General features: G+C 46.1%; 4 protein-coding genes across 8 annotated transcripts; 3 read left to right on the top strand and 1 right to left on the bottom strand.

The window, feature by feature from the left end:
- The first annotated feature begins 17,422 nt into the window (after positions 1 to 17,422).
- Positions 17,423 to 22,461, top strand: LOC119661625 (SWI/SNF chromatin-remodeling complex subunit SNF5-like). The gene is made up of 2 exons (XM_038071045.1): positions 17,423 to 17,896; positions 22,339 to 22,461. Exons 1-2 carry the CDS (start codon positions 17,423 to 17,425, stop codon positions 22,459 to 22,461), a joined length of 597 nt encoding a protein of 198 aa, XP_037926973.1.
- Positions 22,462 to 41,331: 18,870 nt separating this feature from the next.
- On the bottom strand, positions 41,332 to 41,936 carry LOC119646898. The gene is made up of 3 exons (XM_038047556.1): positions 41,738 to 41,936; positions 41,520 to 41,678; positions 41,332 to 41,461 (listed from the first exon to the last, which is right to left on the bottom strand). The coding sequence occupies exons 1-3, from the start codon at positions 41,876 to 41,878 to the stop codon at positions 41,372 to 41,374; spliced, it is 390 nt and encodes a 129-aa protein (XP_037903484.1). The 5' UTR covers positions 41,879 to 41,936; the 3' UTR covers positions 41,332 to 41,371.
- Positions 41,937 to 66,150: 24,214 nt separating this feature from the next.
- LOC119646996 lies at positions 66,151 to 81,849 on the top strand. Its single transcript, XM_038047718.1, has 5 exons — positions 66,151 to 66,953; positions 67,077 to 67,363; positions 67,450 to 67,855; positions 67,917 to 68,144; positions 81,681 to 81,849. The coding sequence occupies exons 1-5, from the start codon at positions 66,169 to 66,171 to the stop codon at positions 81,820 to 81,822; spliced, it is 1,848 nt and encodes a 615-aa protein (XP_037903646.1). The 5' UTR covers positions 66,151 to 66,168; the 3' UTR covers positions 81,823 to 81,849.
- A 5-nt stretch (positions 81,850 to 81,854) lies between these two features.
- Positions 81,855 to 131,889, top strand: LOC119646995 (dynein intermediate chain 2, ciliary). Of its 5 annotated transcripts, XM_038047714.1 has the most exons (13): positions 81,855 to 82,509; positions 93,063 to 93,134; positions 107,959 to 108,183; positions 108,246 to 108,351; positions 108,417 to 108,644; positions 119,046 to 119,158; positions 119,216 to 119,648; positions 119,710 to 119,787; positions 119,855 to 119,920; positions 119,984 to 120,090; positions 130,918 to 131,424; positions 131,476 to 131,558; positions 131,619 to 131,889. In XM_038047714.1, exons 1-13 carry the CDS (start codon positions 82,462 to 82,464, stop codon positions 131,800 to 131,802), a joined length of 2,250 nt encoding a protein of 749 aa, XP_037903642.1. In that variant the 5' UTR covers positions 81,855 to 82,461; the 3' UTR covers positions 131,803 to 131,889. The 5 variants fall into 5 exon arrangements, with proteins under 5 accessions (XP_037903642.1, XP_037903640.1, XP_037903645.1 ...); XM_038047712.1 differs by having other exon boundaries at positions 130,918 to 131,558; XM_038047713.1 differs by lacking the exons at positions 81,855 to 82,509; positions 93,063 to 93,134 and adding exons at positions 93,240 to 93,377; positions 93,576 to 93,728 and having other exon boundaries at positions 130,918 to 131,558.
- The last annotated feature ends 11,869 nt before the right edge of the window (positions 131,890 to 143,758 follow it).

The raw sequence follows: 143,758 nt of genomic DNA, 5'->3' as shown, positions 1-143,758 counted from the left end.
GCACTTCTTCATTTGGGTCTCTTAATCGTTTGTTCCGAATTTCCGAGATATCCTTTTCACTTTGGAAGAATTCTTGGCCAAAGAGCTTTTTGGGAAGAGATGTCTTCTGCGTGGTTTGGGTTGCTACGGCAACCATCGGTTTTTGTTGGCTTATCGGCACTGTTCCTTCTGCCCGTTCTTTCACGTCCTCTTTGGCCTTGAAGTACGTTGCCCTGATAGAACGCATCTGATCTTTAATCGCGTGGTGTACATTATTGCGTTAACGTACTCCATTAGATTATTGATCATCGATCCCATCGTCACCCTCGGCTTCAGCAGTAACCACACTGCTGCTACTCTTATGGCCCAACATGCGTTTCTCCGTCGAATTCGCTGCCGGTGATCGCACTAATTTTGCGCTCCGCTCTTTGAGCCGCTCTTCTAGCTTGGTGACAGGCTGATCGAAGACTGGCCAGTTCAGCATTCCACCAGTAGTTTGGTCTTCTACTGGGGAATGTGCACCTCCTCGGCATGGACGCGTCACACGCTTCGGCGATGCATTGAACCACATGGGCAGCTCTTTCCGTAGAGGCGCCTGCTTTATTAGGTTGGTCTAACCACACCTCCATGAAGGTCTGCTCATTCAGAGCTTTAGCGGACCAGCCTGACATCTTTCTCGGTTTCGGGCATGATGATCTTATGCCCGGTGACTCCACCCATAGCCCAAAGAAGATTGCCTGGTGATCGCTGTGGGTGTATGCCAGTGAAGGGCTGACAAAAGTTAGGTCTACGATTGAGGTAGACCCCCCTTTCTGAAAGGTGTTTACACATCCTTCGTTGGCCAGAACGACATCCAACTGTGCGAAAGTGTCTAATAAACTGCGGCCCCTTTTATTTGTCTCTCTGCTACCCCACTCACGGGCCCAAGCATTGAAGTCACCAGCTATCAGCCTTGGACTACGACCCCTTGCGTCGAGAACAAGGCTGTCAAGCATTTCCTCGAATTCGGGCAGTGTCAGGCTTGGTGGGGCGTAACAGCTGTACACATATACCCCGTTTATTTTCGCCCACACAAAGCCGCTGTATGTCTGATGCCCAGTACATTGTATGGCCTGTCCACCGCATGCCCATATCGCCGCTCCACCAAACGAATCTATAACCCACACGCCACCGTGACGGTTTCTATAGGGTTCGCTAATGATGGCAATTTCCACCTCGGATTCGTAGATGGTCTGCTCGAGTAAATCTTGAACGATTGAGGTTTATTTGAATAAACCTCATTTTTTCATTGAAGTCAGCGCCTTCCTAAATTCCGGGCATTTAGCACTTCCGGCAATATGCCGGTAATCCCGTCCCTCACTTCCTTCGCATAATAAGCATTTGGGGTCCCTATTGCACGCTTTGGCAATATGGCCTTTCTCCCCACACCTTCTGCATCGATCGGACCGATCAATGCCGCTGGTGCATGCCTTCGCGAAATGACCAAACGCGAGGCACTTGAAGCACCTCTTTAGAGAAATCTGCTCTCTCAGACGGCAAACAACCCATCCGATTCGAACCTTCCCGGCCGCCAATAACTTCTGCGCGGCGTCCACTGGCAATCGCAATGTGGCCGTCTGAGTATTGCCATAGGCTTTCCGCAAACTCACAATGGACTCTTCGGCAAGTTCCTCCAACTTGAACTGTTCCACCAAGGCAGTGCAAATTTCTCCTTTGGATGTCACTTCATCGAGATCCTTGCACTGTATATAGACCTCATGTTTTTGGGTCCGTACTGTGACATTCTCTCCAAGTGAGCTCTTAACCTGAGCTCGGAAGCCATCAGTTTTACCCAAGCTGGTTTTTTTCAGTTCAAACATGAGGTCACCCTTTTGGGTCCTTCGAATCTTGCTGACATTTCCGCCTAGATCTTTTAGGTCGGGGTCAGCTTTGACCTTTTTCAGTATCTCAGCGTAAGACAAACTTCCATTGCTGGAGATTACAATCGCTTCTGGGCGAATCCGCACTTTTGCCTTTTTCTTCGCCTTTTTCCTAACTACTTTGGTCCAACCACCTTTTTCATTCCCCTTGGATTTCGTCGAGTCGATTGCCGGAGCTCGCACTTGGGGGACCTGCTTTCTCTCTTCGGTGCCTTTAGTTCCGTTTTTCGGAACTATTTGTATGGCTTTTTTCCTCTTAGGCGCCTGTTGACTTCACAGAGGATCCACATCTCCTTCCCGCACTCTCTTGTTTGGTGGCAGGCCGATTGCAACACGATTAGGTGTCACTTGGGTCGCTTGTGACACCGTTGGGGCAACAGATTTCGACTTGCCCTTGGAATTTTGTTCCTACTGCTGCGATTTGTTGTAGAGCACTCTAATTGCTCGCACCATTTTTTTTATGGCTTGGTGGATGTTGTGCTTGTCCTTGATGAACTCAGACAGCTCCACTATTTTTGCACCAAGCTGTATGAAGGGTAATTCCTCTGCTTCAGGGCTCTGCTCTCCATGATGATTCCTAACCAGATTACTACTTTTAAATACTCCTTCACATTTGGCATTCATTGACCTTCCCTCCGTTTTATCTTTTTTGCTGTTTGGCATTGGCGGAGATCTCAAAGTTGACGAACTTCTTCTGAATGGGTCCTTTTCTTGGTCCTGGAGTACCTCCTGTTGCTGCTCCTCTTGAATATGTGCGGTCCATGTTGTTGCTGTTTTTGTTGTCCAACGATCTGCTTTCAATTCACCCTTCTTCGGTTTTGTTACTGGTGTCCTTGGCAGAGTGGTACTTTGCTTGAACACTTCCTTTTCCAAATCTAAAACACTTGTGGCATTAGATGCCACGGTGGCCAAGTTGTCCACCACCGAGGCGGTCATCTGTCTGTCTGTCCGTCTGTCACAGGCACTTTTCTCAGAAACGGCTATACCGATTGACACGAAATTTGGTGAGAAGATGGGAATTGTGGACCCCGAGACATGCAGTGAGTAATATCCTCTTACGATGAGATTTAGGGGGGGGGGGGGTCCTCATACATGTAAAAGAGGGGTGTACAAATTTTTTTCACCAAATATGGTCATGTGGGATATCAAATGAAAGGTCCCAATTAATACTTTTCGAAGTCGATCTTAGTTTTGAGATTTGTAAAAAAAGCGAGGAGTGGGCGGGGTGCAAAGTGATGTTTTTTTTTAACGGAGCCACTCTCAGAAACTACCCAATCGAAAAATTGGAAAAAAATCATGAAGCTGCCTCTATACGGTGCCCAGGCCTCAAAATACTCTCCATATCGATATCTGTTCAAATTAAGTTAATAATAGTATATTACCGTATTTTTGGGAAAATTGAGTAAAACCCCCCTCAAGTTTATGTCAGAGTTATAAAAGTTGGTAGTAGTATAAAATATAATATGAAGCATATTATCTCCAAGTTTGATCAAAATTATACTATTAGTAACAAAGTTACAGTAGCTCAAAGTTGCCTTACCGTGTAAATTTACAACCCGTAGTACTAAATCTGATATGCTAAATGCATATTCTTAACGGGCTACGTACAAATGGGATAGTTCTACACTCAAATATTCTCACACAAGAAACAAACAAAACCTTTCATACCTGAAGCGCCCAGCTTCCGGTTTCCCGACTTGTTTTTTTACTAGTAGACAGCAATACACACTTGACGCGACGCGACCGAATCGCCTGGCAGAGAATATTTTGCAGTGTCGGATGTCATTTCCATATAATGGACTCAGGCGACTGTTACGATTTTTCAGTTTTGGTTTGTATCCACTTATTAAAATGTCAAAATATGTAGTTGCTTGTAATTGGCTGCCGCGCTAGTGAAACATGGGTATGTTGTGTCGCGGCAGTTGTGCTGAATGTAGTGTTGCGTAGATAGGGTCGTACCTTAAATTATTGTGAAGGTATGCCACAAGCAAACAGATTCGTTACTAACTAACGAAGAGGGAAGCGTAAATAAAAAAACACAGGTTAATGTACATAAGGTATTTTATTTCCTTATTTATTATTTCACGTACAAAAGTATTATCCTAAGTTCATTTATAAATTAGACCCATATTAAGATAGTGCTGATAAATAAAGTTTAATGCGAAGGCTTCAAGCTATCTTCTTTGATTTGCATTTTTTTTCATTTATACAAAAGATTAAATTCACCAACGTTTGAAGCGCTAACACTTAAGCCATTTGGGTTGCATAGAATCTTTTAACTAAACGCACGGGCACCTGAGGTACACAGACGGCAACTAAGAATAACACCGGCCCGAACACTATCACCAATCCCAGCCAGCGCGCGATGAAAATCAACACTGAAACTTCGCCAACCAGAACCATTTTGCTTCTTCCCTAGACATCTATTAGAAAACAATGAAATGGTGCAGAATCGTGTGATGAAGGTTAAGTCTCCAACTTCCTGGTCACATGCTATGTCGGGTGCCTATGATCCAGTGGACTAGGTCCTTTCCGAGCTATGATCGCCACCTGTAATTAAGAAGGGAGAAGGATATTAAACCTGTAAAAATGGTGGGTGGAGGAATATGTGGACGGACTTTTGGTTATAATGGGGAACAAAAACAATCAACAGTCTGCATACTATCGCTTCCGATGTTGTACACTCACTACAGCTGGCAACGAATGAACTTTTACTTGATCAACATTCTGAACGCTCTGCTTCCTGGAGCATCACAGAAATACGCGGAAGATACTCTCGTGGGACACCTTTGAAAATGCTAACTATCATCTAGAATGCAGACTAACTATGAAGATCGTCAACTAACTAACGAGATGCAATTCTTTCCGCGAATCTAGTCAGACATGGTATGCAGACCGCGTCAGAGTAGTTGGAGTGCGGCAGCTTGAACCATGGCGAAGGTCAACATGTTCGATTATTTCATGTATCGGAAAAAAAGCATAAAGCTCAACCGCTCCAATCTTTTACATTGCTAATTAGGCACTGTAATGGGCGTAAGACTATGGATTCTAGCCAGACATCTGGAAATCTACATAACGGAGTTTCTGGTCAAGTTTAAATAGATATCGTAATTAAATCATTATCTAATTTGAATAAAAATCAAGGTTGGCAGATAAAAGAGTTACTCAACTCACTTTCTGTTGGCCGAAAATCTCGCTTTCCGTGGGCAATTAGTGATTCATTAATCGCCATTTTATGGAAATCAGAAGCTAAGTGTAATTGCTACACGGAAGCGGCAAAAAAATAGAGAAGGTATCAACGCCGTAGAGTTATCGCGGCGCCAATTCTGCATGGTGTTGACTAGAAGATAGTAGCACAATTGAACAGGATATAGTAGTCATTAAGTGAGTTGCTTGCAGATAGATGGCTGCAGAATCGCCCCAAAGAAAAATCTCACTGTTGACAGAGGGATTTGTTGTCGTGACTGGAAGTCAGATACCAGTCGAGTCAGCTGTGAATGAGTACCTGATTTAAATCAGGCTAATAATCTCAGGTGAACGCAATGCTGACCGTTATTCTAACACATTTCAAGGTAATGATCCAATTGGATTGTTGCGCTAACGATTATTATTATTATTATAAAGTAACATGGTACTCGCAAGGATTCAATAAATACTGGGGCCCAGTTTAAGGTACGCTTCTAATGATCGGTAATCTGGAAGTCCTGGGAATGGATAAAACATGTGCACTGCGAACGTTACGAGGTTTCCAGTAATTTCCGAACCAAGTGCACTTTATCTACTACTTTTCCGGAACCGACTACTCAACATCCGATTAAAACATTAACAAATAAAGTCACTTACATCAAATAAAAGTACGCATCACTATCTACCCGTTGTCGTTTATTGTCACTGGTATTCGACGGCCGGCCTGCAGCATCACACTCATTTTGCGTATTACGAGGTTGGAGCAGTCCAAATGTGGTCGTCCGGTGGTCTTGTCCAAGTTTCTCCACATTGACTTGCTGATGATGATGACTTCCAAGGCTGGCTTTTCTCAACGGTCCCAAAAGCGCTTTCAAATTATCCATTGCTCTGCAAAACTCTATATGAGGGTCGCCCGAAATTTCGACCGGCTTTTATAGACCTGCGAAAATACAGAAATTTAAAAATAAACGCAAAGCATGAAGAATTTATCTTATCAGAAATTGACGACAGAAATGATTGAGCGAAAAAAAAAATAACAAAATCTTGTTTATTATAGCTTTTGAACTTGTCTAACAGCGATCAAGATGGATCCAAGTGTGTCTGAGTATTTTATTTTTAATAAGATATAGGGGCGGGTGGCGTGTTGAAGACGTGGGGGGTCGCAGCTGAAGCAGTTGGCCATGACTGAATTTATATAAAAATAATGGGCTTTTCTTTCGATAATCCGCTTATCATTCAGAAATTCAATTAGAAATGACTCAGTTTCTTCTCAAGTGAAATCTCTTTTTTTTGCGGATGGTAACAAACTTGAATGGAGTCTTATCATGTTCTGAAAAAAAAAAACAATTTTTTCTATCGCAAATAAAATATGACCCCCATAGAAGAGACGTTGATAAATAAATACAACGTAAATAAAACGAGAACTTTCGCTGAGCGAATTCGAAATTGCGTTTTAATGTTCACGGAGAAAGTATGCAGGCGTTAGCTTATTACAAGTGCTTGTCCACTCGTTTCCTGACTGCTAGATTTTGGAGCAGATGAAGGTTGAAAGTATTCTAAGATTGCCATGAAGATCATCCCATCTCATGGCTCCACATTTCTAATCTTTTAACTTCAATAATTTCACTCCGAACGCGGTGGTTGAAATCATCATGCATTTCATTTACAGTGGAGTTTTGTTTTGAAAAAAAAAAATAGGCAAGGACGACAACCACACCATCGCTACCAGTTTGTGGCAATAGCGTCCCCATGACTTTCCGATAAGCTTCCATCCTTCCTCCATTGTTCTGCATTAAGTGGCTCTAGAGCGACCTGTTCGTCGGCCACCTTGTGATAGTGGGTCCCATTGCATGGCATAGTCAGTAATTTAGAAGCAGGAAAACTAGAAAGGTTGCCTCGCATTCAATCGTGCGGGGTCGACCTTTCCAAAAAATTCGTCTGATAGTAGTCGACAAAAACACGGGGTTCTCTGGCTAGTCTGTTCCACCTTATGCCCAAGAAAAATGGTACTTTGCGCCCGTGTGACGACTACCGTCGCCTGATTAATGTCATCTTACCCCATGTATCCGATCACCTACCTCCAGGACTTTTAAATAAATAGTAACGTTAGATCTCATCAGAGCGTATCACCAAATACGGGTAGCACCAGAGGTCATTTTTTTTTTTTTGGGGTAGGGTAGGTGAATGCATTTACGCACACAATGTTGGACTCCCGATTCGGTACGTCGTCGGACTACCAACTAAACACCTCCCCATCGTCAGAGAGCTAGCCTGGAACCGTTTGTCACATTACTTCGGGCCAGCCCCCGAACTCTCCCGCCTTGTGGAGCCTTCAAATCAGGGAATTCCTTTCACCAACGGGAGGGGAGAGGAGGAAGGGAACTGTCAGTTCAAAGAACCCCCTGCCATCCGGCTCCTCCACCGGTCGAGTTCTATCTTCTTAGCAACGAGAAGGGCCCGAACGTAATGGGCAACACGGCTCCAGCTATCAGCAGTCTTCAGCATCTCTTCCACAATGTTGTCTGGAGAGAGATCCCCTGTGTTTAAATAGAGCTGCTGACGAATCCCATCCCACCTTCCACAAGAAAAAAAAGTGTGGTGGGCATCGTCCACAACTCCATTGCAAAACACACAATCCGGAGAACGCGCCTTTCCAATCTTGTGCAGGTAAGACTGAAAACCTCCATGCCCACTTAAAAATTGGGTAAGGAAATAGTCAGTCTCACCATGCTTTCGATTCAGCCACGCACCTAAGTTGCCGATGAGCCGCGCAGTCCATCTGCCTCTAGTTTCATTTTGCCAAGAGAGCTGCCACTCGTCTAGAGTGTGTTGCCGTTCTTCGCGAGCAACCACCTCCCTTGGCTCATCTCCCTTGCGCTTGTATATGGCCTGACGCTCCCTAGCAAGAAGGGCAACGGGGATAACTCCCGCGATCACCATCACGGCCGGTTCAGAGACTGTGCGGTACGCAGACGCCAACCGTAAAGCTCCAAGCTCATCTTTGAGTCAAGAGTCAACCCGAGGTACTTTATCGCCGATTTTGACTCGATTATCGACTCGCCGAACCATATGGGACGCAGGGTCGGAATTCTCTTTTTAGTCAGGATAACTACTTCGGTTTTTTCCAGTGCAAGGTTGAAACCATGAGTAGTCATCCATCCGCTTACCCGTCGCATCAATATGCCGAGTCTGCTTTGCGCCTGTTCGACAGTGCGTCCAGCAACAAGCGCTGCGACATCATCTGCGTAGCCGACCAGGCACGACTCTTCTGGCATGTCGAGTTTAAGCAGACTGTCATAGGTAGCGTTCCAGATGTCCGGCCCTAGGATGGATCCCTGTGCTACCCCCGATGTGACCTCCATCCATCTTTGACCCTCTAGTGTTTCATAGAGCAGGGAGCGGTTCCTCAGATAGTCCCTCAAAATCCGTAAGAGATAGTTCGGCACGTTGAAGGTATTGCCTAGTGTGCCTAGAATGTCTTTCCATCTTACGGAATTGAAGGCGTTTCTGACGTCAAACGTTACGAGGAGCACCACCCGTCGAGTTCGGCGGCCATGTGCCTCTGCTCGTCGAACGGCGTCCACGACTTGCATGACAGCATCAATTGTCGATCTCCCTGCCCTAAAACCAAACAGCCGGGGAAATAAATCTCCGGCAGCGCGTATCGCTTCAGCGAGTCTACTTCTGATGAGCTTTTCGAGCACTTTCCCAGCAGTATCAAGCATACATAGTGGGCGGTATGAAGACGGCAGTTCGGGATCGCCTTTCCCTTTAGGGATCAGCAGTAGTCTCGCAACTTTCCAACGAGCAGGGAAAATGCCCCCTTTCAGGCAAGCGTTGAATGCGTCGAGCAGTAGGTCTGGCCGGTGTTGGAATACCAGTTTGTACACCTCTGCTGGAATACCATCGGGTCCTGGCGCCTTCTTGTTTTTCATCGAGAGGACTGCCTGTTCCAACTCTTTTACAGAGAAAAGTGGACAGTCCTCTGCGCTCTCCGCGCCGACGTCACCATCCCATACGAGGTGTGCAAGGAAGAGTACCCTCACAATGCGGTCCATCTGTTCGGCCTTAAGTGAACAGGGTTTCCGCAGAGCCCCGATTTTTCGGGTTACAAGTTTGTAACCGAGTCCCCACGGATCCCCATTCACCTCGTCGATAAGATCTTGCCAGCAACGAGCTTTGCTCTTGTTTATTGCGCTGCGGAGTCTCCTTTTGGCTGATTTGTACTCCATCATTATGGTACATGCCTCCTCCCGGCCGCCTAGACGTTGTGTTAAGCGGCGGAGCCTGTGACATTCCTTCCGGAGCTCTGCGATTTCCACTGTCCACCAATACATGGAAGGTTTGCCGCGCCTCGATGTCTTCCTGGGCATGGAGGCTCCGCAGACCGTCGTTATCAGATTCATAACTGAATTTACGACAGTGTCAGCAGCGGCGCCACCGCCCCCAGGAGTACCCTTCAGCGTGGCCCCACCTGTTCCCAGAGTTTCGACAAACTTCACGGTGTTCACTTTCGCGACGTTCCATACACAGAAAGATCGCCAGGGTGGCGCACACCGAGAGTTTGTGTCCACCACTTCGAAAGTAATGTATTGGTGGTCACTTGCCGAAAAGTCTTCCAGAACTCGCCACCCGTCCACCAGCGACACCAGTGATTCCGATGCGAAGGTTACGCCCATCCGTGCTTAAGATAGCGTCCTCCAAAGCCTCAAGCCTCCGACGAAAGTCCGGCATCGTCTCATTCGGCGTAAGATAGACACTAAAAAACGTTATCCCTGGACACCGAATCCAGACAAAGCCGTCCCCTCGGCCTTGGGCAAGAACCCCCAGGAGGGTGCCGTCCCGAACCCAGATGGCAGCGGTACTTGATATGTCTGGGTGCCATGAAACTGGGCCCTTGTTTCGGTACTGCTCACTGATGAGTACTAAATCAGCTTTGGTCTCCGCAGCCAACTGCGCTAGCAACTCGTGAGCGGTTGCACTCCGGTGCATATTGATTTGTAGGATGCGAATCATGTTGACCGTATCCTAGCTCTTTCCAGTTCTGCTCTGAAAACTGGACACCGCCCCGATCCCGCAGTGTGCGCAATGCTCTCATCAGTCGCGCCACGGTCCCTGAATAGGACGCAGCTTTCCTTTTCATTGCAGCTGTTCGCTTTATGGCCAGCCTGACCGCATTTACGGCATGTTGCCCTTCTGTCAGGTCCCCGACAGTTTGCAGATGTGTGCCCATAGTCCAAACATCTGTAACATTTGGTTGGGGCGGCCCGAATTCGTATCCTACACACTACCCAACCAATTCTTATTTTCCCGCTGTTTAGAAGCTTCCTCGCGTATTGCTCGGCAACTTCCACCACAGCGAGTTTTTGGCCTCGGGAGTTTGCGGAGGTGCTACCAATCCGGACATTGGTTACCTCCGGGCATTCACGTTTGATGGCCTCTTCTACCTCGTTCTTTTCCGTGAGACAGTCAAGGTCTCGGATTTCTAAAGCACACATGGGTTCCAGGCTAGAAACCAAAGCTTTTTCTCCCAGAAGCCCCTTGACTGCTTCACAGAACGTGACTTTATTTATAGTCTTCGGGCCTAGTTCGACTAAGACTCCACCACCCTTCGTTTTACGTATGGAAGAAACCTCCGCTCCGTTGTCTTCGGGTTTGATTTTGTAACGGATTTCGCTGAGGACTTCCGCAAAAGTCTTGCCTTCCGTCGGCTTAATAAGCAAAGCTGGCGGTCTAGTCCTCCTTCGTCTCCCCACCTTTTCTTTTGGCACTCCGTCCTTCGTGTCCGCCTTAGTTTTTGGCAGAGGTTTTTCTGATGGCGCGACGTGTTGTTGTCTTTTGATCCTCTTCGCCTTCTTCTTTTCAGCCCTGGAGAGTACCTGAGTGAAGTCTCCTTCAGATGTCCCTTCCTCCTTTCGTTTTTAACCAAGTTCGCTCTGCAATGGGCTGTCAGCGATCCTTTTGGTACTCGTGGTGTTCTCCTCGGGAAGCGCGGTTGTATCTGCCTCCTGCGGATTTTGTCTTACTTTCCATGATCGCCTATAGTATGAAATCCTGTCCAGGAGCTCTTCCAGTCCCATTAGCCCATTTTTCATCCCCTTACCGACGTTTTTCTGAAGGAACGTCGAAGATCGCATGTGCTTCACAACTGCCGTGCATTTTTTAATAAGTCTTTCCTCTTCTGCTTGCGCCAGAGTAATCGACAGTCCTCCCACTCGGCTTATATTCGAAACCATTTTATTAGTTTCGGCAGTTTCCACTGTGCCTCTTTCCCCAATTACAGCACTGTGCTGTATGGTCTGGGTTCCTATCTGTGTTGCAGGTGCTGCATCACTTTCCGAGTCTTTCTCTCCGTCTGCGCGTCCCGAAGTCTCGTCGGGTATTTCAGCCCTTGTTGCGTCCTTCGCTGGGCGCTGGGGCGAACGGCGCATTTTCGTGCTGCGAATAAACGCAGCCAGCTCACTCTCCATTTCCACTATCTCCTCGTTTCGTTCGTTTTTTTCTCCATTTGAGTTGTTTACCAGCGCATCGTGTGCAAGGGAGCGGGCCGCAATAGTCAGGAACGGGTATACCCTCGGGGACACAGCCCCTACCGCAGTTCCCTGAGGCCTGACCTACGCTTAGCTGATCCCGGAATTCACGGACGGATCAGCGCTCGCTCGGGGCAACGCGGTCTACTAACACCGGTTCAATGCACACTACCCGACCAGGGTCCCGAAGGGGCTGGCTCCTGATACACGCCACAACTACCACCTTGGCAGAGCTAGGCTCACATCACCCCATCGACGTCGACAGGGAGTTGTCGACGGCTCCGGGGACTCCCAGTGTATCCCGGCGTGTATCGGTCATTAGCAGTTCGCTCTTCACCGAGAAACTTTCTCGAGGCTACTACCTAGGACGCAAGTATGATGCCAGCTAGGGGGTCAGAACTACTTGCTCGGGCACCTCGGGGACGCCATTCCCCGTATCGTAAACGACCCATGAAGGATCGTTGACGATCCCTGAGGGATACAGAGGTCATACCCAAGTCAGTTGTTACCGCCCCTTTCGGGTTATTTGAATTTCGAGTAATGACATTTGACCTAAAAAAAGCAGAACAGACTTTTCAAGGCTACATAGGCACTGCGCTCAGAGGACTCAAATTCTGCTTCGCTGGGAATGGTAAATTTCTATAGGCGCCACTTGCCCAGAGTACCCAAAGGTGCCTCTATATCGTCTATCCGGAGCCAAAAAGAGGGACAAAACCGAAATTTCACGCAGTCCAGAATTGGATGTTACATAGTGACGTTTCAGATACGGCTACACTATGACAATGCGTGGGAACCACTAGGATTTTTCTCGAGGAAATTTAGTGAAATGCAGACCCGGGGCAGTACTTATTGTGTGGAGATAGTTCACACAACGCCAGAGATAGACGATGCCCTAAGTGAGTAGAATATATCAGGAATGTAGGAATTGCTTCAATCAGGAACATTACTGTTACACAAGCTCCTTGTAGGTTTGAACATCTATGATAGTTTTTTCCTTCCCTACCCAAGCTCAAGTATCAAAAGTACTATTCAGAACTCAAATACTGTTGCTATAGGCCGAATATAGTAAAGTTGTGAAGAAGAGAAGTCCTGGCACTACCAAACATACTGACCTCAGAACCACCCTTTCAAATGCTTTCAAACCACCCACCCCCGTTTATGAGAACCTTTTGTATGTTATTGTAATGAAATACCAGACAGAAATTAGTAAAATATTGCTTATGCTCAATGAAATAGGAGCTTCAGAGCAAGAGCATCACGAACACGAAGAAAGTGACAGCCTAATCTTTCATTCATTTCATTCATTTTGGTGTTCCGCAAGTCCATTCTTTTCCTTCAAATTAACTATGTTTCAAAACATGGTATTGTCATAGCTGAAACACTCAACCTCACTTCTAATTTCGTGATTGTGTTAGTCTATTCCCCTCCCAGTATCTTTGACAGGGAGTTGAACATGGCCCTTGGAAGGCTTCTCTCTTTCTGTGAGAGATATAACAATGTCCTCATCACTGTGGATCTAAATGCCAGATACAAAAATCTTGGAGACTACCTCAGGTTGGAGGCTGCTGTTCTCAACTCTTCGTTTAATTTTCTTAACAATGGGCTTCTCACGCTTTTCAGCCTACCGTCTATGTTTAATCGATTGGATTCGGTTCTAGACATCACCCTCGCTAATTCCGATAGTAAATGCTGGCAGTGGTATATGATTTTGCTGATTCAACCAGGCCTATCCTGAATAAAAAAGGCTAACCCAAGATTTCGTGGGCCCCGGAGCTCATGATTTTCATGATTCATGGCTAGATCAAACACCACAAATTTTGTTCGGCTTAAGGAGGCCAAATGCTTGTGGAAAATGGTCGTCCTGGATGGGATCGCAAATCTCTATAGATCTTTGGTAAGACCCATCATAGAATATACCACCGCTTCCACTATGAACCCTCCAAAGTACTTTGAAAACAAACTCAACTCAATATCTAGTTCTATGTTGACAAGATGCTTGGGGCTGACTAGAACTACCCCCTTACAGCAGGTCTTCGCTTTGGCCAAAGAGCCACCACTCCGTTTCAGAAGGCATCTTTGGCTCGAATCTTTTTAAATTAAAAGAAAGGAATCCTAAAACCTATCAATTATAGATATCGTTGGCGCAACAATCCATATTGGATCAGGGCCTTGAAGTGTATTAGAGCACTTCATTCAAGACCGTAACGGTACACTACAGTACACTGTAGGAGGCAATGTGGTCAGCATTGCGCTCGCCTGAGATTATTACCCTGATTTGACTCAGGTACTCATTCACAGCTGAGTCGAGCTTCCTTATAGGCGCGCTCTTTTTGCCCTTGGTCGATTCTGCCTACCGCTCTTTGAGTCGATCGAAGGCTGGCCAGTTCAGCATTCCACCAGTAGTTTGGTCTTCTACTGGGGAATTCCGTATGACAACCCAGTGCTCTAACCACTGAGCTATTCGAACTACCTATCAATTGGTGGTGCAAAATCCAGATACTGACAATGGTCTGTCCTCAATCCATAAGTCTTTTTGAAGATTGTGCGATACTGTAATTCAAAACGTTATTCCCACAACCTTTAATAAGCTCAAGTTGTCGTATGACTTGGGTGGCATCATACATACCATGCGATTCGTAAGGCTTTGGAATCTGGTCCCACCAGATTTGTAGAAATATCCTTTGACATTTGCGAATGAAGTTTCACACGTTCGTGCTCGCAAGAGAAAAAGAAAAAGCAAACATTTTCTAGAAAGTACAATTTATTGTATATATCTGAGTTTGTGATTTTGGACATTGCCCAGCTCGGGCTACAAGAATGTAAGCGGGACGCCCGCTCAGAACGATTGATGAAACGAGAATAAAAAATGCTCGAGCTAGAAGACGGCACGCGGCAACAACATATGCTCGCGCCCACGTCGTGCAGTTCGCTGCATGTCTGTTGACGAGTGCGTGCCACAGATTGGCCGAACCCTACCCTGGTGATGTTTTTAAAGCAATTCAGAAACACAGCTATAGAGAATGGGAGGATGATTTTCTGGCAAAATTACAATTTTTCTCTAACATTGGTGCAACTCTACCTATAATTAAACCGGAAGCCACTTACATCTTCTGAAGAAAAATTACTGAATCGTCTTCAAACCAATCACGCTGATAATAAAGTTTTTAATTCAATGTGTGGGACATATTCCGGGGATAGCCGTCAGAATAGTGCTTCAATCACAAAGATATATAAGGAAGAAGTCGACAGCCATGACAGTTTGTATGATGGAAATTAAAAAAATTCCAGAGTGATTTTGGAGCTTTTCAAGGGTGGAGTTGTTTCACGATAAGTTAATTTATGTTCCAGAGTAAAAACTCAACTTTATTTATCATATTCCAATTTATGTACATGTACATATAATTTACTCAATAATTTTCTAATTTTTCTAAGAAAGGGTGGTTTTTGCTGCGCATATTGAGCATATATAACTTTTAAAATTCAGGGTAAGCGAATTTGACCCCAAATTTTCACGTAAATCCATATTGATCCGGGGTTCCCCCAATTCTTAAACAAAAATTATGTTTGACATTTCGGGAAGAAAGTTAGTTTCCTTGGAAAAACATGTTTGAATGATTCTAGACATTTTTATCAAGCTTTATTCATCGCACTAGCAAAATATGTTTCGGTTCGTTTTATGTAGAACGCGAACAATGACCAACACAATTTCCAGAATTTCCTATTTATCAGTGTGTTTACGTGAAATGCTATTCGAGCAGGTTTAAAAATAGTCATGCAAGATAAATTATCTTTTTGGCACCGTTGCCAAAGCACTCATCGAACTCTTTATTTCAATCACATATATGTTTACGCATCAGACAACATATGTACATACATACACTTAGCAGAAAAAGTCTGCGTACACCCGCTTCCAATAAAATCGTACTACATATTAAAAAACTAACATGAAATAAAGTATTTCCAGATTACTTTGAATACATTTATTACTTACTTAAAGTATTATATCAACGAACGTCTCAAATCTAAAATTTACAGCAATGTCGTCCGTCCAGTCGCTCTCTATGGTTCTGAGTGTCGGCCGACCATAAAAGACAATGAACGGCGTCTTGCGGTAATGGAGACGAAGATGCTACGTTGGACTAGTGGCGTCACACGTTTAGATCACATCCGAAATGAGGATATCCGCGATCGTTATGGGGTTGCACCGTTCGTGGAAAAGTTGCGAGAGAGGCGTCTTCGATGGTATGGTCACACAATTCGTGCAAACGAGAATTCACTTGCCAAGATTGGTCTGAACATCGAAGTCGATGGTAAACGACCAAAAGGCAGACCTAAACAACGATGGCTTGATACGCTGAATGGGGATTTGAAAGCCTCGAGATTGCACCTAGATCAGGCATTCGATAGAGCCAAATGGCGAAACCGATCACGACGAGCCGACCCCGCTTGTGAACGGGACAAAGGCTGAAGAAAAAGAAGAAGACTTACTTAAAGTACTATCCGCAGACAGAATTTTATTAATTTAACTTTAATAGTTTTTGAGAAATCGTTACATTTTACAACAAACATAAAAAAATTAGGGCGGAAGAAGTTTGCGTACACATATTTAATAGTAGTTTTGAAGTTACTGATAATTAGAAATATACTGTCAATAATTGGCAGGGTATCCTTGGTTCTTAATAACTCGTTATAGATGGTTAGGCATTGAATTGATAAGCCTTGCTGTTTCCTCGGATGAAGTTCTCTCCCACCCTTCTCTGAGAATATTTCCCAAAATTTCCTTGCTGGTCATATTGTGTTGATGAATCCTTCTCCCGAGTGAGTACCATAAATGTACAACGGGATTAAGGGCTGGAGGTTGCGGAGGTGTATGAAGCTGTTTTGGGGTATTATACAGTAACTAGAGCCTCAGAACTTGGGCTGTATTTTGGGATCATTATCATGTTGAAAATATGATAATAATCCTTATCCAAGCCGAGATTTCGCGCACTTTGTTCCAAATTATTCCTTAAAGTATTAAGGTAAGCTAGTTCATCCAATGTTGACTCAATAAACTCAAGGTTACGTACGTCCTTAGCCGACGTACACATCCAAACCATTATCTCACCACCACCACTATGGGAAGTAAATTTTCTTTTTGGAGTGCTGTCCCTGATTTCCTCTATACTATTTTTCGTCCTATTATTCCGAAAGGAGTTCGCTTCGAATCTTCGTAGCGAGCAGACCTGTGCTAGAGCGTTCGCTAATTTATAGTGAAGGTGAAGTAAAAAAGTAAAAGTGGAAAGTAAAGTGAATTCGAGTGTGGAGAAAACATCCAAGGAAGTATCGTTCCGTTGCCATACAGTGCATCTCAAATTATTGAGACACTGTATACTATAGTGCTAGTAAATATAACATATTTTTCAATTTCAATTTCAGTGAATTCGGCACCAACCGAGGACGGGCTTGGGGACGATAATGTCCGCCAAGAGGACCAAGCTAGTGCTACCGGACGAAATTTCGTCCGAAGAGGAGGGAGCCACGGGCCCTACAACGATGATGGAGGGGAACTCGAGCCTCCTCATGCGAATTGCGGAGCTGGAACAAGAAAAGGCCGACATGGCGCAGCAGTTGGAGTGCCAAATGGCATTCATCAAGGAGCTGCAGCAGCAGATGATAGAATTAAAAGCAGCTAACATGGTCGTTTCCTGGAAAAGTTATCTCAAATTATTGAGACACTGTATACTATAGTGCTAGTAAATATAACATATTTTTCAATTTCAATTTCAGTGAATTCGGCACCAACCGAGGACGGGCTTGGGGACGATAATGTCCGCCAAGAGGACCAAGCTAGTGCTACCGGACGAAATTTCGTCCGAAGAGGAGGGAGCCACGGGCCCTACAACGATGATGGAGGGGAACTCGAGCCTCCTCATGCGAATTGCGGAGCTGGAACAAGAAAAGGCCGACATGGCGCAGCAGTTGGAGTGCCAAATGGCATTCATCAAGGAGCTGCAGCAGCAGATGATAGAATTAAAAGCAGCTAACATGGTCGCGAAGCAGCCGGTCCAACAGCAAGAAGAGCAACAGCAGCAGCTAATTAAGCAACAGCGACAACAACAGCAGGAGCAGAGGAAGCAGCAGCGACAACAGCAGCAGCAGCAGCAACGACAGGAGCAGCAAAGCGAAGAAGATGACGGCATGTGCCCGGGGGTCATCATCGAGGAGGAGGAAGGAGACCCCTTCAACTTCGTCGTCCGAAAAAAGAAGGCATCAAATAAGACCAAGGTTAGTGCTATCACTGTAAGTGCCCCACCAATCACCCCAAAATCCTCTCCCCAAGCAGCCACCCCTAAGAAACCCAAAATTCCCCCGATAACTGGGTACAGACTAAATGTACCGCAGTTCCTGAAACTTCTGAAGGAAAAAGGGTTGAAAGCAACCCTGAAGAGCACGAGGGCTGACAAGACCCTCATCTTCGCCGAGACGGTTGAAGACCATGCTGCAATTTTCGCTCTCATAAGAGAGAAAGGGCTTCACGCCACCACCAGCACCCCACCGACCCTAAGAACCAAGTCGCTGGTTATTCGCGGTCTCCACAGGGAGACAGATCCAGCAGACATATTGCGGGAACTCAATGAAGATTACCCGCAATTAAAATTGAAAACTGTGGCCAACTTAATTACGCGTGCAGATAAGCTTCTGCACAGCCAAAACCCGGCACTCCCGGGACCCGGAGGTCTCAATCGGGGCTTTTCATAGCCACCTTCGAGCCCTCCCAAGAGCTCAGTGAAGTACTAAAAATTAAGTATATACTTCACCAGAAGATTTCGCTTGAGAAAGTCAAGCCAATTGAAGAAGTGCAGTGCTACAACTGCCAGAACTTCGGCCACATTGCCCCTAATTGTTCCATTGTGCACAGATGCGTGAAGTGCGCAACAAAACACGTCCGCGGGCAATGCCCCACACCATCGGCGGAGGCGCCGCACTGCTGCAATTGCGGCCAGACCGGACATCCTGCCAACTACCGCGGATGCCCGGCATACAAAGATATGGTTGCCAGAAGGGAAGCTGGCAGGGCGCGAAAAAATGCAGAAACGGCGAGGACCAAGCAAACGGTGACACAGATGTCACAAAGCTTGTCCCGGTTAGGTGTATCATACGCCCAAGCAGCTAGGAACACTCTTCCTAGAGCTGCACCTCAAGCTCCACAAGGCAACAAACTAGCCTTCAAGAACTTGGTCGATAGCCTCGCTTCCGCCCAAACGAATGAGCAGCGGCAGATTGCCGCAATCCAACTACTGATGAACTTATGGAGTTAAATATAGTTACATTTAACTCCGCGTCCCTGGTCTCACACGCCCAACGTGCCACTGCCCAAGCGTTGGTTGATACTCTGAAAGCAGACATATTTTGCGTTTCGGAGACCCACCTAAACCACAGACATAATGTCAATTTCACCGGATATACCACTATTCGGCATAACAGCAACACGGGCGTTGCCCTTCTAGTCAAAAAAGACTACCATTTTGAAGAGGTCGTCATCGAGGGGTTACTAGTCTGTTCCGCTCCAGCGGCAATAGTTAAAACTATCGATAATAAACGGATTTTGGTAGTTTCCGTTTATTTGAAATACAATTTCCCAAGTGAGAAACTGGGCCATGACTTAAAAGTCTTGGGCGATCTCCAGTTAAAATCAAAATATCTTATCTTCGGTGGCGACTTTAACTCACGGCACAAATCCTGGGGCGATAAGGCAGAAAATTTAAATGGGAAAACCCTGTATAACTGGATCCACGACCCTTTCACGCTAGCCAACCTTGAGGTGGTCTCGCCGGATTCGCCGACAAGACCCGCTAGTCAATCCATCATTGACTTTTTCCTGCTGTCTGATGAAACCAAGCAAAGTTTTCAGGTAACTTCCTGCAAAACCTTGCCAGGCATGTCCGACCATTTTGCAGTTGAACTCAAAATGGCCTCAACTTCCCAACTGCAGAAGCGAGTTAAGATAACCATCAGGTCATTCGCCCACACTGATTGGGACAAATTCAAGTCAGATTTAGCACCAAGGCTAAACTTGAAGAAACTCGCTACAGATCGCAATCTGTCGGACAAAGAAATCGACGAAGCAATCATTTTGGCCACGGACGCCATCAATACTGCTACACGCAGAAATACCAGGCTTATCAAAGTCGATGAGTTTGTATACAACAAACTCCCGCATGATATCATGCTACATATGAAGGTCAGACAGATTTGGCGCAGGAACCTCAAGCGCAACTTCCATAAAAATGGAAATAAAGTTAATGCTAAATACAAGGCATTGCTCTCCCGGATTAATTGCCTGAGTACAATTATCCGGGAAATGGTGGCGCAATTCCGCAATAAAGAATTAACCCGTAATCTCGCAGATATTAAACCCGGGCCAGATATGTTTCAACATATAAATAGGCTAGCGGGGAAAAATAGGTCCCGTAATTTCGTTCTTACCAGGAACAAGGAACCAATCTGCGGAGACGCCAGAAAGGCACAAGTCCTTGCGGAATCATTTGAGTCTCAGCTCAATACCCCTCCGCCTCAAAGTAACCCGGCAATAGTGTCGATGGTTGAAACAACTATCGCCGACTTTGTCTCTAGACATTCAAATAAATTAGCCACATTCTCCCAAACGAACTCCTCGGTAAAACCAACGGATTCGCAACAATTCCTGAGTTTATCACAACTCACCGCCTTGACCTCAAACCTAAACGGTAAAAAATCAGCCGGACCTGACGAAATTCCTAATTACGTAATTAGGCAACTTCCCCGAGTCTCCATCAAATTTTTGCTGGCAGTATTTAATAACTATACAAATAATGGCTATTTTCCCACCACCTGGAAAGTAGCTAAAATAATTGCGATCCGGAAAAAAGGCTTCTCTACTGAGCCTAACAACTTTAGACCCGTTTCATTATTATCCAATTTAGGCAAACTCTTTGAGAGAGCATGGACAATCGGACTAGTCCAATATTGCAACCTCAAAGAGATTATACAGGAACCATCAGTTCGGGTTCCGCAGCAAGCACGGAACTCAACATGCACTTAGCTACCTTCACGACACCGTCGTAGCAAGACTTAACGTCAATAATAAACCGACCGTAGCATGTGCATTAGACTTAGAAAAGGCCTTTGACTCCGTATGGGTAAACGGACTAATCTACAAACTGATAGATCTTGAGTTCCCAATTCCGATCATTAGAATTGCACTAAGCTTCTTCGAAGATAGGTATTTTTACGTCAGTGAGGGGAATGAATTCTCCGATCTCTTGTCGGTAACATCGGGAGTACCGCAAGAATCCATTTCTGGACCCACCTTTTATAATATCTTCACGGCTGACGTCCCAACTCCTGAGACCGGCACCGAACTCATTCAATATGCCGATGATACACTCATCTTCGCTTCAAGCCTCCACCCCAACAGGGCAGCCAAAGCGGTCGAGAGATATTTGAAAGACCTTGGCAAATATTACCTGGCATGGGGCATTAAGATTAATGAGGCCAAAACGCAATTATACCTAGGTTCTAGAGGAATCCATAGAAAAGCTAAACGCTTGAAAATGAAGATCGGAAACACTATAGTGAGCAATTCCCAGACCATCAAGTACTTAAGAGTTAAACTTCACGAACTCCTTAAGTTCAAGCCACATCTTGAGCTCGCGATCGGTAAGGCACGCGGTGCATTCAGTAGGATCTACTTTCTTCTTCGAAAGAAGGTAGGACTCAGCACCAAGGCCAAACTGACTCTCTACAAGACCCTGATCAGACCCATTATCTGCTATGGAGCGCCCACGTGGATCACTTGCTCCACACGAACCATGTCCAAATGTGAGGCATTCGAACGCCGGATATTAAGGTACTGCACTGGTCTTTCCTATAATTGGAAAACCAAGAAGGTTGGAAAAAACGCCGAGGTATATCGGCGCGCCAAGGTACAACCTCTTCGAGAATTCGTTCTCAACTTGGTGGAACGGTTCTTCGAAAGAACGGAGAACCATCCAAATCCACTAATCCGGCAACTCTACCAACAGGGTAGCACCTTCCCATTGGCCAACTTCCTAAGGCCCTGCCAAATAGTGAGCGAAGCTCTTAAACCCGCTATCCTTTCCCTATATGATTCTCCCTGCCTGGTAGGGGTACATCGAGGCTAAGCACAAGACATGTAATGTGCTATTGTAAATAGTAGGTTTAAGTATTTATTGTTAGAGTAAGTTAGATTAAGTTAGATTAAGTTTAGGCTTAGTTAATTTAAGTAAGTAAGTAATGCCTTCTGGCGCTTTTAGTGCAAGCGCAGTCTTGAAATAATTCAGATCAGTTGAAAACAAATGTGAAGATCCATGTATTAAATCAATACAATTAACGTAAGAATTACACAGAAGGTCGGGTAGGCCAAACAATTGTAATAGCCACCCATTGAAATAAAGTTAAGTTAGTTAAGCTTAATAGTAAGCTAGAATTAATCCATCATGTATTAGCGTAAGACACTATGATCAATAAAAAACTAAAACTAAAAACTATTATTCCGAAAATGCAAAATTTACTTTCTTCTGAAAACAAAAAATTCTTTTCAGAACTATTTGGGCTCATTTACATACGTTACGGCGTTTTTTTCGATTAATCGGCGAAACGAAAACTTTTCGCCACGCTAGTGCACGATATCCAGCCTTTTTAAGTATGATATTGTTAGAATACTGCGCGTTTCTCTGCAGGACAACATTGATGGACCACCAGAACGACTTTTCGAACAGAACTCACCTGTTGATTTGAAGTTGTCAACAACCTCCTGGAAGGATGAATGTTGTCTTCCGATGACTCCCGCAATTTCCATGTAACTTGTTCCCTCGGTTCATAATTTAATAATGATTTTTCTCTCGCTACCGGAAATTTCTTTTCCCTTACTTGCCATTGGAATAAAAACACTTATTCTGCAATATAAACTTTACTTTCCCAATTAATAAAAGATGCAGCACAATTTCAGAAAAGTGCATTTGAAATGTCATATTTCGGGGAATCCCCTAATTTGATGAGTGTACTCAGACTTTTTCCGCTTTGGTTTTGTATATTTCCTGGAAAAGTTACAGTTATCTCAGAAAATGCTGGTACGAAATTAATGAAAATCAGTTTTCCAGGTGATTATCAAATATTTAATCGATAGTCAAAGCAAAATCTGAAAAATATTTGATTCGTTTTGAATTTTTAATATTAAAAGCTAAACGACATGAGGTGTACGCAAAAGTTTTCTGCTAAGTGTATATGTTTACGCATCAGACAACATATGTACATAGATATATCAATTGTGGAGTGCTCGTATGAATGTTTGAAGGTGAATAGTCAGGTAAACATAGTTGCGGTTTACCTTGGGAATAAACAAAAAGTAACTAATGCCAGTATGTCTAGAATAGGCCAAACGTGAGTTTATAGCTACAAATTAACTATTTTCAAGCCATTGTTATTTATTTTCCCAACCTGTGTACAAGCTCATGGAATAAATGGCATAGAAAACTTTCAATTGAACACACTTTATTGAATGAGTTCAGGAAAAAGTCGCGATTACTGCGCTACAACTTAGATGTTGGTAGTAAACATGGAGGTGATGAACTGTAACGATCTAGAAATCGGATGAGATACTTCAATGTGCTAACAAGTTTGTAACATTGTATATAAACATGGCTGGGTACATATATTTACGAAGTGAACTTTTAGTGCTTTCTGATTATTATCAACCGATAATAATGCCAATCGCGACGAATTAATGAATGAGCTATACACACGATAATAAAGTGTTGAAGGTTCTGCATATTCCACAATTTTTATGATTTGAATTCATTATTTTGATAATTGAATATTTACTATCTACGTTATAAGAAACTTATTTTATTCCAGCCATAGCAACTTCATATAATATTTAAACCAATAGAAAGTAATTCCAGTAGGTATTAACATTTCCGTAGAACTCCGCCATGCTATTAACATAGTATGCTGGTCCCAAGCCCAGGTAAAGGAGGAGGGTTTGAGGCAACGTACTCTGTACTATCCTCAGTAAAACAAAAATAAAATGCTGAGATCAGGGAAAGAGATAAATAGAGTATAGTTGGAGTTATTCTACTATGCTAAATCCTATCTGATCTCTCTTGGTGACAGGCCCCACGACAGGTCGACCAAGAAAATGCATACAATGTCGTTACAAACATGATGATCGGATTAAGTCACAAGCCTCGGAGAAATGCTAGGGCGTCCACTTTAGTCGACGCGGCAGGATGGGCCCCGGTCCTGTCGAGAAATGGACAAGGGTTCTTGACACATGGACGGCGTCAGGACGTAAGCAAGTTAGTCCGCACACAACGAACAAAACAAATACGTGTCTGCACGCTAAATGTTGGTACCCTAACTGGAAAGACGGAGGAACTCGCAAGAGCCCTTCGGAAAAGTTGCATTGACATCTGCGCTCTGCAAGAAACCCGATGGTCTGGTGCCAAAAGCTGCGACATTGAACGCGAACGCGGTAAAAATAGCTACAAACTTTTCTATTTTGGTAACCCACACACTCAATATGGTGTTGGCATTGCCATCTCAGAGGGTTTCCGTGATGCCATTAAAGAAGTCGAACGATTTGATGATCAGCTGATGAAGCTCACCATTATATCAACTGATCCTACTATTCACTTCTTCACCGCGTATGCACCACAGACAGGTCGACCTGATGCCGAGAAAGATGCCTTCTGGCAACTTCTCGATGAAAAGACTTGTCACGTGCCTGCTGACGATTACATAATCATTGCCGGCGACCTTGATGGTCATGTGGGTGAAAAGGCAGACGGTAACAGGTGCCATGGCGGAAAGGGGTTCGGAGCGCGCAATGAAGGTGGCGAGCGTATAATCGATTTTGCGGACACCCATGACCTTGTACTTATGAATACATGGTTCATCAAACGATTGTCTCATCTGCCCACATTTTATAGTGGGAACAATAAAACGCAAATCGACTACATTCTATAAAGACGCCAACACTTTACCATTGTCACTGATTGCAAAGTCTGTCACTGATTGCAAAGTCATTCCCTATGAGACCATCGCACCTCAACATCGGCCGTTGATTGCCGTCCTGCGAATTAAGCCACCGATAAAACAGCGTGAGGAACGCACTGGCCCGCCGCGCATTAAATGGTGGCGATTTGATGAGAAGAAAGAAGAAACGGTCTCACTCATACGATTGCCAACCATTACGAATGTGGAAGAATCATGGAACCAAATGAAAGACACGATCCACAAAGCGGCCTCTGCAACCCTCGGGGTCACGAAGCCGGGTAAGCGGTACATCAACCGAGATACTTGGCTTTGGAGTGATGATGTTGAAATGAAGGTCCGTGAAAAGAAACGCCTCTACCACAAATATCTCGACGATAAAACGCCTGCTAATTGGCAAATTTATAAGAATGCCAACCGGGAACCAAAGAAAGCGGTCGCTGCCACCCGAGGGAACCATTTCAAAAATCTTTACGATAAACTGGACACTCGGGATGGCGAGAGAGATCTGTATCGACTCGCTAAAAGCCGTGATGAACGCACACAGGATATCGAACACTTCTGTTGCGTTAATGACAAGAACGGTACTTTGCTTACCAACTGTCGAGCCGCAACGGATAGATGGCGAGAATACTTCGAGCGGATTTCAACTGAAGAATTTGCTCATCCTCCACTTCCACAATCATTGCCGACATTTGGAGCAGTTCCACCAGTCAGCGCAACTGAAGTCGAGGAGGCAATAAAACAAATGGAATCGGGGAAAGCAACAGGACCTGACGACATCGCATCTGAGCTCTGGAAAGCGAAGAGCTGGGACCCAACACTGTGGCTCAGTGAATTCTTTAACTGGATTATTCAGGAAGGAAGAACACCATCTGACTGGCAAGAAAGTACCACTGTTCCAATATGGAAAAAGAAAGGTAGTCCAGCAGAATGTTCAAATTACCGTCCGATCCGGTTACTTTCCCATACCATGAAGATTTTTGAACGCATTCTTGACAACCGTATTCGCGAAATCGTTGAAATAACCGTGAATCAAGCCGGATTTGTCAAGAACTGCGGAACTACTGACGCAATACACGCTGCGCGGTTACTCATGGAGAAACACCGTGAGAAGCATCGCCCTCTTTACATTGCCTTTTTGGATTTAGAGAAAGCGTTTGACCGTGTACCACACGAACTCATCTATTATGCTTTACGACAACACTTCGTGCCAGAAGAACTCGTGCGCTGGGTTCAAAAAAATTCGACCGATCCCCATGAAACAGGCACAATCACTGTCAGCGGCAGTGATCTGCTCAGAACTGAGCGATTTAAATACCTCGGGTCAACGCTATCAGCCAATGGAGAGCTGCGTTATGAAATTGCTTCATGCATTAACGCAACCTGGATGAAGTGGCGTTCCACAACTGGTGTTCTCTGTGATCGACGTATTAACGAACGTCTCAAATCTAAAATTTACCGCAATGTCGTCCGTCCTGTCGCTCTCTATGGTTCTGAGTGTTGGCCGACCATAAAAGACAATGAACGGCGTCTTGCGGTAATGGAGACGAAGATGCTACGTTGGACTAGTGGCGTGACACGTTTAGATCACATCCGAAATGAGGATATCCGCGATCGTTATGGGGTTGCACCGATCGTGGAAAAGTTGCGAGAGAGGCAAGAGAGGCAGAGTCTTCGATGGTATGGTCACGCAATTCGTGCAAACGAGAATTCACTTGGCAAGATTGGTCTGAACATCGAAGTCGATGGTAAACGACCAAAAGGCAGACCTAAGCAACGGTGGCTTGATACGCTGGATGGGGATTTGAAAGCCTCGAGATTGCACCCAGATCAGGCATTCGATAGCGCCAAATGGCGAAGCCGATCACGACGAGCCGACCCCGCTTGTGAACGGGACAAAGGCTGAAGAAAAAGAAGATTAACATTTCCGTAGAAAAATAAGCAACTTTAACCATCGTACGGTGAAAAAATGACAGTCAAGAGGGGGTCATCCCGTGTAAAGGCCGTTTTTTCACTTTTTTAAGAATTTTTTCTTGGAGAGCTGACATAGATACAAATGCAAATTTTTGACCACATATTCATCAATTTCTTGAGCAGACGTAACCCATCCATTTTCAGACCGATGTTATCGCTCGTTATTGAAGTACGCCGCAACTTATCCACCCATCTCAAAAGAAGAGTGTTTTTCGGGTGTCACGCCAGTGCCCTCTGCTCATCGTAAAGAAAAAAAAAACGACATTTTACCTGCGGAGTATATGACGGTTTACAAACTAGGATGATCAACAAATATTAAAAGGTAAAGGTATACATGCAGCGAACGATATTAGATAATTCGAATCACTTCCATTCAGAAGGGACTATTTTAAGCCCCTTTTATGCCATGATCCACCGATTTTTCACCGTGCCCTTCAGTGCTAAAAGATTTAGGAAGGAAAAGGAATATATAATCGACACCGGAGTGACGAACTCATATGGAAAATGGCGAAATGGCAAGAAATAAGGACAATGACATCCCCCGCTAATAACATGCAAGGGAAAAGAAGAATAGGTGTCACACACTCTACTGCTTCGTTGAAACCTACATGGTGCTATCGAGATCCCCCAAGGACCGCAAATTAAAACATAAATCCAGTGGCATATATGCATATATGCATAACATGTCCAGATTGTGAGAAGTGCTACATAGGACAAACTAAAAGACTGATTTCGGTACGTAATTCTGGTAATTGCATTGTTTTGATCATAGCTCCGTTGTTGTTCATCCCAATGACTACTATCATACCTCATTTTTAAGGGTTTTTTCAAGAACTTGAAAAAAGCTTTAATCAATTTCCACCAAAATCTACTGATTTTGAGTAATTTGACTTAGAAAGTATTAATTTTTTTTAGAAACTATGAATTTACGTTTGACGAGCCATAAATCTGTCCATATTGTACCTTCCAAAAAGTAAAACCATCAATTCTTCTTTTTATTTAATATGCATTGTTTCTGCTTAATATCATTTCTACATGAAATGCATGGTTTCCGAGTTATTTGCGAAAACCCTTGAAAATCATGCATTTTTTCGATGAAGAAAACGACATGTTTGGACACAAATAACTCGATAACTACTACTAAATTTTTACTAAATACTTTTCGGTTAGAATCGACAATTTAATCGATTTCTGCAGTTGTTTGAAAAAACAAAATTTACACCCCGGAAGAGGGATGCCACACCCCTCCGTAGGGAGGCGCACATCGGCGCTATATAACTTTTGTTCCTTATGTCATGTCACTCGGTCTTGACTGAAAGGACTCGGAGGTCGCACCCGATTTTCAGCTTTAATAACTAGACTAAGACGAATAGACGGATAGACAGATATTGACTCGATTTTAATAAGATTTTGTTTCACACAAAACCTTAAAAAGGGCTGGGGAGAAGTAAATTCTTCAAGAATGGAAGATTAATAGTATTATGCGCGAAATTGGTATTCTTGGGATGAACTTACGGGGGTTTTCCAGGTAACTTTAAAAAGTTGGTATTATACTATTAGTAAGTTTATTTGAGCAGATATCGGAAGGAGACATATTTTGAGGCCTAAATTTCGTATAAGCACACCATCCTGATTTTTTTTCAGATGAGTTCTGTCTCACTTTAAGTGTGCACATTTTGGTTCCTTACACGCGCATTTTCCAATCTATCATCATCAACGGCGCAACAACCGGCATCCGGTCTAGGCCTGCCTTAATAAGGAACTCCAGACATCCCGGTTTTGCGCCGAAGTCCACCAATTCGATATCCCTAAAAGCCGTCTGGCGTCCTGGCCCACGCCATCGCTCCATCTTAGGCAGGGTCTGCCTCGTCTTCTTTTCCTACCATAGATATTGCCCTTATAGACTTTCCGGGTGGGATCATCTTCATCCATACGGATTAAGTGACCCGCCCACCGTAACCTATTGAGCCGGATTTTATCCACAACCGGACGGTCATGGTATCGCTCATAGATTTCGTCATTGTGTAGGCTACGGAATCGTCCATCCTCATGTAGGGGGCCAAAAATTCTTCGGAGGATTCTTCTCTCGAACGCCACCAAGAGTTCGCAATTCTTCTTGCTAAGAACCCAAGTCTCCGAGGAATACATGAGGACTGGCAAGATCATAGTCTTGTACAGTAAGAGCTTTGACCCTATGGTGAGACGTTTCGAGCGGAACAGTTTTTGTAAGCTGAAATAGGCTCTGTTGGCTGACAACAACCGTGCGCGGATTTCATCATCGTAGTTGTTATCGGTTGTGATTTTCGACCCTAGATAGGAGAAATTGTCAACGGTCTCAAAGTTGTATTCTCCTATCTTTATTCTTGTTCGTGCTTGTGTTTGACCAGTGCGGTTTGATGTTGTTGGTTGATTCGTCTTCGGTGCTGACGTTGCCACCATGTATTTTGTCTTGCCTTCATTGATGTGCAGCCCAAGATCTCGCGCCGCCTGCTCGATCTGGATGAAGGCAGTTTGAACGTCTCGGGTGGTTCTTCCCATGATGTCGATATCGTCAGCATAGGCCAGTAGTTGGGTGGACTTGAAGAGGATCGTACCTCTTGCATTCACCTCAGCATCACGGATCACCTTCTCGAGGGCCAGGTTAAAGAGGACGCATGATAGCGCATCCCCTTGTCATAGACCGTTGTTGATGTCGAATGGTCTTGAGAGTGATCCTGCTGCTTTTATCTGGCCTCGCACATTGGTCAGGGTCAGCCTAGTCAGTCTTATTAATTTCGTCGGGATACCGAATTCTCTCATGGCCGTGTACAGTTTTACCCTGGCTATGCTATCATAGGCGGCTTTAAAGTCGATGAATAGATGGTGCAACTGTTGTCCATATTCCAACAGTTTTTCCATCGCTTGCCGCAGAGAGAAAATCTGATCTGTTGCTGATTTGCCTGGAGTGAAGCCTCTTTGGTATGGGCCAATGATGTTCTGGGCGTATGGGGCTATCCGGCCTAGCAAGATAGTGGAGAATATCTTATAGATGGTACTCAGCAACGTGATACCTCTATAATTGCTGCACTGTGTGATATCTCCCTTTTTATGTATGAGACAGATTATGCCTCGCTGCCAATCGTCAGGCATTGATTCGCTGTCCCATGCCTTGAGCACAAGTTGATGAACCACTTGGTGTAACTGGTCGCCTCCATATTTAACCAATTCGGCTGTAATTCCATCGGCTCCTGGCGACTTATGATTTTTTAGCCGATGAATTGTACGGACTGTTTCTCCTAAACTTGGTGGTGGCAGTATTTGTCCGTCGTCTTCAGTTGGCGGGACCTCCAACTCGCCGATGTTCTGGTTGTTCAGTAGCTCATCAAAGTACTCAACCCATCGCTCTAATATGCCCATTCTGTCGGAAATCAGATTTCCCTCTTTGTCTCGGCAGGATGAGCATCGAGGTGTATAAGGCTTCATCCTGCTGACTTGTTGGTAAAACTTCCGCGCCTGGTGCGGTTGCTCCCTGTACTTTTCTAGTTCACAGACTTGTTGGTTCTCCCAGGCTTCCTTTTTCCGTCTGTGAAGTCGCTTCTCCGCTCGACGGAGTTCGTGATAAGTCTCTGCGCGTGCCCGCGTTCTTTGAGAATGCAACATTACTCGGTATGCGGCATTCTTCCGTTCCGTTGCTAGCTTACATTCATCGTCAAACCAGCCGTTCCGACTCCTTTTGCGGCTGGGGCCAAGTATATTTGTGGCCGTATCCATGATAACGTTCTTCAGGTGGTTGTGAAGATCATTAGTTGATGCTTCATCTCCAGGTCCTCTATTGACTGCGGTTATTGCGGCATCCATTTCCCTCTTATAGGTGTCGCGGAGGGTTGTGTTGTGGATGGCTTCAGTGTTCACTCTCACCTGATTGTCAGAGGGGATTCTAGGTGGTATTGTTATTCGAGCTCGGAGCACCATGCCAACGAGATAGTGATCCGAGTCTATATTGGCCCCCCTATATGTTCTGACATTCATCAAGGCTGAGAGGTGGCGGCGTTCGATCAACACGTGGTCAATTTGGTTGAAAGTGGTCCCGTCTGGAGAGGCCCACGTATGTTTGTGGACCGCTTTCCGCGCAAACCAGGTACTTCCAACAACCATTTCGTGTGACCCTGCTAATTGAATAGTCCGCAGTCCGTTATCATTTGTTTTTTCGTGTAAGCTATGGGAGCCAACGTATCGCCTGAATACGGGCTCCTTCCCTACTTGGCTGTTAAAATCCCCAAGTATGATTTTGATATCATATCTGGGACAGGCTTCGAGGGCTCTTTCTACTGCCTCGTAGAAGGTATCCTTCTCCGACTCTGCAGTCTCCTCTGTAGGGGCGTGAACGTTTATGAGGCTTATATTTCTAAACTTGCCTCGCAAGCGCAGAGTGCATAGCCGTTCGCTTATACTTTCAAAGCCGATAACAGCAGGTTTCATTTTTTGGCTGACTAAGAAACCTACTCCGAGCACATGGTTTACTGGATGGCCGCTATAATATATGGTGTAGTGGCTCTTCTCCAGGAAACCGGTCCCTGTCCATCGCATCTCTTGCAACGCTGTTACATCAGCCCTATATTGGGACAGGGTATCGGCTAGCTGCTTATCAGCTTCATCTCTGTACAGGGAGCGCACGTTCCATGAGAAAATGCGCAAATCGTTGTTCCTTTGTCGTTGCCGGGTCCGTCGTTTTAACATCCGTCCTATCCGAGGCTCCTGTTGTGGCTTCGTAACAGGTTGTTTTCCGTGTAGGGTTGTCAGCCCTACCCAACCCCCAACCTGGAGGACCAGTTGGTACAATTTGTCCCGTTTTTAGGCGCGGGAGACTCGCCTTCATCCTTCTCCGTCTGCAGCTTTTCGTCAAGAAAGAGCTCCCAGTGGTCACCACGTGGAGGTGGAGATAGGGTTTGGTAGTAGAGCTGTTGGTGTTGGTTCAGCAGGCATTTCCCAGGTTTCCAATCTATGCCAAAACTAATATCAGTTTCGGAAAGTACTCATCGGGGCCTTCCATTTGATACCCCGCATTTTTACATCTCCCCTTTACATGTATGGGGAGCCCCCTTTAAACTCCACGTAAATTGGGATTTGATAGTTCCCATATATTCACCAAATTTCGTTTGAATCGGTTTAGTCGTCTTGGAGAAAAGTGCGACAGACAGACAGACAGATAGTGAATCGATTTTAATAAGGTTTTACATAAAACCTCCAAAAAACGGCCAGATCAATTGCAATTATCCTAGTTAGCGAACCGTAGAATGTTCTTAATAAGTCGTGAAAATTTCAAAGAATTTTGTTGGATACATTTTGAGCTATGATGGGGCCGAATTTCAACATGCAGTTTCCAGAAAAACGCATTTAAAAATTAAAATGTTATTGTTTAATATCATATCATATCTGGTCCATAAAAATTCGGTTTCTTTAAAAAGATAGATAGATAGATTTTTTATATCATCATGGCAAACTTTGAATTTTTAACCCTACCCCTGGAAGATGGGGGGCGATTATGAGAATATGTACAAGGAGGAAGGTCCTCCCTCTTTAACCTCGGTAAAGAATTTCAGAGTTCGCCTCTCCAACCTCCCGACTTAAAAATTTCTGACGCCTCCAAGTAAGACACAACCTCATTTCCACAAAGGGAAAGTATGGTATGAAGGCAAAAGTGGGATGCCTTTTTTTCTTTTTCTATCCCCGCTAGAAACACATGGCCGAAAAGGGGCTACTTTCGTATCATCAATGTAATCATTGTTAGAAGGGCAATCACAATTCCCATGTGAACCGAGAGTTAGAGAGGGAATTGCTCCTCTCCGCTGCACCCACCTGAATTTAGAAGAAGTGGATAGAGCGAGTATTATTGGGCCCAAGATAAGCACGAACAAGAGCAAGCTCACGTTGCGAAAATTGCAAATTTTAAGTGACCAACTATTATATATAGACGGCATAATCGTTGAGATGCTTGCGGCGTCAGTTTCACGATCTCGCCCAGGGTTCGATTCCCGGCTATGGTCATGGATGTTTATGATTGTTTAAAGGGATATATACTACAATAGGTTTACTAAAGGCCTGAGCGTTGGAAATACAGTGAAAAAAACCAACTATTGTTAAAAAAAATTATTTTGAGCAAATTTCCATAGAAGAATTTTCTCATCCACCAATTCCGCAAGCATGTGAAGCAATTCCAATCGGCAATACCTCAGAAGTTAAAGAGGCAATTAAACAAATGAAATCAGTCAAATCAGCAGGATTTGATGACATTACAGCCGGAAAATTCAGAGCTGAAGCCCAACACTCTGTCTCATTTTTTGCTGGGGAAGTGAGGCAGAGTCTGACGGGTTGCCTCTGCCCTGGACGAAATCGTGAGTCAAACCCTGTCTCAGTGCCTGCCAAAACACAACCCTTATAATCTGGAAACGAGGCAGTCCAGCAGACTCTTCAATTATCTCCCGATTCGCTTGTTATTGTATACGGTGCAAATTTTTGTAATTTCATGAAGCAATACCGTGAGAAGCATCACACTCTCTATATTGCATACCGTGATCTAGACAAGGCGTGGTATACGACTCATCTGGTAAGTATTGGAAAAATTCCTGGCACCAGAGATACTTGTGAGCCGCGTTAAATTTGCAGGGATCCACTACCAACTGCATGGCATTATAGAGATCCGTGGCCAACTTCCCGCCATTGATGCGTCAAACCACTCACTTGATCATCAACGCTTGGTGCGAGTGGACGTATTGTACAATGAATACTTCAGTTTAATTTCCTTGTTGTCCTTTAAAACGAATAATATATGATAGCGAGACGATGAGGACTGAACGATTAAAGTATCTAGGATCAATGTTATCAGCTAACGGTGAACTTCAGTAGCGAATTCCTCCATACATCAATTGAACCTGGATGGAATGGCACTGCACAACAGGCATTCTTTGTGATCGACGCATTAACGAACGTTTTAAATTCAATATCTACCTCAGTATCGTTTACACGGTTGTATTCTATAGTTCCGTGCTGACTGGCTATCAAAGATAACGAACGCCGCCCCATCTTGATGGAGACAAATATATTGGATCAGTGGCATAATACGCTATGATCACATCCGCGATGCATATGGGGTTGCAAGAGGGGCGACTTCGCTGGTATGGTCATATAACTTGCGCGACCGGTTAGAACTCATTAGCTAAGAATGGCTTGAGCATCGAAGTAGATGCAAAAGGACCAAAAAGTCGACCGAAACAACGATGAGATCCTTTCAACTCTACCCGGGCCGAGTTTAAAACCAAGTAAAGTGGTCGATCAGTTCTAGCCCGTTCCCAAATGGTGCAAATACTATAGAAGGAAAAGAGGGTGCATTTGAAAAGATATGATATTTTGTGAACTAGAAATTCTGTAGAGATATTGCAAGTGAAGATGGGTTCAGCTATTTTCGAGTAAATTGGGAATATTTTTGTTGAATTCCTGGACCGCAGGTTTCGAACTTATTTCCTATTCAAGTGGAATACCCAGTTGGGCTACCTTCCAGGAAATCAAGGCACCTTCAACAGCGAACAGGATCAAATGGGCAAAGAAGCTAGGAAGTCTTGCATTCCAGCATTATTTTGAGGGTCTACACAACTGACTCCACTGGTTTGTTCTTTAACTGTATACAAATGTGCTCATTAGAGAATGTTAATGATAAAAGTTGAATTTCCGCTTTGTTGTGTCAAGTGAATGTTTTCTTTTATTTGTTGGATTTCGAGCAATGTGTAAACATATATACACATATTGTCTCAAAGCTCCATCTGACTCATTTGCATATGTTTCTTTCGACCCAGATGAATCTCTACTCATAATTTTAGTTAATAATAGATAACCGGTTCAAAATTTCAAGATTTCAAGTAAAATGTTAATTAAAACTGGATCTGCAGGTTACAAAAGGGCAACAGGTACTAAATCTTAAACTCGAGACACACCTGTTCTAGTCTGGCTTTCACTTTCCTCCCATAAACACTCAACTACGCAAGAATCTTAAGAACACACCTCCAAAGCTCGATATAAAAAACCACCGAGAAAAGATTTTTTATGCGTAGACACACTAGATGCCGTTGGTTCTTTAAATCTTTATTCACATCAAATCCAGTTTGCGAAACAATACTAACTCGCGATAGATACTTTGACGCGATTCTCGTGCTGTTTGGAGCCGGACTGTTTTAGACGCTTGGCCCCGGGAAAACTTTTATAAGATTTTCCAAAGCTTGAAAGTTGCTTGATTGCTCGATGTCGACCGCAAGATTGTTTTGCAACAAGACGAGACGAACCCACAATGTGCGTTCACGTTTATTAGCGGTCGGGCGCCTACAATTGGAGAACCTGATATGGAGGGTGTGTGTTATCAAAATGAACTTCGGTCACGGGGCCTCAGCGCACATATGTGTCTGCGTACTTGCACTTATCAAGATTGAATTGCTAACAACAGATTTTGCATAATCAATCTAGAAATTACATAGATTTTGAGACTTTTGCCCCATTGCACAGGTTCACCGGAAGGGCAAGCACGGAGATAATAGACTTTGAAATGAAAGTGCATTCAATAGTAGAGGGAGGGGTCAAATTCTAAATCATACTTGTATATATGTAAACGCATTTCCAAAGTCGAAAGTAATTTTGAACATTTACCATCTAACCAGCTCTCATCCCAACATCAACGTGTCACACTTCAGCCCTGCCCTTCTCCCCTTCAATAAAGGATATTACCATATCTTGCTTGACCACTTGCTAATCAGCAGTAATTTAACCCTCAAACCCAATCCCAATGCCTATCCCATCCTAGAAGCAGTCCCCGGTATCGGCGACCACATTGCGGTGGTCTTAGGTATCACACTCCCCGGCAGAACCATCCGTCTTTCTCTAACTTTAGTCCTCGACTTCCAGAGACCGAACTGGAAACTCATCCACAGAATCCTCAAATGCAAACTTGAACTCCTCCTCCTCCCTTCCAACGTGACAGTTGCGAAAGATACCATAGATGGAACAGTTCGTCAATACACTGAAACAATTTAGCAAGTATGTGACGAACTGATACCATCTTGTTCCATTAACTATCACAACCTAATTTCTCTCCCTAACGATCTCCTTTAGGATATCGACTACAAACGTACCCTAGGGTTGGGACTGTTTAGAAATATATACTCTCTGTAATCCTCTCCCTTCCGTGACGAAATCCATTCCCTTGACAGGTCAACCAGCGGAAGAGTCTGAACTATTTACACCAATCACCTCCACAAACGTCTCTCCAACATAGAACTGAATCCTGACAATTTTAGGGAACTCAGGAAAACTTGCCCTCGTCTGGGCAAAACCACCCAACAGAACGCTATCCTTCCGCAAAATCCTTCCACTCTTGAAAAGATGAACATTCTCGCAAACCATTTTCTTCAAGCACATCTCTGCACTCTTCATATTCGCGACCAACGTTTTGAAAACCTTGTGAGCGAATCCATAGGCTAACTACAATCCACACCAACTGTCTACTATCTTCAGCCTAGCCAAAACCTTTTTCTCAACCTCTTATCCATGCTGACAAACATGAAGATCTACAATGGAGGCTGTGATTGCAGTCTTCAAAAATAGAAAATCATTGGGTCTTGACAAAATCCCATCTATAGTTTTGAAAAAACGCGCTCCCAACATTTCCACCACTTTTCCTCAATCCATTAGTCACTGCCTTGTCAACGTCCACTTCCTCACCGATTATTACTTCTATCCTCAAAAAGAACCTTACCCTTGTGGCGGTACCTCGGTGGGGCGAACCTAGGTATCATTATGAATTCGTTTCCGCCATTGCATTCAATGGCCGCAGAAACAGCTGACGGACTGACATGAAACTGGGATGGCAAATGTCAAAAACAAACATTTGTCAACACTCTCATTAAAACACTCGAGTCCTGTCCGCCGACCAGTTAAAGACATAAAAAGAGTAAAATAAAATAAAGTGAAAATCAACAACCCCAACCCTGCTTAATGCGGATAGCTACAGGCCTATCTCAATTCCGTCTTCTTCTGCCAAAATTTTCGAACGAACCATTAAATCTCTCATTGACGAGCACTGCAATTTTAAAAACACTCTTCCAGAGTTCCAATTCCAACCGAACTAAATACTCAGTTGAATATGTACTTCTTGTCCGCAAGACTGATATCCTTCTCGGCATCAATTGGACACCCATCATATGTACCCTGTTTCCTAGACCTAAAGAACACTTTCGACTTCGTATAGCAATACGAAGTCGCTTTTAAGCTTTCCGCGATCCTCAATTTCTTCTAAGTGAGCGGAAATCCCTAGTCAATATCCAATAACAATTTTCTTAAACACGTCTCGCCGGCATCCCCAAACCACCCCCACACCCGTGTCCTATCTGAATCCTTCAATAAGCGGAGGACCTCATCCTATATACTTCCACCACATCATCATTTTTTTGGAGATCTGCGAAATTCAATAGCGGTGAGTCATCAATCCGAATCAAGAAAACTATTAGTAGGAGATTCAACTCCCGACGCACTCTTTGAAATTTTATGAAAACGGAAAATTCTTGCTCATTTTCGACCGCGATGGGAGTTGCGCGACCAAAATTCCGTGTATACAAGCTGGTGTTGGTGCCGTGTGTGTGATGCAGTGTATTAGTGTGCACCCATGCGGTTGCGAGTTGCTGCGAGCATCTGCCATAACAATTGACATTGCACAGCTGTTTATGGCTTCTCACATCTCAGCGGATACCAAAGGCTGAGCTTCCTTAAAGATAAAGGGGAATTTTGTACTGGCCGTCCTCCACCCGCTCTTTCATTTTGAGCTTTTTACAAGCTCAGATGGCGACATAAATCCTTCCGTCTCAGCAAAGAGCTAACCAGCACACAGCCATCTGTACGACGAATGGCTGTCAAAGATAATTCATCAATTTACGTGTTTATGTCCAATTGCCTCCGACTTCACCCCACTCAGAGGATTAAAAGATCAAACCTTCAAATTAAGGAACCTCAGAGTCCGCGCGTTAGAAAACATTTGAGGCCGGGGAAATGTCGGACGATGATATAATCCGTCGGGCATTCTCTTTTTCAATCGTGGCACTCGGCTCCACGTGCGCAGTCAAGCCATTTTTAAGGTTTTGTGTAAAACAAAACCTTACTAAAATCGATTCACTGTCTGTCTGTCTATCTGTCACACGCACTTTTCTCCAAAACGGCTAAACTGATCCGAATGAAATTTGGTGAACATATCGGAGCAGGGGGTCAGGACTTTTTTCTACCGAGACCAATAGCGCACCTAATATACAAGTTGACTCTACAATTAACAAAACGTTAAGGATCTGCTTTTTTTTTTGGGGTAGGGTAGGTGAATGCATTTACGCACACAGTGTTCGACTCCCGATTCGGTGCGTCGTCGGACTACCAAATAAACACCTCCCCATCGTCAGAGATCTAGCCTGGAACCGTTTGTCACATTACTTCGGGCTAGTCCCCGAACTCTCCCGCCTTGCGGAGCCTTCAAATCAGGGAATTCCTTTCACCAACGGGAGGGGAGAGGAGGAAGGGAACTGTCAGTTCAAGGAGCTCCCTGCCATCCGGCTCCTCCACCGGTCAGTTCTATCTTCTTAGCAACGAGAAGGGCCCGAACGTAATGGGCAACACGGTTCCACCTGTCAGCAGTCCTCAGCATCTCTTCCACAATGTTGTCTGGAGAGAGATCCCCTGTGTTTAAATAGAGCTGCTGACGAACCCCATCCCACCTTCCACAAGAAAAAAAGTGTGGTGGGCATCGTCCACAACTCCATTGCAAAACACACAATCCGGAGAGCGCGCCTTTCCAATCTTGTGCAGGTAAGACTGAAAACTTCCATGCCCACTTAAAAATTGGGTAAGGAAATAGTCAGTCTCACCATGCTTCCGATTCAGCCACGCACCTAGGTTGCCGATGAGCCGCGCAGTCCATCTGCCTCTAGTTTCATTTTGCCAAGAGAGCTGCCACTCGTCTAGAGTGTGTTGCCGTTCTTCGCGAGCAACCACCTCCCTTCGCTCATATCCCTTGCGATTGTATATGGCCTGACGCTCCCTAGCAAGAAGGGCAACGGGGATAACTCCCGCGATCACCATCACGGCCGGTTCAGAGACAGTGCGGTACGCAGACGCCACCCGTAAAACTCCCCGTCTCTGTACTTGCGCGAGGCGTTTACGATATACCTCCTTGTTAAGAGCGCCAGCCCATACCTCTGCGCCGTAGAGCAGGGCAGACTGCGTTGAGCTCATCAGGAGACGTCGCCTACTAGACATAGGACCCCCAATGTTTGCCATTAGCCTACTTAACGCCGAAACTCCAGTCGCAGCCTTGTTCGCTGCTGCTTGGATTTGCTCAGAAAAGCTCATCTTTGAGTCAAGAGTCAACCCGAGGTACTTTACCGCTGATTTTGACTCGATTATCGACTCGCCGAACGATATGGGACGCAGGGTCGGAATTCTCTTTTTAGTCAGGATGATTACTTCGGTTTTTTCCAGTGCAAGGTTGAAACCATGAGTGGTCATCCATCCGATTACCCGTCGCATCAACATGCCGAGTCTGCTTTGCGCCTGTTCGACAGTGCGTCCAGCAACAAGCACTGCGACATCATCTGCGTAGCCGACCAGGCGCGACTTTTCTGGCATGTCGAGTTTAAGCAGACTGTCATAGGTAGCGTTCCAGAGGTCCGGCCCTAGGATGGATCCCTGTGCTACCCCCGACGTGACCTCCATCCACATTTGACCCTCTAGTGTTTCATAGAGCAGGGAGCGGTTCCTTAGATAGTCCCTCAAAATCCGTAAGAGATAGTTCGGCACGTTGAAGGTATTGTCTAGTGTGCCTAGAATGTCTTTCCATCTTACGGAATTGAAGGCGTTTCTGACGTCAACCGTTACGAGGAGCACCACCCGTCGAGTTCGGCGGCTATGTGCCTCTGCTCGTCGAACGGCGTCCACGACCTGCATGACAGCATCAATTGTCGATCTCCCTGCCCTAAAACCAAACTGCCGGGGAGATAAATCTCCGGCAGCGCGTATCGCTTCAGCGAGTCTACTTCTGATGAGCTTTTCGAGCACTTTCCCAGCAGTATCAAGCATACATAGTGGGCGGTATGAAGACGGCAATTCGGGATCGCTTTCCCTTTAGGGATCAGCGTAAGCCCCGCAACTTTCCATCGAGCAGGAAAATGCCCTCTTTCAGGCAAGCGTTGAATGCGCCGAGCACTAGGTCTGGCCGGTGTTGGAATACCAGTTTGTATACCTCTGCTGGAATATCATCGGGTCCTGGCGCCTTCTTGTTTTTCATAGAGAGTACTGCCTGTTCCAACTCTTTTATTGAGAAAAGTGGACAGTCCTCTGCGCTCTCCGCGCCGACGTCACCATCGCATACGGGGTGTGCAGGGAAGAGTGCCCTCACAATGCGGTCCATCTGCTCGGCCTTAAGTGAACAGGGTTTCCGCAGAGCCCCGATTTTTCGGGTTACAAGTTTGTAACCGAGTCCCCACGGATCCCCATTCACCTCGTCGATCAGATCTTGCCAGCAGCGAGCTTTGCTCTTGTTTATTGCGCTGCGGAGTCTCCTTTTGGCTGATTTGTACTCCATCATTATGGTACATGACTCTCCCCGGTCGCCTAGACGTTGTGTTAAGCGGCGGAGCCTGTGACACTCCTTCCGGAGCTCTGCGATTTCCACTGTCCACCAATACATGGAAGGTTTGCCGCGCATCGATGTCTTCCTGGGCATGGAGGCTCCGCAGACCGTCGTTATCAGATTCATAACTGAATTTACAACAGTGTCAGCCACGGCGCCCCCGCCCCCAGGAGTACCCTTCAGCGTAACCCCACCTGTTCCCAGAGTTTCGACAAACTTCCCGGTGTTCACTTTCGCGACGTTCCATGTACATGTAGATCGCTGGGGTGGCGCACACCGAGAGTTTGTGTCCACCACTTCGAAAGCAATGTATTGGTGGTCACTTGCCGAAAAGTCTTCCAGAACTCGCCACCCGTCCATCAGCGACAGCAGTGATTCCGACGCGAAGGTTACGTCTGGAATGCTTCCTTCGCAGCCCGGGCGCCGGAACGTTGGGGTGAATTCGGTGTTTTGAACTACCAGTCCTGTTCTCGCCGCCATTTCCAGAATTCGTTTCCCTCTGGAATCTGTGTGAGGCATGCCCCGTTCAAGTGCCCTAGCATTGAAGTCACCCCCGACCAGGATCCGCCCATCCGTGCTTAAGATAGCGTCCTCCAAAGCATCAAGCGCCTCCGACGAAAGTCCGGCATCGTCTCATTCGGCGTAAGATAGACACTAAAAAACGTTATCCCTGAACGCCGAATCCAGACAAAGCCGTCCTCTCGGCCTTGGGCAAGAACCCCCAGGAGGGTGCCGTCCCGAACCCAGATGGCAGCGGTACCTGATATGTCTGGGTGCCATGAAACTGGGCCCTTGTTTCGGTACTGCTCACTGATGAGTACTAAATCAGAAGGATCTGCTTTGGCCTGGCAAATGGTGCCCATTGAACAGTTTGCAATTGAGAGTAACAAACTATATTAGAACCATCCTTGGGCCTCCTAGTGGGTCAGCCAAAATCTCCTTGCTATTGGTAGTTTTGGCTATTGAAGAAATCGAGCTTTTCATAAGAATAAGTTGCTTTCTTCTGCTGACTCTATTACGTATACATACATGCATATATTGTCTAACATACTATACTAGGTTTAGGCTTCGAATTTCGCAATCTTGAACTTTTGGTTGATATACTGGTAAATCACAACGAAGCCAATTGTCATCAAAAATTCAGCACCACCCTAAAAGAGGCAAGGAGAGACGTTATTGGGGTTTTTCTATATCCAAAGTAATGCGTACCAAAAGAAACGTGGCCCAATCTATATCCAGAACGAAGAATATCTTGAATTTAGGCGTTTTCTTCAAAGTTGTTTTGATTTCTTTAATCAAACGCAAGACACCGTGATTCCATTCAGAGCTTTGTAGTTGATCGTCGAGGTAGTCCATGAACTTCTGCTTCTGCAAAACAACAATCAATGATAAAACGCTTATTTCGTGAGTTCAATTATGTAGACTACCTTAATTGACAAAATATGATTAGCCATAAATAGAATGATAAAGTCCATTAAAACGAACACATAAAAGGAGGCGAAGGTGGCGAGAAATGCATTGCGAAAGTTACCGATCAGAACCTCATTCCAGACCAAGTCGTAGTACATGAAAGCGTACGACGCCTCTATAAAGACAAGGGCACTGATGATCACCAGAGCGTTCAGTTGCTTCTGAATGACCCTATTAACTTCAATTGATATCAATTGGATTGTTTTGACTCTACCCAGAATGCGATTCAGATCAATGGATCGATCCAGTGGGCAAGGGTCATGCTGTTGTCTTGGAGTCATCTCGAAGGCAGTCATAGAGATCGGCTCTTCGATTGTGATCATCGACACCAGGCTCTTTGAGTCCGACCGCATAAGGACCAGTTGCAAGTCAACCAGGAGGGTGATCAAATCCTGCGTTATCAACCATATAACAATGCAAAGGTACTTGAGAGCGCAAGCCAGGCTGAAGTGGGGAAGATAGACCGCCGAAAGGATCATAATCCGATCTGCGTGGAAGTGCTTCGGACGAAGCATGCTGACATCATATATGCCCAGTACTATATTCAGCAAAGGATTGATGAACAAAATGAAATAGATCACAAGCTCCGTTAGAGTAAAACGAGTTGAACTTGAGTTCCCAAAGGCTTGACAAAGATGCGTAGAAGCCTTTGCGATGCTTTTCGCTTCGATCAACATCAACACGGTAATCTTGATACCAAAGAGTAAGTGAATTCTCAGACAGTCGTAGAGGAACGGAGACACTCCCTCCAACAGGACCAGTATGAAGGCGTCGTCGAAAAAGTATTTGCAGACACAGGCGGTGTACCAGGCAAGGTAGCCCAGGAAAAAGATGACACTCAACACGGATATCCGAAAATCCTTAGCCTTCCTATCGTAGGCATGGAGTTGGTAGCCCCACAATATGAAAACGCCATTTGCTACACGAAGTGCTCTGCTCGTGTTCATTCTGAAAACTACAGAATTTTTAGAAACTTTGAGTATCAACAAATTGTGATGTTTTTCCATGTTTGGATGAGATAAAGATCTGAGAAGCATTGACTGTGAAATTTAAACTGGAGCTCGAACTGGAGTAATTATCGGTTGACCGATTGCTATGCGTTAAAGACCAAGATGGCTTTGAATGTTTTCGGGCATGAACAATAAGAAGGGGATTAGTATGCTTTGAGCCACTAGCGCAATGTTTGTAAGGTACCAATTGATTAGTAATACAAAATCTAACATGCACCTGTCCCAGGACTATGGATTCGTACACATATGGTACATAATAGTCTCATATTCCATATATGGGAATCTTGAAGCTGCTGAAGTATGACATCCTTCAATATAATCGTTTTTTAACTGGGGTTGGAACAATGATATGAAGGCGAAGGGTATACGAAAAATGATTGCATCATTAACTCCATTTCCAATAAACATATACATCAGCATCAAAAAGCTAATTATTCCAAGATATAATGGTTTGGTCATTCAACATCTTTCATTATCATCATCATCATTAACGGCGCAACAACCGGTATCCGGTCTAGGCCTGCCTTTTTTTTTGTTTTTTTTTTGGGAGTAGGGTAGGTGAATGCGTTTACGCACAGAGTGTTGGACTCCCGCAACAGCACGCTGGCGGACTACCAACTAAACACCTCCCTGTCATCAGAGAACTAGCCTGGAACCGTTTGACACATTACTTCGGGCTGGCCCTCCCGCTCTCCTGGCTTTGGGAGCCTTCAAGTCAGGGAATTCCTTTCACCAACGGGAGGGGAGGGGAGGAAGGGAGTTGTTAGTTCAGGGAACCCCTTACCGTCCGATCCCTCCGCCGGTTGAGTTCAATCTTCTTCGTAGTAAGAAGAGCCCGAACATAATGCGCAATACGATTCCAGCTGCCAGCGGTCTTCAGCATCTCTCTGGCAATATTGTCTGGAGAGAGCTCCCCTGTGTCTGCATAAAGCTGCTGGCGGAGGCCGTCCCACCTATCGCAAGAGAAAAAAGTGTGTTCAGCGTCATCCGCAACTCTATTGCAGAACACACAATCAGGAGATCGCGCCTTCCCAACCCTGTGCAGGTAAGACTGAAAACCTCCATGCCCACTTAGAAGTTGGGTAAGGAAGTAATCAATCTCACCGTGCGTTCTGTTCAACCATGGGTCTAATTTGTCGATGAGCCGCGCAGTCCACTTGCCCCTTGGCTCATGTTGCCAAGAAAGTTGCCACTCGTTAAGGGTGCGTTGACGTTCTTCACGGGCAACCACTTCTCTTAAGTTTTCGCCCTTACGGCGATAGATAGCTTTGCGCTCCTTGGCAAGGAGGGCAACGGGGATCACTCCCGCAATCACCATCACAGCCGGTTCGAAGACGGTGCGATAAGCAGACGCCACTCGCAAAGTTCCCCGCCTCTGCACTTGAGCGAGGCGTTTACGATGCACCTCCTTTTCAAGGGCATCAGCCCATACCTCCCCACCATAGAGAAGGACGGACTGCGTTGCTCCCATAAGGAGACGTCTCCTAGTTGATATAGGGCATCCGACATTCGCCATTAGCCGACTCAAGGCCGCGACTCCTGCTGCAGCTCTATCCGCGGCTGCTTTGATTTGCTTGAAGAAGCTCATCTTCGAGTCGAGCATTAACCCAAGGTATTTAATCGCTGGTTTTGACTCCATAGTCAACTCGCCGATCGATATGGGACGCAGGGTCGGGATTTTCCTTCTGGTCAGGATGACTACTTCGGTTTTTTCCAGCGCAAGGTTGAAACCGTGAGCAGTCATCCATCCGCTTACCTGTCGCATCAATATGCCAAGTCTGCTTTGCGCCTGTTCAACAGTGCGTCCGGCAACAAGTGCCGCAACGTCGTTTGCATAACCGACCAGGCACGACTCTTCGGGCATATCGAGTCTCAGCAGACTATCGTAGGAAGCGTTCCAGAGGTCCGGCCCTAGGATGAATCCCTGTGCTACTCCCGACGTGATTTCCATCCTCCTCTGGCACTCTTGCGTCTCATAAAGCAGGGAGCGATCTTTCAGATAATCCCTCAATATCCGCAAGAGATAGCTTGGCACGTGAAAGGAGTTCTATAGTGTGCCTAGCACATCTGTTCATCTTACGGAATTGAAGGCATTTCTGACATCAAGCGTTATGAGGAGCACTATCCTTCTAGATCGGCGGCTGTGTGCCCCGGCTCGATTAAACGCATCTACGACCTCCATAACAGCATCCACTGTAGATTTTCCTGTTCTAAACCCGAACTGCCTTGCAGATAAGTCCCCGGTAGCACGGATCGCTTCAGCGAGTCTACCCCTGATGAGCTTCTCGAGCACTTTTCCGGCCGTGTCAAGCATACACAGGGGTCGGTATACAGACGGGAGCTCCGGGTCTCCTTTACCCTTACTGATCAACGCGAGTCTGGCCACTTTCCAGCGACAAGGAAAAACGCCCTCCTTCAAGCACGCGTTGAACGTTTCGAGCAGCAATTCTGGCTGTTGGCGGAACATCAGTTTGTAAATTTCCGCTGGGATGCCATCAGGACCTGGCGCCTTCCAGTTTTTCATAGTGAGAACCGCTTCTTCGAGTTCTCCCATTGTGAAAAGGGGGCAATCCACGACGCTTTCCGCGCTGTTTACATCAACCCGTACAGGGTGTCTGGGGAACAATGCTCGCACAATGCGGTCCATCTGGTCGGTGCTCAATATGCAGGGCTTCCGCAGAGCCACGATTTTCCGAATGACAAGCTCATAGCCAAGTCCCCACGGTTCCTCATTCACCTCATTAACAAGATTCTGCCAGCCGCGAACTTTGCTTTTATTTATAGCGCCGCGGAGTCTCCTTTTTGCTGATCTATATTGTGCCTTTATGGCACATGTCTCCTCGTTGGCGTACAAACATTGTGCCAAACGGCGGAGCTTATGACACTTCTTCCGTAGGTCGGCAATTTCCGCCGTCCACCAGTACATAGAAGGCTTGTCGCGCCTGGGGCCTCTCCGGGGCATGGAAGCTTCACACGCCGCCGTTATTAGATTCATCACTGAATTTACGACGGTGTCAGCTGCGACACCACCATCCTCGGAGTGCCCCCTAGCGCGGCCTACCTGCTCCAAAAGCTTCGACGAACCTTTCGATGTTCACCTTCGCAACATTCCACACGCAGGGGGAACGTCGTGTTGGTGCTCGCCGGCAAGTAGCGTCAAACACTTCGAACGCAATGTACTGATGATCACTTGCCGAGAAGTTTTCTAGTACTCGCCACCCGTCCACCGATGATGCCAGAGATTCCGACGCAAAACTGATGTCGGGAATGCTTCCTTCACAACCTGGGCGCCGAAACGTTGGCGTGGATCCGGTGTTTAAAATTACGAGCCCGGTTTTCGCCGCCATTTCCAGAATCCGTTTCCCTCTGGAGTCTGATTGAGGCATGCCCCATTCAAGAGCCCTGGCATTAAAATCACCGCCAACCAGGATTCGTCCCTCCGTGCTCGAAACGGCGTCCTCCAGAGCATCAAGCCGGCGCTGAAAGTCCGGAATCGACTCATTCGGCGTCAGGTAAACGCTAAAAAACGTTATCCCTAAACACCGGATCCAGACAAATCCGTCCCCCCGGCCTTCGGCAAGAACACGAAGTCGAACGCCGTCCCGAACCCAGATGGCATCGATGCCCGATAAGTCGAGATACCATGAGGACGGGTCCTTATTTCGGTATTGCTCACTAATCAGCACTAGATCAGCATTTACTTCCGCAGCGAACTGTGCTAGCAACTGGTGAGCGGTTGCACTCCGGTGCATGTTAATTTGCAAAATGCGGATCATGGCGTTCGCACCCTAGCCCTCTCCAATTCCGCTCTGAAGATCGGACACCGTCCCGAGCCCGCAGTGTGTGCGACGCTTTCGCCAGACGCGACACGATCCCTGCAGAGAACACAACTCTCGCTTTCCTTGCAAGTCTTCGCTTGATGACCCGCTTGGCCGCATCTCCGGCATGCTGTCCTCCTGTCCGGACCCTTGCAAGCTGCTGACGTGTGTATATAGTCCAGACACCTGTAGCACTTGGTGGGGACTATCCGCATTCGTACCCTGCATACTACCCATCCGATTTTGATTCTTCCGCTGTTAAGGAGTTTCCTCGCATATTGCTCGGGGACATCCACCACGGCAAGTTTTTGGCCTCAAGCATTTACAGAGGTAATACCTACCCGGGCATTGGTTACCTCTGGACATTCACGCTTAAGCGCCTCCTCTACTTCGGCTTTTTTTGTGAGGCAGTCAAGATCCCGTATTTCTAGAGAGCACATGGGTTCTAGGCTGGAAACAAGAGCCTTTTCCCCCAATAGCCCCTTGACCGCTTCGCAGAACGTGCTCTTGTTGGTTGTCTTTGGGCCCAGTTCGACGAGAACTCCACCACTCCTCGTTTTCCGTATCGAAGACACCTCTGCTCCGTTCTCCTCGGGTTTGATCCTGTAGCGGATTTCACTAAGGACTTCCGCAAATGTCTTGCCTTCCGTCGGCGTAATGAGCAGAGCCGACGGTCTAGTCCTTCTTCGTTTCCTCGTTTTTTCCGCTACTGGCTTTGGGTTGGCAGCCTCCTTGTTTTTGGACAGACGTGTCTCTGGCGACGGAGTCCGTTGTTTCTTTTTATCCTTTTTCGCCTTCTTTTTTTGGGCCTTGGAGACTACTTCGATAAAGTCTCCTTCAGGCACGTCGTCCTCTTTCTGCTTTTTCCCCTGTTCACTTTGCAGAGGGCTATCTGCGGTCCGTTTGACGCAAGCAGCATTCTCAGCGGGGAGTGCGACTGTTTCTGCTCTACAATCGTCTTCCGCTGCTCTCCACGTGCGTCTATAAAAGGAAATGCGGTCCAGTAGTTCCTCCAGTCCATCAGCCCGTTTTTGACGCCTTTGCTGACGTTCCTCTGAAGGAACGTTGCCGACCGCATACGTTTCACCACTGCTGCGCACTTTCTGATGAGCCTTTCCTCTTCGGCTCTAGCGAGGACGGTCGAATGCACTTCCACTCGATTTGTGTCCAAATCCATCTGCTCAGGACTAGCTTTCTCACTGAGCTTACTTCCAAAACAGGGATACTGCAAGGTAATGGAGTTGCCATCTCCGCACGGTCAGTCGCGCCACTTGATGAGGCTTCCTCTTTATTTGGGCGCGCCGGTGTCTCATCGGGTATATCAGCCCTCGTTGCCTCTTTCACTGATTGCTGCGGTGAACGACGCATTTTTGTGCTCCGCCCAAACGCACCCAGCTCTTCCTCCTTGTCTGTTGTTTGGTCGTTTTTTTTTTATAATTTTCGGAATATTCTCCATGAAAAAGGTACCAGCGCATCGTGTGCAAGGGAGCGGGCCGCAATAGTCAAGAACGGGTATACCCTCGGGGACACAGCCCCTACCCCAGTTCCCTGAGGCCTGACCTACGCTTAGCTGATCCCGGAATTCACGGACGGATCAGCGCTCGCTCGGGGCAACGTGGTCTACTAACACCGGTTCAATGCACACTTCCCGACCAGGGTCCCGAAGGGGCTGGCTCCTGATACACGTCGCAACTACCACCTTAGCAGAGCTACGCTCACATCACCCCGTCGACGCCGACAAAGAGTTGTCGACGGCTCCGGAGACTCCCAGTGTGTCCTGACGTGTACCGGTCATTAGCGGTTCGCTCTTCACCGAGAAGCTTTCTCGAGGCTACTACCTAGGACGCAGGTATGCTGCCAGCTAGGGGGCAGAACTACTTACTCGGGCACCTCGGGGACGTCACACCCCGTATTGTAAGCGACCCGTTTAAAAATCGCTAACGACCCCTGAGGGGCCTGCCTTAATAAGGAACTCCAGACATCCCGGCTTTGCGCCGAGGTCCACCAATTCGATATCCCTTCAAGCTGTCTGGTGTCCTGGCCTACGCCATCGCTTCATCTTAGGCAGGGTCTTCCTCGTCTTCTTTTTCTACCATAGATATTGCCCTTATTGACTTTCCGGGTGGGATCATCCTCATCCATACGGATTAACTGACCCGCCCACCGTAACCGATTTAACGATTTTATCCACAACCGGACGGTCATGGTGTCGCTCATAGATTTCGTCATTATGTAGGCTACGGAATCGTCCATCCTCATGTAGGGGGCCAAAAATTCTTCGGAGGATTCTTCTCTCGAACGCGGCCAAGAGTTCGCAATTTTTCTTGCTAAGAACCCAAGTTTCCGAGGAATATATGAGGACTGGCAAGATCATTGTCTTGTACAGTAAGAGCTTTGACTCCTTTGTAAGCTGAAATAGGCTCTGTTGGCTGACAACAACCGTGCGCGGATTTCATCATCGTAGCTGTTATCAGTTGTAATTTTCGACCCTAGATAGGAGAAATTATCAACGGTCTCAAAGTTGTATTGTCCTATCCTTATTCTTCCTGTTTGACCAGTGCGGTTTGATGTTGTTGGTTGGTTCGTCTTCGGTGCCAACGTTGCCACCATATATTTTGTCTTGCCTTCATTGATGTGCAGCCCAAGATCTCGTGCCGCCTGCTCGATCTGGATGAAGGCGTCTCGGGTGGTTCTTCCCATGATGTCGATATCGTCAGCATAGGCCAGTAGTTGGGTGGACTTGAAGAGGATCGTACCTCTTGCATTTACCTCAGCATCACGGATGACTTTCTCGAGGGCCTGGTTAAAGAAGACGCATGACAGCGCATCCCCTTGTCGTAGACCGTTATTGATGTCGAATGGTCTTGAGAGTGATCCTGCTGCTTTTATCTGGCCTCGCACATTGGTCAGGGTCAGCCTAGTCAGTCTTATTAATTTCGTCGGGATACCGAATTCTCTCATGGCCGTGTACAGTTTTACCCTGGCTATGCTATCATAGGCGGCTATAAAGTCGATGAACAGATGGTGCAACTGTTGTCCATATTCCAACAGTTTTTCCATCGCTTGCCGCAGAGAGAAAGTCTGATCTGTTGCTGATTTGCCTGGAGTGAAGCCTCTTTGGTATGGGCCAATGATGTTCTGGGCGTATGGGGCTATACGGCCTAGCAAGATAGTGGAGAATATCTTACAGATGGTACTCAGCAACGTGATACCTCTATACTTGCTGCACTGTGTGATATCTCCCTTTTTATGTATGAGACAGATAATGCCTCGTTGCCATTCGTCAGGCATTGATTCGCTGTCCCATACCTTGAGCACAAGTTGATGAACCACTTGGTGTAACTGGTCGCCTTCATATTTAACCAATTCGGCTGTAATTCCATCGGCTCTTGGCGACCTATGATTTTTTATACGATGAATTGCACGGACTGTTTCTCCTAAACTTGGTGGTGGCAGTATTTCTCCGTCGTCTTCAGTTGGCGGGACCTCCAACTTGCCGATGTTCTGGTTGTTCAGTAGCTCATCAAAGTACTCAAACCATCGCTCTAATATGCCCATTCTGTCGGAAATCAGATTTCCCTCTTTGTCTCGGCAGGATGAGCATCGAGGTGTATAAGGCTTCATCCTGCTGACTTGTTGGTAAGACTTGCGTGCCTGGTGCGGTTGCTCCCTGTACTTTTCTAGTTCACAGACTTGTTGGTTCTCCCAGGCTTCCTTTTTCCGTCTGTGAAGTCGCTTCTCCGTTCGACGGAGTTCGTGATAAGTCTCTGCGCGTGCCAGCGTTCTTTGAGAATGCAACATTACTCGGTATGCGGCATTCTTCCGTTCCGTTGCTAGCTTACATTCATCGTCAAACCAGCCGTTCCGACTCCTCCTCCAAGTATGCTTGTGGCCGTATCCATGATAACGTTCTTCAGGTGATTGTGAAGATCATTTGTTGATGCTTCATCTCCAGGTCCTCTGTTGACTGCGGTTATTGCGGCATCCATTTCCCTCTTATAGGTGTCGCGGAGAGCTGTGTTATGGATGGCTTCAGTGTTAACTCTCATCTGATTGTCAGAGGGGATTCTAGGTGGTGTTGTTATTCGAGCTCGGAGCACCATGCCAACGAGATAGTGATCCGAGTCTATGTCGGCCTTCCTATATGTTCTGACATTCATCAAGGCTGAGAGGTGGCGTCGTTCGATCAACACATGGTCAATTTGGTTGAAAGTGGTCTCGTCTGGAGAGGCCCACGTATGTTTGTGGACCGTTTTCCGCGCAAACCAGGTACTTCCAACAACCATTTCGTGTGACCCTCCTAATTGAATAATACGCAGTCCGTTATCATTTGTTTTTTCGTGTAAACTATGGGGGCCAACGTATCGTCTGAATACGGGCTCCTTCCCTACTTGGCCGTTAAAATCCCCAAGTATGATTTTAATATCATATCTGGGACAGGCTTCGAGGGTTCGTTCTACTGCCTCGTAGAAGGTATCCTTCGCCGACTCTGCAGTCTCCTCTGTAGGGGCGTGAACGTTTATGAGGCTTATATTTCTAAACTTGCCTCGCAAGCGCAGAGTGCATAGCCGCTCGCTTATGTTTTGAAAGCCGATAACAGCAGGTTTCATTTTTTGGCTGACTAAGAAACCTACTCCGAGCACACGGTTTACTGGATGACCACTATAATATATGGTGTAGTGGCTCTTCTCCACGAAACCGGTCCCTGTCCAACGCATCTCTTGTAACGCTGTTATATCAGCCCTATATTGGGACAGGGTATTGGCTAGCTGCTCATCAGCTTTATCTCTGTACAGGGAGCGCACGTTCCATGAGAAAATGCGCAAATCGTTAATCCGTTGTCGTTGCCGGGTTCGTCGTTGTAAAATCTATCCTGTCCAAGGCTCCTGTGACAGAAGAATGGGATAATCAAATGTTATTGTGCAGAATTGATGGTCATTGGACTGACTTTTTTGGAGTACCAACATGGCCTGTAGAGGGTATCGCTAGGGGATTCAAGCGCTGTACAGTCTTGACTGAATTCAGTGTCCTTGGCATGATTTTGAATAATATTCATTAAGAAAGGCTTTTGAGTAATTTAGCCTTCTTTTCTTCGTTTTCATCAATGGATCGGTTGGCCAACTTAGCCCTTGGGTTCTGACTTTGGTTGAATGACCGCGTCCTCAATTGGATGGCCTCAGCATCCGCGTCAGGTGAGTACTCCCATCTTTTGGAGGGCGCTCCTCCACCTTGATTTCCATGAATTCTAACCTTCAATGTTATATCGGGAATTCTGTATCTTCTATAAGGATCGATGCAGGTGGATCGCCAAAGATACCGTACAGTATTGTACCATATACGCCTTTGTGATCCTTCTCTTAGTGATTCTAGGATCCGCTGTAAGATACATCGCTTGAAAACGTTTATCGTCTTTTGTGCTTGATCTAAAAATGTCCACGTGTCGTGCCCAAATAGTAGCGCATGCTTAAACGATCTTATTTCAAAATTCCTAACGAAACTATTCTATCCTAAAATCTTCATTGGCCCTAAATTATATACCAACGTTGAAACCATACACTGAAACCAGTTTTAGTCTTGCAATGCTATGTACATTTCCATGCCAGCCGTCAGTTAGGTACATTTTTACTAAGCAGGCCGGCCGAGTTAATATAGAAATAACGATTACTGCATTGCAGGGTTGTGGGAACCAAGACGCGAATGCTACATGAAACATTCCCGATTAAGCATTTGTTCGTGGTTTAGCTTTGAGATTACCTGCAAGAGGTTGTCCCAAAACCTCATTTAAAAGCCATGTGATATTATATAATCACTTCTTTAAATTAGGGTGATCCGAACTGTCTCATGGAACTAAATATTTCGATTACTACTTTAGTGAATGAAAGGACAAATCCCGAGTTTAGTGGAGGAGCCGGGATTTCCTTGATGCGGCAGAAACCGTCAACAAAACATGTCGTCGAGCTTACAGAACAATGAACCAGCCAAACTAAAATGTGAAGATTACACTTCGACGCGATGCTGCAGGGACATCTACGTCTGTGATAGCGCCAACTGAATGCTGAGGTGCCCAAACAAGTAGTTCTGCCACCTTAGCTGACATTATACCCGCATCCTACATAGTAGCGTTAAGAAAGTTTCTCGGTGAAGACCGAACCGCCAGTGACTGATACAATGGGAGTCCCCGAAGCTGTTGACAACTCTTTACCGGCATCGACGGCATGATATGAGACTAGCTCCACCACGGTGATATTTGCAAAATATATCAGTAGTCAACCCCTGTGGCTTCGTAATAAGTTGTTTTCCGTGTAGGGTTGTCAGCCCTACCCAACCCCCAACCTGGAGAACCAGTTGGTATAATTTGTCCCGTTTTTAGGCGCGGGAGACTCGCCTTCATCCTTCTCCGTCTGCAGCTTTTCGTTAAGAAATAGCTCCCAGCGGTCACCACGTGGAGGTGGAGATAGGGTTTGGTGGTAAAGCTGTTGGTGTTGGTTCAGCAGGCATTTCCCAGGTTTTATGCTCCATCGTGGGTACCAATCCACGTTTCGCCCTGGGACCTGTACTACCCTTTTACCACCTGATGCCAACCAAATAACAAGAGCACTGTCCTACGTGTTATTTACCGAGTTGTTAATATAGTAAGAAGAATTTTTTTTCTCAAGTTTTTAAATAATAAATATGGACATCATATTCTATTCGACGGAATCGTCAATCCTCATGAAAGGGACCAAAAATTCTTCGGAGGATTCTTCTCTCGAACGTGGCCCCATCTCTCTTCTTTTCTCTTGCTATAAAATTCTCGAGAGATACGTCAACGACTGATTGACCACGCGATTCGGTCACCTTATTGTCGAAGAGCAGCATGGTTTCTTGAAACATAGATCTACGATTTCAAGCCTTCTGGTCTTTACCAACTTCGTTGCTAAATGCTTTAATTTATGACAGGAGGTACATGCTATTTATACCGATTTTTTCAAAGCCGTTGATACCGTTGACCATAATATTCTCCTCTCCAAAATCTCTCTACACATTTTCCCTCCTTCAATCATCCCCTGGCTTTCCTCCTATCTCATCTCCTGCAGATTTTCTTTTCATGGTTACTCATCGCGTGGCTTCTCTCCTTCCTCTGTTGTTCTCCAAGGCTCTATACTTGGCTCTCTACTCTTCCTAGTTCCTATCAATGACCTCGCCTCTACCCTCACCTGCCCGTTGTTGCTTTACGCAGAGGACCTTAAATTAGTTGCGTCTGTTTCGTCTCCGCTGGAATGTGTTCTCCTGCAATCAAACCTTGATACTGTGGTTTGTTGGTGTTCGGTTAACAAACTGACACTGAATGTCAGCAAGTGCCGCTAGATGTGGTATTCACTTAAATCCTCCCCAACATCCTTTTTCTATTCTCTTGGTGGACCACCCTTTTCGCAACTGATCTCCTTCCAAGACCCGGGTGGTTTATACTTCGTTAACATCATCAATAGAGCTTCCAAAATGTCTGGTTTTATTCCATGCTCCTTCTCAGACTTTAGCTCAGTTCAGTCCCCCTTAACACTCTTCAGTCTGGTCCCCCTTCCGTATCCGTGACTGTCGCACTCTTGAAGTTGTACACCGTAAATTTACCCAGACCCTCTTTTTCAAAAAGAATCTTTCACAGGTTGACTATCCGTCACGGTTCCGCGACCTTAATCTCCTTGAAATGAAAATAAACCTTGGCGAGATAAAAGAGTCGAGAATACCTAATCTATCACTTAGGTATGTTCGCAAATAGGAAAAAAACAGTTGAAGGAAAGCTTGGAATCTATTGAGGAGTGCAGAATAGTAACCGAATCATATGCCCCTGAGAAATCAGTGCCGACTATATTCACATCGTTTCTATTATTCACAGACTTCTTAAAAAGTCGAAAGGCTCTTGGACGGAATCTTCTCGTCAAACCTTAGAGCTGCTGGTTCAGACGCACTTTCTCGCCAGCGAGGAGGACTGTGAATCAGAGCCTTGCTTGGAGGGTTTGCGACCACCCCAACCATGAGAGACTATCATTATAACAATTACCGAGGATAAGGTCGGCTGACTCCGGGTCCAGATGACATAATGCCAGTCAGGCTACAGAAGCAGCAGGAAAGTATTGGGCCGTGGCTTGTTGAGGTTTACCGGAGTTGCATCTCTTTAGGATACGTAATACAGTCGTGGAAACACACACGAGTGGTTTTCATGCCGCAAACGGACAGGCACGGTCATGAGTCCCCGAAGGACTTTCGACCAATCAACCTTACCTTGTTCGTGTTGAAGACTCTAGAGCGCGTCCTGGACGTCACTTAAGGGCGCGTCCTGGACATCCACTTATGGAGGGAACGTCTTTCTTTAAGTTCCAGCTTACCTACCCCAAAGGCAAATCCACAGAAACCGCTCTCCACGAGGTAATTGGCACAGTTGAGGGATTACTGCAGTACAAGTGGTATACCCTAGCTACCTTCTTCGATATAGAGCTCCCTCTATATCGAAGAAGGTAGAGCCCCCTCTATATCGAAGAAGGTAACGTTAGTACCAACGGCATAAAGGCTGAATGAACTAAGATCCTCCAATATAAAATATCTGGGTGTAATCTTGGATCAAACTTACACTGGAGATTGAACATAGAACTGGGGGTTAAGAAGGCCTGCGAGAAAACCTTTGCAAAGAAATGGGCCTCCGGCTCAGGACAGTCCTCTAGATGTACACCACTGTTGTGCGTCCAATCCTAACGTATGGCTCTATTGTATGGGGCAGGCTTGGAACAAAATGTACAATAGAGCCAAGCTTAATAGGGTTCAAAAAATCGCGTATGCAGATGCTGTTGGGGCTCTGCAGTCCTGCCTGGCAGATGCTCCCAATGTACTCCTGCATCTCCTCCCCTAGACCTCCACATTAAATACGTTGTAGCGTGCATTGCCATCTGACTACGTGAGTCCGGATGCTGGACAGCGAAGCCCTACGGCCGCAGTAACATCTCGGACGGGAAATCTGGGCATTTCCCACGGACTATGCCACATGTAAGCTGAACTTCACGAAAAGCTCTTCTGTGGATTTTCCAACCAGGGCAGAGAGGAAGACCGGCGGCAAGTTGCAAGGTTATGACACAGGATTTCTTTACCGATGGATCACAAATGGTCTGTGGAGTCGATGCGGGGATTTTCTCGAATACACACAGTGTATCCGAATCGTATGGTCTCCCAGATTTCTCCACTGTATTCCAAGCGGAAGTATCGCGAGATACTGAAAGTCTGTCGATGGCTGGAGTATGATCCGAGCCCCAAGCGTAACATAGCCATTCTGATTGACAGTAAAGGCCCTTAAGGCCTTGTATACTCTTAGCGACAATATCTTCCAGGCTGGTGGGGCAGTGCAGAAATGCAGGCTGGACTTCGCAGAAGTCACGCTCTTAGGAGTTTGTGGCATCAAAACGGCGCACCACAGCGCTGATTGGGATCCTCGAAGCGGTCACTGATAGTTACCTACCTAACCTTGCCTTCTTTATAAGAGTTTTAGTGAACGAGCTTAAGGCTACAGATTTATCCGGATCTTTGGCACTATCTGAACCCAGATTGGTGTTTTACACACGGGGCATCACGGTAAACCAACCTGGGTATATTCGCATAAAGGAATCGAGAAGGAAACGAATCATCATAAAACACGGAGACGCTCCAGTCGATTGCAGAAAGAAAGTTATTCAAGGCTACGAAATTCGTAGTTGTGCGACCTAACGATCAAATTGTAATTCAACTTCACGATGCGGGTTGTGGGCATCGATTTTAAGATAAACCGAACCACTATTGTGAGGAATTTTAGCAAAACCAGGTCAAAGATTCGATTGTTCATAGGATTGGGCAGCACAGCACGAGGTCATAAACGCTAAGAGGGCTAAGTATGAGGGACTAGTTAGTTTAGTTAACTGGGGGGAGCTGCAGCTCCGAGCACTCAGGCCATTGTTAGGCCCATTGTACTATCCCCGTAAGTTGCCTATTCAATGGCTTCCCGCCTACGGTGTTCGCAGGCTTTAGGGAATCTTAGAACATTCTCCAGAGGCAGAGAGTGTGCAGATTCTTCATTGAAGAAAACCTTGCCAAGGTGTCTTCGTCTGAGATCTGAGGATGCCGGGCAGCTGCATAAAAAGTGCAGGGCCGTCTCTTCCTCCACCTCACATTGGCTGCACATACCCGAAACCACTACCCCAATCTTTTCCATATGGTAGTTTAAGGAGCAGTGTCCCGTCAAAAGCCCTACTAGGGTTTTCATGTCCTACTTTTTAAGGGACAACAAAAATGCCGCTCTAGTGGCCCTAGGCTCCTTCACAAGGATTTTCGCTTGCCGGCAAAAGTTCAAATTTCTCCACCCGGTTGCGTGAATCCTTGTAATTTCACCCTTCAGAGTAGACTTGATAGTAGATGGTCGGATTCCAAGAGCTGGTTCTGACCCCACCATTGTGGATCCAGACCCTCGGCGAGTAAGTCTGTCAGCCTCCTCATTACCGGCGATATTAGAGTGCTCCGGCAGCCACATCAGGAATGTTTTGTTCGGTCGGCCAAGTTTCAGCAGCACCTGATGACAACTCCACACCAGCTGGCTTGATATGTTGTTGCCATTTAGTGCTGATAATGCCGTCCGACTGTCGGAACAGATTCGAATGGTGCGAACCCTCCATTTTTGTCGCAGACATTCTTCTGCTGCCAATGAAATGGCATATATCTCCGCCTGGAATATGGTCGTCATTCTTCCGATGGGTCATGCCAGTTCTATAATCGGATTCTCCGAGAACACTCCTGCGCCCGATCCATCCTCCGTGACTGACCCGTCGGTGAAGATTATTAGGTCTGTAATCTAAAAAGACTCATGGCCTCTTGTCGACCATTCTTCTCTTTCGGTGATTACGACAGTGTATGTCTTTTCAAAGACGAATCCGGAAACCATATGATCGGTCGGCATCAGGGCTACCGGATGTTTTTCAAAGAATTTCCAGATAGACGTATGACCGTTTGATTGGCCGCTTTCCACGCCCCAATGGTATCGAGCCTATATGCGGCATTGGCTGCTTTCCGTTTCACCTCGAAGTGAATGGGGGGTAAATTTAGGAGCCTCAAGTGCTTCAAGTGCCGCAGTCGGCGTAATACTCATTGCTCCAGTAATACTTAGGCAACCAAGCCTCTGAAAAGTTCAGTCTTGGCCACCAGACGATGCATGCATACATCAAAATGGGTTTTATTATGGATGTATACATCCAGTATATCCGTTTGGGTGAAAGCCGCCAGGTCTTACCTATCGCATTCCTACAGCACCAGAGCAATCTGCAGGACTTCTGATATTGTTCCTGGATAGGATGCTTTCACGTTAACTTGGAGTCGAAATGTACTCCTAAGTACTTGACAGTTTGTGCCAGCTGGAATTCCGCCCTTGATAAGTTGGGTAGCGTATAGCTGCCCCACCTGACGTTCCTAGTGAACATAACTAGTCCAGTCTTCCTAGCGTTCACCATGGGTCCATTGCAGAGGCACCAGCTGTGGATTACATGCAGAGTTGCATTCAAGCGGTCACATACTGTGTCCGCAAAATTGCCGGTAATTATTACGGCTAGGTCGTCCGTAAATGCTTGCGCGAAGACTTTTTTGTCCTTCAGGAGCCACAGCAGGGTATCCATTGTATGTGTGGGTGTATGGTGGGGGAGAAGCTTCAGCTTCTGAGCACTCAGGCCGTGTTGGCCCATTGTACTCGCCTCCCCCGTCTAACGGAATATTCCGGATTCGTTAACGTATCGCAGGATTTCCGTTAGTGGATGTGATACTACCCATCGTAATTGAAGAACATCGGCACCAAAGATCTGATGCCTGATGCGTCCATAGGCGGGGCATACACATAGGAAATGCTCCGTGGATTACGCTTCCTCATTACAGGAGGGACACGTATCATCTTCGGTAATTCCTATTCTGAACATATGCCCAGCTAGTGAATTATGGCCTGTCAGAATGCCCACAATACACCTGCAAGTTCTCCTGCTTTTCGACAGGATAAACTTTCCGGTACGTATGTTCGGTTCTGGCAGGAAAAGTTTGGTGTGTCAAGCAGCATTTAGGCTCTGTCACCTGTCATTATGGGAAACTTGTTCCCAGTTTTTTAAAACAAATTTAGCCAATGCTACTGATACTCCAATTGCTGGCTCCAGTCCCGGCATAGGGGAGATTGACCCCTCTTTCGTTAAAGCGTCCGAGATTTCATTTCCCTCTATGCCACAGTGACCAGGTACCCAGAGTAGTTCCACCGTATTGAATCTAGAGATAGAGTTCAAACGGTTTCTGCATTCCTGAACGATTTTCGAGGTGATCAAAGGACTGCTCAATGCCCTCAGTGCAGCTTGACTGTCACTGCAGATTGCGATGCACCTGCCCTTCAACCGCTCGTCAATCACCCAGTTTGCCACCCTTAGGATCGCATAAACTTCGGTTTGAAAAACCGTTGCATATTGTCCCAAAGGAAAAGCCCACTTCTCGTTTTTATTCGAGAGGTAGACTCCGCCTCCAGAACCCTCTTCTGTTTTTGAGCCATCGGTGTAGAAGACTTCCGTATATCTCGCCACGCATTCCTTTGGGTCTTCCCAGTCCTCTCTACGCTTCAGGGTAACTTCATATCTTCTACCAAACAGATGTATGGGGACACGAGAATCGGAAGGCATTGTAAGAGCTGGATTTAGTCCTCCCAGAACTCCTCCAATGCTCTGTGCCCCCCACATCCGTTGTTTTCCCATAGATCTAATCGAATTAGCCTATGAGCTGCTCTCATTGCATTGAATAAATATATCCAGTGGCTGCAAATTGAGTAGTGCATTCAGAGCTGCGCCGGATGTCGTGCTCATGGCACCAGTGATACCCAGACACACAGTTCTTTGCAGTGCGGCTAGTTTACGATGAAAACCTTTTTGTCTCACCTTAACCCACCACACTACGTATGCATATACGAACATCGGCCTAATGATGGCAACGTATATCCACATTACCACATGAGGCCTGAGTCCCCATGTCGAGGCAAAGGTCCGTCTGCACAGCCCATAAGCTGTGAGAGCTCGTTTCATCTTTACCTCTACATGTTTGTTCCAAAGAAGTTTTTTATCTAGAGTGACTCCCAGATATTTCACTTCTTCGGAGAGTTGAAGGGTAGTACCCCTCATCCTACGAGGGGACAATATCCGCAGCCTCCTCAGCAAGTTTTGAATCGGAACACAGCCGCCCCACTTGCTGACATCGTTCCAGTCGCCAACGAAGCTCCGCTTCCCGCTACTGCCATATATCCTGGCACTTCAACCATCCATACCAGTGGCACCAAGTTAAAGGTGGCGTCCCCACCTAAACAGCTCTTCATCTCCAGGCTAGCGTTCACAACGTCTACGGAGGATGTTCTGGAGTATATAAGGAGCAAAGTTTGTTTACTTTCTCCTCTGTCCTGCATTAAACTCACAAAAGACGACAACACCGACCGGGTCATTGCATCTTTCAAGGTTACTTACCCACACGAAGTTGATGTCCTCGGCAACCCTTCTTTCTGGCCTGAAGGTGTATTCATAAAGCCGTATAAGCGCCCCAATTCGCAGGTAAATTTCAGGGCAACCCGCCTGCCTCGCCGAGCTATATAACTGGATCCATGTTCACTGTCCGTATGTTTAAGAACCAAGCTGGGGGCCTTCAATTTATCCGTGCTGGCTCAGCAACACCATGCCATCTGTATTTCCGAAACGTGGCTAGACATGCCATATTATACTCCGAGCTCCCCGAAGGGTACTCCACTTTCCGTTGTGACAGGGACCGGGATGCTTCTCGTAAGTCCACTGGCGGTGGAGTCCTAATTGCTATAAAAGATTCATTCCCCGCTGAACTCGTCTTCTCCTCCTCTGGCTTTCCTTTTGATTGTGTTGCTCTTCGTGTCTCCCCGCCCAATTTTCTCCCGTTCATTGTTTCTTGTGTTTATGTCCCCTGTGCTAGCCCTTCTCACCTGTATGAAGAATTGTTTGACAGTTTGTCTGAACTCCTTACCGTCAGATTCCCTTCCCTCCCTTTCTTCCTTTGTGGAGATTTCAACCTCCCCATGCTCAACTGGCCTAATCATCCTAGTCTTCCAATTCCTTTCAACACAACCTCTCCCATTCTTCCCTCCCACTTTCTTCCTTTATGTATACTTGCTCTTCCCTGAATTTCAACACCACCAAAAACTCCTTGGGCCGCACTCTCGATCTCTTCCTTTCCAACCTCCCCGAGTGCCACCTCTTTTTATTTCCTGGCACATCCATGTAAAAACCGGCGCTCACCATCCCGCGGTTGAATTTGAAGCGCAGCTCCCTCGTTCAAAACCCAAAACCAAGCGTAAACCCACTAAGTTCAACTTCCGCAAAGCCAATTTTGACGGTCTAAACTCAGCTTTAGCGTCTTTCAATTGGGTTCATATATTAAGTAATTCATCGTGTGATCAAGCTCTTAACACCTTCTACAATATCCTCTCTGATCTCCTCTCCTGTTATGTCCCTTCTTCCCCTCCCTGCCTACGTTCTTACCCAACTTGGTTTACAACGGAACTTCATATTAATATTCGCTTGAAACATACACTACAGAAGAAGTTTCGGGCTTCTAAAAATGACGCCGATCTTGCTCACTTTAAAGCTATACGATCTACTGTGAAGTCAATGGTCAGAAAGGCGCGTAAAAGGTACCTATTGAGCGTCGAAGCCGACCTTGCCCGCGGTAACTTAAGACTCTTTTGGTCTCACGCTCGCAACTCTCGTAATCCAACTCAATCTGTCCCTTCTTCTATCAGCTTCGCTGACTCCACTGCCAACTCCCCACAACAATCCTGCGACCTTCTCTGCACCTACTTCTCTTCAGTGTTTTCTCTCTCGAACCCTTCACCCTCTACACCTTTCATAACCACAGACTCCTCCGAATCACTAGCCATTCCTCTCCTTACGCCGTCCTTGGTTGAGTTCCTCATTGGTAACCTTGACCCCAATGTCGGACCTGGCCCCGATGGGCTTCCTAATCTCTTCCTCCTTAACTGTAGAAAACACATTTCCCTCCCCCTGTGTATAATCTATAACAAAAGTCTAGACGAATGCTACTTTCCCCGTCTCTGGAAAGAGGCCCTTATCATTCCTATCCTCAAGAGCGGAGACCCTTCCCTTGCTGTGACTACCGCCCCATTTCTCTTCTCTCCTCTTGCTCCAAAATCCTAGAAAGATACGTCAACGACTGGTTGACCGCGCACTTCGGTCACCTCATTGTCAAAGAGCAGCATGGTTTCGTGAAACATAGATCAACGGCTTCAAATCTTCTGGTCTTTACCAACTTTGTTGCTAAACGCTTGAATTCACGACAGGAGGTACATACTATTTATACCGATTTCTCCAAAGCCTTTGACACCGTTGACCATAACATTCTCCTCTCTAAACTTTCTTCGCTAGAGTTCCCTCCCTCAGTCATCTCCTGGCTTTCCTCCTATCTCTCATACTGTTCCTGCAAAGTTTCTTTTCATGGTCACTCATCTGGTTCCTTCTCTCCTTCCTCTGGTGTTCCCCAAGGCTCTACACTTGGTCCCCTACTCTTCCTGTTTTTTTATCAATGACCTCGCCTCCATCCTCACCTGCCCGTATTTGCTTTACGCAGACCACCTTAAATTGTTTGCCTCTGTTTCGTCTCCGTTGGGCTGTGTTCTCTTACAATCCAACCTTGATAATTTAGCCCATTGGTATTCGGTCAACAAGCTAACACTGAATGTCAACAAATACCACTGGATGCGCTATACCCTTAAACCCTTCCCAGCATCCTTTTCCTTTTCCTATTCTCTCAGTGGACAATCCCTTTCACTACGGACCTCCTTCAAAGACCTGGGCGTAATATTCGACGATAAACTTCGTTTCAATTCCCGCTCCGTTGACATCATCAATAGAGCTTCTAAAATGTCTGGTTTTATCCTACGTTCCTCCTCCGACTTTACCTCAATCCAGCCCTCTTTAACACTATTCAATTCCCTTGTCAGAAACATCCTTGAATATTGCTGTGTAGTCTGGTCCCCCTACCGCATCCGTGACGGCCGCGCTCTTGAAGCTGTACAACGCAAATTCACCCGGACCCTCTTTTATAAAAAGAACCTTCCACGGGTTGATTATCCGTCACGACTCTGCACCCTCAATCTCCCCTCCCTACAGCAACGCCGTATCTTCCTTGATATGTGTACTCTTTTCAAACTCTGCAATGGTCTGATGGACTGCTCCGCCAACTCGGATATTACTCTCCGTATCGCCTCGTCTCATGACACACGTAATGCGGATATTTTTGACGTGCCCTTCGCCGAGCTCGAGATTTACTTTCACTCTCCGATCCCGAGGTTTTGCCGGTCCTACAATGCCCTACAGCTTGGTTCATTTGACTCCATTGCCATTTACTTGCTCCTCCCTCTGAGGACAATATGTAATAAGAAATTTGCTTTCTGTGTATTGTTCTCATTAAATAAATAAATAAATAAATCCCAGGGAGACAAAGTCCATCCAGTTTTCTCCTTTTTGTGAATAAAACCATTGTGGTTTTATTTTGATTAACTGACAGACCCTGTCTGAGGCACCAGCTGTCTATCAAATCAACGACACGTTGTATATTCCTACACACCGTTCCAAGATCCCGATCAACAGCAAGTACAGCCACGTCATCAGCATAAGCTTGAGCGTGTATTGGCAAATTTTGCAGTTCTCATAGCAGTGAGTCGATCAGCATACTCCACAGAAGTGGCGAAACCACACCTCCTTGGGGGCAGCCCTTCGTTGCTTCCGCAGTCAGGTAGCGTTCGACCCCTACCTCAGCGCACAGCAATCTGGGTATCCATTACCAAGAGCCATAACAGTGGAGAGAGAACCCCTCCCTGTGGGCAGGCCCTGAGACATCCTGCTTGGTGAGCGACTAATATATTAAGGGGAATTGGAAGACTGGGAGAACTAAGCCATTCAACCAACCCATTTGCTCTCAGTGAGATTTGAATCGCAATCTTCTGTGCGACAGATTAGTGCTGAAACCACTATGCCATCCGGGTGTTATCCGTGATTGCCCAGGACAATTCGAAGTCGTAGCTACAAGTCCAAGAGGCTGCTGGCAAGACCTGATGGACGAGGTGAATGGGGATCTGTGGGGGTTCGGTTACTAACTGGTAACCCGAAAAATCGGGGCTCTGCGGAAACCCTGTTCACTTAAGGCCGAGCAGATGGACCGCATTGTGAGGGCACTCTTCCCTGCACACCCCGTATGAGATGGTAACGTCGGCGCGGAGAGCGTAGAGGACTGTCCACTTTTCTCTGTAAAAGAGTTGGAACAGGCTGTCCTCTCTATGAAAAACAAGAAGGCGCCAGAACCCGATGGTATTCCAGCAGAGGTGTACAAACTGTTATTCCAACACCGGCCAGACCTACTGCTCGGCGCATTCAACGTTTGTCTGAAAGAGGGCATTTTCCCTGCTCGTTGGAAAGTTGCGAGGCTTGCGCTGATCGCTAAAGGGAAAGGCGATCCCGAACTGCCGTCTTCATATCGCCCACTATGTATGCTTGATACTGCTGGGAAAGTGCTCGAAAAGCTCATCAGAAGTAGACTCGCTGAAGCGATACGCGCTGCCGGAGATTTATCTCCCCGGCAGTTTGGTTTTAGGGCAGGGAGATCGACAATTGATGCTGTCATGCAGGTCGTGGACGCCGTTCGACGAGCAGAGGCACATAGCCGCCGAACTCGACGGGTGGTGCTCCTCGTAACGTTTGACGTCAGAAACGCCTTCAATTCCGTAAGATGGAAAGACATTCTAGGCACACTAGAGAATACCTTCAACGTGCCGAACTATCTCTTACGGATTTTGAGGGACTATCTGAGGAACCGCTCCCTACTCTATGAAACACTAGAGGGTCAAAGGTGGATGGAGGTCACATCGGGGGTAGCACAGGGATCCATCCTAGGGCCGGACCTCTGGAACGCTACCTATGACAGTCTGCTTAAACTCGACATGCTAGAAGAGTCGCGCTACGCAGATGATGTCGCAGTGCTTGTTGCTGGACGCACTGTCGAACAGGCGCAACGCAGACTCGGCATATTGATGCGACGGGTAAGCGGATGGATGACTACTCATGGTTTCAACCTTGCACTGGAAAAAACCGAAGTAGTCATCCTGACTAAGAAGAGAATTCCGACCCTGCGTCCCATATCGTTCGGCGAGTCGATAATCGAGTCAAAATCGGCGGTAAAGTACCTCGGGTTGACTCTTGACTCAAAGATGAGTTTTTCTGAGCAAATCCAAGCAGCAGCGAACATGGCTGCGGCTGGAGTTTCGGCGTTAAGTAGGCTAATGGCAAACATTGGGGGTCCTACGTCTAGTAGGCGACGTCTCCTGATGATCTCAACGCAGTCTGTCCTGCTCTACGGCGCAGAGGTATGGCCTGGCGCTCTTAAAAAGGAGGTATATCGTAAACGCCTCGCGCAAGTACAGAGACGGGGAGCTTTACTGGTGGCGTCTGCGTACTGCACTGCCTCTGAAACGGCCGTGATGGTGATCGCGGGAGTTATCCCCGTTGCCCTTCTTGCTAGGGAGCGTCAGGCCATATACAAGCGCAAGGGAGATGAGCCAAGGGAGGTGGTTGCTCGGGAAGAACGGCAACACACTCTAGACGAGTGGCAGCTCTCTTGGCAAAATGAAACTAGAGGCAGATGGACTGCGCGGCTCATTGGCAACTTAGGTGCGTGGCTGAATCGGAAGCATGGTGAGACTGACTATTTCCTTACCCAATTTTTAAGTGGGCATGGAGGTTTTCAGTCTTACCTGCGCAAGATTGGAAAGGCACGTTCTCCGGATTGTGTGTTTTGCAATGGAGTTGTGGACGACGCCCACCACACTTTTTTTTCTTGGGGAAGGTGGGATGGGGTTCGTCAGCAGCTCTATTTAAACACAGGGGATCTCTCTCCAGACAACATTGTGGAAGAGATGCTGAGGACTGCTGACAGATGGAACCGTGTTGCCCATTACGTTCGGGCCCTTCTCGTTGCTAAGAAGATAGAACTCGATCGGTGGAGGAGCCGGATGGCAGGGGGTTCCTTGAACTGACAGTTCCCTTCCTCCTCTCCCCTCCCGTTGGTGAAAGGAATTCCCTGATTTGAAGGCTCCGCAAGGCGGGAGAGTTCGGGGGCTGGCCCGAAGTAATGTGACAAACGGTTCCAGGCTAGCTCTCTGACGATGGGGAGGTGTTTAGTTGGTAGTCCGACGACGTACCGAATCGGGAGTCCAACACTGTGTGCGTAAATGCATTCACCTACCCTACTCCAAAAAAAAAAGTCCAAGAGGTAACAGAGTTAATGCTCAACTTGAAATAGTTCTGAGAAAAGTGATACTCAAGGAAAGGGGGGGGGGGGGTGTCAAATTTAAGATTCTATTTCAGCGTAACCTACAAATACTACTCTGATTCAAATGTCAATTGTAATTTTCCCAACAACACAGACAAGCTTCATTACTACAATTTCGTGACGTTACTTATTTTGAATCCCTTATAAACCATGGACGCTGATATTGAGGAACAAGAGGACCCCTTGGCAGGTGTAGGTAAATTACTCCTGCCAAAAGACAAATTTCTGCAAGTTTCGCACCCAGTTTACCAACCTTCGTTAATGGCTCAGCTTCTTACAAGTGAAAGGACACGACTTCTGTTTGCCGAAGCTGTGGAGTTGGAGTCAAGTAAATCTTCGGTTCCCCGCCTTTCAGAATTGTGCAACATCGTCCTTGCCAGGGAGTTCAAATCGGGTAAACTGCCCTCTGACCTGCATACTGAAGATTTGAATTACATTGGTGACCATCTGGATGTAAACATGCCACTCATCGACATAGTTGACCTCGACAATGAGATCTATTGGAAGCGGGTTTTTAAGGAAAAGTGTAATGATATCAAGTTGAAATGCACAAAGCTACACGATGTGGAGACCGATTTCAAAAAAGAGGCCATTCAGGTGAAACTGGCTGAAATTATAGAGACGACCAGCTATGAGTTGTGGGATGACGAAGGAATGATTAATTTATCGGAAGCCGTGGCTCCCTACGTGTTCACCCTGCATATAACGAAGCTGACACCAATGAAGGAGGGTGTCATCGAAAGGGATAGTAACTTGCTTGATTATAAGATGTACAATTATCCGGAAAGTGAGTGTCACCATGGAAGCCTGGAAATGCTTGGATACTTATCGAACCTAACGGAGCTGCGAATAGAGTTACTGCCGCCCGGACTTGGCTACGAGTATCATAGGAGGTTCTTCCTCTTTTCAACCACCGACATTGAAAATTTAGCCAAGTAGGTAAATGCATCCGTTGAAAATGTGTCCTTTCTCCTTAAATTCATGCAAAAAGGGGCTTCATACTAAGAGAACTACCATAAATTTTAATAGACCTCCAATAATCCCTTTAATCTCTGCAGAGGATTGAAACGTCTTACGGCCTTAAATCACTTGTCGATTAAGCGGAGCAGATTAGACGAAAAGAAAATGAAAATTCTCGTTCTGGGGCTGCTTCACTTACCCTTGGAAACTGTGGAGTTCTCCTACTGTGAGCTCCACGATAAGGCAGGATTGTGTATAGGCAAATTGCTTCAGGATGTGCACAGCATCAAAAGTCTCGAACTGGAAGGGAATTATCTGGGTAAAAACGGATTGGAACCTATTGCCTTCGCTATGCGTGGCTACGAAGGAGCACTCGAATATTATGGTATTTTCTTCCACAAAAAAAAGCGCGATTAAAACAACACAACTCCCGGTGAGGAGTCATCTCAAGGGACTTTTAATATCTTCCAGGAGTCGCGCGTAATCCTGTAACCGACGATGGAGTGTACATTTTGGGAAGTGGATTATTGGGAACAAATCAAGTGATACATTTGAATGTGAATGGAATTGAAGTAACTTCGAAGGGAGCCAGATATGTTGTGGAGTTGCTGGGCATTCATCCGAAGTTAAGAAAAATGGATATGTGTTGCCTTCCCTTGGGCGAGGAGGGTGGCGACAGATTCATTGAACTACTCAAAGAGAATAAACTACTGTATCACTTGGAGTCTCGGGGTTGTGAAATGAATCTTGACCAAGAATTCAAAGTTCGACTATTGGTCAGTAGAAACAAGTATTTCTTTGATAATCCCATTCTAATGGAGGAAGTGACTTCAAAGGAAATGGAGTCAGATGCAAACGAATGGGCGTCACGTGTCAAGTATGCATTCCCGTGAATCCTTGACTGAAGGAATACTTAATGATTTTTTTCTGACTTTCAGACATCCCGTACTACTGAAAGTGAACAGAATACTAGAGGCAAAGAAAAAATGCTACAAGAAACGCGAAGTAGTTACCTCTTTCAAGAATGTCAATCCATTCTTTATCCACAAACAAGCTCTGGTGCAGAAGACTAATTCAGAGCTCCTAAAAGTACATTTTTCGGAATGCAGCGGTCTCGATTCAGAGATTAGGTTATATACGGGCGAAAAGACGGATTCTGAGAAGGAGTAAGTAAAAAATATAATATAAACATATATAAAGGGGATGTATTTCCTTGAAGGGATTTGTGTGTTAGCTCTAAGTCTAAACTGTGTTTCCCTCACGGGGTCGTTAGCCATTTTTAAGCGGGTCGCTTACGATACGGGGTGTGACGTCCCCGAGGTGTCCGAGTAAGTAGTTCTGCCCCCTAGCTGGCAGCATACCTGCGTCCTAGGTAGTAGCCTCGAGAAAGCTTCTCGGTGAAGAGCGAACCGCGAATGACCGGTACACGTCAGGACACACTGGGAGTCTCCGGAGCCGTCGACAACTCTTTGTCGGCGTCGACGGGGTGATGTGAGCGTAGCTCTGCCAAGGTGGTAGTTGCGACGTGTATCAGGAGCCATCCCCTTCGGGACCCTGGTCGGGAAGTGTGCATTGAACCGGTGTTAGTAGACCGCGTTGCCTCGAGCGAGCGCTGATCCGTCCGTGAATACCAGGATCAGCTAAGCGTAGGTCAGGCCTCAGGGAACTGGGGTAGGGGCTGTGTCCCCGAGAGTATACCCGTTCTTGACTATTGCGGCCCGCTCCCTTGCACACGATCCGCTGGTACCTTTTTCATGGAGTTGTTTAGGATCTGCGGGATCCTAAGTCCCCATCCAATTGATGGTGGACCGGACTAAATGAGAGGCAACTTACTCCCTCGTTTTTTAGTCCATGGATCCCTAGTATTGGAGCGTAGCACCCCAAGCATTAAGAATTGAAAAAATCAAAAATTTTGACTGACGGTTTCGTCCAGGGCAGAGGCAACTCATCAGACGCTGCCTCACCTCTGCCCTGGGAGCAGCGTGACAGAAAGTGCCAACAGGTGGAAAGACAAACCATCGCAAAAACACGACAAGGTTGCGAATTATATTGGACTTAGACTAGCTCTAGTCTAGCTTAGACTACAACAACTGGGGTTTTTAAGTCCAATATAATTCGCAACCTTGTCGTGTTTTTGCGATGATAAAAGGGAGCGTCTTTCCACCTGTTGGCACTTTCGGTCACTCTGCTCCCAGGGCAGAGGTGAGGCAGCGTCTGATGAGTTGCCTCTGCCCTGGACGAAACCGTCAGTCAAAATTTTTGATTTTTTCAATTTTTCATGGAGAATATTCAGAAAATTATAAAAAAACAAGTCGGGAAACCGGAAGCTGGACGCTTCAGGTACGAAAGGTTTTGTGTATTTCCTGGTACGTAGCACGTAATACATCCATACATTATGTGAGAGTATCCACTTTCGGGTGATATTGACATTCATAGTCTTCAATTTTCAAAGAAGCAACAACTTTGAGGTATTATAACTTTGTTAGTAATAGTGCGATTTCCACCAAACTTGGTAAGATCATGCTCTATATTTTAGCCTATATCACTGCAAAATTGCATAGTACTAGGATGAACTTAAGGGGGGTTTCTAATCAATTACAAACAATTGTAGTAATATACTATTATTAACTTTATTTAAACAGATATCGGCATGGAAGGTATTTCGGAGCCCAGGCAATGGCAACCTCCTGATTTTTTTCAGATTTTTGGGTTGGGTAGTTTCTGAGAATGGCCCCCTTAAAGAAGTGATCACTTTCAACCCCCCGCGCTCCCCACCCTTCCAACGAATCTCAAAACTAAGATCGGCTTTGAAAAGTACTAATTGAGACCTTTAATTTGATACCCCACATTACTATATTTGGTGAAAAAAAATTTTACACCCCCCTTTTGCATGTATGGGGACTCCCCCTTAAATTCAACGTAAAAGGATGTAATTCACTGTATGCGTGAGCGTTCACAGTTCCCACCTTCCTACCAAATTTGGTGTCAATCGCTATAACCGTCTCGGAGAAAAATGCGTGTGACGGACAGACAGACAGACAGACAGACCTGTGGGGAGTTGCCAAATCTCCCATCAGGCGCGTCCCTTCGTGCGCCCGTGGATACAAATTGGCTATGGGAAGGATACCCAGAAATAAAACCAAACATGGAGGAACAGAAGGAGAATAAAGTTACGGTGCAGGGCTTCGGAAACCCAGTACCGGCGGCTTTTGGGAGTGAGCAAGCAGGCTCCCGGCCGTCGATATCCCTCGACTGCAGTGCCTCGGTGGTGGATTACTTGGCCACCGTTGCATCAAATACTACAAGTAGCCTGGAGAAAGAGGCATTTAAAAGAAGTACATCACTCCCGAGAACGCCTGTTCAAAACCCAAGAAAAGGTGGGGCACAAACTGGTCAGTTATTAGCCCATAGCCGGGGTAACTACACCTGGAAGGAATGCTAGGTATGCTAGTCTCGGATGCAAGAAGTCGAAGCCCCAAGATCATAGCTGGTGATTTTAACGTTTGGGCCGTTGATTGGGGCAGTCGCACTACGAACGCCAGGGGCCGCATCCTGCTCGAGGCTTTCGCGGAGCTAGATTTGGTGCTAGCCAACACGGGAAACGTTTCCAATTTTCGTGGGAGAGGGTCGGGCTCAATAGTCGATCTGACATATGTGAGTACCACATTGGCGAGGAGAATGACATGGCTTGTCAGTGAGCATTATACTCACAGCGACCACCAGGCGATTTTCCTCCAGATCGAGTATGGGCCAAGCGTCGATGCGTGTTCCCGTGAGGCTGGAAATCGGGGCTGGTCCGTGAAGGGGCTTGAGGAGGATGCATTCATAGAGATGCTATTGGGAGGCCAAAGTCCCGGTGGTGCGGCTACGGAAAAGGTAGAGCAAATGATGGGACGTATAACGAGACCATGCGACGCTGCTATGCCGCGGCGACGAGTTCTCGCAAAAAGGCGCTCAAACTATTGGTGGAATGAAGAGATCGCGGTGTTACGGGATGCATGTTTTCGTGCTAGAAGGATCTGCCAACGATCTAGAGCAAGACCAGACTTCAAGGAGAAACGGCTAGCATATGTGAATCTTCGAGGTAGGCTTAAGCCGGCTATACGGACCAGCAAGCGAGAATGCTTCAAGGAACTTTGCACAGAGGCAGACCAAAGCCCCTGGGGAACAGCGTACAGGATAGTTATGAAGAAGATGAGAGGGCGAACACCACAATTGACCTGCCCGCATCTTCTGCTCGATATCGTGACGGCGCTCTTCCCCCCGGATAAAGGGGAGCGCAAACAACACAAGCAAGCACTCGACGTCTACACCATACCTGCGGTAACTGAGGAGGAACTTACGCAAATTTGCCGGAGAATTGGTGATAACAAAGCACCCGGTCTGGATGCTGCTCCCAATAGAGCCCTTAAACTCGCTGTTAAGACCAGACCCGACTGGTTTATCAGCGTGTTTGAAACATGCATGATAGAAGGAGTTTTCCCCGACCGGAGGAAGAGGCAAAAACTAGTTTTGCTCCCGAAGCCGAATAAACACCCAGGACACCCATCATCATACCGACACGGCAGGAAAGATGCTCGAAAGGGTCATCTACAACAGACTGCTCCCTATCATCGAATATAAGGATGGACTAACGGAACGACAATTTGGATTTCGTCAAGTCCACTCAACGATTGACGCCGTAGACGTTGTTTTGAAGCTGGCTCGAGACGCGACGTCGTCTAAAAAATGCTGTGCCCTAGTGACGTTGGACATCAAAAATGCGTTCAATTCCGCAAGCTGGGAGTGGATAAAAAGTTCACTGGCTAAAACGGGTGTCCCTAGTTACTTGACTAAGCTCTTCAACAGTTATCTTTCGGAGAGGACACTGTGGTACGATACGGATGAGGGATCCAAGCAGTACACCGTCACCGCAGGAGTACCACATGGCTCAGTGTTGGGTCCTCTCCTGTGAAACGTCATGTACAATGGGGTCCTTGTCCTTCCCGTGCCAAAGGAGGCCACGATAATCGGTTTCGCAGATGATCTAGCTGTGGTTGTCGTCGCGAAAGAACCTGAAGACGTTGAAATGTACGCTAACGAAACCATTAGCGCTATAAAAGCGTGGCTGGAGATGGTTCAGCTTGACCTTGCTGAACAAAAGTCGGAGGCGGTCTTGATTACCAATCGTAGGAAGAGGAACACGATTAATATTCGCGTTGGTGCTCACGTCATCACTTCGAAACCGGTTATCAAATACCTAGGGGTGATGATTGACGCTAAAATCAATTTCAAGGGACATCTGGACTATGCCTGAGAGAAAGCGGCAAATACCAGCGTATCATTAGCGCGGATGATGCCTAACATTAGAGGTCCAAGGTACAGTCGCAGATTACTTGTAGCCGGAGTGGTTCGCTCCAAACTATTATACGCGGCACCAGTTTGGGAGGAAGCACTAGTATGTGAGAGTAATCGTAGGAGAGTGAATATGACTTACCACTTAGTGGCGCTAAGGGTGTGCAGCGCCTTCAGAACAATATCAGGCGAGGCAGCGTGTGTTATTGCGGGAATGATCCCAATAGACATTCTGGCAAGTGAGACACGCTTCCTGTACGAGACAAGGAAAATGAATCCTCTTGAAAAGGATGCAGAATACCGAAAGGCGGCAAGGCGAGAGTCGCTGGAGAACTGGCAGAAACGGTGGGATGACTCGCAGAGGGGTCGATGGACCCACACTTTGATTCCCCGTGGGGGCTGGATGATTCTCCCTTGTGTCCTGAATGTAGTTGCACACCTGAGGACCCGGAGCATGTTATGTTCCACTGTCCACGATTTCTCTCAGAAAGAAAGAGTCTGGAAGACTCCCTGAAAACCACCCTAAGCCCGCAGAACATCGTCGGGGAAATGTTGAAATCGGAGGGAAACTGGTGTACGGTGAACACCGCAATCGAACGAATACAAGAGGAACTTGGAAGAGCGGAGTGCGCAAGGAGGACGCGAAGAATGGAAGGCGTGGTCGCGTAAAGCGCAGTTCACCCCGCGAAGTAATGCTTTGCGGCGGTTCCGCGGGGAAGGAAAAAGAAGAAAGTGGGGGTGGTTTTAGTGGGTGAGAATCCGACGCGCTGCTGCAACCTGGCGCGGCAGTGTCTTTGTAAGATTTCCACCTCCAACTATAACAAAAAAAAAAAAGATGCCTCGACCCAAGTGCCAGACACTGTCCCAGGACGTGTATAGAGGTTTCGTCCTCCTCCTCACAAAACCTGTAGGCAGTGTCCGTAGATATCCCTAGCTTCCCTAGGTGATAGTTCAGCCGACAATGACCAGTGAGAATTCCCACTATGATTCGGAGGTTCTTTTTGGTGAGGTTTAAGCAATACTTTGTGCGTATCCCTCAATAAGCACTCTGCACTGCTCCATCCCCGGTAGGCACGCCCAGTATAGTTCCCTCAACCGTTTCTCTTCATTTCTTAGATTCATAGCCATGAAACCGTTTCCGATTCCACAGAAGGGTTCTGGCCTGTGTAAAGGCGCTCCTGCTCCCTTCTTGGCTAGTTCGTCCGCTGCCTCGTTGCTTTCGAACCCAGCATGGCCTGGAACCCGAAGTATCCAGACCTTGTTGGACGAACCGAGTGTATTCAGTCTTTCAAGGCATTCCCATACCAGTTTAGAGTTCACCAGGTTGGACCTAAGTGCCTTGATCGCTGCTTGGCTATCGGTGAGAATAGCTATGTTCTGCCCCTTATAGTACCTTTGCAGATTAAAGGAGGCACATTTGTCTATGGCGTATATTTCCGCTTGGAATATGCTAGTGTACCTGCCCATTGGTTCAAAGTACATTTTCCTTGGACCAATGAAATCGGCACCCGCTCCCTCTGCTGTGAGGGATCCGTCAGTGTACCAAGTAATCAGTTGCTGTTTTAAGCCGTATGTCGCAGCCACTCTCTCCCAGTTTGCCTTGTTACTCCAACGTGTTTCAAATTTCTTATCGAAGTGAAACCTCGTTGTCATGTTGTTCCTCGGTATCAGTAATTCGGGATACCGCCTAGAAAGAATATCAATGTTCCTTCGATTTAGGCAGCTCCCCGCCTCACTCATACTACCGGCCATCCTGAATATTGATCTCCTTGCCTGCATCTGTATGTGCAGATGGAGAGGGGTTAATCCCAAAAGGACCTCCATGGATGCCGTTGGGCATGTCCTCATTGCCCCACTGATAAACACGCAAGCCAGCCTTTGGAGCTTATGTAATTCCTGGCTTGTGTGCTGAGTCCGGTTCTTTCTGCCCAGATTACCGCTCCATAGGTAATCATTGGCCTTACTATTGCAGTATATATCCAAAGTACTATCTTCGGGCTGCAACCCCATTTTTTCCTGCTATGGATCTGCAAGTCATCAGAGCCCTCGTGGCTTTCTGACAAGTGTTTCCGACATGTGTCTTCCAGAGTAATTTTTGGTCTAGCGTAATTCCCAAATATGTGACCTCTGTTTCTCGTTTCACCTCCATGTCATGTAATCTTATGGCTCTCAGGTGATCAAGCTTACGCCTCCTAGTGAATGGTATGTACTATGATGGTTTTGGTTTGGTTGATCCGCAGTCCCACCTTCCTGCACCAGGCACTAGTAACCCTTAATCCAGTTTGCATTCTATCACATAGGGTATCTTCATATTTGCCCCTACAGATTAGAACAATGTCGTCCGCGTAGCCCTGGACTTGTTTTCCAGTATTAGTTAACACGTCCAGGAGTTCATCCACTATCATACTCCACATCAGTGGCGATAGTACTCCACCCTGTCCACAGCCTTGAGTGGTGTTCATGATAATAGAATTTGTACCTCTATTTGTCTGCTTTCTAGCATTTTGCCCATCCAGAGTATCAGGGTGTTTCCCACTCCTTTGCGGCTCAGGGCATCCTGTATCTCTGTGTGCGATGTGTTGTCGAATGCTCCTTCGATATCCAAAAACGCGCACAGTGCAATTTCTTTTGTTTCTATGGCATCCCGTAGTACCTCTATCAGCTGATACAGAGCAGTTTCAGTTGGCCGTACTACCCGGTAAGCGTGTTGACAGTGATGTAAGGGATTACGCTTTAGAACGTTAGTTCTAATGTAGTTGTCTATGACCTCCTCCACCGTTTTGAGTAGGAACGATGTTAGGCAAATTGGTCTGAAAGATTTAGGGTGAAAAGGATCCTTTTTACCTGCTTTCGGAATAAAGACCACTTTTGCCCGTCTCCATGCCCTTGGTATGTAACTCAGTGCTATGCTCCTCCTTACCACAGTGGTTTAAAAGTTCCCACTGCCCACCTTAGCCTAGCTTCTGAGCATACCTCTTTAGCTAGTTTCCAGTGCTCCTTTCTTTCCCTTTTATTCGTTGTTGGGGTGTCAGGCAGAATGTTGTCGCCTGCCACCGTGGGGTAGGACCCCGGGAAATGAGATGACGCAACTGTCTTAGCCGGACAGCTAGCCTCATATGCGTCAATGGCGACTGTGTTGAGGTTTTTCACCACTGTTTCTAGTTCCAGTTCACTCCTGATGTCCCCGCCCCCTTGAAGGTGGGCAATGTTGTTGCTCAAGTGCGTTGCGCAGGATTCCCAATCCGTTCTCCTGGGATTCCTTATTATTCTTTCTATTTCGAAGTTACCCTCAATGTCGAATCTGATTATCCTTTGATCAGACATAGAGGGTTCATCCGACACCCTCCAATTCCTGACCATTCCGTTCATTAGAGTATTTTCTAGAGTTATGTCTAGTACTTCCTGTCTAGTACTGGTCACAAATGTTGGAGTGTTCCCTAAGTTATATATTTCTAACTTATTGCTAAGAATAAATTCAAGAAGGTACTCACCTCTACGATTGGTGTCGCTCCCAGACTTCCTGGTGGGCTTTGGCATCGCAGCCGAGGAGAAGTGGTAACGCCCTCTTCTCGCAATACTTCGTCAGTTTTGCGACTTGTTCCGGTGGAGCCCGGATTTCGTCTCCTGAGAAGTATCCCGATGTCACAACTGCCTCTTGAATGCTCCTCCCGGTTTCCAATGAGACTTGGATAGCCACAAGGTCCCCGGTTAAGAACTCTGAAAGACATATGTATTTTAAATTACGTTTGAGAATTATGCAAGCTCTTGGTTTTTCACAAGAGGAGTCCCAAATTACTTGCATGCCTCCTCCTTCCAGACCGCGAATCTGCCCCCAGTACGCATGACGGAGGTTTATTTGGGTTATCTTAGTGCTGGCCATTGGCTCCTTTATTGTTTGGAGCTCTTCTTCACTGTCGGAGTATGGCCCTCCTTCTCCGACATAGCGCTTTCTTAATGGAATATATACGGACAACTATTTTCTGAACCGACTCGAAAATCCTAATATCCTGGATCAGCGAAGAGTCTTCGTCATTTACCACATTCATAACGAACCGGATCATGTCAATAGAGAGAAAATCACTACCAGAACACTCCAGACACGTACTATCAACTGAGAATCCGACTTACGCTCTATCTAGAGGAACTTCTTCAAAAGCACTCATAAGCGACCCATATGTGGGCGAATGGTCTTTTATTTTTAAACGGATTGGAATCACAATGGCCACAAACGACTCTGTCTAATGAAGAATGTGAGGTCGAGCGAAACGAAGCGCACTGGCTGTTCGTTTACCGCAGCGATCAGTGAAAGAGGCAACGAGGGCTGATATACCCGATGAGACACCGGCGCGCCCAAATAAAGAGGAAGCCTCATCAAGTGGTGCGACTGACCGTGCGGAGATGGCAACTCCATTACCTTGCAGTACCCCTGTTTTGGAAGTAAGCTCAGTGAGAAACGCTAGTCCTGACCAGATGGATTTGGACACAAATCGAGTGGAAGTGCATTCGACCGTCCTCGCTAGAGCCGAAGAGGAAAGGCTCATCAGAAAATGCGCAGCAGTGGTGAAACGTATGCGGTCGGCAACATTCCTTCAGAGGAACGTCAGCAAAGGCGTCAAAAACGGGCTGATGGAACTTGAGGAACTACTGGACCGCATTTCCTTTTATAGACGAACGCGGAGAGCAGCGGAAGACGATTGTAGAGCAAAAACAGTCGCACTCCCCGCTGAGAATGCTGCTTGCGTCAAATGGACCGCAGATAGCCCTCTGCAAAGTGAACTGGGGAAAAAGTGGAAAGAGGACGACGTGCCTGAAGGAGACTTTATCGAAGTAGTCTCCAAGGCACAAAAAAAGAAGGCGAAAAAGGATAAAAAGAAACAACGGACTCCGTCGCCAGAGACACGTCTGTCCAAAAACAAGGAGGCTGCCAACCCAAAGCCAGTAGCGGAAAAAACGAGGAAACGAAGAAGGACTAGACCGTCGGCTCTGCTCATTAAGCCGACGGAAGGCAAGACATTTGCGGAAGTCCTTAGTGAAATCCGCTACAGGATGAAACCCGAGGAGAACGGAGCAGAGGTGTCTTCGATACGGAAAACGAGGAGTGGTGGAGTTCTCGTCGAACTGGGCCCAAAGACAACCAACAAGAGCACATTCTGCGAAGCGGTCAAGGGGCTATTGGGGGAGAAGGCTCTGGTTTCCAGCCTAGAACCCACGTGCTCTCTAGAAACACGGTATCTTGACTGCCTCACAAAAAAGGCCGAAATAGAGGAGCCGCTAAAGCGTGAATGTCCAGAGGTGACCAATGCCTGGGTAGGTATTACCTCTGTAAATGCTCGAGGCGAAAAGCTCGCCGTGGTGGAAGTCCCCGAGCAATATGCGAGGAAACTCCTCAATAGCGGGAGAATCAAAATCGGACGGGTGGTATGCAGGGTACGAATGCGGATAGTCCCCACCAAGTGCTACAGGTGTCTGGACTATGGACACACGTCAGCAGCTTGCAAGGGTCCGGACAGGAGGACAGCATGCCGCAGATGCGGCCAAGCGGGTCATCAAGCGAAGACTTGCAAGGAAAGCGAGAGTTGTGTTCTCTGCAGGGATCGTGGCGCGTCTGGCGAAAGCGTCGCACACACTGCGGACTCGGGACGGTGTCCGATCTTCAGGGCGGAATTGGAGAGGGCTAGGGTGCGAACGCCATGATGCGAATTTTGCAAATTAACATGCACCGGAGTGCAACCGCTCACCAGTTGCTAGCACAGTTCGCTGCGGAAGTAAATGCTGATCTAGTGCTGATTAGCGAGCAATACCGAAACAAGGACCCATGGTATCTCGACTTATCGAGCACCGTTGCCATCTGGGTTCGGGACGACGTTCGACTTCGTGTTCTTGCCGAAGGCCGGTGTTTAGGGATGACGTTTTTTAGCATTTACCTGACGCCGAATGAGTCGATTCCGGACTTTCGGCGCCGGCTTGATGCTCTGGAGGACGCCGTTTCGAGCACGGAGGGACGAATCCTGGTTGGCGGTGATTTTAATGCCAGGGCTCTTGAATGGGGCATGCCTCAATCAGACTCTAGAGGGAAACGGATTCTGGAAATGGCGGCGAGAACAGGGCTCGTAATTTTAAACACCGGATCCACGCCAACGTTTCGGTGCCCAGGTTGTGAAGGAAGTATTCCTGACATCACTTTTGCATCGGAATCTCTGGCATCATCGGTGGACGGGTGGCGAGTCCTAGAAGACTTCTCGGCAAGTGATCATCAGTACATTGCGTTTGAAGTGTTTGACGCTACTTGCCGGTGAGCACCAACACGACGTTCCCCCTGCGTGTGGAATGTCGCGAGGGTGAACATCGGAAGGTTCGTCGAAGCTCTTGGAGCAAGTAGGGCCGCGCTGGGGGCACTCCGGGGGGTGGTGGTGTCGCAGCTGACACTGTCAGTCATTCAGTGATGAATCTAATAACGACGGCGTGTGAGGCTTCCATGCCCCGGAGAGGCCCTAGGCGCGACAAGTCTTCTATGTACTGGTGGACGGCGGAAATTGCCGACCTACGGAAGGAGTGTCATAAGCTCCGCCTTTTGGTACAACGTTTGTACGCCAACGAGGAGACATGTGCCATAAAGACACAATATAGATCAGCAAAAAGGAGACTCCGCGGCGCTATAAATAAAAGCAAAGTTCGCGGCTGGCAGAATCTTGTTAATGAGGTGAATGAGGACCCGTGGGGACTTGGCTATAAGCTTGTCACTAGGAAAATCGTGGCTCTGCGGAAACCCTGCATACTGAGCACCGACCAGATGGACCGTATTGTGCGGGCATTGTTCCCCAGACACTCTGTACGGGTTGATGTAAATAGCGCGGAAAGCGTCGTGGATTGCCCCCTTTTCACAATGGGAGAACTCGAAGAAGCGGTTCTCACTATGAAAAACAGGAAGGCGCCAGGTCCTGATGGCATCCCGGCAGAAGTTTACAAAGTGGTGTTCCACCAACGGCCAGAACTGCTGCTTAAAGTGTTCAACGCCTGCTTGAAGGGGGGCATTTTTCCTTGTCGCTGGAAAGTGGCCAGACTCGCGTTGATCAGTTAGGGTAAAGGAGACCCGGAGCTCCCGTCTGCATACCGACCGCTGTGTATGCTTGACACGGCCGGAAAAGTGCTCGAGAAGCTCATCAGGGGTAGACTCGCTGAAGCGATCCGTGCTGCCGGGGTTTTATCCGCAAGGCAGTTCGGGTTTAGAACAGGGAAATCTACAGTGGATGCTGTTATGGAGGTCGTAGATGCGTTTAATCGAGCCGGGGCACACAGCCGACGATCTCGACGGATAGTGCTCCTCATTACGCTTGATGTCAGAAATGCCTTCAATTCCGTAAGATGGACAGATATGCTGGGCACACTAGAGAACTCCTTTCACGTGCCAAGCTATCTCTTGCGAATATTGAGGGATTATCTGAAAGACCGCTCCCTGTTCTATGAGACGCTAGAGGGCCAGAGGAGGATGGAAATCACGTCGGGAGTAGCGCAGGGATCCATCCTAGGGCCGGACCTCTGGAACGCTTCCTACGATAGTCTGCTGAGACTCGATATGCCCGAAGAGTCGCGCCTGGTCGGTTATGCAGACGACGTTGCGGCACTTGTTGCCGGACGCACTGTTGAACAGGCGCAAAGCAGACTTGGCATATTGATGCGACGGGTAAGCGGATGGATGACTGCTCACGGTTTCAACCTTGCGCTGGAAAAAACCGAAGTAGTCATCCAGACCAGAAGGAGAATCCCGACCCTGCGTCCCATATCGATTGGCGAGTTGACTATAGAGTCAAAACCAGCGATTAAATACCTTGGTTTAATGCTCGACTCGAATATGAGCTTCTTCTAGCAAATCAAAGCAGCCGCGGACACAGCTGCAGCAGGAGTCGCGGCCTTGAGTCGGCTAATGGCGAATGTCGGCGGCCCTATATCAAGCAGGAGACGTCTCCTCATGGGAGCAACATAGTCTGTCCTTCTCTATGGTGCGGAGGTATGGACTGATGCCCTTGACAAGGAGGTGCATCGCAAACGCCTCGCTCAAGTGCAGAGGCGGGAAGCTTTGCGAGTGGCGTCTGCTTATCGCACCGTCTCCGAACCGGCTGTGATGGTGATTGCGGGAGTGATCCCCGTTGCCCTCCTTGCTAAGGAGCGCAAAGCTATCTATCGCCGTAAGGGCGAAAACTTAAGAGAAGTGGTTACCCGTGAAGAACGTTAACGCACCCTTAACGAGTAGCAACTTTCTTGGCAAAATGAGCCAAGGGGCAAGTGGACTGCGCGGCTCATCGACAAATTAGACCCATGGTTGAACAGAACGCACGGTGAGATTGATTACTTCCTTACCCAACTTCTAAGTGGGCATGGAGGTTTTCAGTCTTACCTGCACAGGGTTGGGAAGGCGCGATCTCCTGATTGTGTATTCTGCAATAGAGTGGCGGATGACGCTGAACACACCTTTTTCTCTTGCGATAGATGGGACGGCCTCCGCCAGCAGCTTTATGCAGACACAGGGGAGCTCTCTCCAGACAATATTGTCAGAGAGATGCTGAAGAGCGCTGGCAGCTGGAATCGTATTGCGCATTATGTTCGGGCTCTTCTTACTACGAAGAAGATTGAACTCGACCGGCAGAGGGATCGGACGGTAAGGGGTTTCCTGAACTAGCAACTCCCTTCCTCCCCTCCCCTCTCGTTGGTGAAAGCAATTCCCTGACTTGAAGGCTCCCAAAGCCGGGAGAGCGGGAGGGCCAGCCCGAAGTAATGTGTCAAACGGTTCCAGGCTAACTCTCTGATGACAGGGAGGTGTTTAGTTGGTAGTCCGCCAGCGTGCTGTTGCGGGAGTCCAACACTCTGTGCGTAAACGCATTCACCTAACCTACTCCCAAAAAAAAAAAATTAGTGGCTGGGTTGCCTACTGGAGAGCAGTCGCCTTTTGGGCATAGTAGCATCGCATGCTGCCGATTTGGGTGATTTTTTTTTCTTTGGTTGTAATATCCAGTAATATGTCGGGCTTGAGTACCGCGGAAAATTGTACTCCTCAAAAGTTTTCCCCGTCCAGCCTGGCAAACCACCACAATGTTTTCTCGCGAATGGTTTGCGGGAGTGGGTCCTGTGCCGCCTGACATTGGTTGAGGTTGATTTGCATCAAAGCTCTCCTGAATTGAACGCTTGTTACATGGTACATTTATGGGAACAAGGAACAGACGAAGGAGATATATTTTGAAAATTCTAGACTTGCAGCTGCTAAGGTTCCTCTTAGGTTAAGAAGTATCAACAACCGAAACCTCATGTTTTTTCAAAAATAATTCTTCTTCCACTTTTTTCATTATTTTTTTTTTTTAATTTTTGCCTTCCTTCAGATTTGAACAACGAAGATCCCGGTATGAACCCAACGATTTCGATGAAAAAGACATAGTTCGGCATGTTCGAATCGGTGCCACGAATCGTCCTCATTTTAATTATTTTGCCCCCCATAAGGGTAGCAAAAAGAAATTTCAATAGCTCGGCCGGCAATTATCCCTCGCAGGAAGGACTCTATGCATGCTATATATGTATGTAACGGAGCAAACGCCTGCTATCTTTTGTATCCAAATTAACGTTAAACGTACATCAACATACATAATAAATAAGGACGTTCACCATCTCTGAAAGGGAAATCTAATCAATACGGTTCCTTCCGGGCGCAAAGGACTCGAGCGGAAACAAAACCAATCGATGAAACCTGTCGGGAACTGACTCCTGCTACTATAGTAACCTGCGAGGATGTTTTACTTTTGACAAGTGAATTCTGACGCTGGCAATTAATTTAATGCTGATTGGATGGTATTCCTTGTTCCAATCCTTTTGTGTTGTTGTTTTCCTTTTGTGAATGTATTTTGTGAACAAAATCGAAGAAAATTAAAGGAAGAAATTTTTACTGTAACTTTTCAACGTCTTTCTGAATTCTCTCCCCTTGCAGAGTTTGGAGGAAGTAGAAACGTCTATTTGTGAGATTTTCATGTCCTTTTTAATAAAAGCCATCCTGGGCAGAAAATATTAAACATAATTTGAACATCGGAATTGATGTCCAATTTTTAGAATACATTTTTATTTTCAAGAACTTATTTTTGAGTATCTAAAGGAAACCTCAAAGTCGTCAAGATGCCGATGAAAATGAGTCCAGACAGGACGAAGCGGAACACAATGCAGGTGAGTTTTGATTTACTTCATTTAATATTTCTATATATTTGAACATTCGGCTATGAAAATCGACCAATGTTTCTACGAAATTTGGAGGAAACATTCAAGGATCATGAAAGTCTTCCCACTGCATATTACTTCTATTGAAATGTGTCAGGTGTTGTGTCTCTTCGTATGAAATGAAAATAAGTACCTGACCATGGTCAACCGCAACGACGGAGTACAAGAAAACAACTTTTTCTGAAAACTTGACGAGATATATCCTTGCCACTAAGGAGCTAAACTAGTGTAGAGGCCGCAAAACAGAGTAAACTCCTAGTTTTTTTTCAAAAATATTAAATGAGATATCGATATCTGGTAAAACGATGTCTTTTACAGAAAAAGTGGGAGATGCTTGAAAGTTTCATCGAAGCTCGTAAAGATAAAATCGCGAACATCAATTTCAATTTGGTTCAATCTGTTCAATTCTGGTTCCCTTAGGACTGTCAACTTCCTCCGGAAGAAAACTTTAAACACACCACAAGTGGTAATTTTTCTGCGTTATCTACTTGTGTGTCCCGTTCGCAACCGGGGTAGGCTCCTCGCGTTCAGTTTCGCCATTTGGTTCTATTAAATGCCTGATCTGGATGCAACTGCGCTGGCCCAAATGCCCACCCAACGTATCAAGCTGCAGTTGTTTCGGCCGGCCTTTCGGTCGTTTGCTATCGACTACGATGTCCAGACCAATCTTGCCGAGTGAATTCTCGTTAGCACGAATTAGGTGACCATACCGTTGAAGACGCCGATCGCGGATATCCTCATTTAGGATGTCATTAAAACGTGCCACGCCACTAGTTCAAAGCAAAATTCTCGTCTCCATTACTACAAGACGTCGTTCGTTGTTTTTTATAGTCGGCTAACACTCAGGACCATAGAGAGCGACCTAACATTAAGGTAGTCCAAAAGACATTTATTCAATTTCTGACAACTATTTGAACGCCCAAAATGAAGGACTTGATTTAAAATATATTTAACAGAAGAATTGCCGAGTTTAAGGTAAGCAACGAGGATTTGTGACTGGTGGCTCACCGAACCGCTTGCGGTAATGCAAAGTCTATGGGCGGGATATGTGTTGGTACTATTGGAGGTTCAATTCCGAAGCTGTTAAATCAGGAAACTGCATAACTAGTCTTCAAGAAATGCCATTGGGAATGCGAATGAAGCCTTTTCATTCCTCACTCCGTCAGTTTGGCAAACAATACTTATACGGCAGCTTATCCAAGTTCCAGAATACAAGCCCTATATAAAAAGACACACATACAAGCTCCATATAAAAAGACAACTTTCGGCAGTTAAGGGGAAATCAATTACCACTCTGAACATAGGCACACAGAATCCATAGCAGTCCAACCATAAATTTCACACCAATTTCACCTCCAACAGGTGTAAACAGTGCTGTCAATATTAGCGCTAGAAGATTTAAAGGGAAAATGATCTTTTTTACCCGCTTTTGCTCACTTCTATACCCTTGGTATATATCTCAAGGCCATGTTGCTCCTTAATACCCTTAGGAGAAATCCTAATATGCTTTCTGGGTTCATCTGAAGTACTGCTGGAAAATTGCCAACTACTCAAAGTAATCGCAGAGATCTAAAAGTTCCCGCTGCCCATCTTAATTTAGATTCCGAGCATATCTCTTCTGCTGATTTTCAATTTTCCTTTTCCCCCCCTGGAGGCACCCAAAATGTGGTTGTCTTCCACCATGGGGTAGGATCCCTGTCCTCCTAATTTTCGGTAAATGTCCCATCTTCTTTCTCCAGACGATACATATTGCTCTATCTTCAACTATGGCTTTATATAGCCTGGATGCTTTTGCCGTTTGTTCGATGCTTTCACTGAACACCCTGAAGCCCTTTCGATTTACTTTCCTGATCGCTTTGCTATAGGTCATCAGAGCACTTTTATACATAATTCTGTCAGTCGCCGGTTTGTTTCGTCCGGTTCAAGAGTGCCATTTCGCTCCTCATATCACCGCTCACCTGTAGATAAGCTATGTTGTTGCTAAGGTGGCTTGCATAGGAGTCCTAATATGTTCTCCTGGAAGTTTGATTATTCTGTGATCCGACGGAGAAGGTTCATCCGACATACTTTAGCCCGTTCATCAGAGTATTCCTTAGAGTTATTTCTAGCACTTCTTGCCTGGTGCGGAAGAATGTTGGAGTGCTGCCTACATTATATATTTCTAGCTTATTGCTAAGAATAAATTCAAAAAGGTACTCACTGCAAGTGTCGCTTCTTCCTCAGATCTCAAGGGGGCGCTAGCATCACCACTACGAGGGAATCCAGGTGTCGTTTCCTGGGAAATAGTCCGATGCACAGACTACCTCCCGAGTTCTCCTCGGGCAGGCACGAGGGCTGCAGTCAAGAATATCGGAAGACATATATAGTTGGAATGGATGGATTTAAAAATTATCAAAGCTCTTCGTTTTTCACAAAAGTAATCCGAATTTGCTGACATGCTTCCTCGCTGCTGACCACGAATTTGCCCAGGTACACCCAGGATTCTTGAGCCCACATACTAGTATTCCAATGTTCTTCTTGGGTACTATTGTTACAATTAACAAAGGTGCAGGTTTGCATGGTGAAAGTGTTTTGTGCTTGCAACTCTTCTCCAATGTCAAATTATCATTTTCCACCTTCGACATGGATTTAAGCCCCAAAGTTCAGGTGTAGGTGGTAGAGTTTCTCCTCTTCAGTGGGCAGCAAATCCACTTCCCTGCTGGATACTCTATGACCTCGACGACTTCTTCGAGGATTTTGGACGGCTTTCCACCTAGTATATCTTCCTTGGTCTCTCCAAAGAGCAGTCATATACCTCGAACGTGTGGAGTTTGTCTTTGCACTCCTGCTTGCTTCTAAAGACTCTTCATAATCGCGTGAGAGAATCGTTTTCTGAGTGATTTTTTGCGCAAGCATTGGCTTTCTGGCAGGCTCCCATGACTTTAGACCCCCTTTGCACCATGCAAACGATAAGTTGTTTCTGTAAAGATGTTACCAACTCCCTATGGAGTTTTCGTACTCTTTTAAAAGCATGCGCCGTCTTCAATGATGTCCTTCCAATATTATTCTTTCATAAATGAGATACTTCGCAAAACCAATTTAAGAGAATTATCGGGTGGAAATTTTTTTTTGTCGTTGGGTATACATGCTTTCATCATTCCATTAAGTTCGTTCCAAAGTTATTCATTAATCTTATGAAAATTCCTCTGCCACACCTGGTAATTCTCAAAGTGTCTTCCTACGAGGGTCATTTCAAAAGTCCATGCAAAGTCAGAGAGATGGCACTACTGACGTGTATCGAGGTTATGTTTGGTTAGTCGCATATCTTGAAAGAACTAACAGGTAGTTTCCGTCAGATCGGTATATTTCTTTATGTTTGGCATTTGTTTGAATCGAAGAAGTCGAATGATTTTCAAAAAATGGACGAAAATAAATTTCGTGTGGTGATAAAACGTTACTTTATGAAAGGTAGAACGCCTGTAAAGAACTTAGATGGGTAGGATGCTCAGAGCGATCATCTTAAGTGGCCGACAACGACCTAGAGGGCAGCGCTATCCCAGAAACCTAAAAAAATGGCGAAGTTGACCGTGAAGATTGAAGTTCCATCAAAGTGCCCGTCGACATGTTCTTACACGCCTCTGTGCTAGTCAGGCTCGGAAATGTGGGGGGGGGGGGGGGGTCCTTTGAGCGCTTTGATCCCTCACGCTTCATTACTACAAAATTAACGTGTCTATTCCGATGCGTGGGTCGGCACCAGATTCCAAAATAGACATTACAAGGTAATTCGCGACGGCCTAACAAATAACGACCAGAACTCGAGCTAAAATTGAAAAATAAAAAAAAAACGGCTCGACCGAGCGCGTGGAGTCGTAAGTCTTCGGACCCGAATGCCGCGATCAAGGAGGGGAAGATCCACGACGGATCACAGTCTCGATTATTGCCTCTTCTGCCTCAGCTCTTGAATGAGGCGCGGCCCATGAGGCTCCCATCCTTCCTTGACATCCTCAGGCCAGTTTGTCTTTTGAGGATGTCCCTTAACAGGTTCTGCGCGATCAAGGAGGAAAAGAGAGGGAGGAAGTCCTCAAATTACGCAAAACTTAATTCGAAATCATAATGTAATTATTCCAAAAAAAAAAATCCAATATAAAAAAAAATAACCAAAAATCAGAGAGAGAGAGAAAAAAAAATAAAAGAAAAATTAAATCAAAATTAAAAATCATTAAAGAAAAAACAAGAAATTTGAAGAAAACAAAACTCTAAACTTACTGTTGCAAGTAAATACTCCGAGCTCGGCGTGGTAGTTGCTTCTGTGTGGAAAGAAATTAGGTACATTAGGAATTTCGAAACAAAATTACAATGTTTGATATAGTTCTCTCTTTCTTTTCTATAATAAAAAGAAAACCTCTTTGGGTTCGATTACTTCACTGCTGTACCTGAGGATTTTCCCGATCGGGTTGCGAATCCGGCTAGATGGATGGTTTTCTCGTCTGGAACCCCAAAAGATAAAGGGTTCGCGCCGTTCACCGTCACTATTAATTTCTATTCACTAATTCGAGGTAGTCCTGAAGGTTTTTTCGTCTTGAACTCCAAAAGACAAAAGGTTCGCGCCGTTCACCTCAACCGTTCCATTCACTTTTCACCTTTTCAATTCAGTTGTCATGAGAATAAGTCATTGATTTAAATGTGACAAATTCCCCTCAAAGTCTTCATCCAAAATAAACGTCAAAACTAAAACCAACACTATATTAGTCGAAAAAAACGAGGACTTTTCGATTAATGGCTGCTATATTTGATAACCAGGATGAGAACCGCCTTTCAATTCAATCCTCCAGTTCAGCTTCCACTTTTTTACTCTCCTCTCAACCCAGCACCCTCCACTTGCCGCTACATTGCCTTGAACTCTGTCTAGTCAATGTTGCGGTAACATGTGCACGCGCCTGCGGATGCGGCAAATCATTCGCCTCTGTCAAAATTAATTCGCCCGAATGCATTCAATAATATGCAATTTGCGGCGAACATTAGAGTAATTGCACATTATTGAATGCATTATTTAAACAAATTGATTAAGAAAGAGCCGAATGAGATTGCGCTAACGTCGCGAAGCCGGGGTCACTACACGCCTTAGGAAACTAAAGAGAAGCTAAATAAACATTATGGTGACTCCGCACCTTCGATTAGAACAAATCCTATCATTCGGAAGGCATCAACATAGCAGGGATCAATTACAACAGCGTTGGACGAAGTGTATAAGCCTAAAAGGAGACTATGTGGAAAAATAAAAAAGGTTTACCTCAAACAATTAAGTAGTTTTTATTTTTACACCGACTTTTCAAACGACCCTCGTATACCAGAGAAAATACTTCCCCCTGCTAATCGGAATGTAATCAATCTGATTCGATTATCGCTGGTTGCCAGTCAAATTCAACTGGTATTATGACAGGTTCTATGCTCGACAAATGACGGAGGATTAGTTCGAAGAAGAAAGAAAGGTGGAGCGCAATTAGAATATAACCAGAATGAAGTACCGTCCTTCCCTTCTTGAGAATTAAGTGTTAGATATTCCACATAACTTATTACTCTTTTTAAGGTTTTATTGTCAAACAAAACCTTATTAAAATAGGTTCAATGTCTGTCCTGCTGTCTGTCTGTCCGTCTGTCTGTCTGTCTGCCTCTGTCTGTCTTTTTTTTTATGGATGGAAGTGGAAATCTTCCAAAGACACTGCCGCGCCAGGTAGCAGCAGCGTGTGGGATTCTCACACACTAAAACCACCCCCACTTGCTCCTTTTTCCTTCCCCGCGGGACCGCCGCAAGGCATTACTTCGCGAGGTGGACTGCGCTTTAAGCGAGCACGCCTTCCGTTCTTCGCGCCCTCCTTGCGCGCTCCGCTCTTCCAATTTCCTCTTGTATTCTTTTGATTGCGGGGTTCATCGCACACCAGTCTCCCTTCGATTTCAACATTTCCCCGACGATGTTCTGCGGGCTTAGGTCGGTTTTCAGGGAGTCTTCCAGACTCCTTCTTTCTGAGAAAAATCGTGGACAGTGGAACATAACATGCTCCGGGTCCTCAGGTGTGCAACCACATTCAGGACACAAGGGAGAATCATCCAGCCTGAATTGGTGCAGGTACTTCCTGTAACCACCATGTTCTGACAGGAATTGCGTCAGATGGATCCACTCCTCAATACGGGGAATCAAAGTGTGGGTCCATCGACCCCTCTGCGAGTCGGCCCACCGTCTGCCACTTCTCCAGCGACTCTCGCCTTCCCGCCTTTCGGTATTCCGCATCCTTTTCAAGAGAATTCATTTTCCTTGTCTCGTACAGGCAGCGTGTCTGACTTGCCGGAATGTCTATCGGGATCATTCCCGCAATAACACACGCTGCCTCGCCTCATATTGTTCTGAAGGCGCTGCACACCCTTAGCGCCACTAAGCAGTAAGTGATATTCACTCTCCTACGATTACTCTCACACGCTAGTGCTTCCTCCCAAACTGGTGCCGCATATAATAGTGTGGAGCGAACCACTCCGGCCACAAGTAATCTGCGACTGTACCTGCAATGTTAGGCATCATCCGCCCTAATGATACGCTGGTACTTGCCGCTTTCTCACAGGCATAGTCCAGATGTCCCTTGAAATTGATTTTAGCGCCAATCATCACCCTTACGTATTTGATAACCGGTTTCGAAGTGATGGCGTGACCACCAACACGAATATTAACTGTATTCCTCTTCCTACGATTGGTAATCAAGACTGTCTCCGTCTTTTGTTCCGCAAGGTCAAGCTGAACCATCTCCAGCCACGCTTTTATGGCGCTAATGGTTTCGTTAGCGTACATTTCAACGCCTTCAGGTTCTTTCGCGACGACAACTACAGCTAGATCATCTGCGAAACCGATTATTGTGGCCTCCTTTGGTACGGGAAGGATAAGGACCCCATTGCACATGACATTCTATAGGAGAGGATCCAACACTGAGCCCTGTGGTACTCCTGCGGTGACGGTGTACTGCTTGGATCCCTCATCCGTGTCGTACCAAAGTGTCCTCTCCGAACGGTAACTGTTGAGGAGCTTAGTCAAATAACTAGGGACACCCATTTTAGCCAGTAAACTTTTTATCCACTCCCAGCTTGCGGAATTGAACCCATTTTTGATGTCCAACGTCACCACGGCACAGCATTTTTTAGACGACATCGCGTCTCGAGCCAGCTTCAAAACAACGTCTACGGCGTCGATCGTTGAGTGGACTTGACGAAATCCAAATTGTCGCTCCGATAGTCCATCCTTATATTCGATGGTAGGGAGCAATCTGTTGTAGATGACCCTTTCGAGCATCTTTCCTGCCGTGTCGATAAGGCAAATCGGTCGGTATGATGATGGGTGTCCTGGGTGCTTATTCGGCTTCGGGAGCAAAACTAGCGCCGCAGTTTCCACGATTTTGGTAACTTTGTTTGACTTCCCTTTTTCCGGTGAGAGGCCTTTTTGCGTCCTGTGAGGATCCGAAAGAATCGTTCGCGCCCTCTCTACTCCCTTTTTCAAGCTTACCGCCCTTTGGATTTTGAGGGGGTGTCACTTGTGTTGCCTGGGTGACGCTTGATTTCTTCGAGGCGTTTTTTTCTTCCTTCGCACCATTGTATAGTACCCGAATGGTACGGACCATGTTTTTGATGGCCTGGTCCACGTTGTGTTTGTCCTTAATAAATTCAGACAACTCTACTAATTTGCCTCCGAGTAGGGCAAACGACGATTCATCCGGACTCTGACATAGCTCCTCCGCTTGTTTTCCCATTGGGCGCTTACGTATTTATTAGCCTTCCGGGAGCTTCCCTGATTTCCTTCCTTCATCAAGGTTGATTTCGGAGGAGATCGCACGATCGTCGAGCTTCTCTTAAATGGATCAAACACTAAGTCCTGCGGCATGTTTCGACCAGGTTTAGTTAACCCACTATGGGCTAATAAATGACCAGTTTGTGGGGCATCTTTTCTTGTGTTTTGAACAGGCGTTCTCAGAAGTGATGTACTCCTTTTAAATGCCTCTTTCTCCAGGCTACTTGTAGTATTCGATGCAACGGTGGCTAAGTAATCCACCACCGATGCACTGCAGTCGAGGGATATCGACGGCCGGGAGCCTGCTTGCCCACTCCCAAAAGCCGCCGGTACTGGGTTTCCGAAGCCCTGCACCGTAACTTTATTCTCCTTCTGGTCCTCCATGTTTGGTTTTATTTCTGGGTTTCTCATACCCAATTTTTCTCCACGGGCGGGCGTTTACTTCCCACCTACCCCGCCTGCGCATAAGCATGCCCATACACGCACACCTCCAAATGCGTATATGTGCATGTTCCTACGCATCCGCCGAGCATTCCCTTATCCGCACAAAGGGACGCGCCTGATGGGATATTTGGCGACTCCGCACAGGTCTGTCTGTCACAAGCACTTTTCTCAGAAACGGCTCTATCGATTGACATGAAATTTGGTGAGAAGTTGGGAACTGTGGACCCCCAGACATACAGAGAGTGATATCCTTCTAGGTTGAATTTAGACGGGAGGTCTCCGTACATGTAAAAGGGGGGTGTAAAATTTTTTTTCACCGAATGTAGTCATGTGGGGTATCAAATGAAAGGTCTTGATTAGTACTTTTCGCAGCATATTATCCCCAAATTTGATCAAAATCATATTATTAGTAACAAAGTTACAGTAGCTCAAAGTTGTCTTCACCGTGTACAACCCGAAGTACTAATTCTGACATGTAAATGCATATACATAACGGGCTACGTACAAATGGGATGATTCTACACTCAAATATACTTACAGAAGAAACAAACAAAACCTTTCATACCTGAAGCGTCCAGCTTCCGGTTTCCCGATTTGTTTCTGATATTGCATTTTAAATGTGGACAAAAGGGAAGAGCAGAGAGACAGGGGGTGGACTTTCTTATTAAAATTCGAATGTTAAGGGGGTCATCCCGTGTATCGAATTCGCGGAATCGAACTTTTCTTTTTGGCTTCAATTATATCTAGATATAGTGTAGAATATATGGGCAACGTGATTTTTTGATATTCAAAGTCGTTCGGAAATTATAGTGTTAAACACGTGATACGTAATATGTCAGATTTATGTCGATCGTCGTAATAAAGCTCGTATTTATCGATCCGAATGAGGTTCGAATGGCTTCGTTAAAAGGACAAAAATTCAAGCCAAGGCTGTTAATGTGTTTCTTCAAGAAACCTAATTTTATGGATTAGGTATAGCAGATTAGCGGTCAGTTAAGATTTTTTGGTTGAAAATCGGATTCTACTTTTTAAATGCGTTTTTCTCGAAACTGCATGTTGAAAATCGGCTGCCACCATAGCCCAAAATCTATCTAACGAAATTTTTTGAAATTTTCACGACTTATTCAGAACATATTTTTACGGTCCGCAAAGTAGGGTAATTGCGATTCGTAGTTTTTTTTTTATTCATTGAAGAAGCCGTGAAAAAACGCCAAAATTCACAAAAAAAAAATTTAACACGGCATCAAAAATTTAGTTTTTAATATTTTTTAATAAACCTAGTTTGCGGACTGTAGTTAAGTCTGTACGTTAAAATGCCGTTTACTTTTTTCTTTAAGATGATCACAGCGCCCTCTAACGTGGCACCAGAAAAACACCTTTTTTTGGAGATGGGTGTATAAATTGCTCTGTATTTCAATAACGAACCATGCGATCGGGCTGGAAAAATTACTATGAACGCCTAAGATGTTATTAAATCTATGGTGAAAAATTCGTATTTGTATCTTTATCCAGTTCTTCACAAAAAATTTCAAAAAAAAGCCAAAAAAAGACGGCCTTCACACGGGATGACCCCCTTAAGTTGAGGCCGTAAACTTTATGGTGACGATTTCTGATAGTTGTCCTTCGGAATTTTGCCGCAGCGTGAAGGTTTGAAGTAGAGGTGCAGTTGAAAAAGATGAAGTTTGTTGAACATGCAATCCAAATCAGGAGGTGTCCCCGATACAAACGTGAAACATTATTAAAAAAGTTACAATTCCACATTGTCGTACAGCCTTTGCCCTATCAATTTCGTCACGAGTTACATTTGAACTTCCCTTTCGAACGAACGAGGGGGGTATAGTTCGGCACTTTCAAGTCCAAAAATAAATTTCAATTCTGAAAACCTGTTAAACTTCAACCACGCTTCCTTGCGCTAATGGCAGCTACGGGGAGGAACTATATGAGATCGTGACTGCTTGCGACATATTTATCATCAGATTAGAATGCAAAAGTTATTGGAAACGTTTATGCAACGCCCAAGTATGAATTTTCCTATAAACTTTATACATTAAAAGCACGCAAGCCATTGGGAAATCAGGAACGTGGGCATGGGAAGAAGTGCCCAGCCCCGAAAGGAATTAGTAGACATAATGAATTGGGGCTTATTAAGCTACTTAGACAACTTATTACGAGTTCCTTCATTAATTATACAATTCGGGTGGAAGCCACTCCACTTTTTCATAAACATACAAGTCTTACGTCTTGTCCTTGTTTCCAGGCCCTGTCATGCATGGGTTCAATGCAAACAAAAGGCCTCCAGCAACAAGCGAGCATGGGAAGGTTGTTCGGGGTAGGTATGGGCACCCCCGCCCACTTAGAGGAGACAAATTGCAAGATATTCGCAGTCATGCAAGCAGACATTTTAAACAATTTTTGGTAGTCGCAAATTTGACTTCTTCCCGCTTCATTGTTGAAATTCAACCGCACTCGAGTAGCATTTGTTGTAGCCGCGACACAGTTCGTTTCCGCCATGCAGTCCAAATTTAAGCTTCACAGTGAAAAGAAAATGTGGAAAATTATTGGTTTGGTCTCGGTAATCGGAAAATTTCACAGATTCACCTTACCTAGTGGAGCACAGATGGGAGTTCCCAGATGTGGTGAAGCTGGATCTTTTTGATTTTTGTACATAGTGTGTCCTGTAGTACAGCATCCTTTTTTGGGTCGAAATCTGTTGCCTTTTTGAAGCTGCTATGTTTTTGGTGTGGTCTCTTAGTTCTTGTATATTTTGTAGTTGGTCCAAGAGCCGCACAAAATTTTGTAAATATTTTATTGTGCCTATAACGCTATGAGTAGAGTATCCAAGTCGCCATGTGGTGAGAGTGAGTGCGGCGGATCTGCAGGATCGCAAAGATGCGATTCAAAATGTTCCGATTCTGAACGTCAGGTAGTCTCCAAATTTGACTGCATCAACTCTAACCATATTGCTCGGTTTGTTGCATGTTTCGAATATAAAAACTCTTTTCAATTTTATAATCACAGTCTAAGCTCAAGCACTAGAGGTAGTAGAGGTTTTCTGAAAAATGCATCATACGAGGTCTGTTCAAAAAGTAAGGTGAATTGTTATATTTCTAAAAAAATATTTATTTATTCATCAATATTTATATTGTCCTCTTCAAAGTAATCCACCTCAGACATAATACACTTGTAGAATCGTTTTTCCAGTTCTTGAAGCATTCCTGGTAAGCACTTTTTGGTATAGCCTTGAGCTCTTCCAGCGATGCGTCTTTATCTAATCATTAATCGTTGCAAATCTCCGTCCTTTCATAGATCTCTTCAGTTTTGGGAACAAGAAGAAGTCGCAGGATACCAAACCCGGTAAATATGGTGGCTGAGACATGATTGTCGTGTTGTTCGCCATTGGCATCTTCTCGGCCATCTTGGAAGAGCTTGTACCATTTGTAAACAACTTTTGTACTTAGAGCATACTCACCATATGCCACTGTGTACATTTTAAGTGTTTCAGATCACTTGATTTCATTTTTTACACAAAATTTGATGACAATTCTTTGCACCATTTTTTGTAATAATGGAAAATTGCCGAGCACACTTAAACACGTCTAACTTTTCAATTTGCCAAAAACAAACTAAGTATACAACAATAACAATTATGGTATATGTGTCTTCTGTGCCTCTCACAAGTACAAAAAAGGTACGGAATGTCAAAGGCGTAAGTTTTTTGTACTTGTGGGAAGCACAGAAGACACATATACCATAATGCCGGAGCAGATCCCCTTTGTCCATGCTGTTTATTAACCGTGGACATTTTAACACCAGATGACCTTCCATACAAATGTAGCATGGAAAACGCTTTATTTTTTCCCCTTGTGCTTTTGCGGCAAGGGAAATTTCCCTATGCGGTTTTTTTTCGACCGCCTAAGGTCTCTGCCTTCTTAGCAACGGAATGTTCTTCTGCTTGAACCTACGCGAGTCCGCCCAACCCCTCTCAACTGGGAGACATAACTATGTATCTATTTTCCAGAAATAGATCAATATCATCAATTGTTACGGGAAGTTTCGGCTGCTTAAGCAATGAGTCAAATTCCCGTCGGGTGGAGACATCCATTTTACGGGTAAGGATAAAAGCTATGAAAGGTACACCTTGATCACAATTGAACCCAGCCTTCCTCAGGTTTTGAACCACTGAGTGCATTGTGTCAAGTGCCCTTCCAATGGTACTGGGGTCTTGTAATACTATCTGGGGAAGATCTATGAGAGCCTGGATCTCCTTTTCTACCAGCGTCCGAGGATTACTGTAGCGTCGTTCCAGAAGTTCCCAGGCCTTCTCATAGTTTTTCCCAAGCACTCCTAAGTGCTCTACGACTCTCCTCGCATCACCTTTTAATTTGCTCTGCAGCATTATTAGCCTTTCAGCTCGCCCAATATCAGATCCTTCATAGACTGATTGAAAAATACTGCGGAAAGACTCAAAGTGACGAAGGTCCCCATCAAACGAAGGAATATCAGGGACTGGTGGACAAGGACGAGGTCTATGGCCGCGATTCCAATAAGGAATGCCTTCGGTCTCGGAGCTTCTTAGCCCGAAGCCTCTTGTCGACAACGGTATGTCACTAAAAGGTATGTTCAATTCATCACGAACCCTGGGAAACCATTCTCTAGAGAAAAAGTTTTCCGGCTGTTTTGTCGCGTCCTCCGACTCCCCTTGAGCTTCATTAAGCTCGACTGAAGGTCCGGGACGCGGACTTGATGTTGCCTTTCCACCTGTGATTTCTGCATCGACGGGAGAGCTTTCGGGAATGAGATCGCGATGAATACGCCCAATCAGCTCCTTAGTCGCATTGTAAATACCGATCATAACGGATAATTTATTTTCTCGGAAATAAACAATGTCCTTAGAAGCGTTTTGGCAAAGAAGGTGGCTGTGGCCGGCGAGAAAATCCCAATAAAGCTGTTGCACTTCTTCCCATGCCGTAGCAAAACGCTCTCGCGTCCTTTTTTCTTGCCGGAGTTTAACTAGGGACTCCCTCATACTTTCAAGTTTTGCGACCCTTTCCTGCTGGGCATCAATAATTGCCTGAATCTCCATTCTGGCTAAATTTGAAGATCGCGATAATGCCGAGCTCCGCGGCGATAGTATAACTTTGCGCCTTTAATTTGGCCGACGAAACAACAATAACTTTGCACTCTTGATTTGACTTCTAACACTCAATAAGACTCCAATAAAAACTCAATACATCTCCGCTTAATACTCGAAACGAACTCCCGTCCATACTCAAAAAGAACTCCGATCCATTTCCGCCTTGCTGCAGTTTAAATACGCCAAGTCCATTCGCAGCAACCCGGAACTTACCTTTGTTTGTAAGGTCCGACCAAACAAAAAACAGTATACACAACAGTCAGCCAATGGGCGATGTCGTCAGAATCACAGTTAGATACTAGACAGCTACCTCACTCCCCCCTGCCCCTCAAGGGGGGAAATCAGTGCCAGTACACACGATTTCAAATTGTTTTGCCCTTGAGCATGAGCGAGATGTACCGAAAACCCGATCAGCTGTGTTTGACATACCGCCCGGACTTGCCAATGTATTGGTGAGATTGGCAAGTTTTTGCTTATGTATAAGTGAATACGTGAAACAACTTTTTGCTATATGGGTGAGCACGCCGTAGTACCAGAATAGCAAAAGCTCACCGATCTCTCTCTTACCAATACGATTTGACGAAGATTATGCCTTTTCCTTGTTTAGCGTCTCTGATGTGTACAGATAAGCTTCTGCAAGCACATTCGGAAGTGGGGTCATTTTAGTAAGGGTATTGCCTATAGTAGATCTACTGTGGTCAGAATATACCCATATGCTATGGTGCTGGTGATAACATCGCTCAGTAGCAAGCCGGAACACGGAATCGCTTGCATGTTGCACATTAGCACATGTGCATGTTGTGCATTAGCACATGGGCAAGGTTGCTGTTGTTTGTTGTGAAATTTGATCAGTCAGCAACGCACGCTGACCGTGCAGCAATCACTGCCGGTGATTGCTGACGCTGCTGATGTGGACTTAGGCGATCGATGGCTTGTGGGAAATCGCTCAAACAGCTAAATACATGAAACTGTGCACATATGCTGGTGACATGTATACCAACACACAACACCGAAAGATTTCGATATTCGAATTTACGTTGCGAGCGCAATTTGAAAATTCACCTTACTTTTTGAACACACCTCGTATATCAAGCATAAATAGAAATAATAGTCTCAGTGACGACTGCATGGTAAAATATTTTATTCTTTCATTGAAAACTGTATCTATATAAGCACATATAGTACGAGTAACAAATAATCAGCAAACTTTGCATCCGCTTCTCCACATGTAGGTAAGTTTTATAAAGCCTTGGATTAGGTACATCGACAGTTTCCTTCAGTTCTTTAATGGATAGATCATTTTTTCGAAAGCAGAGAATGAAAATCTTGATTCGTCGGGACAAAGGCTGAAGAAAAAGTAGAAGATGTTTACGTTGCGCTCCAGGAATCAAACGGCCACACTATTTCGTTGACCCTTCCAAAATGCAGGGTCAAAATCGTGTTGATGAATACAATGGAAACAATTTGTCTTCATCAACAAAATCTGCCCAGCATTTCCGGGGTTTTCCTACCTAAATAGTTTCCTACCTAAGTAGTTTGATTAATTTGGGGGCTTCAGAGTCGTCAAGTAGGATATTTGATACAACTCATCGTTGTAACTGACTCGCTATTGGTCACCCACCTCATTTGGCGTCTATTATTCTCCTTAGGAAAATATTGACTAGTTTTCCAAAAGTTTGTGTTAGAATCCACATTTCACCTTCATAGCATATGTCCTATTATTAATTTGTATACTCGAAGCTTTGCTTTCCTGTGTATGCAGCTGGTTTTTAAAATCCACAGGACCCAGTAGATGGCTCTGTTTGCGAGCTGAGCTAGGTGTTTTATTTTGTCCACTGCGTGTCCATTTTCGTCAGTTGTAGGTATATACATTTTCTAAGTTGTACTTCACCATCATCGTGGTACTACAGCCTGACGTCGGGCCCTGGCCACCTGGATCGGTTGTCTCCAATTATTTCGGTCACGTGACCGCATGCTCCAATCTTGGAAGCCCAGTAGTTGCTCGACGTTCGTATCTATTTTGCTCTACCACCGTGCTCTCGGTCTTCTTTGTTGATAACCTTTTTAGGCATGCCATCTCCGTTCATTCTTTTGACATGCCCCGCCCACTGCAGACATTGTAGTTTAACGAATTTTAAGACTTCTAGCTCATCGTACACTTCATACAACTAATGGTTTTCTTGGATGCACCATCCATCACGGTCGCGAACTGCTTCGAAAATTCTCCGAAGGACTTCCCTTTCGAATGTATTTAGTAATTTTTTTTGGAGGCTTTGGTCAGGGTCCAGGTTTCGCGCCCTTAGCATAGCCTTGGTACTATGGTGGTTTTGTATGCGCGGAGCCTTCTACATAGGTACATATAGTTGTCTACGAGTTCTATGTTGAGGTCCCCTATGTTGATGCTCGAATAAGCTGGCATCCTACTTCCTGATTGATTATTTTCGTTTTGTCCTCGATGATGCGTAGTCCAACTTCTTCGCAGCAGTGTCAAGAGCATAAAAAAGTTCCTCTGCGTCGGTAAGTTTTTGAGACATGATGTTGATGTTATCTGCGTACACTAACATTTTTGCCGATATAACGAGTAGCGTCCCGCTGGTGTTGGTATCCATCCGTTGTTGATGTTCTAGGGCGTACAGAGCGATGTTCGCTATTGGCATCTTCTCGGCCATCTTGGTATCCATTGCTCGGATAGCGTATTCGAGTGCGAGGTTGAAGAGCATCGGCGCCAGTCTGTCGTCCTGTTTCAAACCAATACGCGTTTCAAAAGGATCAGTCAACCAGTTCTGGATCCGAGCCTGTGAGATGGAGTTAGTCAGAGTCATCTTTGTCAGTCGTACAAGTTTAGCTAGTATATGTTGTACAGTACTCCACCATCTATACTATCGTATGTCTGCCTGAAGTCGGCAAAGATTTAGTACACGTCAACGTCCCTGCACCTTTGCAGGATAAGTTTAACGATGAAAAAACTGGCCGGTTGTGGAGCGACCCGACTTGAAACCGCCTTGGTACTCGCCAATAAATTGTTCGGTGTATGGTCTTATTCTATTGTTCAAAATTTTCGTCAGTGTATTATAGGACGACGCAACGCAATCTATCTCCTTTTTTCATCCTTCCGGGTTCACAGCAGTAGTTGATGTATCGCGTTTAGTAGACCTGTTCCACCGGATTTGAGCAGCCCAACTGGAATCTCGTCCGTGCTCTGGCGCTTTGTTTGACTTCAGTGATCCACTTCTTCTGCTGTGGGGGATGTATAGCTGGGCCAGGATCACTAACCCCCCGCCATCGATTTGGACTACTTTTATTGGGACCCTATATATCGGATTAAGAAGCTCTTCAAAATAGAACGCCCAGCGTTTGTTGCTGCTGTCGGCATCGCTGATGGTGTTTCCATCTTTATCCTTGCAGAGGCTAGTCCTGAGTTGATAACCTTTCTTGATTGTATTCACTAGTCTATATGTTTGTCTGGTGTTTGCATTAGCTAGGTTTTCATTAATGTTCAGCAACTGCTCGTCAAAATTTTTCAAGGATGTCTTACTCTGGGCTACGTGTCTTCTTCTTGGCAACAGGTTAAGGTAGTTTTCATACCGAAACCTGGGAAAGATGACTATTCTAATCCAAAGAACTTCAGACAGATCAGCTTGACTTCATTCCTGCTGAAAGGTTTGGAGAGACTGGTGGAGCATCACATTCGTGGAAACGCACTTAGGTCACACCCACTTAGTGAAAACCAACATGCTTACCAACGTGGAAAATCCTGTGAGTCTGCTCTTCATTCTTTGGTCACAAGGATAGAAGATGCAACTTTGAATGATGAGTACGCGATGGGGGTGTTCGTGGACATTGAAGGGGCTTTTGACTGTGAGCCTTTTCAAAAACTTTGTGATGCCGCCAGAGTGCATGGTGTTGATGATGCTTTAATTAAGTGGATCCATGCTATGCTAACGCAAAGATTGCTGTGCGCTGAGGTAGGGGTCGATCGCTACCTGACAACGGAAGCAACGAAGGGCTGCCCCCAAGGAGATGTGCCTTTGCCACTTCTGTGGAGTATGCTGATCGCCTCACTACTATGCGAACTGCAAAATTTGCCAATACACGCTCAAGCTTATGCTGATGACGGACAAGGGGAACAACGTCGTCGTCATGGAAAAAACTAAGTATGACCAGGCTGTTTTTCGAAAATTGGAGAGTGGCAACTTCTTCGAACTGAGGAACAACCCACTGCCTGAATCCATCAAAAGGGTTAATCGAGCGTTGAAGGAAGCTAGTGTGGTATTCCCGAATATTGGGCCACTCCGAATGCCTAATCCTGCGCTTCCAAGAATCAGATGTCAGCCGAAGATCCACAAGGAAGGAGATGAGATGCGAGAAATCATTGCGGACTCGAACTCACCGACGTACAACATAGCCAAGTGGTGACGACGAATAGTAAGTACTCAGTTGCTAACTCCCACGAATTAATAGAGAAGCTGCAACGCATTGAGAGGATGGATGATGACGAGGTGATGGTGTCGTTCGATGTAAAGGCATTGTTTCCCAACACACCAGTAAAAGAGTCAATTTTCGAACTCGAGAGATGGCTGAACCAGTTTGGATCTGGCCCAGAATGGAGAAGAAAAGTTCGTATCTATGCCAACCTTGCCAGGCTCTGCATGAACGAAAACTATTTTACATTTCGGGACAGATTCTACAAAACTACTTCGGGAGTAGCGATGGGGAACCCCCTCTCGCCATTACTCACTGAAAGGTTCATGTCATCAATCGAAGAAGAAATTGAATCGAGGGGAATAACGCCTAAAGTATGGTTTAGGTATGTAGACGACGTATTTGCGATCGTTAGAAGGGACGATATAGACATGGTCATCTCCTCTATAAACAAGATTCATAATAAAATCGAGTTTACACTAGAGGTAGAAAAGGATGGGGTTCTACCTTTCCTGGATCTAAATGTCGTCAACTCCAACTCAGAGAGCGACTGGACGGACGACATTGCGGTAAATTTTAGATTTGAGACGTTCGTTGATACGTCGATCACAAAGGACACCAGTTGTGGAACGCCACTTCATCCAGGTTGCGTTAATGCGTGAAGCAATTTCATAACGCAGTTCTCCATTGGCTGATAGCGTTGACCCGAGATATTTAAATCGCTCAGTTCTGGGCAGATCACTGCCGCTGACAGTGATTGTGCCTGTTTCATGAGGATCGGTCGTCAAAAATTCAGTTTTGTTCAAATTCAATCTGAGACCGTGTTGCATGAGGCGATCATTCCATTTTTGAACAAGATTTTGGTAGGCCTGATTCCTGATTGATTGACAGAAGATTGTACACCGATATGCTGCCTTCACCAAGCGATGGTGTGAATTTCAGTTTGCTCCTCGATAGAATCGTACTTCCAATAGACTGGACGCCCATCTGTTACCGATGAGGACATGATGAATTTGGTTAACGCAATATGCGTTTGGTGATTTCCAAGTCTATTTGTGAATGCACCGGTGCGGGAAGCATGTGGAGCTTACGCAAGATTTCTACTGCTGACGAAGTCAATTAATCGTTAACCGTTATGGTTGTACTCCTGATGGACGCTGCATCCTCGCCTCCTTCCCAGGTGCCAGCTTTCATTTCCAATTTTCGCATCAAAATCCCCTAAAAGTTTTTTGACATCGTTTGTTGGGAGTGAGTCAAACAGTGTCTCCAGGCATGCATAAAACTTATCTTTCACTGCATCTTCCTTGACTTCAGTCGGGACGCGCACGTTGATAAGCCAGAGGTTGAAAGCACGAGTACTGATACGAATCGCACACAACTTTTCGTTGATTGGTTTGAAGTCAATGACGTGCGGCTTGAGCCGCTTGTTCGCTATAAATGGAACTCCAAACTACTTGTGATCCGATGGTTTGCCACTTTTGAAAACTGTGTGCGAACTTATATCGACTATTTCGTTACCGATCCAATTTGCTTCCTAGACTGGAATCATGCTGAATTTATAAATCTCGGCCTGTTGAAGGAGGGCCTTGACGGCCCTTGGTTTGTCCAGGGAGCGTATTTTCCAGGATCCGAAAGAATAGCCCATTAAACGTTTGCTTGGTCGTCGTCGTTTATCCGTCCAATCCGAGGCAAATGTTCCAGGATTCTTGACATCAGTTGTCGGCCCATCGCAAAACCCTATCCAGAAGTGGCGTCGGTGATAGCTGCTTCAGATGATTCGAAACGTGCCAGAGTTCACACAACTATGTCACAGGTCTGGTTACGTAATTAGTGACGTCCTACTCCCCTGAGACTCTTAGGTGTGTAACTCAGCCATTCAAGCTACATATATTCTTCCTCCTTTCTCAACCGTGGCTTGGGATAGACTACGAAGTCCCAGCATTTTTTACTACCTGTTTAACCGTGAATAGCTGGTAAATTTGATTCCAGGAGTCATCAGTGAGCTCTCCCGTGAAATTTCGAAGAATAGGACCTAATCTTTCTTCCAATTTCGCCTTCTACTCTTCCACTATTGTTCCATTTTTAAGGCTTTTTTTTAGTTTTCTAACCACAGATGGTCGGAGTCGCCGTTTACTTCTCAATATGACCTTACGCCGAGGATGCTGGATGACATCTTTTGGTGACGACAATGCAGTTTATTTGGTTGAAAGTTATACCATCTTTTGAGAATGCACTTGTGTAGGAAGAAGAATGCTAGAACACTTTTTTGGAGGAGGTCTTTGACAGCACCAGATTTGTTTTGGGATGACATTCCAGGATCCTAGAGCGCAGTGGTATTGATCTTGTCCGATGCTGTTAACCTGGTTTTTTTGGTTATGGATGGCGTGTTGTAAGTTCATCGGTCCGAACCCACAACCTGGAGGACAATATCAATTGTTTTAGCCCTCCTTGACATAAGGGTTATTTCAACTAAGCTGGACATCCCCCTTAAATTGTTTTCTCTTTTTACCCGATCACGAGTTTTACTGAGAACAGTACCACCCTCCGCCTTTACCTGGGACCAGCATACTATTCACATAACATGGAGAAGATAAAATTCATCCTAAGTAGCCATATATTGAAGCCTTCTGTCGATAGGTGAGGATGTATGTGTTTTAATACCTTAATAAATTTTGGAAAATGTATTGCAGCATGTGCCAAATGATGACATTGTACTGTCATTTCAGCCTGCATATCTTTCTGCTTTTTGCAATGGTTGAAAGCACCGAAAGCCAGGATTTTCTCCCGCTGAAAATCACGTCTCTTTGGCCGGATTCATAGAATTATCAGCGGACATTACTTCAGGAGCAGGCAAGAACACTAAGCCATCAACTCATTTTCTATTAGGTTGTTGCACATAAAATGGCCGATTTGGCAATCAAGTGAAGTTCGTTGCAATTTTGCTGTATCAAACTACCACCAGTTGGCGCTGTTGGTGTCGGATAATTAAGTATAAATATTCCTAAATTTAATCAAGGAGTCATCTCGGTTTTGACCATCGTTGTGATAACAGTGAATCGAAAGAAAAAAAGGCTGGAAAAGGGCCAAGAACGTATAATTTTTCTGTATGAGTTCAAACTCGGTCATAAAGCAGCGGAGGCCACCAAGAATATTAACAGCGCAGTTGGAGCTGATACGGTAAGAGAACACCTAAGAGAAGAGAAGAGAAAACCATCAAAGTGAGCCACGTAGACATCCAGGACCACCGATTGACAACGATGAGCTGCGTTTGCTAGTCGAATCCGACACACGTCAGTTTCGCGGCAGTTGCAACAACTTAGAAAGGTGAAAAAGCTCGACAAATGGGTTCCGCATGCCCTTACCGAGCAAAAAATGGCACTTCGAATGAAATTTGCAGTTCTTTACTCACCTGCAACAGAAGCGATCCCTTTTTGCACAGAATAGTGACATGTGATGAAAAGTGAATATTTTACGACAATCGCCGCCGATCAACACAATGGCTAGAGGCTGATGAGCCAACGAAGCATATGCCGAAACTGAGCCTCCATTTGAAAAAGGTAATGGTTACTGTTTGGTGGTCTCCAGCTGGAGTTATCCACTATTCTTTTTTGGCACCTGGAGAAACGATAAATGCTCAGAAATACTGTGCCCAACTCGAGGAAATGCTAAAAAAATTGAGTATTCAACGGCCGAGATTGGTCAACAGAGATGGTGTGATACTCCTTCACGACAATGCACGACCTCATGTTTCCAGAACAATGGTTCAAAAGTTGAACGAATTGCAGTATGAGACTTTGCCTCATCCACCATATTTACCGGACCTTTCGTCAACCGACTACCACTTTTTTAAGCATTTGGATCATCTTTTGGCGGAAAACAATTTAGAAACGAAGAGGCTGTCAAAATTGCCTTTGACGAATTTATCAACACCCGACAGTTGGACTTCTACGAAACTGGCATACATGCTCTTGAATCTCGCTGGGAGAAACAGCCATTTCATTTGCAACAACCTATTGTCTGCATCATCGGAAATCTTTTGGTGTAATAAATACAAGCTCCATTGTTAATGCAGCTGATGACCTTGATCCCTGCATTCTAAATTTCGTATGACTCTAATATTTCGAGGATTTCGTCTCAACCTTGAAAGAGCCACATAATACTGAACGCGGCTTTTATGTTCCTGTAAACCTCTGACAATGGAACAAGTCCGACCTTGGTTACCAATACTTTCTGGCATTGCTATTCCCTCCTACTACTTCGACAATATTTTCGATAAGGTCCATTATGGTATGGACCTCATCGACCATGGACCGTGCCACCCTGAACCCATAATGACAGGTTGAGGTCGACTAAACTCTCAACAGTTGAGAGTTATCTATTGTGAACAATCTTTCTGCTTACTTATTGTACACACTATGCTTAGTATGCATATTGGTCTGAATGATGATGGTTCCGCTTTGAAAACATAAGCGAAAGGCTATGCACTCTGCGTTTGTTAGGCAAGTTTGGAAATATAAGTCTCATAAATGTTCACGCCCCTACAGAGGAGACTGCAGAATCCGAGAAGGATACCATCTACGAGACAGTTGAGTGGACCCTCGAAGCCTGTCCCAACTATGATGTCAAAATCATACTTGGAGGTTCCAACAGACAAGTAGGGACGGAGTCCGTATTCAGGCGATTCGTCCGCTCCCATAGCTTATATAGGGATACCAATAATAACGGACTGCGGATAAATCAGTTAGCAGTATCGCACGAAATGCTTGTTGGAATTACCTGGTTTGCGCGGAAAGCGAAACATATATGGGCCTCTACAGACGGGACCACTTTCAACCAAATTGACCACATGCTGATTGAACGCCGCCACCTCTCAACTTGGATGAATGTCAGGACATATAGGGGGGCCAATATAAACTCGGACCACTATCTCGTTGGCATGGTGCTCCGAACTCGAATTACGACACCACCTACAATCCCCTCTGACAATCAGGTGAGAGTGATTGCTGATGCTATTCACAACACTGCCCTCCGCAACACCTATAAGGGCGAAATGGATGCCACAATAACCGCAGTCAACAGAGGACCTGGAGATGAAGCATCAACAAATGATCTTCACAACCACCTGAAGAATTTAATTTAACGGACAACAAACAGAGTAAATTCCAATTAATTATTGTCTTCAGGAGGAGGAGAAAGCAAAAAACTTATCCTACATTTAAAACTACTTAAAGTAGGGAAGTTAAAAGGACCAAGCTGTTCTGCATTATAATTTCGGCAAAGCCTAGGAATCGGGGAATGAAAGTAGACTTCAAGCCCTGCGAAGAGCACGTTGAAAATGTCTGCGCTACGTGTGTCATAAGACGCAGGATGGCAGGTGATCTCGTCAGCGGCGGAGCAGCCCATCAGACCCGAGGAAAGTTTAAAGAATGTGCATAGATCCAGATAGGATCTACGCTGTTGTAGAAAGGGAAGGTTCAGAAAGCGGAGGCGGGAGGGGTAATCCACATGAGGGAAGCTTTTCTTAAAGAAGAAGGAACGGGTGAATTTACGTTGCACATTTTCAAGGGCAAGGCAATCACAGTTGCGGGAGGGTAACCAGATCGCGGAGCAATACTCGAGGGTATTCCTCACGAGGGAATTGAAGAAAGCCAAGGAGGGTTGGATGGAGTCAAAATCAGAGGAGGAGCGAAGTATAAAGCCTGACAATTTTGCTTCTCGACTGATGGCATCGAGGCAATGGGTGTCAAAACGAAGCTTATTGTAGAAAGTGACTCCGAGGTTTTGAGTGGAATTTAAGCAGGATAAGGAATGTCCGTTAAGAGAGTAGGAGAAAGAAATGGGTGAGGATTTTATGGAGTATCACATAGAGTGACACTTTCTGACGTTTAGCGCTAAACTACTAGTCGAGCACCAACGAACCAGAGTATCCAGGTTAGATTGAAGGGAAACACAGTCTATAGGCGACGGTACAGCGGAAAACAGCTTAAGGTCGTCTGCATAGAGCAAACAGGGACAAGTAAGGAGGGGAGGAAGGTCTTTAATCAAAAATAAAAACAACAAGGGACCCAGAATAGATCCCTGTGGGACGCCAGAAGAGGGGGAGAAGGAGGGGGAAGTACAGCCGTCAGAGGAGATGCGGCACGATCGGTTGGAAAGGTAGGAGGCAAGCCACAAGACAAGTGGTATGGCAACGTTTAGGGACGAGAGTTTGGATAGAAGTATCTTTCGCGAAGTCAGTGTAAATGGTATGCACTTCTTGCCGTGAATTTAGACATTTGGCGACAAAGTTGGTAAAGTCAAGCGGGTTGGAGGCAGTGGACCTACGTTTAACGAAGCCGTGTTGCTCTTTCACTATGTGTTGGCCAAAGTGAGCGGACAACCAGTCGCTGACATATCTTTTCAGGATTTTGGAACAGGAGGAGAGGAGGGAAATGGGACGGTAATCTCGGTAAGCGAACGATTGCCACTTTTGTGAATGGGGATAATGAGAGCCACAAGCCGGGAAAATGATTCTCTTCGAGGCTTTTCTGAAAATAAGAGATAGGGGAAGGGAGATGGACTTACCAGTTTTGAGCAAAAAATTGATACGGCCACAAACATACTTGGCCCCAGCCGCAAGAAAAGTCGGAAGGGCTGGTTTGACATTGAATGTAAGCTAGTAATGGAACGGAAGAATGCTGCATACCGAGTAATGTTGCATTTTCAAAGAACGCGGGCGCAGAGACTTATCACGAACTCCGTCAAGCCGAGAAGCGACTTCACAGGCGCGAAGTTTTACCAACAAGTCAGCAGGATGAAGCCTTATACACCTCGATGCTCATCCTGCCGAGACAAAGAGGAAAATCTGATTTCCGACAGAATGGGCATATTGGAGTATTTTGATACGCCAGACAGCTTTTGGGGATATCGAATTAGTGAACCTCGCGCGAAAGCGGAGTGTCTGGAGTTCCTTATTAAGGCAGGCTTAGACCGGATACCAGTTGTTGCGCCGTTGGTGATGATGATGATGATGGTTCACCTGGGGATTTATCCTATCTATTAAACACAAGCAACTAATTTTCTACAGCTTCCGAAGCATTCCCTTTTTCAGGTGTTGATAAGTGTATCCTCTCTCTTTTCCACCGCATCCTTTATGCTGCTTTATAAGGCACTCCATTTAAAGCCGGCACTTCCTTGAATAAATTCTATTAACACATATAATTCTTTTCTGCATAATCACTGGCTATTAATTAACCTCTCAAAATATTTGATAAGATTCTACTTTCCAAATATTTTCTTCGCTTTTAAAAAAATATTCCAAAATTAATTAGCTTCACTTTTCACTGAACTTACCGTAATAAGGATCACTTCAACTCACCTATCCTTCATCTGTACAGTTTCACTGTTTGTGGTATTTTCGAATTTCAATCAGTTTGAAAAAAATAAAGCTAGAATTTTGGCATTATTCTTTCTACTTTATATTTCTACTATTCGGCAAATATGCAAAACCCTAAAAAAAAATCTTTTCATTTGACTACCTTGCATGCGCTTTACCTTACATTTGTCATCAATGATTTTATTTTAAGACCAATTTACCTCTTAACGATCTGAAAACTAGTTCCAGGGAAAGCAGAATTCACAGGGGAAGATCAACGCCAGTGATTATGGCACGGATGACTTTGAGTCCTGGATGAAATCACGGGCCCTCCTCAAGCCAGATGATCAGCTTGAATTGACAGAAGCAGAACTTAATGAGGAAATCTCTAAAGTTCTCACTATCCAAAACACGAACGTCGTAAAAAACTTGGTCATATACAGCTTCACAGAGGGTGGATATGTTCCGGTAGGATATCAACAACTTAACTCAAAATTGTCGATTTGTAAAAAAGTGTGGATACCTTACAGGTTCCACCCGTTGGAAATACAGTTACGCTTTTCAACTTCGAAGGAACTGCTCTGCATCTTGAATCAGAGGAAGCACAAAACCAAATTTTGGAGCAAGGCGACGAAAGTGCGTGAATGCAATTTTTTGGGTCCTCCTTGATCTTATGAAGGGACTTATTTCAATTTTCGAAGGTTATCTAATGGAAGAAACAACCAAATCGAAAGCGAGGGCTTCAATTGCAAAATCTGGTGACGAAGATGATGACGATGAAGAAGCACAACCTGAAGCCGGAGAAGCGGAACCTGAGGAAGAAGGTGAAGTAGAAGTGGAACCTGAAGCGGAACCAGAAGAAGAGGAGGGGGTAGGAGAAGATGCTGGAGAAGGTGGAGAGGGTACCGAGGCTGGCGAGGCAGGTGAAGGTAAATTTTAAGGAAATATTTTCTATTTGAAAGGGTAAGATGAAGCATCTAGACTACTGGCTTTCTGTTGAATCATTATCCAGCTTAGGGGTGACCAAGGAGAATGACTTTAGTTTGTATTAACTAGTTCAAAGGTATTAACGAAAACTAAGAATTGGAAGACGATTCATACACAATTTAGAAGCGGAACCTTTTACCGTTTTATGCCTGGTTTTTCTATAAAAAGTTTGACATTCAACGACTTTGTTAATAATGGTTGGATTGCATTCAAACTTTTCAGAATTATGTCTTATATTATCGCCTATGCTGATGCCAACTGTTCTTCTGGGATGAACTTTTTCCGTTAAATTTCTAAAACATGGTAAAATACTATTATTAACTTTGCTTGTACAGATATCGAAACGCGGTGAATTTTGAGGTCTTATAGATGTTCCCCTGTATTTTTTTCATATTTTGCGGTTGAATAAGCTCTGAGAACGACACCTGTTTTTTGGACCACACATTTTGAGTCCTCGCTCCAATATGTTTCACCCAATATCAGAAACAAGATCATTTCCATAAGGTACTAATCGAGTCCTTTCATTTGATACCCTACATGACTATATCCTGAGAAAAAATTACCCCGTTCACATGTATGGGAGCCGCCCTTCAAACCCAACACAAAATGGCGCCACTCGTTGCATGTAAAGGAACACACAGACCACATATTCTTATCAAATTTCGTTGCAATTAGTTCAGTCGTTTCCGAGTAAATCGTGTGTGACAGACTGACAGACGGACAGACGGTATAATACCGATGATGGACGCAAGGAGTACACTGTTTCCGTGGTTGTCCCACAGTTCTCTTTACTGGCCCACTACTGTGGAAGATCATGTATAATGATGTACTTAACCATCCGGTTCCAGAGATGCTGAATCGAACTCAAGCGAAGCAATCAGTGTTATTGTGGCTTGGTTAGAGAGGCTGCCACTCGCGGAGGAAAAGACGGAAGCGATCCTCATCACTAAGCACCGCAAGAAAAATTAAGCCTGCATTAGAATCGGGAATAGTATCATCACTTCCAAGTCGGTCATCAAATACTTGGGGGTGATGATAGACGGAAAACCCAATTTTAAGCAGCACATAGGGCATACTTGCGAAAAAGTATCCACTACGAGTATGGCTCTGGCAAGGATGATGCCGAAGGTAGGAGGACCACGGCATACTTGCCGCCGCATGTTTTAGGCAATGGATATGAACTGAGTACGGTTTACAGAAGAACAACCTTAAGGGTGTGTTCTGCCTGCAGAATCGTCTCAGATGATGCAGCGTTCGTCATCTCGGGAATGATGCCGATTGACATTCCGGCAACCGAAGTGATGAACATTTATGATACCAGGTCCATTTCTCCCTTATCGCAGGTGAAAAAAGCCGAAAGGGAGAAATCCACAAGCAGATGACACCAGCGATGGGACCAGTCAGAAAAGAGTCGTTAGACTTACAGGTTGATCCCTTCCATCGGTTAGTGGCTGGAGAGAAAACATGGGGAGATCAATTATAATTTCACCCAGTTTCTCGGCCATAGAGGATACCGTCAATATACCCCGCTTCAGAGGGCCCGGCGCAAGTATTCTTCCAATGTCCTAGGTTCGTGGAAGAAACGAGGAACTTAGAGGAAACTCTAGGTGAAGTGCTATCACCGGAAAATTTTATCCGGAGAATGGTAGCTTGGCAGGAGTACTGCTAAAGTAAGCTAACTCCGTCCCGTGATGTAATACCTAAAGGTGGTTCTACGGGGTAGGGGGGAGTCGGGGGTGGTTTTAGTGAGTAAAAATCCCACACTCTGACGTGCCCAGGCCAGAGTCTTTTGAAGATTTCCACCTCCTAAAAAAAGATGGACTGACGGGTGACGGACGGATAACGGGTAACACCAGGAGTCCAAACTACAGGATCGCTTTAAGTACTCTAAGCTGAATCTTAATCACTGCCAAGCCGCTCAGGACCTGCTAGCACAGAAAATGTATGAAGAGGAAATCGATGTTGGTATTGTCTGCGAACAATACAAAAGCCTCCATCAAGGCATTTGGGATATAAGTGAAAAGGTTGCGGTGTGAAAAGGTCCGAGGTACCGCAGCCCCCGGCATTGATCGAATCCCTAACAAGGCGCTGAAACTGGCAATCAGAATGGCACCAAGCATTTTCGCACAGGTATTTACAGATTGTCTAAAAGAAGGGTCCTTTTCCGTAGAGTGGAAAATACAAAGGCCTGTATCTATCCCAAAGACAGGTAAGCCGATACGTGAACCAACATCCTATAAACCTATTTGTCTTCTGAATATATAGGAAAGGTCCTTAAGCGGGTAATATATAATCGGCTATATCCAATAATTGATAGTGGCGATTATTTATCAAAAAGGCAGCTTGGTTTCCGGATGACTCGGTCAGCGGTTGATGCTATCAAACCATATCATCGAAGCGCTCATTGCGGCACAAACGCATCTTCGACAATTTTCGACTACTTCTGACACCGGAAGCTACTTTATGATTCGGACGAAGGGGTCTGTTCTGGGCCCTCTGCTATGGAACTTAATGTATAATGGGGCTTTACGGCTTCCAGTAGCTAAACAAGCCATTGTCGTCGGATTCCCAGATGACGTTGGAGGTTCCATATCATCCAATCTCCCCGACGAAGTAGAGATATATGCGTACGAAACTATACGGACGATCAAGTCTTGGTTTAACGACCACGGGCTGAAGCTAGCTGAGCACAAGACGGACTTGGTTCTCTTTACAAAGCGGTTGTTGAAATTTATTATTAGCTCTCAGCCATTGCTGAAATACCTGGGAGTAACATTCGACTCCAAGCTAAGCTTTAAACCCCACTTAAAGTTGACCGGGCAGAAATCACCGACTTTCAGCTCAACACTGACAAAGATGCTTCCGATTACAGGCGGCCCGAAACACAGTCGATTACTTTTATGGTTCGTCAGCTCTGTCATTTTATACGCGGCACCAGTGTAGACAGCGACAAGCTGCACATCGGCTAAACGCTCTCCAAACATGTTGCGCTTACACGTTTTCACTAGCTGAGAGGTAAAAATGCAACGAAGGCTGCCGAAAAAATTTGTGAAGTTTATGGGTCCGATACTGTAACGACTCACACAGCACAGCGTTGGTTCGATCGATTTCGTTCTGGTGTAGTGGATGTCGAAGATACACCCCGTACTGGTAGGCTAATCGTCGTAGAAAACGATAAAATCGTCGAAATCATCCAAGTAGACCGGCATGTGAGCATTCGCTCGATTGGCCAGGAACTGGATAAGGATCATAAATCAGTTTGGAACCATTTGCAGAAGATTGGATTCCAAAAAAAAGCTAGATGTTTGGGTGCCACACGAGTTGACGGAAAAAAATCTCGACCCATTTTTGAAGCCTATGGTGACTGGTGATGAAAAATGGATCACGTACGAAAATCTCAAGCGAAAAAAGATGGTGGTCGAAGCGCAACGAGCCGATCCACCATCGTCAAGCCCGGATTGACGGCCAGGAAGGTTTTGCTGCATGTTTGGTGGGATTGGAAGGGAGTCATCCACTATGAGCTGCTCAACTATGGCCAGACCCTCAATTCGGTCCTCTACTGTGAGCAACTCGATCGTTTGAAGCAGGCGATTGACCAGAAGCGGCCAGGATTGGTCAACAGGAATGGTGTTCTGTTCCACCAAGACAACGCTCGGCCTCACACATCTTTGATGACCTGCCGGAAGCTACGAGAGCTCGGATGGGATGTCCTATCGCATCCACCGTATAGTCCGGAACTGGCACCAAGTGATTATCATCTCTTCCGGTCCATGCGAAACGCTACTAAGTTGGCCTCAAAAGAGGCTTGTGAAAATTGGCTGTCTGAGTTTTTTGCTAATAAGGAGGGGGGTTTTATAAGAGGGGCATAATGGAGTTGCCTTCTAAATGGCAACAACTTTGCGAACAAAACGGCGCATATTTGACTTAAATCGGATAATTCTAAGTATGTTAAATAAAGCGTTAAAGTTCGATCATAAATACGACATTACTTTTTCCCCAACCCAATAAATAAAAAATCCAAAGCTGTTTCCCAAGTACTGAGGAAGGCAACAAGTAGTCGCCATAATACATTGCCTTTCTGGATCTAGAGAAAGCATTTGACCGTGTACCACACGAACTCATCTGGTATGCTTTGCGACAACACTTCGTGCCAAAAGAACTCGTGCGCTGGGTTCAATTGCTCTACCACGATCCGAAAAGTAAAGTTCGAAGTATGGCGGGTGTATCAAAACCGCTTCGTGTCTCTGTTGGAGTTCATCAAGGAAGTGCCCTCTCACCACTCCTCTTTGTCCTTGTTATGGACACCGTCACACGGGATATCCAACGTCCAGCGCCCTACACACTGCTTTATGCAGATGATGTTTTCCTAGCATCTGATAGCAAAAATCCACCCGATCCTTCTTCTATAAAAGAACTTTCTCTGTGTGGGCCATCCTTCTCGGCTCCGCACACTCAATCCTCCTTACCTGCAACAACGTCAAACCTACCTTCCATCAAGGCTTTGCCTCCTTATCATTAAGTTTACCCACGAATACAAAAGAGCCTTCTCCTGACACCGAAAATTCAGCTGACTTCAAAGCTTTGCCAAATCAATCATAAATAAGTCCTTTAAGCGATATTTGATGAGCATCTAGGTCATTTTCAACCTCCCCATGCTCAACTGGTCTAATCATCCTAGCCTTCCAATTCCTTCCAACAACTTCTCCCATTCTTCCCTCCCACTTTCTTCCTTTAGGTACACTTGCTCTGCCCTGAATTTCAATACCACCAAAAACCCCTTGGGCCGCACTCTCGATCTCTTCTTTTCTAACCTACCCGAATGCCACCTCTCTTTATTTCCTTGCACATCCTCGTATGTCAAAACTGACGCTCACCAACCCGCGGTTGAATTTGAAGCGGGACTCCCTCGTTCAAAACCCAAAACCAAGCGTAAACCCACTAAGTTCAACTTCCGCAAAGCCAATTTTGTCGGTCTGAACTCAGCTTTAGCGTCTTTCAACTGGGTACATATATGAAGCAACTCATCGTGTGATCAAGCTCTTAACACCTTCTACAATATCCTCTCTGATCTCCTCTCCTGTTATGTCCCTTCTTTCCCTCTCTGCCTACGTTTGTACCCAACTTGGTTCACAACGGAAATTCTTATCAACATTCGCCTGAAACGTACACTGCGGAAGAAGTTTCGGTCTTCTAAGAATGACGCCGACCTTGCTTACTTTAAGGCTATACGCTCTAGTGTGAAGTCAATGGTCAGAAAAGTGCGTAAAAGGTACCTATTGAGCGTCGAAGCCGACCTTGCCCGCGATAACTTAAAACCCTTTTGGTCTCATGCTCGCAATTCTCCTAATCGAACTCAATCTCTCCCTTCTTCTATCAGCTTCGCTGACTCCACTGCCAACTCCTCTCAACAATCCTGCGACCTTCTCTGCAGCTACTTCTGTTCAGTGTTTTCTCCCTCGAGCTCTTCACCCTCTACACCTTTCATAACTACAGACTCCTCCGAATCTCTAGCCATTCCTCTCCTTACGCCTTCCTTGGTTGAGTTCCTTATTGGCAATCTTGACCCCAATGTTGGACCTGGCCCCGATGGGCTTCCTAATCTCTTTCTCCATAACTGTAGAAAACACATTTCCCTCCCTCTGTGTATAATCTACAGCAAAAGTCTAGATGAATGCTACTTTCCCCGTCTCTGGAAAGAGGCCCTTATCGTTCCTATCAAGAGCGGAGACCCTTCCCTTGCAGTGAACTACCGCCCCATTTCTCTTCTTTCCTCTTGCTCCAAAATCCTAGAAAGATACGTCAACGACTGGTTGACTGCGCACTTCGGTCATCTCATTGTCAAAGAGCAGCATGGTTTCGTGAAACATAGATCAACGGCTTCAAATCTTCTGGTCTTTACCAACTTTGTTGCTAAATGCTTGAATTCACCACAGGATGTACATGCTATTTATACCGATTTCTCCAAAGCCTTTGACACCGTTGACCATCACATTCTCCTCTCTAAACTTTCATTACTAGACTTCCCTCCTTCAGTCAGCTCCTGGCTTTGCTCCTATCTCTCATACCATTCCTGCAAAGTTTCTTTTCATGGTCACTCATCTGGTTCCTTCTCTCCTTCCTCTGGTGTTCCCCAAGGCTCTACACTTGGTCCCCTACTCTTCCTGTTTTTTTATCAATGACCTCGCCTCCATCCTCACCTGTCCGTATTTGCTTTACGCAGACGACCTTAAATTGTTTGCATCTGTTTCGTCTCCGTTGGACTGTGTTCTCTTCCAGTCCAAGCTTGATAATTTAGCCCGTTGGTGTTCGGTCAACAAGCTAACACTGAATATCAACAAATGCCACTGGATGCGCTATTCCCTTAAACCCTTCCCAACATCCTTTTCCTATTCTCTCAGTGGACAATCCCTTTCACTACGGACCTCCTTCAAAGTCCTGGGTGTAATATTCGACGATAAACTTCGTTTCAGTTCCCACTTCGTTGACATCATCAATAGTGCTTCCAAAATGTCTGGTTTTATCCTACATTCCTCCTCCGACTTTACCTCAATCCAGCCCTCCTTAACACTCTTCAATTCCCTTGTCAGAAGCATCCTTGAATATTGCTGTGTAGTCTGGTCCCCCTACCGCATCCGTGACGGCCGCGCTCTTGAAGCTGTACAACGCAAATTCACCCTCTTTTACAAAAAGAACCTTCCACGGGTTGATTATCCGTCACGACTCCGCACCCTCAATCTCCCTTCCCTACAGCAACGCCGTATCTTCCTTGATATGTGTACTCTTTTCAAACTCTGCAATGGTCTCGCCTCGTCTCATAACACACGTAATGCGGACATTTTTGATGTACCCTTCGCGGCGCTCGAGGTTTTTTTGTTTTTTTTATGGATGGAGGTGGAAATCTTAGAAAGACGCTGCTGCGCCAGGTTGCAGCAGTGTGTGGGATTCGCACCCACTAAAACCACCCCCACTCTTCCGCCCCTCCCCGCGGCACCACCGTGAAGTATTACTTCGCGGGGGAGGCTCTGATTCGCTATACCAGTTCGTCCATGTCACGTCTCCGTCGCGCCGCCTTTCGAGCTCAATCCAACTCCAGGAGTTTTGTCTGCACCACGGCTACTGCCTCATTTACCGCCATCCAATTTTCCTCCGACTTCAGCATCTCTTCCACCAGGTTGGAGGGCTCGATGTCCGCCCCTAAGATGCTGTTCAACCTCCTTTTCTGCTGCAAACATCTGGAACAATGGAACATAACGTGCTCCGGGTCCTCGGGTGTAGCACCGCATTCAGGACAGTTGGGAGACTCGTCCAACTCGAAGCGATGCAAGTACTTCCTATAGCCACCGTGTCCCGTAAGGAACTGTGTCAGGTGGTAATTCAATTCTCCGTGCTTTCGGTTGACCCATTTCTCGATACACGGGATCAATGTATGGGTCCACCTGCCCTTGTCGGAGTTATCCCATCGTTGTTGCCACTTGCCACACAACTCTCTCCTGATGGCTTTTCGGAAATCCGCATTCACCTCGGCTAGATTTGCCTTCCGTTTTTCGTAGAGCCAGTGTGCCTCACTCGCTAGAAGATCTATAGGAATCATTCCTGCGATGACACACACTGCCTCCGTCGACGCCGTCCTAAATGCGCTGCACACCCTTAGCGCAATTGGCCGGTGTGCCGCATTTATCTTCCTGCGGTTGACAGCGTGGTTCAACGCTCCCGCCCAGACAGGGGCCGCGTATAGCAGGATCGACCTCACCACTCCCGTGATCAGTAGCCTGCGACGATACTTCGGCCCTCCCACGTTAGGCATCATCCTTGCAAGGGATGAGCTGGCATTTGCTGCCTTCTCTGGCGCATAATCCAAGTGTCCCTTGAAACTCAGCTTGGCATCGATCACCACCCCCAGGTATTTGACAACCGATTTTGAGACGACCTCACGATTACCAACCTGGATGGTAACCGTGTTGTTCTTCCTACGGTTGGTAATGAGGACCGCCTCAGTCTTTTCGTCCGCCAGGTCCAGCTTGGCCATTCGTAACCATGACTTGATGGTATGAATGGCTTCATTTGCATAAAGCTCCACGTCCTCGGGATGCTTTGCAATTGCAACTACCGTCAGGTCGTCCGCAAAACCAATCAGCGTTGTCTCCTCCGGCACGCGAAGACCAAGCACTCCGTCGTACATTATGTTCCACAGCAGCGGTCCCAATACAGAACCTTGCGGCACACCTGCTGTCACAATGTACTCCTTCGGCCCGTCATCCGTCTCGTACCACAGAAGTCTGTTCGAAAAGTAACTCTCGATGAGCCGAGCCAAGTAGCTAGGAACACTCAGTTTGGCCAAAGCGCTTTTAATCCAGCCCCAATTGGCTGAGTTAAAAACATTTTTGACGTCCAGCGTCACCAAAGCACAGCATTTGCCCATGGCCATTGCATTTCGAGCCAATTCCACGACCTTTGCTACTGCATCGACCGTAGAACGGGCTCGCCGAAACCCATATTGCCGCTCTGAAAGACCACCCGCAAGCTCGATGAACGGGAGCAGCCTGTTGTATATCACCCTCTCCAACATCGTCCGCATGGTGTCTAAGAGACAAATAGGACGATATGAAGAGGGCACGCCCGGTTGTTTTTGGGGCTTCGGCAGCAATACCAGTTTCTGCCTCTTCCACTGGGCGGGAAACACTCCTTGCACGCCATGCACGATTCGAATGTGCTTGCGAACCACCTTGGTCTGGCCTTGACCGCCACCTTCAGAGCCCTGTTCGGAATTCCGTCCAATCCCGGAGCGTTGTTGTCCCCAATACGTCTGCAGATTTCCCAAAGTTCCTCTTCGGTAACATCAGGGATCGAGAAGACGTCCTGCTGAGCTGCCAGTTGGGGTTCTCTTTCGTCCTGCTCCTGCTGCGGAAAAAGAGTTGTAATTTTCTTGCAACAAGAGCCGTGGGCATGTCACTTGAGGTGATTTTCGCCCGCGGATCTTCTTCATTACAACTTGGTAGGCTGTACCCCACGGATTCGTATTAGCCTCCATGCAGAGCTTCTGGTAGCATTCCCGCTTGCTTCTTCGAATGGCCTTTTTAAGGTTGCTTCGTAGATCCTTGTATTCCTCCTCACGCTCCAGGTGCTCCGGCCTTCCCCTTGTTTTGTGGGAAAGTCTCCTCGCTCGAGGACAAGAGGATCTCAAGGAAACGATCTCCGTGTTCCACCAGTAGTTTGGCCTCTTGCCGTGGTGCAAACGTCGTCGTGGCATCGTAGCGTCGCATGCTTCGGTTACACGCTGAGACAGCTGTGTGACCCTTTCCACCACTGTTCCATCCGGATCATGGGCTCCTTCCAATGCGGCCAGGAATGTCTCCTCGTCGAAAGCTCCGATAGACCAGCCAACCGCCTTAGCCTTTCCACCTCCAGAGCATCGTTGACTGGTTCCCCGGTACCCAATGCGGAGGAAGATGGCCTGGTGGTCACTGTGGGTGTAATGCTCACTCACTTGCCAAGCCATCTCTCTCACCAGTGAAGTGCTAACAAATGTCAGGTCAACGATCGAACCCGACCCTCTTCCTCGAAAGGTGGGCACGCATCCAACGTTGGCCAGCATGATGTCCAGCTCAGCAAATGACTCCAACAGAATTTGACCTTTGGTGTTCGTCGATCGGCTTCCCCACTCCAGGGCCCACGCGTTGAAATCGCCCGCAATGATTTTAGGGCTGCGGTCTCTAGCGTCCAACACCAGACTGTCCAACATCTCCTCATATTGTGCTAAGGTTGCACTAGGAGGGGCGTAGCACCTGTAAATATGGACACCGTTGACCTTCGCCCTTATAAAACCGGCTGCCGCGGGGGACATGACTTCCTGAATGGCCTGTCTTCTGCACGCCCAGATTGCGGCGTTGCCAGACGCATCCACCGCCCAAGTGGCATCGCTCGAGGTTTTGCCCGTCCTACAATGCCCTACAGCTTGGGTCCTTTGACTCTATCTCCCTCTCTAGCTTTAAGCGTAAATTATGTCATTTACTTGCTCCTCCCTCTGTGTATTGTCCTCATTAAATAAATAAATACATTTTGGTGCCTGAAGATTTCAAGAAACCTCCCTCTCATCCGAATGTAGCCTACTTTTTGCCTTCATTTTATACGCATTCCTTTGTTGATTTTTGCGGCACTGTCAGTGCAACCACACTCCAATCATGCCTTCAAGTTAAGCAAGCGTGCATAGCTCTCCATTTGTTAGTTAGGTACCGATTCAATTTATATGAAAAGCAGGTTGAGATTTTCCTTATCGACCAAGGATAAATTTTAAAGTTCCAACGCATTCAAATCCATAATGGCTTTTCAAACTTTAATTATTCCAGAGGAAGACGAAGGCCGTGTAGCAGCCCCGCAGCCAGGAGGTAAAAAACGTAAATTAATTAACCAATTCAATTATTGCGAACGAGCTGCGCTGACTTACAATAATCCTTCAAGGGTTGGTATACACTAAAACAAAACAGGTCCCTAAGTGCTAATTCCTGTACCCCTACAGTCAGTTGAAACACAAACTATACCTCCTCCAAGATCAACATACGGTGGAAATGTTCTTCAATGGGTTATCTACGATAGTTACGCCGAAGACTACGCCCAACAACAGAAAGAGAAGGAAAAGGAAAAGAAACCGGGAGCCTACAAGAAAGAGGAGTCGAAAAAGAAGTCCGACAAGAATCAAGCCACGGAGGAGTTGAACAAAAGATACCTTCAGTGTTGGCAAATTCTCGAGCGAATGATTAACCAAAACATCTACGACGATATTGCCCAGGACTATCGTTATTGGGAAGATCCGTCAGATGAGTTTCGGGAAGAGGAAGGCACGCTCCTACCACTCTGGAAATTCTCTTATGAGAAAACCAAAAAGATGACCGTTACCGATATTTGCTTTAATACTTTGTACTATGATTTGTTCGCAGTTTGTTTTGGATCCTGTGAGTAAAACTTTGTTTCAAGATGCAACACAAGAATTTAAGTTACTTCCTTCCATTCCAGTTGATTTCATGAAACAATTCGCTGAAGGAGCTGTTTGTCTGTTCACTATCAAAAACCCATCTTTTCCAGATTATAGGAGTACGTAAACAGATTCTAAACTATTTCAAAATGATTTTCAACACTAACCAAATCCATTTAATCCTAGTAACGTGTGAGAGTGGTGTGATGTGTTGTGATATTCATCCGAAATATCCGTTTTTGTTGGCCATAGGTACGCAGTAGAGATAACTTCCAAACGCTGATGGATTTCCCACTAAGTATTTTTATTTACCAGGATTATATGATGGCAACGTGGCCGTTTATAATCTGCAGATTGGATGCAAGGACCCAATATACATGTCACAGGGAGTCAATGGGAAGCATGCCGAATTCGTATCTGAAGTAAGTATAAGCGAACTAAAGATGAAGCCCTGTCCTCTTCCCTTTTTTTTTTGGGGGGGAAGGGTAGGTGAATGCATTTACGCACACAGTGTTGGATTCCCGATTCGGTACGTCGTCGGACTACCAACTAAACACCTCCCCATCGTCAAAAAGCTAGCCTGGAACCGTTTGTCACATTACTTCGGGCCAGTCCCCGAACTCTCCCGCCTTGCGGAGCCTTCAAATTAGGGAATTCCTTTCACCAGGAGAGTAGGAAGGGAACTGTCAGCTCAAGGAACCCCCTGCCATCCGGCTCCTCCACCGGTCGAGTTCTATCTTCTTAGCAACGAGAAGGGCCCGAACGTAATGGGCAACACGGTTCCACCTGTCAGCAGTCCTCAGCATCTCCTCCACAATGTTGTCTGGAGAGAGATCCCCTGTGTTTAAATAGAGCTGCTATCCCACCTTCCACAAGAAAAAAAAGTGTGGTGGGCATCGTTCACAACTCCATTGCAAAACACACAATCCGGAGAACGCGCCTTTCCAATCTTGTGCAGGTAAGACTGAAAACCTCCATGCCCACTTAAAAATTGGGTAAGGAAATAGTCAGTCTCACCATGCTTCCGATTCAGCTACGCAGGTTGCCGATGAGTCGCGCAGTCCATCTGCCTCTAGTTTCATTTTGCCAAGAGAGCTACCACTCGTCTAGAGTGTGTTGTCGTTCTTCGCGAGCAACCACCTCCCTTGGCTCAGCTCCCTTGCGCTTGTATATGGCCTGACGCTCCCTAGCAAGAAGGGCAACGGGGATAACTCCCGCAATCACCATCACGGCCGGTTCAGAGACTGTGCGATACGCAGACGCCACCCGTAAAGCTCTCCGTCTCTGTACTTGCGCGAGGCGTTTACGGTATACCTCCTTTTTAAGAGTGTCAGCCCATACCTCTGCGCCGTAAAGCAGGACAGACTGCGTTGAGCTCATCAGGAGACGTCGCCTACTAGACGTAGGACCCCCAATGTTTGCCATTAGCCTACTTAACGCCGAAACTCCAGCCGCAGCCCTGTTCGCTGCTGCTTGGATTTGCTCAGAAAAGCTCATCTTTGAGTCAAGGGTCAACCCGAGGTACTTTACCGCTGATTTTGACTCGAAGACCGACTCGCCGAACGATATGGGACGCAGGGTCGGAATTTTTTTTTAGTCAGGATGACTACTTCGGTTTTTTCCAGTGTAAGGTTGAAACCATGAGTAGTCATCCATCCGCTTATCCGTCGCATCAATATGCCGAGTCTGCTTTGCGCCTGTTCGACAGTGCGTCCAGCAACAAGCGCTGCGGTATCATCTGCGTAGCCGACCAGGCACGACTCTTCTGGCATGTCGAGTTTAAGCAGACTGTCATAGGTAGCGTTCCAGAGGTCCGGCCCTAGGATGGATCCCTGTGCTACCCCCGACGTGACCACCATCCACCTTTGACCCTCTAGTGTTTCATAGAGCAGGGAGCGGTTCCTCAGATAGTCCCTCAAAATCCGTAAGAGATAGTTCGGCACGTTGAAGGTATTGTCTAGTGTGCCTAGAATGTCTGTCCATCTTACGGAATTGAAGGCGTTTCTGACGTCAAGCGTTACGAGGAGCACCACCCGTCGAGTTCGGCGGCTATGTGCCTCTGCTCGTCGAACGGCGTCCACGACTTGCATGACAGCATCAATTGTCGATCTCCCTGCCCTAAAACCAAACTGCCGGGCAGATAAATCTCCGGCAGCGCGTATGGCTTCAGCGAGTCTACTTCTGATGAGCTTTTCGAGCACTTTCCTAGCAGTGTCAAGCATACATAGTGGGCGGTATGAAGACGGCAATTCGGGATCGCCTTTCCCTTTAGGGATCAGCGCAAGCCTCGCAACTTTCCAACGAACAGGGAAAATGCCCTCTTTCAGGCAAGCGTTGAATGCGCCGAGCAGTAGGTCTGGCCGGTGTTGGAATACCAGTTTGTATACCTCTGCTGGAATACCATCGGGTCCTGGCGCCTTCTTGTTTTTCATAGAGAGGACTGCCTGTTCCAACTCTTTTATAGAGAAAAGTGGACAGTCCTCTGCGCTCTCCGCGCCGACGTCACCATCCCATACGGGGTGCGCAGGCAAGAGTGCCCTCACAATGCGGTCCATCTGCTCGGCCTTAAGTGAACAGGGTTTCCGTAGAGCCCCGATTTTTCGGGTTACCAGTTTGTAACCGAGTCCCCACGGATTCTCATTTACCTCGTCGACCAGATCTTGCCAGCAGCGAGCTTTACTCTTGTTTATTGCGCTGCGGAGTCTCCTTTTGGCTGATTTGTACTCCATCATTATGGTACATGACTCCCCCCGGTCGCCTAGACGTTGTGTTAAGCGGTGAAGCCTGTGACACTCCTTCCGGAGCTCTGCGATTTCCACTGTGCACCAGTACATGGATGGTTTGCCGCGCTTCGATGTGTTCCTGGGCATGGAGGCTCCGCAGACCGTCGTTATCAGGTTCATAACTGAATTTACGACAGTGTCAGCTGCGGCGCCACCGCTCCCAGGAGTACCCTTCAGCGTGGCCCCACCTGTACCCAGAGTTTCGACAAACTTCCCGGTGTTCACTTTCGCGACGTTCCATACACATAAAGATCGCTGGGGTGGCGCACACCGAGAGTTTGTGTCCACCACTTCGAAAGCAATGCATTGGTGGTCACTTGCCGAAAAGTCTTCCAGAACTCACCACCCGTCCACCAGCGACACCAGTGATTCCGACGCGAAGGTTACGTCTGGAATGCTTCCTTCGCAGCCCGGGCGCCGGAACGTTGGGGTGGATCCGGTGTTTAGAACTACCAGTCCTGTTCTTGCCGCCATTTCCAAAATTCGTTTCCCTCTGGAATCTGTGTGAGGCATGCCCCATTCAAGTGCCCTAGCAGGAGGGTGCCGTCCCGAACCCAGATGGCAGCGGTACCTGATATGTCTGGGTGCCATGAAACTGGGCCTTTGTTTCGGTACTGCCCACTGATGAGTACTAAATCAGCTTTGGTCTCCGCAGCGAACTGCGCTAGCAACTCGTGAGCGGTTGCACTCCGGTGCATATTGATTTGTAGGATGCGAATCATGTTGACCGTATCCTAGCTCTTTCCAGTTCTGCCCTGAAAACTGGACACCGCCCCGATCCCGCAGTGTGCACAATGCTCTCATCAGTCGCGCCACGGTCCCTGCATAGGATGCAGCTTTCCTTTTCCCTGTCCTCTTCCCTTGGGCCTTAAGGATGTGGTCATTCGTGTATTTTAGACAAATAGATTATTTGCCGACATTAAATAGATAGTCGATAATATGTAAGGGATCACCCTACCCATAGCTAGTGATAAGGAAGAAATTGATTCAGATTCCCCTCCTGGGATGGATGAATGGATGGATTGAGGTGCTTTGTGTAAGATTGAATTATGTTACACCATTCTACAGCCTGTTGGCTCATTATATGTTCTACTCAAGTTCATTTGTTCCATCCTAGTCGCCAGAATTTGTTATTTTCCAGATTATTAAAATAGTATTCTCACTCTCTCGTCCTGTAGTATTAATTAACTATATCTATCGCCAATCGCTCCTAGTCTCGAATGGTTCTCACAACTGCGGTTTTGCTAATTCCAAGTACCAACTCTGATCCCTCAAATTTTATTCGTGATCCGCTCTCATCCGCTTTATTTTTGCCATCAATATCTTTATCCTCCGATACCCCACCTCAACGTTATATGAGATTTCTAAAGTTTAGATCTGGTTCGGGGTGATGTGATGGTATTTAATACCACCTAATTGTCAGTGAGACCTCCTCTGTTGATTCTCCCGGGCACATATGTCTGAACAACAGTGGTAGACTGAACTGCGAATTGGCCTGTAGTTCATTCCATATACTCCAAACTCAGTGCAACCTTGGTACCGCAGTGCCGGTCTTTCCTAATTATCGTGGTCTCGACTCTGGAATGGGAATGGGTTTATGATAATTATTATCATTATTCTGTTAAGGAGAAGTCGCACTGCGTCTTTAAAGAACTATTGTGCCCATTTTACTGGTTGTAGTGTACCAAATCTTTTAACTTTGCATCTGGTATCAAGTGTTCTCCCAGGTGCCTCAACCTACTTTGCACAAGTGCTGGACACTGTCCCAGAAAGTGTAGAGATTTCAACACACTCCGCACAGAACCCGAAGGCAGGGTCCATAGATATCCCTACCTACCCTAGCTGATAGTTTAGTCGGCACTCCACTATGATTCGGAGGTTGTTCTTGGTGAGGATGAAACAGTCCATTGGTTCGTATCCTCCAATAAGCATCCTGGAATGCTCCATTCCTGGCAGACTCCCCCCGTATATTTCCCTAAGCCGATCTTCTTCATTTTTTAATGTCATAGCCAAGAACTCGTTTCCGATTTCACAAAAGGATTCTGACCCGAGTTTGTGAAACTCCCTGGGTTGTGTGTTGAGTTTAGTTCCATACAGAGTCCTTATAGCTTTCCGGCAAGCGTTTCTGACATGCGTTTTCCAGAGTAATTATTGGTCTAGCGTCTTCTTCTTTTCTTCAGCCTTTGTCCCGTTCACAAGCGCGGTCGGCTCATCGTGGCCGGTTTCGCCATTTGGCTCTATCGAATGCCTGATCTGGGTGCAATCTCGAGGCTTTTAAATCCCCATCCAGCGCATCAAGCCACCGTTGTTTAGGCCAGCTTTTTGGTTCTTTACCATCGACTTCGATGTTCAGACCAATCTTGGGAAGTGAATTCTCGTTAGCGAGAATTGCGTGACTATACCATCGAAGACGCCTCTCTCGCAACTTTTCCACGATCGGTGCAACCCCATAACGACCGCGGATATCCTCATTTCGGATGTGATCAAAACGTGTGATGCCACTAGTCCAACGTAGCATCTTCGTCTCCATCACCGCAAGATGCCGTTCATTGTCTTTTATAGTCGGCCAACACTCAGAACCATAGAGAGCGACTGAACGGACGACATTGCGGTAAATTTTCGATTTGAGACGTTCGTTGATACGTCGATCACAAAGAACTCCAGATGGGGAACGCCACTTCATCCAGGTTGCGTTAATGCGTGAAGCAATTTCATAACGCAGTTCTCCATTGGCTGATAGCGTTGACCCGAGGTATTTAAATCGCTCAGTTCTGGGCAGATCACTGCCGCTGACAGTGATTGTGCCTATTTCATGGGAATCGGTCGAACTTTACTTTTCGGATCGTGGTAGAGCAATTGAACTCAGCGCACGAGTTCTTCTGGTACTAAGTGTTGTCGATGCCAGATAAGTTCGTGTGGTACACGGTCAAACGCTTTCTCTAGATCCAGAAATGCAATGTAAAGAGGGCGATGCTTCTCACGGTGTTTCTCCATAAGTAACTGCGCAGCGTGTATTGCGTCAGTAGTTCCGCAGTTCTTGACAAATCCGGCTTGATTCACGGTTATTTCAACGATTTCGCGAATACGGTTCTCAAGAATGCGTTCAAAAATCTTCATCTCTGAGCACCAGTTGCACTGACAGTGAAGTCCTCGGTGTTTTACGTAGGTACCTGTCGTGGAGACTTAATCATACAGTCCTCTTCAGACACGGATTGATTTTGTGACCACAATCAGAGCCCCGCTGAGACAACCAACAACGGTACCAGTCTATACCAAGTGCATGGCTTAGCATTCATACTGGTGGATGCAAGAATTACCTAAATCTCTACCGAACTATGGAGTACGGCACCCGTGTTGATACGCAACACCACGTCGAGCCCCGAAAGTCTCTTCTCGCTTGAGCACAACCACAGCCACCATTAAACTCCCACAAGGGGGCCAACCGCAACCAACCGAGCTGTACTCAGATACGACAGGAATTCTCCTGAAGTATAAGAGTCCAGGGGCTACCTCGGTTCCCATGGTACCAGTATACCCCTGGTAAGGTTTCGTGATGGAAGCCACTTCAGATGAGTCCCCGTGCAGACTCGGGTCTGATCACCCTAGCTAGGCCTTGGAGCATTCGCCTACTGAATCACGGCCGGCAAGCCAATGCGATACAGCGGTTCCTGGTGCCACCACGTGGAGGTTCTTCTCGGCCACTTGGTTTTGGTTCAGCCGACAGAGTTGCCGCCCCGTCTTCCTCCCCGCCACCTCTGAGCACCAAGTTGCACTGACAGGTGGAACTGGTCCAAATGTCGGCAATGATTGTGGAAGTGGAGGATGAGCAAATTCTTCAGTTGAAATCTGCTCGAAGTATTCTCACCATCTATCCGTTGCGGCTCGACGGTTGGTAAGCAAAGTACCGTTCTTGTCATTAACGCAACAGAAGTGTTCGATATCCTATATACGTTTGTTCCGGCTTTTAGCAAGTCGATACAGATCTCTCCCGCCATCCCGAGTGTCGAGTTTATCGTAAAGATTTTTATAATGGTTTGCTCGGGTGACAGCGACCGCTTTCTTTGCTTCCCGGTTGGCATTCTTATAAATTTCCCAATTAGCAGGCGTTTTATCGTCGAGAAATTTGTGGTAGAGGCGTTTCTTTTCACGGACCTTCATTTCAACATCATCATTCCAAAGCCAAGTATTTCGGTTGATGTACCGCTTACCCGGCTTGGTGACCCCGAGGGTTGCAGAGGCCGCTTTGTGGATCGTGTCTTTCATTTGGTTCCACGATTCTTCCACATTCGTAATGGTCGGCAATCGTATGAGTGAGATCGTTTCTTCTCACCAAATAGCCACCATTTGATGCGCCTCGAGCCAATGCGTTCCTCACGCTGTTTTATCGGCGGCTTAATTCGCAGGATTCGCAATCAACGGCCGATGTTGAGGTGCGATGGTCTCATAGGGAACGACTTTGCAATCAGTGACGGTGGTAAAATGTCGGCGTCTTATGAGAATATAATTCATTGGATGTATATATTCATAATAAAAAACCGTCTGGTGGTCGAGACTGAATTTTGCTAACAGCAGGAAGCTGTTGGCGAAGATTCAGAGGATCGGTTGCCTAAGTATTACCCGAGCAATGAGTAGTATGTCGACCGCAGCACTTGAAAGTATTCTAAATTTACCCCCAGTCCATTTGTAGGTGAAATGGAAAGCAGTTAACGATACATATAGGCTTGGTGCTATTGGCACGTGGAAAGGCGGCATATGGTCATCCGTCCATCAGGAAATTTCTTGGCAAACATCAGGTGGCTCTGATGGCTGGCGATATGGCCTCCAAATTCGTCTTCGAAAAGAGATACTCCGTGGAATTACGAAAAGGGAAGAATGGTTGATAAATGGTCACGAGTCTTTTGGGATTACAGGCTTAACAATCTTCATCAGGGAAAATGGATTGAACGCTGGGGTGTTCTCGGGAAATCGATTATGGCTCTGGCTCCACCTCTCGGAAACATGATGACCACATTCCAATCGGGGATATATGCCATTTCATTGCCAGCAGAAAAATGTTTGCGACAAAAGTGGAGGAGTCGCCCGATTCGAATCTGCTGCAATAATCAAGGAGCATTATCAGCACTAAACAGCAATGGTATATCAATTGGTGTGGAGTTGTCAACGGGTGCTTCTGAAACTTGGCCGACTGAACGGAACATTCCTGATGTGGGTGCCGCTGGAAATGAGGAAGCTGACAGACTGGTTCGCCAAAGTCCTGGATCCACAATGGAGGGGCCAGAACTAGCTTTTTGCATCCGGCCATCTACTGTCAAGTCTACTTTGAGGGGGAAATGGCAAGGATTCACGCAGCCGAATGGAGAAATTTGAACTTCTGCCGGCAGGCAAAAAAAATTGTGAAAGAATCTGGAGCCGCTAGAGCGGCATTTTTGTTATGCCTTAAGAAGTGGGACGTGAAAACCCTAATAGGACTTTTAACGGGATACTGCCCCTTAAACTACCACATGGGAAAAAATCGATGTGGTGGTTTGGTCCATATGCAGCCAGGAGGCGGAAACGACTACCCTGCATTTCGTATGTAACTGCTCGGCCTCCTCAGACCTCAGACGAAGATACTTTGGTAAGGTTTTCTTTAACGAAGAGTCTGCGCATTCTCTATTTCTGGTGAATGTTCTCAGATTCACGAAAGCCTGCGAATGCCATAGGAGAGATACCGATGAATAGGCAATCTCCGGGGATAGTACAATGGACCTAACAAAGGTCTGAGTGTTTGGAACTGGAGGTCCCCCCATCCCCACTAAACAAAACTAATTAACCCCAAACTCAGTGCCACCTGGGGACCACAGTGCCAGTGCCAATAATCGTGGTCTCGACTTTGGAATTGAAACAGTATTTAAGTGATTATCCATTATATTATAATTACGTTGATGATTTTTTTTTGTAACGCACAGGCGCTCAAATTCCATTCGATTGTAGCCTATTATTCATTCGAACGTTGGCAGCAGTGGCGAGCCCAGGCGATATCCTCCTTATTATTATTCTGTTAAGGGAAAGTCGCACCGCGTCCTTAAAGAACAATTGTGCCCCTTTTACCGGTTATAGTGTACCTATTGATCATAGTATCTCAAGCAGGCCTGTTCCCTACTTCCAGATCTTTCAGCCTTACATCTGGTAGTAAGTGTTCTCCCAGATACCTCGACCTACTTTGCACAAGTGCCGGAAACTGTCCCAGGACGTGTATAGAGGTTTCGTCCTCCTCCTCACAAAACCTGCAGGCAGTGTCCGTAGATATCCCTAGCTTCCCTAGGTGATAGTTCAGCCGACAATGACCAGTGAGAATTCCCGCTATGATTCGGAGGTTCTTTTTGGTGAGGTTTAAGCAATCCTTTGTGCATATGGGTTCGTATCCCCCAATAAGCACCCTGGACCGCTGTAGCTGCTATAGCCTATATGTTATGCTGTATTTTACCACGAGGTCAAAGAGCTAGCTGTAGCGCCTTTAGAACAAAGGCAATGCAGAAGTAGCTAGTAGAGGACAGCTTTTGAAAGTTTGCGTCTCCTCTACCTTTCATACCAGTTTTCCATAGGTAAGCAAGGTCTTCACCACGACTTGATACATCCAGTATATCATGTGTGGTTTCAATCCCATGTCTTACTTAAGACCCTTTTTTGTTTTGAGAAGTCCGACCTCGCCTTTGTGAGTTCCAACCCAAGATCTTTATTCTAATTTAGCTTCGTATATTGGATTACTCCCAGATTCCAAGGTTCTTCCTGGTGGCTGCGATCATTGATCCAAAGGCGTTATCGCTTGGTCCCAACATTCATTAGGACTGCAATCTCTTTGTTGTTTGATGAGGTCTCAATTTTTTATATCAGCTACTTAGTGGCGTCTTACAAGATTTTCCTTATTGACAACAATGTTGATGCCTTTAACTAACGAAATCTAGGGGGATTCCTACTGGAATTGTTTCCATTTCCTGACAAGCTGTGCCAAGTCAAGGAGAATTTGGCCCGCTTATAACATAGCCCGATCACGAGAGCTCCTGTGCCAGACGCGTGCAAATGCTTTCAAGATTACGGCGGTCTCCACGGGGCACTGGCCCATAGGGGACCATGCCGCTAGGCTCGGCTTACCCTACAACACACATTGCCGAAGCTGCGGAGAAGGAAGGGAAACTCTCATGCACTTTCTCTGCGATTCCCCGGCTCTGGCTAGAGTCGGGCTGCGAACACTGGGCAAACCATTCTTTGGGGACCTCAGAGAGATTTCTATCTGCAGGGTGGGAGAGCTGCTTTCCTTCGTGAATGCTACGGGCTGGCTCTGAAGATCCGAGCCGGCTGGACTCTGCCTCCCTGCTTCCATAACAACAGTCACGGTCTTAGGAGTTTGTGGTATCAAAACGGCGCACCAAAACGCTAATTGGTCTCCTCGGAGCGGCTACTGATACCTACCTACCTACCCCTCCTCATAGAATTTGCTTCTTTGCCTTTTTTGACTTTGTCGGCCTTGTTAGACTGGGTAAGTGTTTTCCCATCGCCATGTCCTCTTTGCCTCATTGAATAGTCGACCTGTCTTTTGGAGTAGGTCTACCCGTTTTGATTCCACTAGTTACACTTTGTATGGTAGCGTTCCTTTATGGGCTTACACTTGTTCTGATACGAGGTGATAATTGCTTTATTTTATTTATTTATAGCGACCAGTTTCTCTTCGAGGTACTTTTCTAGGACCATAGCCGTATTAAAGAGGTTTAGCGCTTCCCTATAGGTTTCCTCAGAGGCTGATTTAGTGAGTATTACCTTCGGGACGTTTTCACCTCTCGATTGCTTGAAAAGAGTTTTCGAATTTGATTCCAAGCTTCCCCTTCTCACTTTATGCGGAATTTCGTCGCTAACTTTCTGGATATAGTTAGTCTCCCCACTCTATTATGTTTCTACTGCTTTAACCAGTTCACGAGGTTTGGATTTCTTTTCAACTTGAGCTTCGCCTGGGTTTTCAGGTGTTCCGTCTCTCTTGGCACTTAGATATTGACTGGGTCCTATCCACATATGAATTACTTCATTTTACTGTTTTTTATTGTTTGTTTTCAGATTTTTTTTTGTATGCTCCATATGCGATCCCATAACTACGATAGCTATTGACGTCTGCATGCCTATGACCCCGATAGACACACAAGGTTTGGCATTCCGGGGATCGCCTATCCTTCAGTTTCTACATTCGCAACAATGTACTCTTGTGTTGTTAGAATGGGTCGCATAAAACCTACTTTCTACTTTTTCGGTTACGGCTTGGCTTTGGAGTAGTTCGTATTTTGCCAGGAACTGTCTTCTGCCTACTTATCGAGAGTAAATAGTAGCTTCTAATCGCAAAGGGCATCCAATGCCTGAGTTCTCAGCGAAATCTACAATTAGAAAAATAACCAACATTCCACAAAAAAAAATTAAATTTGGGAATTACATTGATACTTCCAGATAAAATGGGGACCGGACCTGCAGGACGGTGAGATAAATTTCTATTCAATATCGGGTGATGGAAAAGTCTTCAACTGGGTCCTGATGCAGAACAAACTATCCATCACCACAATCATAACGCTCTTTCTGGAACAGGATATGATTCGCGGCCCAGATGGAACCGAAATTAAACTCAAAGGATGCGGTTCGTGTATGACCTTCCACCCTACAAATCGCGAAATATTCCTCGTTGGAACCGAAGAAGGATTCATCTACAAATGCAGCACCGCGTACAGCTCCAAATATCTGATGACATATCCTGCTCACTATTTGAGTGTATACCGAATTGATTTTAATAAATTTAATTCGAATATCTTTGCATCGTGCAGTGGTGATTGGCGAGTGAAAGTCTGGGAGGATATGCGTAGTGACCCGCTCTTCATCTTCGATTTAGGATCCAGAGTAGGGGATGTGAAATGGGCGCCATACTCGAGTACTGTTTTGGCTGCTGTAACATCGGACGGAAAGGTTTTCGTTTTTGATTTGAATGTTAATAAATACAAGGCAATCTGCGTGCAGGCTGTTGTCTCCAGAAGGAAGAACCAACTCACTCGATTGGCTTTCAATGATAAGCTTCCATTCATAATCGTTGGAGATGATAAGTGAGTCGCTGAGCAAAATGCATACTTTCTACTTATTCTCTAGCAAAATTTAAATTTCAGAGGAACGACCACGTCACTGAAACTTTCTCCTAACCTTCGATTGCGTGTAAAACCACCAAAGAAGCAGCAAAATATCGACCAGAATGTGCTCCAAGTGCAGAAACTAGAGAAACTTCTGTCATTGGTCAGAGAACTCCCTGAAGGAAAAAATGATAATGACACCGCAACGACTGTAGGATCCTAAAGTATTTTACATTATATTAAACGGAATTTTTATCTTCAACTATTCGTTTTGAAGATGTCAAATTAAGTAGGAAATAAACAATATACCGACCGAAGCTAATCTAAATTTCGTCTATATTTTTTTTCAAACTGGATGTCAGCCCAAAGCGAGGGCTCCGTGAACCAGAAACAGTGGGAGAAAGTTTTATTAAGTGGAGGAAGGTCTGAGGACTTCTCATATCCTAAACAAAAAAATTTATTTCACCTAACGAATGCTTTCGTAACCTCGTTCCTCGTCAGTTCTGATTCCATCAACCTAAAGGTCTCCAATTTAAACCTGTGAAGGTATTGGAGATATCCTCCATGTCCCGTGAGAAACTGGGTGAGATTATAATTAATCTCACCGTGTCGTCTCTCCAACCACTCCTTGATGGCAGGAATGAGCCTGTAAGTCCACCGACCCTTTCCCGAGCGTTCCCACCGCTCTTGCCATCTATTTATGGATCTCTCCCTCTCAGCCTTCTTCGTCTGCAATAAGGGAGAGATTGGCTTCGCATGGTATATATTCGCCATGTCAATCGGCATCATTCCAGAGATGACGAATGCTGCATCATCTGAGATAGTCCTGAAGGCAGAGCATACCCTCAGAGCTGTCCTCCTGTAGACTGCATTCAGTTTGCTAGTGTTAACTGACATCCGCAACGCCTCGCTCCAAACTGGGGTCGCATAGAGCATGATTGAGGTCACCACCCTGGCTATAAGCAACCTAGAGGTATGCCGTGGCCCTCCCACGTTCGGCATCATCCTGGCCAGGGCCATACTGGCAGTGGATGATTTATCACAAACATGCTGTAAGTGTTGCTTATAGCTGAGCTTCCTGTCTATCACCACCCCCAAGTATTTAATGGCCGGCTTGGAAGTGATGATGTGATTCCCGACTCTAACACAGGCGTAATTTCTCTTCCGGCGCTTCGTGATGAGGACCGCTTCCGTTTTTTCCTCCGCAAGCGTCAGACCAGAGCTCTCCAACCAGCATTTGACAGCACTGATTGCCTCGCTTGAGTATAACTCAGCATCTTCGAGATGCTTTGCGACAACAACCAGTGCAATGTCGTCAGCGTAACCCACCACTGTGGCTTCCTCCGGAAGGGGAAGATTAAGTACATCGTTGTACATGACGTTCCACAGTAGTGGGCCCAATACGGAGCCCTGCGGGACACCCGCGGAAACGACGTACTCCTGCGGTCCGTCATCAGTGTCGTACCAGAGCCTCCTTTCAGTTAAATGACTGTCGACAATTGCGGCGAGGTAGGCGGGAATACCAACCTTCGCTAGGGATTTCCGGATTAGATTCCAATTAGCCGAATTGAATGCATTTTTCACGTCCAGGGTTACTACCACGCAATATTTGCTGGTACTACCCTTTCCGTGGATTGCATCTTCGGCCAAGCCAGTAACCAATTTGATGGCATCAATGGTTGATCTGGCTTTACGGAACCCATACTGCCGATCTAAAAGGCCGCCTTGCCTCTCAACTACTGGGAGTAATCTATTATAGATTACCCCCTCTAGCATTTTCCCCACCGTGTCCAAAAGACATATGGGTCGGTATGAGGATGGTTCACCTGGTGGTTTACCAGGCTTAGGCAGAAACACCAACTTCTGCCGCGTCCATACCGCTGGAAATATTCCCTCGGACATGCACGCTTCGAACAACTCAGCAAACATGTCCGGCCTGGATTTCACGGCAAGCTTAAGGGCCTTATTCGGTACTCCGTCCAGACCCGGTGCTTTATTGTCTACTGGCGGGATTGCCGTCACATTCAGAGGTGGTTGGAATGTGTCGGTGTTCTCCTCTTGCTGGGGGAATAACCCCTGGATGATTTTCAACAAGAGGGCGGGGCACTTGATCTGCGGAGACGAACGGCCTCTAAATCGTCCCATCACGATTCCATAAGCTCTCCCCCACGGATTTACATCCGCTTCTGAGCAGAGCTCCCTAAAGCATTTCCTCTTGCTTCGCTGGATGGCGAGCTTGAGGGTTTTACGGACTGCCTTGTAGGCGCACTCTTTTTGCCCTTGATCGACTCTACCTACCGCCCTCTTAGCCGCTCTTCTCGCTCGGTGACAGGCCGATCGAAGGCCGGTCAGTTCATCATTCCACCAGTAGTTTGGTCTTCTACGGGGGAATGCGCACCTCCTAGGCATGGATGCGTCACATGCTTTGGCGATGCATTGAGCCAGATGGACAGCTCTTTCCGTAGAGACGCCTGCTATATCAGGTTGATCCAACCACACCTCTAAGAAGCTCTGCTCATCCAAAGATTTTGCAGACCAGCCTGAAATCTTTTTCGGTTTCGGGCATGATAGCTCTTTGCCCTGAGGTTCGACACATGTCTCAAAGAAAACTGCCTGGTGATCGCTGTGGGTGTAGCGTTCGCTGACGCACCAGGACATACCACGCGCCAGCGAAGGGCTGACAAAGGTCAGGTCTACAACCGAGCCTGATCCCCCTTTCTGGAAGGTGTTTACACCACCTTCGTTAGCCAAAACTATGTCCATCTGCGCAAAAGCTTCTAATAAACTGCGCCCTCTAGCATTTGATTCCCTACTACCCCACTCTAGGGCCCAAGCATTGAAATCACCAGCAATCACCTTTGGACTTCGTCCCTTCGCGTCGAGAACAAGATTATCAAGCATTTGCTCGAATTCAGACAGTGTCAAACTTGGCGGGGCGTAGCAGCTGTATACATATACACCACTTATTTTCGCCCACACGAAGCCACTGCCTGCCTGACTTGCAGTACATTGTATGGCCTGTCGACCGCAAGCCCATATCGCCGCTCCACCAGTCGAATCTTTGACCCATATGCCACCGTGACGGTGTCTATACGGTTCGCTTATGATGGCGATTTCCATCTCAGATTCGAACGTGGCCTGCTCAAGTAAATCCTGATTCAGGTTTATTTGAATAAACCTCATTTTCTCATTGCAGTGAGCGCCTTCCTAAATTCTGGGCATTTACCACTCCCGGCAATATGCCGGTTATCCTGTCCCTCTTTTACTTCGCACAATAGGCACTTGGGGTCCCTATTGCACTCTCTGGCAATATGGCCTTTCTCCCCACACCTTCTGCATCGATCGGATCGATCAATGCTGCTGGTGCATGCCTTCGCGAAGTGTCCAAACATGAGGCATTTAAAGCGCCTCTTCAGTGAAATTTGTTCCCTTAAACGGCAGACAACCCATCCAATCCGAACCCTTCCGGCAGCCAATAACATCTGTGCTGCCTCCGCTGGTACTCGTATTGTGGCTGTTTGAGTACCACCATAGGCTTATCGTAAGCCCACAATAGACTCCTCGGTGAGTTCTTTCAACTTGAATTGCTCCTTCAGAGCAATACAAATTTCTTCTTTCAATGTTACTTCATCGAGATCCTTACATTGAAGGTAGATCTCATGTTTTTGGGCACGCACTGCGGCATTCTCCCCAAGTGAGCTTTTCACTTGAGTGCGAAAGTCATCAGTTTTGTCCACGCTGGATCTTTTCAGCTCGAACATGAGATCCCCTTTCTGGGTTCTTCGGATTCGGTTTACATTTCCGCTCAGATCTTTTAGGTCGGGATCCGCTTTGACCTTTTTGAGTATCTCCGCGTAGGACAGATTGCCCTTACTGGAGATAACAATTACATCTGGACGAGTTCGCACTTTTGCCTTTCGTTCCGCTTTTTTGTTGGTAACTTTAGTCCATCCATCGTTTTCGCTGGTCTTAGGCTTCGCAACACTGGTCGAGTTTCCTAGATTCGCTGTACGGTTTCCTCCTTCTGACCTGTTGGTGTTGGTTTTCCGGATGTCCTGTCCGCCTTTTTTTCTCTTAGGCGCCTGCTGATTACTTAAAGGATCCCCCTCTTTTTCACGTACTCGCTTATTTCGCTGGGATTCGATGGTAGTACGGTTAGGCGTCACTTGGGTCGCTTGTGATACTGTTGGCACAGCGGGGTTCGGCGTGTTCTTATTATTCTTTTCCTCCATCTGTGATCTATTATAGAGAACTCTAATAGCCCTCACCATATTCTTTATGGCTTGGTGCACGTTGTGCTTGTCCTTGATAAACTCGGACAGCTCAACTATTTTTGCCCCAAGCTGGGTGAAGGGTAATTCCTCCGGATCGGGACTCTGCTCCCTATAAGTCCCGGCAGGGTTACTCCTTTTACATGGTCCTTCACTTTTGGTCTGTACTTTATCCTTCATCGTCTTTGGCATTGGTGGAGATCTCAAAGTTGATGAGCTTCTTTTGAATGGATCTCTTCGTTGTTCCTGGAGCACCTCCTGCTGTCGAGCATCTTGAACATGTGCGGTGGGTGTTGTCACGGTTTTTGTTGTTCAAAAAGCTGCTTTTAGTTCATCTTTGTTTGGTCTTGTTATTGGTGTTCTCGGTAAAGTCGTACTTCGCTTGAATACTTCCTTCTCCAGATCCAAATCACTTGTAGCATTATATGCCAAGGTGGCCAAGTTGTCCACCACCGAGGCACTGCGGTCGAGGGATATCGACGACCGGGAGCCCGCTTGCTCACTCCCAAAATCCGCCGGTACTGGGGTTCCGAGCCCCTGCACCGTAAGTTTCCTCCTTCTCTCGTCTTCCATGGTGGTTTTATGTTCTGGGTATCCTTCCCATAGCCATTTTGGTCCGCGCACCAGAGATGAGCAAACACTAGCCCATACACAGTCAGAAAAGAAAAGTGCATGAACACATATTTACACATCAATAGGTATGCCCCTATCCGCCAGCTGGGGTCGCGCCTGATGGGAGATCTGGCCACTCCTCACTGTCTGTCTGTCTGTCTGCCTGTCTGTCTGTCTGTCCGTCTGTCTGTCCGTCACACGCATTTTTCTCGGAGACGGTTATAGCGATTGACACCAAATTTGGTAGAAAGGTGGGAACTGTGAACGCTCGCGCATGCAGTGAATTACATCCTCTTACGTCGAATTTAAGGGGGGGTCCCATTACATGCAAATGGGGGGTGTGAAATTTTTTTTCCATCAAATATAGTCATGTGGGGTATAAAATGAAAGGTCTCGATTAGTACTTTTCAAAGCCGATCTTAGTTTTGACATTCGTTGGAAGAGTGGGGAGCGCGGAGGGTTGAAAGTGATCACTTCTTTAAGGGGGCCATTCTCAGAAACCAGCAAACCGAAAAATCTGAAAAAAATCAAGAGGCTGCCACTATATGGTGCCTGGGCTCCGAAATACCTTCCATGCCGATATCTGTTTAAATAAAGTTAATAATAGTATATTACTGCAATTTTTTGTAATTGGTTGGAAACCCCCCTTAAGTTCATCCTAGTACCATGAAATTTTGCAGTGATATAGGCTGTAATATAGAGCATGATCTTACCAAGTTTGGTGGAAATCGCACTATTACTAACAAAGTTATAATACCTCAAATTTGTTGCTTCTTTGAAAATTGAAGACTATGAATGTCAATATCACCCGCAAGTGGATACTCTCACATAATATATGGATATATTACGTGCTACGTACTAAGAAATACACAAAACCTTTCGTACCTGAAGCGTCCAGCTTCCGGTTTCCCGACTTTTCGGTTTGTTCACTTATAAATTTAAAGCAACCAATGAAGGTCTTGCTCCAGATCATCTGGTGGCTAGAATGCGTATATTCTTCGCTTACATGCCAGTGTATATGCTTCACCAGCGAGACACTTACGAAAGTTAGATCCACGATCCGCGCCTAAATGTGTTTATACTTCCGACATTGTCTGTGTGTCTGTTACAAGCACTTTTCTCAGAAACGGTTATACCGATAGACACCAAATTCGTTGGGAACTCTGAACACTCACGCATATGGACAGTTACATCGTTCTACATGGAAATTAAGGGAGGCCTCTATAAATGCAAACAGGGGTGTAGTGGGCGTAGCTTTTCGACAGCTTTTTCGGAATTAATTTGCTTAAATAATGCATTCAATATTGTGCAATTATGATAAATTTCGGGGCACATTATTGAATTGATCGTGACAGAAGGGAATGATCTGCGGCATGCGCCAATGCTACTGCGTATGTTGCTAGCAACCTGAACTCGAGAGTTCAAGGCCAAGTTTAGCGGAACCGGCTGATCGAGAGGCGGCTGATGGACAGGTAGAACACAGGAACAAGGAGAACCGAGTTTTTGACAACGGTGTCACATCAAACGAAAGACATTGTAGCTCGTTGGATTTTTCGCAGTTCATTGTTTCGTGCGGTTTTCTCTGAATTGTGTGGATGTAATAGCCGGCAAACTTGCAAAAGCCTCCAAGCGTGAGGAAAGTACAAAATGTTGTCTGGGTCGAGTGGAAAATCTGGAATCGCAAAAAGGCAAAGGTGTTGAGTTCTTTCCTGGGTTAGTTTCGTTTGAAAATGTTTTGTTAGACAAGGAGTGTGAAAAGGGGGGATTTACTGTTCGGTCGATTGTTTGGAGCACGGAAAAAGAAAGTTCGTCGGCGATCACCAGATAGTTTACTAGTCAGGGAGAATTGAAGCCTTACACCAGTCTGGTGTTGAGGTGTTTGGTGTTTCGTGCGAAAAGGAGTCGCGAGGATATATGCGGGAAAAGAGCATGAAAGTCCTGGGGGTTTAACGTGAGTACCTGCCGTATAGGCATAATCCCACGGTCCTCTTCAGACACGGATTGATTTTGTGACCACAATCAGAGCCCCGCCATGACTAGCACAGCGGTCCTGGTTTATACAGAGTGCAGGCTCAGCATTCATGCCAGTGAATGCGAGGCCTATCTAACACCTCTGCCGCAACTAAGGGGTACGGCACCCGAGTTGTATAGCGCAACTTCACGCTTGAGCTCCGAGGAGCTCTGCCCGCGATATAGGCATAACCACAACCACCATGAAACTCCCACTAGGGTGCCAACCGCAAATAACCGGGCCGAGAACACATACTCCAGGAATTCTCCCGGAGCATATGCTCTCAGAGGGTCATCCCGGTTCCCATGGTACCAGATAACCTCCGGTGAGGCTTCGTGGCAGAGCCACTTCAGATAAGTCCCTTGCAGACTCGGGTCTGTTCGCTCTCCTCGAGTACGTGGGGATGGAACGCGGGAAAAGAGCAGAAAGATTTGAAGAACTTCTATAGCAGCATTAAGGAAGTAGTCGAATTGAGTTCTACCGTGATTGTTCAGTGTTTCGCTCAGGCGGCTCGGAGGAGGCGACGACTCGATGAGGGAAGTGTAAGTCCAGTTGAAATTTGGATTCTATTCAGTCAATCTAACGCCGCATTCGGCTAAACCGTGGCTCAAGTGCATTTTGTTAAAAAAAAAAGAAAATTTTGAAAATAATTCCAAATCAGAGCCAAGTATAAATCTTCAGAAGAGCTACAGAAGTAATCAGAAACATAGATAAAGTGTCGGAATTCACGAGCTGGGTATTTACAAACACATAAATCATGGTGGGGAATATTTATGATCACGTGATCACCAAAGCTCTGGGTGAGGCTTTATTTTGATATTTTTTTATTATGACACTTATTTTTTATCTTTCTTTTTGAAGCAGTTCTTTCTATCCTTTCTATTTTAATTTTATTTATTTATTTTATTTCTATGATCCCTCCTCGATCGCGGCACTCGCGTCCGAAGATTTGCGACTCCACGCGCGCGGTCGAGTCGTCGTTTTTTTTTTTATTTTCATTTTTCAGGTGTTAGCTCGCGTTTTGGTTTAAATTGTTAAGCTTTCACAAATCCCTATCCCCACGCACTGGAACAGATACGTGAATTTTGGAATAATGGCACATGAGGGATCGTAGCGCTCAAAGGAACCCTCACCTTCCCGAGTCTGGCTGACACAGAGGCGTGCAAGCACGTGTCGACCGAGCGCTCCGATGTAGCTTCAGTATTTGGAGGTGCACCTCCACCGTCAATTTCGCCAACTTTTTGAGTTTTTGGGTTAGCTCTTCCCTCTAGGTCATCTCCGGCCAGATAGGATGGTCGTTTGACTATGGCAATCCCATAAATATCATAACAGGGGTGTACAATTTTCAGCAAATGTAGTTATGTGGGGTATCAAATGAAAAGTCTCTTCATATTTTTCTTCAGCCTTTGTCCCGTTCACAAGTGGGGTCGGCTCGTCGTGATCGGCTTCGCCATTTGGCTCTATCGAATGCCTGATCTGGGTGCAATATCAAGGCTTTTAAATCCCCATCCAGCGTATCAAGCCACCGTTGTTTTGGCCTGCCTTTTGGTCGTTTACCATCGAATTCGATGTTCAGACCAATCTTGGCAAGTGAATTCTCGTTAGCACGAATTGCGTGACCATACCATCGAACACGCCTCTCTCGCAACTTTTCGACGATCGGAGCAACCCCATAACGATCGCGGATATCCTCATTTCGGATATGATCAAAACGTGTGATGCCACTAGTCGAACGTAGCATCTTCGTCTCCATTACCGCAAGACGCCGTTTATTGTCTCTTATAGTCGGCCAACATTCAGAACAATAGAGAGCGACAGGACGGACAACATTGTGGTAAATTTTCGATTTGAGATACGTTCGTTGATACGTCGATCACAAAGAACACCAGTTGTGGATCGCCACTTCATCCAGGTTGCGTTAATGCGTGAAGCAATTTCATAACGCAGTTCTCCATTGGCTGATAGCGTTGACCCGAGGTATTTAAATCGCTCAGTTCTGGGCAGATCACTGCCGCTGACAGCGATTGCGCCTATATCATGGGGATCGGTCGTCAAAAATTCAATTTTGTTTAGATTCAATCTGAGACCGTGTTGCATGAGGGGATCATTCCATTTTTGGACAAGTTGCTCAAGATCATTTTTGCTATCAGATGCTAGGAAAACATCATCTGCAAAATGCAGTGTATAGGGCGCTGGAAGTTGGATATCCCGTGTGACGGTGTCCATAACAAGGACAAAGAGGAGTGGTGAGAGGGCACTGCCTTGATGAACACCAACAGAGACACGAAGCGGTTTTGATACACCCGCCATACTTCGAACTTTACTTTTCGGATCGTGGTAGAGCAATTGAACCCAGCGCACGAGTTCTTCTGATACTAAGTGTTGTCGTAAAGCATACCAGATGAGTTCGTATGGTACACCGTCAAACGTTTTCTCTAGATCCAGAAATGCAATGTAAAAAGGGCGATGCTTCTCACGGTGTTTCTCCATGAGTAACCGCGCAGCGTGTATTGCGTCAGTAGTTCCAAAGTTCTTGACAAATTCGTCTTGATACACGGTTACTTCAACGATTTCGCAAATACGGTTGTCAAGAATGCGTTCAAAAATCTTCATGGTATGGGAAAGTAACCGGATCGGACGTTAATTTGAATATTCTGCTGGACTACCTTTCTTTTGCCATATTCTTATTCCATGTGGTACTTTCTTGTCAGTCAGATGGTGTTCTACCTTCCTGAATAACCCAATTAAAAAATTGTTGGGTGTTGGGTGCCAGCTCTTCGCTTTCCAGAGCTCAGATGCGATATCGTTAAGTTCTGTGGCTTCGCCCGATTTCATTCGTTTTATTGCTTCCTCAACTTCAGTTGCGCTGACAGTTAAGTCCTTGGGGTTTTAACGTAGGTACCTGTCATGGAGACTTAATCCTACGGTCTTCTTAAGACACGGGTTGATTTTGGGACCACAATCAGAGCTCCGCTGTGACAAGCAACAACGGTACCAGTCTATGCAAGTACATGGCTTAACATTCATACTGGTGGATGCAAGACCTACCTAAATCTCTACCGAACTATGGAGTACGGCACCCGTGTTGGAACGCAACACCACGTCGAGGCCCGAAGGTCTCTTCTCGCTTGAGCATAACCACAACCACCATGAAACTCCCACAAGGGGGCCAACCGCAAATAACCGAGCTGTCCTCACATACAACAGGAATTTTCCCGAAGTATGAGAGTCCAGGGGCTATCCCGGTTCCCATGGTACCAGTATACCCCTGGTACGATTTCGTGACCAATTTGGCACTTCAGATGAGTCCCCGTACAGACTCGGGTCTGATCGCCCTAATTAGGCTTTTGGAGCATTCGCCTACTGCATCACGGCCGGCAAACCAAAGTGAGTACAGCGTCTCCCGGTGCCACCACTATGGAGGTTCTCCTCGGCCACTTGGTTTTGGTTCAGCCGACAGGGTTGCCGCCCCGTCTTCCTCCCCGCCACCTCTGAGCACCACGGGAAAGGAGCAGGAAGATTTGAAGAACTTCTATAGCAGCATTAACGAAGTAGTCGAATTAAGTTCTACCGTGATTGTTCAGTGTTTTGATCAGACGGCCTGCAGTAGGCGGCGGCTCGGGAAGGGAAATCTAAGTCCAGGTGAGGGCAAAATTTGGATTCTATTCAGTCAATCTAACGCACGTTGTTTAAAAAAGAAACTTTTGAAAATAATTCCAAACCATAGCCAAGTATAAACCTTCAGAAAAGCTACGGCAGTAATCAGAGGCGAAAATAAAGTGCACTATTTTCTTTGTTTTTGAAGTGGTAATTCCTATTCTTTCTATTCTAATTTTATGTATTTATTTTATTTCGCCTACTTTCTTCTTATTCGGTTTCTTTGGATGTTGGCTATTTAAATATTTCTACTTTTTATTATTTTCTGAATAATTCTACTTCTCATATTTTCTCACACATGAATATAATGAATTAACTCTTTAGTGTCAAGGAAGAGAGAGAACATCAGAGGCCGCCCCTCAATAACCACCTGAGACAGAAGAAACAGGAATCGAGACTGCGATCCGTCGTGGACCTCCCCTCCTCGATTGCGGTACTCGGATCCGGAGATTTACGGTTCCACGCGACCGGTCGGCCGGTCGTTTTTTAAGGTTTTGTGTGAAACAAAACCTTATTAGAATCGATTCGATGTCTGTCTGCCCGTCTGTCTGTTTGTCTGTCCGTCTGCCTGTCTTTTTTTTTTCATCGTTGGAAGGTGGAAAGGTTCAAAACCTACTGAGATTTCTACTCACTAAAACCACCTCCTTCTTCTTCCACTCTCCCCACGGGACTGCTATAAGCATTGCATCGTGGGGCTGGATCAGTTCTCAACTGCGGCGCATTATTGTTCGCTCCCTTTCTTGCTTTCTTCGCAGTTCTTCATACCTTAGCTGTTGATGAATCATTTTCAGCTCAATTACCACTTGATTCCAAGCCTCCGTTGATTCCAACATAAACTCCGCTATGTTTCCAGGTGTTAAGCGCCTGTCTGCGATCGCCTCCAGCCTAGTTCGGTGTGCTGTAAACCTTGGACACTCAAATACAACATGCTCCGCATTCTCAGCCACGTTACCACATCTTGGGCACCATGGTGACTCGTCGTGTCCAAATCGATAAAGATAAGCCCGATAACCTCCTTGTCCACTTAAAAACTGTGTTAGCTCGTAGCTTAGTTCCCCGTGATTCCTTTCCATCCATCTTCGAATGTGTGGAATGATACGGTAGGTCCCACGGCCAGTTTGTGCCTCGTTCCATCTCTTTTGCCAGTTTGCGAAGGATTCCCGCCGTGCTAGTTGCCGCCGAAGTACAATAGACTCCCCGATTGCGTACATTTTGTCGTAGAGACGCCGACCTTCATCCGCCAAGATGTCTATGGGGATTGTCCCTGCCAGTACATATGCTGCTTCTCCTGATGTCGTTCGATAAGCACTGCATACCCGGAGTGCACTTAGTCGATACGCCATTCCTAGTTTTCCGCAGTTTGATTTGTTTTCCAGAACGGTTGCCCAAACTGGAGCTGCGTAGAGTAGCATGGAACTAACTACCCTTGAAATAAGACGACGTCGACTTTGTCTTGGTCCACCAATGTTCGGTAGTATCCTCGAGATCGTTACAGCGAAGGAAGATGCTTTAGTTGCAGCGCACTCAATGTGTTTTTTAAAATTGAGTATTTTGTCAATCATTACTCCCAAATATTTAAGCGACTCTTGGGAGTAAATTGTTTTTCACCAACTTTAATTTTCACGGTC

This window comes from Hermetia illucens, chromosome 1 (genome assembly GCF_905115235.1).
Source record: "Hermetia illucens chromosome 1, iHerIll2.2.curated.20191125, whole genome shotgun sequence".
Lineage (NCBI taxonomy): Eukaryota > Metazoa > Arthropoda > Insecta > Diptera > Stratiomyidae > Hermetia > Hermetia illucens.
Note: the sequence above shows the minus strand (reverse complement) of the source record. Positions and strands in the feature narration are given on the sequence as shown.

What these genes read in the sequence shown, in the direction of transcription:
- LOC119661625 (XM_038071045.1), top strand. Translation starts at nt 17,423, where the DNA reads ATGTCCGCCAAGAGGACCAAGCTAGTGCTACCGGACGAAATTTCGTCC. An exon ending in CCAAGGTTAGTGCTATCACT is followed by an intron (nt 17,897 to 22,338) that starts GTAAGTGCCCCA and finishes GTTTCTCTGCAG; the next exon opens with GACAACATTGATGGACCACC.
- LOC119646898 (XM_038047556.1), bottom strand. Translation starts at nt 41,878, where the DNA reads ATGTACTACGACTTGGTCTGGAATGAGGTTCTGATCGGTAACTTTCGC. An exon ending in ATCATATTTTGTCAATTAAG is followed by an intron (nt 41,679 to 41,737) that starts GTAGTCTACATA and finishes GTTGTTTTGCAG; the next exon opens with AAGCAGAAGTTCATGGACTA. An exon ending in ATTGGGCCACGTTTCTTTTG is followed by an intron (nt 41,462 to 41,519) that starts GTACGCATTACT and finishes TGCCTCTTTTAG; the next exon opens with GGTGGTGCTGAATTTTTGAT.
- LOC119646996 (XM_038047718.1), top strand. Translation starts at nt 66,169, where the DNA reads ATGGACGCTGATATTGAGGAACAAGAGGACCCCTTGGCAGGTGTAGGT. An exon ending in GACATTGAAAATTTAGCCAA is followed by an intron (nt 66,954 to 67,076) that starts GTAGGTAAATGC and finishes TAATCTCTGCAG; the next exon opens with AGGATTGAAACGTCTTACGG. An exon ending in GAATGGGCGTCACGTGTCAA is followed by an intron (nt 67,856 to 67,916) that starts GTATGCATTCCC and finishes TCTGACTTTCAG; the next exon opens with ACATCCCGTACTACTGAAAG.
- LOC119646995 (XM_038047712.1), top strand. Translation starts at nt 82,462, where the DNA reads ATGCCGATGAAAATGAGTCCAGACAGGACGAAGCGGAACACAATGCAG. An exon ending in GCATGGGAAGGTTGTTCGGG is followed by an intron (nt 93,135 to 107,958) that starts GTAGGTATGGGC and finishes TCTGAAAACTAG; the next exon opens with TTCCAGGGAAAGCAGAATTC. An exon ending in GGCTGGCGAGGCAGGTGAAG is followed by an intron (nt 108,645 to 119,045) that starts GTAAATTTTAAG and finishes TAATTATTCCAG; the next exon opens with AGGAAGACGAAGGCCGTGTA.